Source organism: Pogoniulus pusillus, chromosome 33 (assembly GCF_015220805.1).
Source record: "Pogoniulus pusillus isolate bPogPus1 chromosome 33, bPogPus1.pri, whole genome shotgun sequence".
NCBI classification, from domain to species: Eukaryota; Metazoa; Chordata; class Aves; order Piciformes; family Lybiidae; genus Pogoniulus; species Pogoniulus pusillus.
Window position 1 is genome coordinate 15,045,579 of NC_087296.1, and position 139,849 is coordinate 15,185,427.

Here is a 139,849-nt window from a genome sequence, read left to right on the forward strand (position 1 = left end):
CTGGCTGCTGACTGAGGGTGCACTGGAAGGAATGTGGAGGAGTCTCTCCTGCCCTGCAGCCGTAAGGGCAATGGGGTGATGCCAGGCTCAGTCCTGTGCTCACAGCATTGTCACTCCCAGCTCCCCCAGCTCTGGCACAGAGCTGGGCAAGGCTTTGTCCTTTGATTCTCCCATGGTTGCCCAAATGCAGCTGAGTGCTGCATGCCAGCAGACACAGTGCCGCATCCAATTCCGTGTGGGCCTTACCTGCACACGGGATGTTCACTCGCGGTATGAACGCCCAGCAACCACCCCCGTCCTGAGGCGGTGCCACCCGGTCCCGCGGCACCGGATGAGGACAGGCTTTTCGATACGAAGAGCGCCCGCAGGATGATCAGCCCTCTTTTGTCAGCCCTCCAGCCCCCTGATCGCGGCCCTGCCCGCTGCGGCCTGCCCCGCTCTGAGCCGAACGCCGATGCACCGTTCCGGCGCAGTGGTCAGTGGAGCGCTATGGGTAAATGACTCTTGGCTCACCAATGTGGTTAGATGGTCATACTCCACTTTATTTCTGTGATGCAGTGACCTATCTGCATTCCAGCAAGAGGCTGCTCCACCAAGATTGGTTACAGTCAGAAGGTGCAGGGTTACTCGTAAGGCATCAATAGGTCAGCATACCACAGCATGCTAAGGGTCAGCCCCTTGGCTATCTAACTCTGCCCACTGCAGCTGTGTGTGGGGGGCTCACTTGGTTACAGTTTGATTTCCTGGGCTAGCAGCGTCCCAAGGCCATTTCTCAGCACAGTTGCTCATGTTTATCATTTCTGTGTCCTCTGCTAACAAGAATTCTCCAACACAGGAGAGATGCCTCCTGCCTGCTCCGCGGGCTGCCCTGAGAGGCCGATGCTCCGGGCGGCACCGGACAGTGCCTGCCAGGAGGTCCTGCAGCCCTGTGTGCTCCCCAGTGCCAGGCGCTGGCCGTGGCCTGCCGCCGGCCCCAGAGGCACAGCTGCAGCCTGCAGTGCCGAGCTGCTGGGGAGCCTCGGGAGCGGCCCCAGCGGGGGCCGAGAGCTGGGAGCAGCAGCAGAGCTCCGGCAGGGCTATCGTCCACAGCTGCTCTGCGCCCTGCGAGGCTGAGCCTCTGACGGAGCAGCAGAAGGATGCTTCAGCTTCCCGGCAATGGCAGAGTGGGCCCTGGAGGGGGGCAGAGTGCAAGGTCTGACTTCTGCAGAGCTGGAGAGAGGAGGAGGATTGCAGGAGGCACCACCTCTAGCCCCTCCTGTCCCTGCCCTCCCAGGGCTGTGTGTGGGCAGCAGAGCTCCGAGAGACCTTCCAGAGAGCCCTGGAGGGATGCTGCAGCAGCTGGGGCTGGTGGCCAGGGAGCTGCAGAGCTGCTGTCCCACTGCCTGGGCAGCTGGGGGAGGCCAGCTCTGTGATGCCAGGCCTCCACCCCTGCCCTCATCATGCATGCTGTGGTGAGCTGAGAACCAGCCTCAGTGGCCCCTGGCAGCCAAGCTGGCAGGCTCTGCGTGTCTCTGCGGGCAGGGCATGGTGCTGAGCTGCACAGGAGGCGTGGAGCAGAGCAGCTGTGCTGCAGGCAGGGGGGCAGGAAGCAGCCACCCCAGGCAGGGCTGGCACAGGCAGCAGCAGAGTCCCAGTGCCCTGTGGCAGGAACAGAAACTAAAAGCCCAACAGACCCAACTGCCCCAACTCCCCCAGCCTGTCCCCACAGCAGAGCAGCTCCAGCCCTCTGGTCACCCTCGTGGGTGACACCATCCAGCACCTCCAGACCTTTCCTGTCCCAGGGGCTCCAGAACTGGCCCACAGTGCTCCAGCTGGGGTCTCAGCAGAGAGTGCAGAGGGGCAGAATCCCCTGCCTTGCCCTGCTGCCCACTCTGCTCTTAGAATCATAGAATCATAGAATCAACCAGGTTGGAAGAGACCTCCAAGCTCATCCAGTCCAACCTAGCACCCAGCCCTAACCAATCAACCAGACCATGGCACTAAGTGCCTCATCCAGGCTTTTCTTGAAGACCCCCAGGGACGGTGCCTCCACCACCTCCCTGGGCAGCCCATTCCAATGCCAATCACTCTCTCTGTGAAGAACTTCTTCCTAACATCCAGCCTAGACCTACCCTGGCGCAACTTGAGTCTGTGTCCCCTTGTTCTATTGCTGGTTGCCTGGCAGAAGAGGCCACCCCCCACCTGGCTACAATGCCCCTTCAGGTAGTTGTAGACAGTAATAAGATCACCTCTGAGCCTCCCCTTCTCCAGGCTAAACAGGCCCAGCTCCCTCAGCCTCTCCTCATAGGATTTGTGTTCCAGGCCCCTCACCAGCTTTGTTGCCCTTCTCTGGACATGTTCCAGCACCTCAACATCTTTCTTGAATTGAGGGGCCCAGAACTGGACACAGCACTCAAGGTGTGGCCTGACCAGTGCTGAGTACAGGGGCAGAATAACTTCCCTTGTCCTGCTGCCCACACTGTTCCTGCTGCAGGCCAGGATGCCATTGGCTCTCTTGGCCACCTGGGCACACTGCTGGCTCATCTTCAGCTACTATCTATCAGTACCCCCAGGTCCCTTTCCTCCTGACTGCTCTCAGCCACTCTGTCCCCAGCCTATAGTGCTGCTTGGGGTTGTTGTGGCCAAAGTGCAGAACCCTGCACTTGGCCTTGTTAAATGTCATCCCCTTGGCCTCTGCCCACCCATCCAGCCTGGCCAGGTCCCTCTGCAGGGCTCTCCTACCTTCCAACAGATCAACACCTGCTCCTAGCTTGGTGTCATCTGCAAACTTACTGATGCTGGACTCAATCCCCTCATCCAGATCATCAATAAAGATATTGAACAGGACTGGGCCCAGCACTGATCCTTGGGGAACACCACCAGTGACAGCTGCCAACTGGATGTGGCACCATTCACCACCACACTCTGGGCTCTGCCATCCAGCCAGTTCTTGATCCATCACAGAGTGAATCTGTCCAAACCATGAGCTGCCAGCTTGGCCAGGAGCTTCTCATGGCAGACAGTGTCAAAGGCTTTGCTGCAGTCCAAGTAGACTACATCCACAGCCTTCCCCACATTCACCAGGCAGGAACCTGATCATAAAAGGAGATCAGGTTGGTGAGACAGGACCTGCCCCTCCTAAACCCATGCTGGCTGGGCCTGATCCCTTGGCCATCCTGTAGGTGCTGTGTGATGGCACCCAAGATGACCTGTTCCATGCCCTTGCCTGGCACTGAGGTCAGGCTCACAGCTCTGTAGTTTTCTGGCTCCTCCTTACGACCCTTCTTGTGAATGGGTATCCCATTGGCAGCTTCCAGTCTTCAGGGACCTCTGCAGTGAGCCAGGACTGCTGATAAATGATGGAGAGTGGCTTGGCCAGCTCAGCTGCCAGCTCTCCCAGCACCCTAGGGTGGATCCCATCCAGTCCCATGGACTTGTGAGGATCCAAATGACGCAGCAGGTCCCTTACTGCTTCCTCATGGATTAGGGGTACTGGTCCCTGACTCCATCCACCACTTCAGGAGTCCAGCTGTGCTGGAGACAACCTGTCCCACTAGTGAAGATTGAGGCAAAGAAGGTGTTAAGCACCTCTTGCTGCAGCCCAGGCTCTGGTTGCTCTCTGGGCTGCCAGAGCACACTGCTGGCTCATGCTGACCTTCTCACCCACCAGAACCCCCAAGGCCTTTTGTTCAGGGCTGCTCTCAGGCCTGTGTCAGTGGCTTGGGTTGCCCCAACCCAGCTGCAGGACCTTGTACTTGGTCTTGTTGAACCTCATGTGTTTGGCGTGGGCCCAGCTCTGCAGCCTGTGCAGGTCCCTCTGGAAGGATCCTTGCCTCAGCTGTCAGCCTCACCACACAGCTTGGTGCTGAGGCTGCCTCTAAGCCACTGCCCGTGTCCCCGACAGAGGCACTGAACAACACAGTCCCTGTACTGATCCCTGAGGGACTTCACTTGTCTCTGGGCTCCATGTGGGCTCCAGTCTTGAAATATCACTCTGGATACTTTGCTCCCCAGGAGCCAGCAGTGCCCTCATGCACCCCAGCAGGCAGCTGTGTGCTGGGTTGCAGCCAGAGCAGTGTGGGCAGGAAAGGGGATTGTGCCCCTTGGCTCTGCTCAGACCTCACCTCCAACCCTGCCTCCAGTGCTGCTGTCCCCAGCACAAGAAGGACACAGAGCTGTGGAGTGAGGCCAGAGGAGGCCACAAAGATGAGCCCAGGGCTGGAGCAGCTCTGCTGTGAGCTCAGGCTGAGGGAGCTGGGGGGGTGCAGCCTGCAGAGGAGAAGGCTCCAGGGGGACCTCAGAGCTGCTGCCAGTGCCTGAAGGGATCCTGCAGGAAGGCTGCAGAGGGACTTGTGCTGAGGGGGTCTGAGACAGGCCAAGGGGGAATGGTTTGGAGCTGAGGCAGAGCAGGGTTAGAGTGGAGCTGAAGAAAAGGTTCTCCAGTAGGAGGGTGCTTAAACTCTGGCACAGGTTGCCCAGGGAGGCCAGGCTGGATGAGACCTTGGGCAGCTGAATCTAGTGGAGAGGCATCCCTGGGCATGGCAAGGGGTTGGAGTAGTTGGAGTAGATGAACTCTGAGGTCCCTTCCCACCTGAATCATTCTGTGAGTCTGTGAGGAAGAAGGCAGTGAATGCAGTGCAGCTGCAGGCATGCAGCATCTGGCTGACCATGCTCCTGCACAGGGCACTGGGCTGTCTCTGAGCACACAGTCCTACATAGTTTTCACAATGAGAAGAAATCCTAACCTTTATAGAAGTGTTTCTGCAGCCTGCAAGACAAAGAGACATGGGAATGGAAAGGTCAGAACATAGTTTTGCAATGCTTGTCTTGAAACTGTGCCTTGCCCTTGTGTCTTGGATCTTTGGATCAGCAATGTAGCATCCCTGGATGGCTTTAGAGACATAAATCAGGAAAGCAGAGTTCAGTCCACTTGGCTTGATGTGCCCATAAATGCGATGGGACTTCAGCCTTCATCTTAGGCCTCCCTGCCACATACAATGAAGCAGTTTCAGATACACTGCCAGTTGCATTTGCCTCTTTCATCGAGGATTTCTTCTTTCTTTTCTTTAAATTTTAGACATACTTTAAGTGCTAACTCCCCATAAAGAGATCTCAGAAGCTAAGACAACTGCTAATTTGTCATTGAAATTTGAAAGAGTTTAAAATGCAGCTCTCATGCAACAGTTCTCACAGCAGGGACTCAGAAAGAGACCTTCCTTAGCTTCCAGGAAGGTGGAGTATGCAGTGAGCAGAAATGTTCCTCAGCAAGCAGCTTCAGGCTTTTAATCTGGAGCTCCTGGCTTGTTTTATGGCTGCAGAGATGTGGATGAGGACTACAGACCATGCAACAGGAAAGAGTTGCTACAAGGAGCAACCATTGGGAGATCTATGCTGCAAATTGAGGCTCAAGAATCAGCCAGCTTGGAGCTGACTGTCAGAGGCAACCTTGCAGGATAGCACTGGTGTTTGAAAAGTGAGCATATGTGGCAGTTTGGACATGGTCTGCTTGTCAGGGAGGTGCTGGGAAGAAGGGTGATGATCTTAGAGGTCTTTTGCAGCGTTAGTGATTCTGCGTTTCTATGACTCTGCCTGCAGTTCAGTTTGTGCCCTTGCTGCAGGAGCAGGAAGGGTCTCCACACTCTGGCTGCAGTGAGCAGAGACTCCACTCATACACCAGGTGCATTTTACACCTTGTGTTGCTAGTTCCTCTTTGTGCCATGGCCACCTCACAGTCCAGGGTCAGATGAGGTTATCCAAGTAGCTGCTGTTTCCTCCTGCTCTTGCTTGGAAACAGACATCTGGTGGAGATTTTACCAAGGCAAGGAAAAAAGAAGTGTTGCAAGCTCCCTGTTTGCCTCTCTCTCCTGTGACATTCCTTCTGTTTGTTTTCTCTGCAGCTGCTGCCGTGACAATGACAAGCTAAGCCAAAGGACACGTTAAAATGGCTCATCTCTGATGAGTCCCTTTACAGACAAGGCCTGCAGACACGAAGCTGGTGTTGCCTCTTGCTCTCCCTTGCTCTTTGGTGAGGCAGTTTGATCCAGTCTGGGCTGCAGCTGGCAGCTGTGCTGGCAGTAGCCCTCCCTGTCTTCTTCAAAAGCTCCCTCTCCCTCTGTTGAGACGGCCACAGGCAGTCCTTTGGAATTCATTGCACAGGGCTGTCCCCTGTCACCCGTTAGTTACCATGGCACTGAGTGCTGCTGAGCCATCCCCTCCGGACAGACCAAGCGGCAGGCTTCCCAAGGTTTAACCCTGCAGATGCTCTGACACTTAGAACCAGAGAATGGCTTGGGTTGGAAGGCACCTCCAAAGCTCATCCAGTCCGACCCCACTGCAGTCAGCAAGGGCGTCCGCCACTAGATCAGGTAGCTCAGAGCCTTGTCAAGCCTGACCTTCAGTACCTCCAGGGATGGGCCTCAGCCACAGAATCACAGAATTTCTTAAATTGGAAAAGCCCTTCAAGCTCCTCGAGTCCAATCATCAGTTTCACACTGACAGGTCCCTGACCAACCCAAAGCCCTCAGCACAACATCTCAGCGCTATCAATCCCTATGGTTGCAAAGGACCACCAGGAGCATCCAGTCCTACCTTCATCCCAGCAGCCTTCATCACCAGACCACAGCCTCAAGCACCACAGCCACTCTCCTTCTGAACACCTCCAGGGACGGGGACTCCACCACCTCCCTGGGCAGCCTGTGCCAGTGCCTGACCACCTGCTCAGGAAAGAGCTTCCTCCCAACAGCCAACCCAGACCTCCCCTGACACAACTTGAGGCCATTTCCTCCTGTGCTATCATCAGTAACTGGGGAGCAGAGACCAGCTCCAGCCTCACTGCAGCCTCCTGTTAGGTAGCTGCAGAGGGCAATAAGGTCCCCTCTCAGCCTCCTCTTCCCCAGGCTAAACACCCCCAGCTCCCTCAGCAGCTCCTCACAGGCCATGTTTGCCAGAGCTCTCCCCAGCCTCATTGCCCTTCTCTGCCCTGCTCCAGCACCTCAGTGTCCCTCCTGTGCTGTGGTGACCCAAACTGGGCACAGCACTCGAGGTGTGGGCTCAGGAGTGATGAGTACAGGGGCATGAGCACCTTCCCTGCTCCTGCTGCTCACACCACTGCTGATACACACCAGTTCTGATACCACCTCCCAGGGCAACCTGTAGCAGTGTTCCACCTGCCTTCTCGTGCAGAACTTGTTCCTCACATCCAATCTCAGGCTGCTCTGCTCTCATTTCAAACCACTGCCCTCCTCCTGTCCCTGCAGGCAGTCCCTCTGCAGCCTGCCTGTAGCCCCTTCAGGTACTGGCAGGCTGCTACTAGGTCTGCCTGGAGCCTTCTCCTCTCCAGGCTGAACACCCTCAGCTCCCTCAGCCTGTCCTCATAGCATAGGTGCTCCCAGCCCTCTAATCATCTTTGTGGCCTCCTCTGGACCCTCTCCATCAGTTCCATGTCATTCCTATGTTGAGAGCCCCAGAGCTGCACACAGTACTCCAGATGAGGGTCACAATCTGCTCTTCCATCTGCTGGGCATACTCACCCCCTGGTATTCACCAGAAGAGACTTTTCACCTGATTCCCTCAGGGTCCAAACCCAATCCTTTCTGTTTTTCTTACTCCTCACGTCTGCAGTACCTTGACACCTGTCTGTTGGCCAATTTGAGTGCACTCCTCACTGGCAGGTTAATTATTTTCCATGATGGTTAATTATTTTCCACACTTAAGCTGCAGCAACTTAACTATTGGTATTGACACAGAAGGCAATGACAAAACTAGGGGTGTTTCATGACCATCTGTGCATAGGAAAGTAAGTGTTCACGGGTGGTTAGTGGGTGAACAACTCAGAGGTTAGCTCAGGCTGCAGAATATTCTTTCTTTAGTTAAAAAAAAGCAGCTATATTTGTGTCTGTGATGTAGTTATCCATAATTTCCCTTGAATCATCAGCAGAGAGCCTGTTCAGAGTGGCTCACAGGGCAGAAAAAGGAGACTTCTAGTAGAGTTACTCCTAAAATTAAGCAGAAAATTTCTTTCTACTCATAAAAACACGAAGGCAAAAATCAAAGGGTTTATTATTATTAGTTAAAAAAAAACAAAACCAAAGCAACCAAACAAATTCAAAGCTTTTACTTTTCTATGACTTCTATGAGTTTTTTCTGAAGGGAGAAGACATTTGCTTTCTGGCCAGCATGACTGGAAATAAAGCAAAAGAGTTTGCTTTCAACCCTGTGATTAGCAGCATCTGTTAGTTAAAAAATAAATTATCACCATGGAATGGTTTAGACTGGAAGGGACCTCAGAGATCATCTACTCCAACCTCCTCACCATGGGCAGGGACACCTCCTACTAGCCCAGGTTGCCCGAGGCCTCATCCAGCCTGGCCTTGAACACCTCCAGGGAGGAGGCAGCCACAGCCTCCCTGGACAGCCTGTGCCAGAGTTTAAGCACCCTCCTACTGGAAAACCTTTTCCTCAGCTCCACTCTAACCCTGCTCTGCCTCAGCTCCAAACCATTCCCCCTTGGCCCGTCTCAGACCCCCTCAGCACAAGTCCCTCTGCAGCCTTCCTGCAGGATTCCTTCAGGCACTGGCAGCAGCTCTAAGGTCCCCCTGGAGCCTTCTCCTCTGCAGGCTGCACCCCCCAGCTCCCTCAGCCTGAGGTCACAGCAGAGCTGCTCCAGCCCTGGGCTCATCCTTGTGGTCTCCTCTGGCCTCTCTCCAGCAGCTCTGTGTCCTTCTTGTGCTGGTGATGCCAGAGCTGGAGGCAGGATGATAGCAAATGAATAAGCATAATAAATAAATCTAAATGAATTTGTCATAAACAGAGATAAGGTTGTGATAAATAGAAATGAATGAGGTTATTACTTCCACATTCAATTAAAGAACCCCAACAATTTGGCCATGTCACTTCCCATGAGTGGTTTGAAATCATCAATTTTTTTATCTGCACCGTGCAGTCAGTCAGCTGCTCAGCTGGGCAGGGGCTGGAAATGCTGTGCAGTGGAAGGAAGGAGGCTCTGGAGCTTGGCTCTCACAGCTTCTGTTGCCTTTTCCTTTGTGATCAAGTGGAGCAGTGTGGAAGTTCTGCAGACTGCACCGCCCGACAACAGGCAGGTGCAGGCAGCTCTGCAGTAGGCTTCCACCTGCTGTGAGCAGCCAGAGCAGCAGTTATGCACAGGCCATACTTCCACAAGCACAGCTGGAGTGGCAGCCTGACTCTGCAAGCCAGCTGAGAGGAAACAAAACACTTTGACAGAGACCAAAACCACTTCCAAGGGAAGCGTTCCTGTCACTTTTCAGCAAACATGGATTCTGCCAGCAGCTATCCAAGTGCTACTGGGTACATGGACAGTTAGAACAAATTCATCTCCAGAAGCTCTAGGACATCAAACCCATCATCACATCAGAACTGAAAGGCTCAGCCTGTCAGTGCGCGTAGCTACGCACATCTAGCGAGCGAAGGAATGACGAAGGATATACTTTAAGCAACTTTAAGCTTAAGCACACTTAGAGAGTCTTGATGCTACTGAACACTGAAGGGTCTGGGCAGAAGGGCTGGGGAGCCCAGCTGAGGGCCCTGGGGTTGTTCAGCTGAGAGCAGAGCTCATTGCTCTCTGTAGCACCCTGAGAGGAAGCTGCAGTGAGGTGGGGGTTGGGCTCTGCTCCCTAGTTTCAGGTGACAGAAGGAGAGGAAATGTCCTGGAATTGTGCCAGGGGAGGGTTAGATTGGAGATGAGGAAGAATTTGTTTGCTGCAAGCGTGGTCAGGGATTGGCACAGGCTGCCCAGGGAGGTGGTGGAGTCCCCATCCCCCACAGGTGTCCAAGAAACCTGTGGCCATGGTGCTTAGGAATATGGTTCAGTGTCAAGGCTCCAGTGCTGGGTCAAGGGTTGGACTGTGTTATCTTGGAGGCTTCTTCCAACCAGATGTATTCTGTGATTCTGTGGCTCCCACATCATCCACAGACACTGTGTCTGCCCACACAGAAGGAGACTCAGGAGTGTATCCAAACACGAATCACACACTAAAGCACCTTCTGGCGTGGTGGTCACCCCAGATGACATAGGCCCAAAGGAAATGACCTCAAGCTGTGCTGGGGCAGGTTTACACTGGGTATCAGGAAAAAAAACTTCATTGAAAAGGTTGTCAGGCATTGGAACAGGCTGCCCAAGGCAGTCATGGAGCCCCCATAGAGGTGTTTCAAAGCCGTGTAAATGAGGTGCTGAGGAATATGGTTTAGTGGTGACCTGGCAGTGCTGGGTAACTGCTGGATCTGAAATGTCTGTTGCAACCAACACCTTTCTATAAATGGCCTTGGGAAGGGTCCTGAAGCCGCCTGCCGAGCTCCCGCTCCGATGTGCGGGCACCCCGCTGGCGTCGCTGCCTCGGGCGGCAGTTTCGCGGGGACTCGGGGGATGGGAGGGGAAACCCAGCCCTGGAAGGGGCAAAGGCTGCAGGCTAGAAGAGCAGCACCTTCAGGCTGCGGAGGCAGAAGCCCTGACAAGCAGGGCTCGGGGTGCGAACGCCGCAGAGGCCGCCTGCCTCCAGCCGTCGGGCCCGGGTCAGCCTCGGGGCCGGCCGCGCCGCCGCTCCCGCCCAGCTTCCCGCGGGGCTTTGGCAGTGGAAACTTTGTCCGCGCTCCCTCGTAAACACGGCGCCGGCCGCCAGCGCCGCTTCGGAGGTGCCTGCTGTCGGAGCGGGCTGCCCGCCGCCGCCCTGCCCGCAGCGACACCCACCTGCAGGGGACGGCGGGCGGCCGAGCGGGACGCGGGCGGGCGCGGCCCGTCTGCTCCCTTGCCCGAGCGGCGGCCGCGGGGGTGCCGGAGGGGCAAGCGGAGCGCCGGCTGCCGGGCGGGGCGGGGCCGGGCCGCCGCGTTATTAATAGCCGTGTCCGCGGCGGGTGGAGGGCAGAGCTGCGGGGACCATGCAGGGCAACGGGCAGCAAGCGGCGGCAAAGGGCTGCGAGGATCACCGTGGCGGCATTGAGGCGGCTGACGGCGGGCTGCAGGCTGCGGCCGTGCCCATGCTCCCGGCCATGGAGGTGGCCGAGGAGCAGGAGAAAGCTCCAGGCGGAAAGAGCAAGGATCCCAACACCTACAAAGTGCTCTCCCTGGTAAGGGCCGGGGCTCCGCGGGCGTGCGGCCGCCCCCGGGGCTGCCCTAGCCGGCGGCTGCGTGAGGAGGCGGCGCGGCTGAGGGCAGGTGGTTCTCCAGCGGGGCTGCGGCGGTACGAGCCTCTCCCCAGCCCCCCGGGGACCGCAGCGCAGCCCGTGGCAGTGTCTTCGGAACCAACCCCCGAGCATCTCCCGCCGGTCTGGAGCGGCTTCGGGAGTCCCGCAGCTCGCCGGGCCGCTGCCGCCTCTCGCCTTCCCGCGTCGGGAACGGCGCTGGGCAGCGCGGAGCGCCTGCGCCGCTGCTGTGGCTCGGAGCAGCCTCTGGGGCGGAGGGCTGGGGGCCTCCTCCCGCTGTTTGTGCGCTCTGCTGCCGGCGCGGGGTGCAGTCCGCCGGGCGCCGTCTCCCTGCCAGCGGTGCGAGCCGTTTGGGTGGGGGCACCCCGGGGAAACCGGACAGGTGAGAAGAGGGAAGTAAGGCTCGGAAAAATAGAGAGTTAAAGGGCCTAAAGGATGAAGGAAACGCCAGAACTTGGCTCTCGCTGAGTTTGAAGCACTGTAGAGGGAAGGTTTGTTGCCAGGTGCTGCTGGCGCCGCTCTCCGCCGCGGCGCGCAGCTGGGCTGGGGTTAGCAGGTAAGTCACTCTCCACTTGTAACCAGGCTGCTCTATGGTAATTATCCTGCTGCAGAGATGGGAAAATGAACACCTTCCAGACTGCCTGGGGTGATCATTATGAGGCTAAAACCGTTATCAAGCTGCAATAACTGTGTCATTCTTGTGAGGAAACTCAGTGGAACTGCAGCAGGCTTCACTGTGTGGGTCTAGAAGCTGCCCTCTTCAGTGGGGCAAACCCCGGGGGTGGAGACGCTTCCCCAGACTCACCTGCAGCCTTGCCGTCAGGTCACTGCCTCAAGTGAAGTGTCCCAATGGCTCCGTGTGGGTCCTGCTTTCCGACTGAATGGCTGCTAGGCTGCACTGGAGACACTGAGGGCCTGGAAAGTGTCCAGAGAAGAGCAACCTGGGGAAGGGTCTATAGAACAGGGCTGGGGAGGAGCAGCTGAGGGAGCTGGGGGTGTGCAGTGTGGAGAAGAGGAGGCTGAGGGCAGAGCTCATTGCTCTCTATGGTACCCTGAGAGGAGGCTGCAGTGAGGTAGGGGTTAGGCTCTGCTCCCTAAGATCAGGTGATAGAAGAATCATAGAATCAACCATGCTGAAAGACCTCCAAGCTCATCCAGCCCAACCTAGCACCCAGCCCTGGCCAGTCAACCAGACCATGGCACTAAGTGCCCCAGCCAGGCTTTTCTTGAACACCTCCAGCCACGGCCACTCCACCACCTCCCTGGGCAGCCCATTCCAATGCCAATCACTCTCTCTGACAACAACTTCCTCCTAACATCCAGCCTAAACCTGCCCTGGCACAGCTTGAGGCTGTGTCCCCTTGTTCTGTTGCTGCTTGCCTGGCAGCAGAGCCCAACCCCACCTGGCTACAGCCTCCCTGCAGGCAGCAATGAGCTCTGCCCTGAGCCTCCTCTGCTGCAGGCTGCACCCCCCCAGCTCCCTCAGCCTCTCCTCACAGGGCTGCGCTCCAGGCCCCTCCCCAGCCTTGCTGCCCTTCTCTGGGCACCTTCCAGCACCTCAACATCTCTCTTGAGCTGAGGAGCCCAGAACTGGACACAGCACTCCAGGTGTGGCCTGAGCAATGTTGAGTACAGGGGCAGAAGAACCTCCCTTGTCCCAATGGCCTCACTGTCCTCATCCAGGCCAGGATGCCATTGGCTCTCTTGGCCACCTGGGCACACTGCTGGCTCATGTTCAAGCTACTCTCTACCAGCACCTCCAGGTGCTTTCCAGCCACTCTGTCCCCAGCCTGTAGTGCTGCTTGGAGTTGTTGTGGTCGAAGTGTAGAACCCTGCACTTGGCCTTGCTCAGTCTCTTCCCATTGGCCTCTGCCCACCCATCCAGCCTGGTCAGGTCCCTCTGCAGGGCTCTCCTACCTTCCAACAGATCAACACCTGCTCCTAGCTTGGTGTCCTCTGGAGAAGGAGAGGAAATGTCCTGAAATTGTGCCAGGGGAGGGTTACGTTGGAGGTGAGGAAAAATAGCTCTGCTGCCAGGATGGTCAGGGATTGGCACAGGCTGCCCAGGGAGGTGGTGGGGTCCCCATCCTGTTCAGGAAAGATGTGGCCATGGCACCCAAACTATTCTGTGATTTTAAGGAAACCATGAAAGGGTCCATGATGGTTGCCATAAAGAAGTTGTTTTGGAAGCTCTTGTGATACGAAGTCACCTTAAAGGTACTGCTTTGTGGCTTGCTTCATTATTTTGTTGTCTTCTGGGGAGGTTGAGTTCTGCCATAAAAGCCTTTTGCAGTTGGATAGTGAAAACAGCTCCGCTTCTTTCAGGCTTAGAAACAAGTACTAACAGTGGGAAATAACATTGCAAACCAAAAGTTTTTGCTCTGAGCTCTTCCGTCTCTACAATGAGATGGAAAACAATGAGAAATGCATAGCCACTTAAAGACTGGAGTTCAGAGAGTCACAGATGTGTTTTGGTTGGAAAAGGCCTCAAAGCTCATCCAGTCCAACCAGCAGCCCAGCACCACCATGGCCACTAAACCATGTCCCCAGGTGCCGTGGCCTCAGGTTTCTTGAACACCTCCAGGGATGGGGACTCCATCACCTCCCTGGGCAGCCTGTGCCAATCCCTGACCACTCTTGCAGCAAAGACATTTTTCCTCTTCTCCAACCTAAACCTGCCCATGTGTATGTTATAGCGTTTGCAGGTAATCCTTCTCGTGAATGAAGTCCTTATTTTCCTAACCCTCTTCCCTCAGAATTGACAGAAGGTTCATCCTGTGCTCCCTGAAGTGTCAGGAGTGAAATAGATGTCATCTGGACAGGCATAACTGAAGCCTTCTGAATAGGAAGGACCAGGCAATATTGTCCTGCTGTTGCAGGCACTCAGATAATGTAGGCTGCTCTGAGGGGCATTTGATAGTGATTTGAAAACAAATTTGTATTTAACCTAAGAAACTTGTTTGGTGTGAGGGTGCTGGAGGCCTGGAGCAGGCTGCCCAGAGAGGGTGTGGAGTGCTTCTCCGGAGGCTTTCAAGCCCCACCTGGATGTGTTGCTGGGTGTTCCTGCTGTGGCAGGGGGGCTGGACCACCCCCACTGTTCTGTGATTGTCCCTCAGAGCAGCTCTCCTCCTCTGGAGGTCCCTTCCAGCGCCTAACCTTCTGTGCTTTGTAACCCGTGGCTGATGCCATCTGGCCATTGTAAGCCGTGGCTGCAGACAGGAGCGAGCAGCCCTGCGTGGTTGGTACTTTGGGCTGGTGAGGCTGAGCTGCGAGTGTGAGCAGAACGCAGCGGCTGCCTGCGCTGTGTGCAGCCCTGCTTCCCTCGGCAGAGTCGATGGCAGTGCCTGCCTCCAGGGAGGTATTTCATAGAAGCTGCAGAGTGCCTTTCTGGTGATTACTGAATCTTGCCTTCCTTTTTTGGGCTGGGCTGGGGAGCACAGCCTTGCTTGCATTCCCCTCTGCCTGCCCGTGTGCCTGCCACCCACAGGTGTCTGGAGAATTTCTGAAGGCCAGCTCAGTCTTCTCAGCTTCTTTCCATGAGCCAACCTTACCTACACAGCATTCAGACTCCCCCCATGGTTTTGTTGGTTGCCTCAGAAGCCTCTGTGTCACAGGTGGTACTTGGTTAACTGCCTCTGTGGTGGCTGAGGGAGGATGTAGGTAGGCAAGGAAGTGGTAGAGTCACCTCCCCTTCTAGTGGTGCCTGTTGTGGCGGGCTTAGTTTTAAGTTCAGCAGGAGGTTTTCATTCCGTGCAGGCCACTTTTCTGTTGCTGCTGTCCAGGGAGGGGTCCACAGATGGTGGAACAGGCCCACAGGGATTTACAAACACACAAAACATCCATTTGGCAGAGCCCTGCAAGCTCATGCAGTCCAACCCTCACCCAGCACTGCAGGGTCAACACCAAACCATGTCCCTGAGCACCAGCTCCACGCTGCTGGAACACCCCCAGGGATGGGCACTGCAGCACTGCCCTGGGCAGCCTGTGCCAAGGTTTGAGAACCCTTCCAGTGCGGAAATACTTCCTGAGCCTCCCCTGGGGCAGCTTGGAACCATTGCCTCTGCTTCTGTCTCTTGCCACCAAGCAGCAGAGGCTGCTCCCTCCTTGCTGCAGCCTGCCTGCAGGGAGCTGCAGAGAGCAATGAGCTCTGCCCTCAGCCTCCTCTTCTGCACCTGCACACCCCCAGCCCCCTGAGCCCCTCCTCACCCCCAGCTGCTCCAGGCCCTTCTCCAGCCTCACTGCCCTTCTCTGGACAGGCTGCAGCCCCTCAGTGTCCTTCCTGCAGTGAGGGGCCCAGAGCTGAGCACAGCACTTGAGGGGTGGCCTCGCAGTCCTTGGGACCCATGGTGCTGCCCTAAGGCAATACCCAGCTTGGAGTGTGAGGGCTTGGTTAGCAGGGACCCTTTAGCCAGCTGTGTCACTTTGCAGGCTGTAAGTAATGCCCTGTCAGTGTGAGTGTGTGCCCTTGCCCACCGGCGTGTCCCGAGCTGTGCCAGCTCTGCAGGCTGCCCTGCTGGCCTCAGCCGATCGCTGAGCCTGCTGCTGCCCTGGCCAAGCTGAGCCCTGGCTCGGTGCGAGGTTGCCAGCTTGCCGGCGGATCCTGAGCACTGCCTTTGTACAGTTCATTCGTTCCTGTCAGGTAACATTTTCCATCTGTGCCTAACCCAGACATTGAAAGAAAAAGGAAGAAACCCAAGAGAGTTGTGTTAGTTGTGGTGGCAGTTTCAGGGTTCGTTGGCCAGAGCTGGCAAACTCCTTTGGACCCACACCTTAGTGAGGAATGTCTGAAGGAGCTTTTGCAAGTTCGGGATTCCTGCTTGGGGAAACAATGGCAGAGCTGCAGGTGAGGTGCAGGCTGAGCCCCTGCAGGTGTGTTAGCCTCCTCTGGAGAGAAGTGCATTGTGAAGTAAAGAAGAGCTGCGGGGGTGCACTTACACCTTGCTAACCTGGGGCTGCTCTGCCGCTGGGGTGGGCCCAGCCCTTTTTTGGGAGCAGTGTTTTCTGCACCTGCCAAGCACTGAACGCTGCTCTGAAGTGCTCTTTCCTCAGTTGCCTTCTGCGGTGCACTGAGGTCAGCCTGAGCTGCACAATGCTGTGAACTGAACTGCTTTATACTAAGTGTAATCCTTAAGTGCTCCCAGCAAGCTGCTGGGTGTGTTCCAGCTGGTTCCAGATGCAGTCAGACGCAGTCAGGGGTAAGTGGTTGCTCTCCTGGAGGTTTTAGTTACTTTCCCTTTTGGGCAGTTAGTGAACTGAGGGTGAGTGTGTGGGCAGGTGATGCCCTGTGAGCTGAAGGCAGTGAAGGATGCTGTGATAACAAAGATGGCATCCTTGGGAGCCTCTGCACAGGCCCTGGTTGTCCTTTCACCTAGCAGTGGCAGTCAGGTGTGCTGGCTTGGATCCAGGGACTGGGAAACCAAGAGAAGATTCTGTTTGATGTGGGATTTTTTTCCTATTCTCAGCACTTTTTGGATCCCAGCTGAAATGCTGTGTCCAGGCTGGAGCTCTTCACTACAAGAAAGATGGGTTCAGCTGGAGCAAGTTCAGCAGTGTGCCAAGATGGTTTGGGACTGGAGCTCTTGCCCTGTGAGGAGAGGCTGAGGCACCTGGGTTTTCCTGGCCTGGGGAAGAGATGGCTTGGGCAAGGAACAGCTGACAGCAGCCTTCCCTGTCTCTGATGTCAGCAGGAAGATGCCCCTTTGGCATATGTAGGCTTGTCCCTGCAGTAGTAGTGCTACTTCAGCGTCAGCAGGCAGTCTCCAAAGCCTCAACCACTTTCAGTTCTCAGGCAGCTGTGGCTTTCCCTGCACCTGCGCCTACCATTCTGCTCCCAGGCCTTCTAGTTCCTGCAGCAGGCTTTGCTTGAAAACATAAGACTTGTGGATTCTCTTGCAGAGAAATTTGAGTCCCCATCCCTGGAGGTGTTTAAAAGGCAAAGATGTGGTGTTGAGGGACATGATTCAGCACCAGGCTTGATAGAGTTAGAGATGGTTAAACTCAACGGTCTTAAAGGGCTTTGGCAACCAGAGCAATTCTTGTTTGCTGGGTTGGTTGTTGGGGTTTTCCTGCTGTTTTGGTTTCTCCTTCCTCTATAGAGATGAAGGTGTGGGAAGAATCCTTGCTTCTGCAGGTGCCTGCCAGAGTGCAGCTCTGTCTGGTTATGGTGTGGTTGCTGATGGGTCCCTCATAAGTGTGTTTGAATGTGCCCAAACCTTTCTACTGGTTAGGAATTTTTGTTAAATAATGCCTTTCTGTTATTCCTCCTGCAGAAAAGATGCAAAATAGCAACTTAATGCTTTTCTTTGGTATACTTGTCATCATAATCCTGCTTTCTCTTCCTCATCTGCTGTAGGAGAAGGTGGGAAGCAGTGAGAGAGCAAATGGGAAATGAGTTGGAGTTGTTGAGAAAGCAATGTGGAGGCCCAGAGCCCTCACCAGCCTGTTGTGCTCACAGCTTTGGGCTCCCAAGGGCTGTGATGAACTGCTATCGTGCTGCTGCAGTGTGACCTCAATGCCTGGGGAAGGACTGCATAGGAAGTGGGTTCCTAACTCATGGATTTTCCCTTTGTGCTCATCCTACAGGCTTGGGAAGTAACTCATGTGAGGAGGGGCAAGACTGTGTCAGGAAGGTGTTTGTGGCCAAACCTTGTGGTTTGGAATGTAGCTATTGAGTGCAGCTCACTGGAGTGGCTCTTTCTGTGGGTGTCAGTTCGGAAGCACTGGATTCAAGAGCTGTACCTGCAGCCTTGGCTTGGGACACCTGGGCACCACCTTTGGTCTTCTAATCTTTCTTTGTCTGCAGCAACTAATCTCCCTGCAGCCTGCTTCATGCTGTTCTGCTTTGTGCCTTGCCTTTTCTCCCTGGGTGAGGAGGGAATAGCAGTCCTTGCTGGAGTGATGTGCTCCTGTGAACGCTGGATTGAGCTCAGCTGGGACTTGTGTACCCCAAGGAACTCCACCTGGCTTAACAGCAAAACGAGTGACTGTCAGGTGATGTCATTTTTTAGCATCATTCCTTGGTGAAATAAGTAAAAACTGTCAGTGGAGAGATTATTACAGTTTAGGCTTTGAAGTGGTTTTGGTTCGGAAATGCTAAAGCAGCTCTTGGCCACTCTCCAATCCTTTAATGTTTTCTAGGAACCTCTTGCCATGTCAGGAAGCAAGGCTGCTTTACTGGAAGTGTCGTGCCTGGCTGCCTCCAGCTCCAGTCCTGGCTTCTCTGCAGCTGAAGCCACAATAAAAACTGGTGTTTGACAGAAGATCTTTCCTTTTTTTCATGCCAGTTGATCTCCTTAAAATGCATCTCAGGCAATTAGTAGTGCCTGAAAGAAATACAATAGAATTGTTTCAGTTGGAAAAGACCTGCTGAGAGGGTCCCGAGGAGGCCACAAAGGTGCTCAGAGGGCTGGAGAACCTCTTGTCTGTGGGGACAGGCTGGGAGAGTTGGGGCTGTTGAGGCTGGGGAAGAGAAGGCTCCAGGGAGACCTCACAGCAGCATTTCAATATCTGAGAGGAACCTGTTGAGGGACTGTCCAGAAGGGGCTGAGGGCAATGGTTTGGGACTGCAGCAGGGCAGACTTAGGTTGCGCACCAGGAGGAAGTTGTGCACCATGAGAATGTGAAATACTGGCACAGGTTGCCCAGGGCTGTGGTTGAGGCCCCGTCCCTGGAGACATTGAAGGTCAAAGTTACTGTGTCCCTGTGCAGCCTGCTCTGGTTGGAGATGTCCCTGCTGAGTGCAGGGGGGTTGGACAAGAGGGTCCCTTCCAGCCCTGTGCCTGTTGATTGCAGAGGATGAGACTGCTCAGCTACTGAAGTGATGTTTTGCCTCAGGCTCTTTTCCTTCTTCCTGTTTTTGATGAAGGCTGCCCAGAAGGGAAGGCAGGGAGCAGTGTACTTAGGTTTGCATCCCCTGTGTCTGGCGTGGGACAGCCCTTCTGGCAGTAGTGCTCCCATCACGGGGAGGTTCTGCACAGTGAGAGTGGTAAAAGACTCAAACAGGTTGTTCAGAGATGCGGTGAAGGCCCCATCCCTGGAGACATTGAAGCTCCAACTTGATGTGCCCTTGGGAAGCCTGATGCAGTTGGAGGTGTCCCTGCTGACTCCAAGGTGGGTGGTGGGTGGACAAGATGATCTTTGAGGGTCCCTTCCAACCTGATGTGTTCTGTGATTCTGCTTTCAGCATAGACACAGCAGTGTGGAGTTCAGGACAAGACATTCCTCTGTGGCTGAGCTGGAGCATTTCAGCCATCTGGGAGGCTTTGGTCATCAGTCAGAGTCCAGTGTGTGAGGGCTTCTGGGACTCCAGCATGAATGCAGAGCTTGGACCAGGCTGAACTATACCCAGGTGTATCAGTTGTGTGCTTCTGGCAATACTGCTGCCTTCTTGGCTGCCTGGAAGCAGCTAGGTTGTGCCTAGGAGCTGGAGTGGATTCCTGTGCAGGTGGATTAGGATGTGGTGGGCCAGGACCAGCAGTTTGGTCTGTTCAAGCCAAAGCAGTGAGTGATGTGGGGCATGATTAGTGTTATGTCTGCTCAGACTGCCTGCAGGGCAGCTTTGACTTGGTCCATACCTCAGGGGTTTCCTTACCTTGGGTTTTTCAGTTAGAGTCTGACAGCAGGTGAGGGCAATAGGAATGGTGGTGCTGAAAGAGAAGAGAAAACTATCCAGGCATGACCACAGGGCAGCCAGAGGCAGTGGGCTCAGTGAAAAGGGGTGGTAGCCTCAGCATACCAGAGCAGGGTAAGCACAGCAGGTTTGGGGGTGCTAAGCAGCTTCAGCCACAGTTGAGGCTGCTAGATGAAGAGATGGCCAATGAAGGAGGGAAGAGAAGAGTGCTTGACCAGAAGGAACATCAGTGCATTGTGGCTGTAACAGCTCAGGCAGGGGACAGAGGCAAGAGCTGGGTGAAATAGTGAGGAGTGACTCTGCTGAGTCTGGCTGAGGGTTTCCCAAACAGTGCTATCATCAACTGAGTGTGGTTTGGGCTGGACACCACCTCCCTGTGGTTCTGCAAGGCTCTAGGTGCTAAACCAAGGGACACTGAATCGTTCCAGTGGATAGAGTTTCTGTAGGGATAGTTACCAGCTTCAGTTCAGCACACCTTAGCCACTGTGCTCAGACTGCTAGATCTGAGGCAAGGCCAAAGACACACAAATTATGCAGTGCTTCCTTCCAGCTCCTGCTTGTCGTATTTTCCCTTGGCATTCTTGCAGCAGTATCAGTAGAGCTTCACAAGGAGTGAATTGTTCTTCTTGACTTACTATGGAAGACACATTTCTGCTGCTTTCAACTGGGAGGAGTGGTGGAACGAATCAGAGGCTTTGAAAACATGAAAGGGTTGCAAAGTTTCACACTAGGCCACTGATACTAGACATGAATTCCTTGGCAAACATAGAGTCATGGCATCACAGCAGGGTTTGGCTTGGAAGAAACCTTAAAATCACTCAGTTCCAGTCCCCCTGCCATGGGCAGGGACACCTCACCAGACCAGGTTGCTCAAGGCCTCATGCAGCCTGTTCTGGAATACCTCCAGGGAAGGGACATCATCTCTTGTGAGGCCAGGCTGAGGAGCTGGGGCTGGGAGCTGGCAGCAGAGCAGCCTGAGGGCTGCCCTCAGTGCTGTGCTACAGATGTGCAGAGCAGTGTCGGGAGGATGCAGCCAGGCTCTGCCCAGGGGTGGCCAAGGGCAGCACAAGGGGCACTGGGTGCCAGCTGGAGCAGAGGAGGTGCCACAGGAACAGGAAGGGAGCCTTTGTCAGTGTGAGGGTGCTGGAGGCCTGGAGCAGGCTGCCCAGAGAGGCTGTGGAGTCTCCTGCCCTGGAGAGAAGCAGTACCTGTCTGGGTGTGCTGCTGGGTGCCCTGCCCTGGGTGCCCCTGCTCTGGCAGGGGGTTGGGCTGGAAGATCCCTGGAGGTCCCTTCCAGCCCCTAACATTCTGTGATTCTGCAGTCCACAGCCTGCCTGGGCAGCCTGTCCACTGTCTTCCCACCAACACCCTCAAGAATGTTTTCCTCATCTCCAGTTTCAATCTCCCCTCTCCCAGCTGGAAGCTGTCCTGCCTCTCGTCCTGGCACTACAAGCCCTTGTCAGAACTCAGCCCTGTGGCTGCACCCTGGGCACTGCATGAACACCAGGTTTAGAGGAGGTTCTGACAGAGTTACTTGCCCACAGTGTCCCACTGGGATGAGGCAGCAGTGTCGTTAGGAGTTTTAGAGCCATCCATATTGGAGTGTTTTGAATACAGGCCAGGAAATCCCTCTGCACACACTGAAAGTCAGCAAACCAAACCACTGTTCTGCATGGGTACTGCACAGGACACCTGTGTAAAATGTTGCCTTGCAGGGTGCTTGCCAGATAGGGAGTTTCACTGCCAGTGGGATGTGGCAGAGGGCAAAGGGAAGCAGAGCAAGTGACTTTTGGCAAGTGGCTGCTGTGGCACCGTTGCCTGTGCAGTAAGCTGGCTGAGGAGAAAAGGGAAGTAATGAAGCCATGAAAAGAGTGTGGCCAGCAGGTCTTGGGAGGGTCTCCTGCCCTAGTGAGGCCACAGCAGGAGTACTGCATCCATTTCTGGGCTCCTCCGTTCAAGAGGGACAGGGATAGGCTAGAGAGTGTCCAGGGGAGGCTATTAGGATGCTGAAGGGCCTGGCTGGTGAGGAGGAGAGGCTGAGCTGAGGATGCTGAAGGGCTGCAGCTGTGTGATGAGGAGAAGCTGAGAGCCCTGGGGCTGAGTAGCCTGGAGAGGAGACTGCTAAGAGGGGATCTGAGCAATGGTTACAAGTAGCTGAAAGGCAGGGGTCAAGAGGATGGGGCCAGGCTCTGTGCAGTGGTGGTCAGTGACAGGACAAGGGACAGTGGGCCCAGACTGGAACACAGGAGGCTCCACCTAAACATGAGGAGGAACTTCCTGGCTGAGAATTATGAAGCAGCTCTGGAGCAGGCTGCCCAGAGAGGTTGTGGAGTCCCCTCTGGAGTTATGCCAAACCCACCTGCACACATTCCATACAGCCTGATCTCGGTGAACCTATTTTAGCAGAGGGTTGACCTTGATCTCCAGAGGTCCCTTCCATCCCCTGCCATTCTGTGATGATGAAAGATGCACTCTCTGCAGCTCTGAAGGAGGCAGGGCCTGAGCTTTGGCTGGGTTCTGCCCTGCAGTGACAGACTCGCCGCCCACAGAAAGGCCTTCTGACACGTGGCACCCTTTGGATCCCAGTTGCTGCTCCCAGCTGAGTTTTTTGTTGTCCATGGAATAACAAAAGATGAAGTTTTAATAGCTGCTGGTGTGGAAGTCACTAACTGAACCCAGCCACTGTCTTCTGCTGTGCTGTCTCCTGTCACGATCAAGTGCGGCACTTCTTGAGTCCCCTCCTGGCTGAATTCAGTTTCCATGCTATAAGGCATCAGCACCAACACTTGATAGTCTGCCTCTTGTTTTCTGAGGGTGCATGTTCAGAGAGTGCAGAGGTCTCTGCCAGCCCTGGCCTTTGTTTTGGGAAAATGGCCAAGGGATTTAGAACTAAAGCTGTGCCTGTGGTTGGGATCTGTGTGCTTAGTCAAGACCTGTACTGAACAGCTTTGGAACCTGATTTGTCTGAGCATCTTCCCATACCACTTCGTGGTTCTGTGACTTTTGGCCCTCCTTGCATTCTCACCATGCTTTACAGTGTGTCATAGACCCGTTGGTGTTGGGAGAGACCTCTGAGCCCATCCAGTGCAGCCACTCCCCCAGACTCACAACCCCACCACTGCTGCTAACCACTGCCACCAAACCACCTCCCTCAGCATCACATCCATGCAGCTCTGAAACCCCTCTGGGGTGGGGACTCAGACACCTCCCTGGCAGTCTATGCCAGTGCCTGAGAACCCTTGCTGGGGAGAAATTGTTCCTAATCTCCTACCTGAGCCTCCCCTGGCACAGCTTGAGGCTGCTTGCTCCTGTGCTGTCAGTTGCTGCATGTGAGAAGAGACCAACCCTCACTTGACTTCAACCTCCCCTCAGCCTCCTGCTCTCCAGACAAAACGCCCCCAGCTCCCTCAGCTGCTGCTCCCTCAGCTGCTGCTCCCCAGCCCTATGTTCCAGACTCTTCCCCATCTTCGATGCTCTTCTTTGGATGCACTTCAGCCTCTCAATGTCCCTCTTGGGGTGAGGAGCCCAAATGTGAAGCCAGTACTCAGCTGTGGCTTCAGCAGTGCTGAGCAGAGGGGCACAATCCCATCCTGAGCCCTGCTGGCCAGGCTGTTGCTGATCCATGCCAGGATGCCATTGGCCTTGGCCACTTGGGTACATTGCTGGCTCATATTCACCTCAGTTTGCTGTGTCTTCCGGCTCAGCCAAATGATGCTGCCATGGTGGCAGCAGCAGCATCATCTGCCGTGGCAAACTGGAGGTGAATAGAGGTTTGCTCAGTGTGCCTGGGGGCGTTAGCAGTGCCCTCTCTTTGCACTGCTGTTGTTGCAGCTGCCCTGACAACACTGCACGTGGGAACTGCTTTAGTTTCATTCTTGGAAAGAGATTTTTGTGTGGGGAGGCTGTGAAGATGGGTAGGGAGAGGCAATGGCTTGAACCTGGAGCAGGGCAGAGTTAGGTTGGACATCAGGAGAGTCACAGTGAGAGTGGTGAAATACTGGAACAGGTTGCTCAGAGATGTGGGTGAGGTCCCATCTCTGGAGGCATTGATGATCAGACTTGATGTGTCCCTGGGCAGCCTGCTCTAGCTGGAGATGCCCCTGCTGAGTGCAGGGGGTTGGACAAGATGAGCTTTGAGGGTACCTTCTAGTCTGATGCAGCTTGTAAATCTGTAAGTTGCATGAAGGCTTTTGGTAGTGTCTTACTCTTGAGCTGGAGCTGTCTTTCAAACATTCCTGCCCTCCAGGTGCCCCTGGGTTGCAGCAGTGTGTGCTAACAGTCTGCAGAACATCCAAAGAACCTGCAGGAGTAGCTCACCTACCTGCTGCTTTCAGAAGCAGTCCAGTACTGTCTGGGTCAGCTCTGCAGGGCTTTGGCTCTCAGCTCCAGCTTTCCATCCACCACCTTCAGAGTAACTCAGTCATTGCAGTGCTTCAGGGCAACTGGGACCTGAGAGTCTCAGTGGCTCCTCTCCTCCTCCAGAGCTCTAGGTGTGGAATGTGGATCAAGAGAAGCAGATTTCTGAAGAGCACAGAAGTATTTGTGGATGTGGAAGGCAGAGATGAGTGGTGCAGGGAGGAGCTGGTGTGCTTGTGTCAGTGCTAGTCACTCACAAGTCATCGAGCGGGGTGTGAGCGAGCAGCCACCTCCTCTTGGTTTAGTGAACTTCGTTGAACATCCTCTGCTTCTGAACAAAACTTGGCTGTTGAGGGGTATCTCTCGGTAAAAATAACTCCAGACATTCTTCCTTCATGGGGAGCATGACAGGACTGTGAGAGCTGGAAGGGAAAACCACTGCTCTGCAGTGCTGCTCTGTTAATTATGGAGTGGTTGGTGGATGTGGCTAAGTTCTGTTGGGAACAGCAGGGATGAGGAAAGGAAGAAGAAAATCAGATTGATATAATGGTTTGAGTTGGAAGGGACCTCAAAGCTCATCCACTTCCAACCCCTGCCATGGGCAGGGACACCTCCCACCAGCACAGCTTGCTCAAGGCTTCATCCAGCCTGGCCCTGAACACCCCCAGGCAGGGGCATCCACAGCCTCCCTGGGCAGTCTGTGCCAGTGTCTCACCACCCTCACTCTCAGGAATTTCTTCCTCATCTCCTCTCTCCCAGCTCAAAGCCATTGTCCCTCATCCTGTCACTCCCAGGCCTTGTCAAAAGTCCCTTCCCAGCTCTCTTGCAGCCACTTCAGGTACTGGAAGGCTGTTCTGAGGTCTGCCTGGAGCCTTCTCTTCTCCAGGCTGAACAAGCCCAACTCTCTCAGCCTGTCCCCGTAGGGAGGTTCTCCAGCCTCTGTTCCTCTTGGCAACCTCCTCTGGACCCTCTCCAGCCATTTGATGTCCCTCTTGTGCTGTGTTCCCAGAGCTGGAGGCAGTGCTGCAGGTGAGTGCTGAGCAGAGCAGAGGGGCAGAATCCCCTCCCTGTGCTGCTGCTCTCCCTGCTCTGGCTGCAGCCAGCACACAGCTGGCTCTGGGCTGCCAGCGACCAGTGCTGGCTGCTGGGCACTTTGGCACCTGCTGGCACCCCCAAGGCCTAATTCTTGAGAGTGCAGCTGAGCACACGGTAGGCAAAGAGTGAGGAAGATCAAGAGAGAATGGAAGTTGGCTGGAAATGGCTATTCCTTGGGAGAAACAGCAACACACTGTTCGCCAGAGTGGAAGTGGGAAAGATGGACAGAGTGAGGGAAGAGCAGAGAGGAAGGGCAGTGGTGTAAGGGAAGTCCGTCTAAAGGAAGAGTTAAATAGTGACAGGTGGGTGACAGTGGCTGAGGCTGCTGAGAGGTTTCTGTGTCACTAAGATCTCTCCAGTAGATGTCTTCAGGGTGCAGCGTCTGCAGCCTGTGTGCTCCTCAGCCAGCAGCTCCCCAGAATCACTGCTGGGGACTTCTGCTCAGCTGCAGCTGTGGAGCTGAGGGCAGCGGTTCTGTTCTCTGGCCATGTTATGTTGCTGCCATCTACTCAGCTCAAAATAAAAGGCTTTGGAAACGTTTTTTTGGAGTGCAGTTTTCCAGACACTCAACCACCTCTTCCCAACCACTGGAGTGTTTGCAAAGCTAAGCTTTAATTGCCTCCTCCCACGCAAAGGAAGCAGTGATGGGACCCAGCTCCATCCCTAGATGACAGGGGTTCTGCATTCCAGAAGAAACCTTCCAAAAAAGAGGTTTGAAACAAAAAAAGGACACTTCCTTCTCTGCACTTGTTGCTGTGCTGATCTGCAGCCTGCCCTGAGACCCTGGGTTAACCCCAGGGGGACAGTCTGGCCTAGCAACAGCTTCATTTGCTGCTTCTCTGTGGACATGCCCAGATGCTCTTCCTCCTGACTGCTGGAGTCACAAACTCTTTCTGCAGAGCTACTTTTCCTTGATTCATAGAATCACAGAGTGGCTCAGATTGGAAGGGACCTCACAGGTCATCTACTCCAACTTCCTAGCTAGGCTGCATCATCCAGTCTGGCCTTGAACACCCCCAGAGAGGAGGCAGCCACAGCCTCCCTGGGCAGCCTGTGCCAGAGTCTCACCACTTCATACTCCTTCCTCAGCTCCAGTCTAACCCTGCTCTGCCTCAGCTCCAAACCATTCCCCCTTGGCCTGGCTCTAGACCCCCTCAGCACAAATCCCTCTGCAGCCTTCCTGCAGGATCCCTTCAGGCACTGGCAGCAGCTCAGAGGTGCCCCTGGAGCCTTCTCATCTGCAGGCTGCACCCCCCCAGCTCCCTCAGCCTGAGCTCACAGCAGAGCTGCTCCAGCCCTGGGCTCATCTTTGTGGCCTTCTCTGGCCTCACTCCACAGCTCTGTGTCCTTCTTGTGCTGGGGACAGCAGCACTGGAGGCAGGGTTGGAGGTGAGGTCTGAGCAGAGCCAAGGGGCACAATCCCCTTTTTTGCTCTGCTGCTTACACTGCTCTGGCTGCAGCCAGCACACAGCTGCCTGCTGGGCTGCAGGAGGGCACTGCTGGCTCCTGGGGAGCTGCTCAGCGCCCCCAAGGCTCTTTCTTCAAGGCTGCTCTCAGCCCACTCTGCACCTAGCCTGGATTTTTGCCTGGGGTTGTTCCAACCCAGGTGCAGGGCTTTGCACTTGTTGAACCCCATGTAGTTAGCACTGGCTCACTTCTAAAGCCTGTGGAGCTCCCTCTGGATGCCACCCCTGCCCTCAGGTGAATCCAGCTCACCACACAGCTTGATGTCAGTAGCAGACCTGCTGAGGATGCACTCAATGCCACTGTCCTTATTGCTGACAATTCTGGCTTTTTGTTTTGAGGGGAGGAATCTGGGAGAGAGAGGAGGGCCAGGCTGTGCCCCTGTTGTTTGAAAGGACAGGCTGGACAGGCAGGCATTGGGTTAGCAGTGTGGTTGTAGGTAGAGATTTGAGTCTGCTGCTTGCAGCTGGGTGCTGCAGGGCTCTGCTGAGGTTCTGGATGGTGACCCTCACACTGCAGGTGCAGCTGTTGGTGTTTGGAGGTTGATCCATGGATACACTTTAGACAGCAGCCCTCAGCATCCCAGGCCTGAGCTGCTTGTCTATGAAATAAATATCTGGGACCTACCTGCTGCAGCAGGGTGCCATAGAGCAGGAGACAAAGTGGATTAGTCCACAGCTGGGCTGTAGCAGGGAGATGACTTTGTTGTACCTGGGCAGCCTTTACAGCTGCCTTGAGCGTTCCTTGTCCTCTGCAGAGCCGAGCTTGCAGAGCCCTTGCACTGACTGGTAGTGTGCCAGCTCTTGCTGTGCCTAGGCAGCAGCTCTGCTGCTGGCCAGCAGTAGCTGTTCCACGTTGTGCCAGCTGAACACTCGTGTGGCTGATGCCGACATGTCTGAAGTCGTTCAGGCTCCAGATGAAGCTTTACTTGCAAGCTTGCAATACAGCACTGCAGGGGCATGGTGCAGTGCACTGGAGTAGTGTTGGCTGGCAAATGCCTTGCCTCTGAGCGTGACTTGTTGTGAGGCTTCCTTATGGAACAGGAAAGAGAGGAGGGAAGGAAGGAAAAGGAGGAGAGGGAAGGGAAGAGGGAAAGGAGGAAGGAAAGAAAAGGAGGGAAAAGGGAGGAAAGAAAAGAGGGAAAGAAGAAGAAGAGGAAGGAAGGAGGGAAAGAAGGCTGGAGGCAGGGGATGGGGGAAGCTTTAGTATTTTGCAGTAAAATATTTTCAGGGCTCCCCTTTAAGCTGCTGGGGCCAAAGTTAAGACAAGAAGGGCCTGACTGAAATCTTCTCGCTGTGCAGGGGGCTGCAGCGTGCCGTAAGGGCCTGGCCTCTGTTGTCCCTCGGTGTGCATGGCAGCCTTGCAGAGCAGACTGGTCTGCAGTGGAGGGGCAGGGAGCACTGGCACTCAGGCTCCCCAGGGGCTGGCTCTGGTGCAGCAAGCAGCGTTTACCACTTTGTGGTGTTGCCTACCCAGAAGAACGTTGCTGTGCCTCAGGGAACATAATCCTCTCCTGCCTGGGCTTCTTCCAATGAACCATGCTCCCAGATGGACGAGACAGACACCCTGCAGCAGAAAACAGAACTCTGATTTCGTAACATTGCTGCCCAAATCTCAGGAAGTCTTTCTGAGAGCCTGAGTGCAGCTCTGCCAGTCTCAGCTGGGAAGTGCTGCCACACTGCCACTCTGGAGGGGCTTTATTTGGGTTTGGCTCTTATACCCATTTGGTGGCACAATGAACCCCTGGGTTGCAGACATGTCTGACCTACACTGAAGCTCCAGGAGGGACTACTGAGGCTCCACCTGGTGCCACTGCAGTGTGGTGGCACCGCAAGGTTGCCTTAGGTGGTGTAGGTCCCAGAGGTTAGGTAGCTGTTGGAAGATGTGGGAATAAAGCTGTTCCAGCCAGAGCAGCTGTAGTTGGGTTTGTGTCACAGCCTGACTGTGGTTACGTGTCAGGAACTGACCAGGTCACACCCCTCTGGGGTTGGTACTGGGACCAGTGCTGTGTAACATCCGTGTGGGTGGCAGGGCCAGCGGCGCTGGGGCACTCTCAGCACGTTTGCCAATGACACCACACTGTGGTGTGGCTGACATGCTGGAGAGAGGGAATCCACCCAGAGGGACCTGGACAGGTTGACCCAAGCCAAGCTCATGAAGTTCAGCAAGCCCAAGTTGGAAGGTCCTGCACCTGGGTCAGGGCAATCCCAAGCATAAACCAGGCTGGGCAGCCTTGGAGGTGTCAGTTGGCGACAGACTCCCCAGGAGCCAGCAACGATCACTGGCAGCCCAGAGCCAATTGTGTGCTGGCTGCATCCAGAGCGGGGAGAGCAGCAGCACAGGGAGGGGATCTCAGGCTTACAGATGTCAGGGGTTGGAAAGCACCCAAAGAGATCACCAAACCCAACCCCCCTGCCAGAGCAGGACCATCCAATATAGCTCAGGGCACATAGGAACACATCCAGACAGGCCTGGAAAGGCTCCAGAGAAGTAGACTCCACAGCCTCTCTGGGCAGCCTGTGCCAGGGCTCTGGGACCCTTACAGGAAAGCAGTTAACCTTGTGTTGAGCTGGAACCTCCTGTGCTGCAGCTTCCATCCATTGCTGCTTGTCCTATCCCAGGGAGCAGTGAGCAGAGTCTGTCCCCCCCCCCAACCCCCAGCCGTCAGATAGTTATAGACATTGATTCAATCCCTTCTCAGTCTTCTCTTCCCCAGACTAAGCAGCCCCAGGCTGCTCAAGGCCTCATCCAGTCTGGCATTGAACACCTCCAGGCAGGAGGCATCCTCAGCCTCCCTGGGCAGCCTGTGCCAGTGTCTCACCACCCTCCCTCTCAAGAATTTCTTCCTCATCTCCACTCTCACTCTCCCCTCTCCCAGCTCAAAGTTGTTGTCCCTTGTCCTGTCACTCCCAGCCCTTGTCAAATGTCTCTCCCCAGATCTCCTGGAGCCTCTTCAGGTACTGGAAGGCTGTTCTAAGGCCTCTCCAGAGCCTTCTCTAGGTGGAACAGCCCCAACTCTCTCAGCCTGTCCCCACAGGGGAGGTCTCCAGCCCTCTGAGCATCTTCATGGTGTCATCTGGATCTACTCCATCAGCTCCATGTCCTTCTTGTGTTGGCACCCCAGAGCTGGCCCCAGCCCTGCAGGACAGGTTTCCCCAGAGCAGAGGGGCAGGATGCCCTCTCCCCAGCTCTGCCCACACTGCTTTGGATGCAGCCCAGGCTGCCCTTGTCCTTCTGTGCTGCCAGTGCCCACTGCTGGCTCCTGCCCAGCTTCTCATCTGTTGCTTAAAGCAATTTTTCCTGAGAAAGCAGTGGGTGGAAAGGTGACAGCTGTGAGCTCTCCATACCTCCCCAGGTGCTGCTGAGCCAGAAGCTCTGTGTTCTGACAGTGCCCCTTTCCGGACTTGGGCAGGGCTCCAGGACTTGTCACCCACTGCCATTGTGCACTGCCAGCTCTCCTGGCCTCTAGTCACTGTACAGACATGGGTGATGTGTACTGGCCCTCGAGCAGATGTGTGGAGCATCTCACACACTTGATGAGGTTGAAAGGAGTCTTCCTCTGTATGTGCTGGAGCAGCCAGCATGGTGCTTGTTTGATAACTTCAGTGCATTCAGCAGCCAAACTAAACCTGGCTCAGTGTAAGACACTGTGGCCTGTCTGAGCTCTCAAGTCGCCTCCCAAGCTATGGACCAGCATCTCCTGTGAACTGGATACTAGGAAGTGGCAAAATGTTTCCCTGACTAAGAAAATTACAGGCATCACCTGAGAGCCATGGCTTCTGTTGGTGGCCAACAGGCAACCTTCACCTTCCTGTAGCAACTAGGGGCAGGGAAGGAGTGGAGCAGAGAGGTTTCTGTAGTCAATCTATGTGACCATAAACGTCTTCACATTGGTGTTCCTGTTTAAACTGTGTCCAGTTAACTCTGGGCCTCTCAGTTCAAGAGAGATGTTGAGGTGCTGGAAGGTGTTGAGAGAAGGGCAGCAAGGCTGGGGAGGGGCCTGGAGCACAGCCCTGTGAGGAGAGGCTGAGGGAGCTGGGGGTGTGCAGCCTGCAGCAGAGGAGGCTCAGGGCAGAGCTCATTGCTGCCTGCAGCTGCCTGCAGGGAGGCTGTAGCCAGGTGGGGTTGGGCTCTGCTGTCCAAGGGGACACAGCATGAAGCTGTGCCAGGGGAGGTCTAGGCTGGATGTTAGGAGGAAGTTGTTGGCAGAGAGAGTGATTGGCATTGGAATGGGCTGCCCAGGGAGGTGGTGGAGTGGCCGTGGCTGGAGGTGTTGCAGCCAAGCCTGGCTGGGGCACTGAGTGCCATGGTCTGGTTGACTGGCCAGGGCTGGGTGCTAGGTTGGGCTGGCTGAGCTTGGAGCTCTCTGCCAACCTGCCTGATTCTATGATTCTGTGAAAGCTTCCTGGACACCACAAGCCCAACAGAACAAAATATAGGAGGCCTCCCCTCTCCCCCTGTGAAAGAAAAGTAGGTGGAAGAATCCAAGGGGTAGAAGACCCAGAGAAAGAGCCTTAAACTGCTTTGGGAGTTAAAAAGAAAACATTAACAATAAATCAAAGGTATTTAAGGTAAAGGAGGGCTAGAGTGGTGTCAGGGAAGGGAGCAGGCACAAATACATGTGTGAAAGCAGGCTGGATGGCAGTGGAGTCTCTGGACTGAGGTGGTTTGTCCTTAGGGTGCAGGAGGCAGCTGGGCTGGCCACCTGCTTGGCAGTGGCAGCTGCAGGAGGAGATGCTGCAGAGGTGAAGGCAGGAAGCAGAGAGCAGGAAGCTCATCTGCCTCTTAAAGAGGGTCCTGGGAGGAAGTGGGGATGGGATCAACTTTGACCTGGGAGGTCCTGTCCCCAGGTGGTGCCAGGGACACCTGGGGTCAGGTTTCCAGAGCACTCCCCCAGCCCAGCTGGGCTTAACCTGGGACACTTTGTGAGAAGAATACCTTCTCGTGGCTGGACTCAGTAGCTTGATGCTGTTGGCTGAGGCCTGGAGCAGCCTGGGCTGGTGGGAGGTGTCCCTGCCCATGGCAAGGGATTGGCACTGGATCAGCTTGAAGGTCCCTTCCTATCCAACCTGTTCTGAGAGTGGGCCAGCTGGGAAAATGGTTGTGGCCATGCAGCAGTAATCAGTTATGAACAGCACAGCTACTCCTGAGTGAAAACTGCTTGTGAAGGCCTCCTCCCTTACAGCTTCAGCAGCCTGGTGCCGTTCTGTAGCAGGAGAGAAAAGCTACCCAAAGAGAGGCTTTCCAAAGTGCTCAGTGCTCACTTAGGATTAACTGCCCTTCTTTCCTGTCCCACAGGTGCTGTGTGTCTGCATGCTCACCACCATCCTGGGCTGTATCTTTGGCCTGAAGCCCAGCTGCTCCAAGGATGGTAACCAGCACCCCTGCTTCTGCCAGCTCCCAGCACCCCTGCTTGGCCTCTCGGCTGGCGTGGCCTTGTGTGCCTGTGACGCTGCTCTTGGTGCTCCTTACCTTGGGCTTTGCAGTTCCCTGGGCTTGGGTTTGGCCTCTTTTGGCCATGCTGGCTCTGGCCCCTTTTGGCCATTCTGGCCTTTGTGCCTGTTCTGGGTTTAGTCCCTTTGTTTTTCAGCCATTCTGGGCTTTGTCCCTTTGCGCCCATCCTGGGCTTTGTGCCCATTTTGGGCTTTGGCTTTTTTTGGCCTCTCTTGGCTTCCCTGTGTTTTGGCTGCTTTTGGCCTTTTTGGCTTGTTGCTTTTTAGGTTTTTTTTTTTCACTAATTTGGGTTTTGGCCTTCTTTGTTGGCTTTTTGGGTTGGGTTTTGTTGTCTCTTTTTTTTTTTTTTTTACCAGTTTGGGGTTTGGCCTTTTTTGGGGTCTGAGCCTTTTTGGTTTCTTTTTTTGGTCTGATGGTTTGGATGTTTTTTTGGGTGTGTTTTTTTCCTTTTGGCCTTTTTGGTTAGTGTTTCCTGTTTTTCTAAACCAGCTTTGCTCCTGCCAGCCTTTCACACTGCAGGAAGAGGACTGGCAGTGGCTGCTCGGAGCAGCTAGAGGCTGCTGGGAGCTGAAGCCGAGGAGTGCTCAGCACCTGTGCCACAGTGCCACTGTGGTGAGGTCCCACAGCTGTGTTTTCTCAGCTCACTGCACGCACACACTCCCAGCACCCTCCCCCCCAGCACCAACGTTTTGTTATTTCTTCTTGTCCTCAGACTTGTTTGGCTTTGGGTTTTGTTTGTTTGGTTTTTTTTTAATAATTTTTCCCCCAACTTTTCCACTCAATTATGGGGTGGGGGAAAAAAAGAAGTTGTGTTTTTATGGTTAGAATTGTAGTCTGAAAATGTTCCTTGTGGAACTCCTCTGGCTGGTTTCTGTCCTGAAAACTGTGGTTTTTCTCACTGGTGGAGTTTGTTCAGGTAGCAGGCTGCAGAAGGTATTCCCAGAAATGCAGTTTTGCTGTGGGAGCAGCTGTCTGGAGTGATTGGGAAGGTGAAGCTGTTTAACCAGCAGCCCTACCATCACTTTAAAATGCACTCCAGATTATTGATTCCCCACCAGAATCTTTTTAGGGTTTTTCCTCACTTTGTTAGAGCTTTGGCTCATTATTATCCCATCTTCCTAGTGCCACACACCAAGGTGCTTGAGGAGAGGGGCCAGATGATGAAGTTTTTACCTTACTCCCTTCTGTTGAGACCTCACTCGGGGTGCTGCATCCAGTTCTGAGGCCCTCAACACAATAGGAACAGAGACCTGTGGGAGTAGGTCAAGAGGAGGCTACAAAGATGCTCAGAGGGCTGGAGAACCTCTTGTCTGTGGGGACAGGCTGGGAGAGTTGGGGCTGTTCAGGCTGGGGAGGGGAAGGCTCCAGGGAGACCTTAGAGCAGCGTTTCAATATCTGAGAGGGACCTGGGGAGGGACTGTTCAGAAGGGGCTGTGGTGATAGGCTGAGGGCAATCACAGAATGAACCAGGTTGGAAAAGACCTTTGAGATCATTGAGTTCAACCTATCCCCTAACACCTCTGAATTAACTAACCCCTGGTGCTGAGTGCCTCATCCAGGCTCCAGTGGTTTGGAACTGCAGCAGGGCAGACTTAGGTTGGGCACCAGGAGGAAGTTGTGCACCATGAGAATGTGAAATACTGGCACAGGTTGCCCAGGGCTGTGGTTGAGGCCCCGTCCCTGGAGACATTGAAGGTCAAAGTTACTGTGTCCCTGTGCAGCCTGCTCTGGTTGGAGATGTCCCTGCTGAGTGCAGGGGGGTTGGACAAGAGGGTCCCTTCCAGCCCTGTGCCTGTTGATTGCAGAGGATGAGACTGCTCAGCTACTGAAGTGATGTGAATGCTTCATGCCACCAGCTGTGTTTTTTACCTCAGGCAGCCTCAGGCTCTTCTTTCTGCTTTTGATGAAGGCTGCCCAGAAGGGAAGGCAGGGAGCAGTGTACTTAGGTTTGCATCCCCTGTGTCTGGGGTGGGACAGCCCTTCTGGCAGTAGTGCCTCAGCAATGGCCCAGTGGGATGTGGAACTGGGGCTTCTCCACTCCCAATGGTTCGTGTGGAGACAGTGCCAAGAGGGCATGAGCATGGGCAGCTGCAAGCCCAGCCTCGGCAGTCTGGGTTCTAATTAATGTTTAATTACAGTAAGGGGAACACTGTCAGGCACGCAGTGATCTGCACTCTGCCAAAGCAGTTCACTCTGTAGGGCATCCCTGCTGAAAACCTGGCTCCAGATCTCCTCTGGCAGAGTCCTGTGTTCTGAATGACTGCCCCCACCCCTGTCTTCTGCTGAGGCAGAAGGGCAAGAGCAGAGCTGGAGCCTTCTGTTTGCACTTGTTTGTGCCAGTGGGGAAACAGCACACTCCTGCTCAGCCAGAGAGGAGCTCTTTGTTCCCTGCGATCAGAAAATGGTTTTGTTCAAAAGGAGAGACTAAAGAGCTGGGTCAGGACTTGCCTTTCCCTTTGGCAGTCCTACTTTTGCAGCCGTGCTGGAACTGTGTGCTGCCAGCTCTGCTCCTGCCACGCTCACCTTGCTGATCGCTTTTCCACGCTGGGGGCTCTGGGCTCTGGCACTGACATCTATCTGACACTGTCACTTACAGTGAAAACCTGCAAGGGACGTTGCTTTGAAAGGACCTTTGGAAGCTGCCGTTGCGATAGAGACTGTGGCAAGATTGGGAACTGCTGCTTGGATTACCAGGAGATGTGCATCCAGCCGGGTGAGGATGGGGGCAGCACGGGGAGGCCGTGGCAGTCCTGCGGCACGCTGGGGGCTCTCAGCCCTGGCTGCTCGCAGAAGGGCTGCAAGGGCAAAGGCAGCTGCTGGTGGCTCTGATGCCAGTGCTCTCCACCTCCTTGAGCTCCTCCGTGGCAGCCCCTGGTGCTGGTGGCACTGGGAACTCCCGTGGTTGTGCAGCTGCTGCAGACAAACAGGGCTTGTGTTGCAGGCAGCTGGCCCCGGGCATCTGCCATGGCAGCAGGCTGCTGGCACATAGCCGCTGTGGGCAGGGAGGCTGCCTCTGCCCTCTGCTGCTGCCCTCTCCCTGGAAGGAGAGGAACAACTGGAGGTGCCAGCCGGCCTGTCCTTCTGCCGGGGGGTGAGAGAACAGCGCCCTGCATTGTGCCTGGCCCCCAGGGCAGCTCCTGGGCTCTCAGGCCAGCCAGGAACAGAAGTGCCTTCTGTGTTGTTGTGTCATCAGCCTGTGCAAAAAGGGCAGGACAGAAGCTCTGAAGCAACCCGAGTCTCCTTACCCAGCTGCTCAGACCCTCTGCTTTGCACCTCCCTAGCCTGAGTGTGCAGCAAGGGTCAGGTACTGGCACCCGGGACAGGGCAGGGTGACAAACCAGACTGCACTGGTGGAGGGACCTGCAAAGTGAGAAGCAGTTCTCATGATTTAGCAGAAAGCAGAGGTCTGAAAGGTGCTGTGGAGGGAAGTTGCAGGAGGTAACAGGAAGGCCAGCACCTGGCTGCTTTCTCTACTTCAGTTTTGCCCTAACACTTCATGTGCAGCATTCTTTGCAGTTGACTCTTTTTATTTTCATTATTCTTTATGTGCATTCCTAAAATTTATCAACATAGTGAAACATTCCAGTGCTGACTCAAAACTAACCAAGGAAGCTGAGCTTCAGCTGGCTGCTGCCAGGGCTTCGCTACACTGCACCAAGCTTTGTGCTTAAGGGAGAGCTGCATGGGATTTATTCTCCACTTTGCTGCACTGCACCACTCTGTTTAAGAATTTTTTAAAGCCAAACTGGTGTCTGTCTTAGCACCAAGAGTTAGAGTTCATTCCTTGGTGGTGTTTCTTCAGACTGATGAACCTTAACAGCAGTGGAGGACTGAAATCTGATTTCCAAGTAGCATCCTGCGAGTGGAACTGTAAGAGGTGCATCTGCCTCTCACAGTAGAGATCTCCTGAGGTTGTGGGAGTTACTAAACCTAAGTATTCATGGAAGTGAGGTTCACCTCCTGAGAATCCAGGCTAGAAACTTAGTGGGTTGAGACTAGCTCTGAAGGAAGAGACTTGTGGGTGTTGTTGCTGAGCAGCTGCCAGCTGCCAGGAGCCAGCAGTGCCCTCATGCAGCCCAGCAGGCAGCTCTGTGCTGGCTGCAGCCAAGAGCAGTGTGGGCAGCAGGGCAGGAGAGGAGATTCTGCCCCTTGGCTCTGCTCTGCTCAGACCTCACCTCCAATCCTGCCTCCAGCTCTGCTGGCCCCAGCAGAGGAAGGACACAGAGCTGTGGAGTGAGGCCAGAGGAGGCCACAAAGATGAGCCCAGGGCTGGAGCAGCTCTGCTGTGAGCTCAGGCTGAGGGAGCTGGGAGGGTGCAGCCTGCAGAGGAGAAGGCTCCAGGGGGACCTCAGAGCTGCTGCCAGTGCCTGAAGGGATCCTGCAAGAAGGCTGCAGAGGGATTTGTGCTGAGGGGGTCTGAGATAGGCCAAGGGGGAATGGTTTGGAGCTGAGGAAGAAGTTCTGAGGGTGGTGAGACTCTGGCACAGGTTGCCCAGGGAGGCTGTAGCTGCCTTCTCTCTGGGGGTGTTCAAGGACAGGTTGGATGAGGCCTCGGGCAACCTGGGCTCGTGGGAGGTGTCCCTGTCCATAGCAGGGAAGTTGGAACAGATGCTCCCTTCCAGCCCAACCCTTTCCTGATGCTAATTGCTGATGCTATATGAAGCTCACCAATTATCCTCTATTCCAAACCTGAGATGTGGCTTCAGTATGTGTAGTGAGACTTCCCTGAAGTATTCACTCAGGTGGTAAATCTGTTTCTGTTCATCCCCACTGACACTGAAGGCTCGACTTGTGTTAAAAAACGATCAGCCTGGAATGCTGTCATGTGCTGGAATGTTTCATTCAGAGAAATCAGTATCACTCAGGAAAAAAGCATCTCTGCTCAAAGCACCAAGGAGGCTGAAGTCAGCAGAATCAGCTTCTGCTTCTCCACGAGTGGCAGGGTGATGTCTGAGACAAGAGGTGCTTAGAGGGGCCTGGTGGTGATGGGTAAAATGCAGCAGGACCTCAGTGCCAGTCAGAAGAAGGCAGTGCTGCTCAGTGGGTTTTAGGCAGTCCAAATTCAGACTCCACTTTGAGTATAGTTGATTATTTTGTCCTTTCTGGGAGCTGCTTTGTGGTCTGCATTAACCACCCCATAGAAATGAGCACATTTCAGGAGGGCTGTGAATGCTTCTTTCTGCTCTGTCACCTTTCTCACTCTGTGCCGCACATTCCTGCTTAGGTGGCTGTGCCCTTGGCCTGCTTAGCCATGGAGGCTGCTGTTGTGCCCAGTGCCAAAGCTTGCAGTGTGGTGCATGCAGGAGAGAGCTCAGGGCTGCTCCTCAGCGAGGATGCACATTTGACACAGTTTTGCTCTGGGTGTGCCAGCTCTGCCCTCAGCACTGGTATTAAGCACTGTGCTCTCCTCCTCTCTGCTCTGTGTCCTAGCCCACATATGGAGCTGCAATAAGTTCAGGTGTGGAGAGAAGAGGCGACCTGAGTACCGCTGCTCCTGTGCAGATGACTGCCTGCAGCACCAGGACTGCTGTGTCAATTACCAGAGCATCTGCAAAGGTGAGCATCCTCAGCAGGTGTCTGCAGTCCCTCCTGTACCCATGTTTGTGTGAAAGCAGCAAGGAGATGACAGAACTTTAAAAGCATGCAGTAAAATGCCCCTCCCCTGCAGCTGTCAGTCAGAGTGTGCTGTGCTGAGGCAGTAACTGTGCTCATTTGTTTTAAGGAGAGGCAAGCTGGGTTGAAGAGGAGTGTGAGGACATGACCGAACCCCAGTGTCCCAAAGGGTGAGGATCCTGCATCTTTGCATAGCTCTGCTCTTTGCTCATGTGCCATTTCTGCCCTTCTCTGCCTCCCTGGGCCTGCCTGCCTGCCTTCCCCACAGCTGGAGCAGCTGGCAGCCAGGGCACACCTGCTCAGCTCCCTTGGGAGATACTCATGAACAGCTCAGGTTACTCTGGCCCAGTAGCACCCTTGTGTCCCAGTGCTTGCCTGAACCCTGCTGTGTCCCAGCTGTGTGTGCCCTGGGCAGGTCTGCCCTCACTGTTCCCAGTGTGCTCCAGTACCCACTGCCCCTCAGATTTTGGGACCCATCCAGGAACTTCAGGCTCCTAAGGCTGCCACCCTCCCCTGTCACTTTTAAAGACCCTTCCACTTCCTTGCCCGTTTCAGCCCGACAGCTGCAGAATGTGCCAGTGGGCATCATTAGAACCAGAGGTTGTTTTGATTGGAACATCAACCCACTCTCACCACTAAGCCACGACCCTCAGCACCACATCTGCACATCTTTTAAATACCTCCAGGGATATCAATGATACTGAAATGTGCTGCACCTGGCTTGGGCAGTCCTTGGCTGGGGATGGTGAGACCGGGAGCAGCCCTGCAGACTTAGGGGTGCAGGTGGGTGAGAAGCTGGGCAGGAGCCAGCAGTGGGCACTGGCAGCACAGAAGGCCAAGGGCAGCCTGGGCTGCATCCAAAGCAGCATGGGCAGAGATGGATCCTGCCCCTCTGCTCTGCTCTGGGGAGACCTCACCTGCAGGGCTGGGGCCGAATATGGGGCACCCAACACAAGAAACACATGGACCTGGTGGAGCAGGTCCAGAGGAGAGCACAAAGATTATCAGAGGGACAGGCTGAGAGATTCGGGGCTGCTCAGCCTGGAGAAGAGAAGGCTCTGGGGAGACTGAAGGAGGCTCCAGGAGAGCTGGGGAGAGACTTTTTGACAAGGGCTTGGAGTGCCGGGATAAGGGACAATGGCTTTGAGCTGGGAGAGTGGAGACTGAGAGTGGAGATGAGGAAGAAATTGTTGAGAGTGAGGGTGGTGAGACACTGGCACAGGCTGCCCGGGGAGGCTGTGGATGCCCCTGCCTGGAGTTGTTCAAGGCCAGGCTGGACGAGGCCTTGAGCAAGCTGTGCTGGTGAGAGCTGTCCTTGCCCATGGCAGGGGTTGGAGCTCAATGAGCTTTAAGATCACTTCCAACCCAAACCATTCTCTGAATCAGCACTCAGGCTGAAATGGTACAGCAGAGCTCCCAGCCAGGGAAAAAATCCACCCTGCTTGTACTGGTTTTGCTTGGGATCTTCACAAGAAGGTGGCAGCTGCCTGCAGCCTGGATGTATGTGTGAGTTACTGATGGAAGCAGCTTAAAGCAGTTCTGACCAACAGGTTTCCCACTGGGTAATAGCTTGTAGGTGTGTTGTGGGGATGGATTCACTTCAGTTGTGTTCTTGCCTGAAAAGTATCAAAAAAGTCTCACCAGAAGTGTTTTCCTTTTGCCCTTGGCGTGGTGGTGTGCTGGGGGTGTTTCTGGTAAAGGAAAACTGGAATGTGGTTCTCTCTCAGGGCTTTTCTGACCTCAGCTGTTTAAGTTGTGCTGCATTTAGTCATTGCAGTTATAAGACTGTAGGAAAAAGAAACTGCAGCCAACTTTTCTGTTTGGAATGTGTTTATTCCAAGTAAGTACTTTTCAATCTGATTCATAGCAAATAACAAACACTGAGACTTGGGGACCTTCATCAGGACAGAAATAGGAGCTTTTGTCCAACTTGGAGCCCAGGTCCATGCAGGAGGATGCTGGAAGCTTTTGCCCTTAGCTCCTGTTCTGAGGTCAGAGCTGTTCAGGACTGTGCTGGGAACTGACTCCAAGATCATAGAATCACAGAACATTCAGGCTGGAAAAGACCCCTGGGATCACCAAGTCCAACCACTGACCCTGCTCTGCAAGGTTCACCTCTAAACCACATCCTCAAGCACCACATCCAAAACACTCTTCAACCCCTCCAGGGTTGGTGACTCCACCACCTCCCTGAGCAGCCTCTGCCAGTGCCTGACCACTCTTGCTGTGAAAAATGTTTCCTAGTGTCCAATTTAAACCTCCCTTGGTGCAGCTTGAGGCCATTCCCTCTTGCTCCATTGCTAATTGCCTGTGAGAGGAGACCAGCACCAACCTCTCCACACCCTCCTTTCAAGGAGCTGAGTCCCTCAGTGTAGCATTTGGAGCTGTTCCCCCAAGGGCTGGATAGAAAAGCAAAAGCCTTGTGCAGATCCACAGTCCAAGCTGGTGGTGTTGAAGGGGCAGGGCAGCTCCTGTTGTTATTCAGAGCCTGCTTCAAGGGCACACAGAGTAACTCTCCTGGAATTGTTTGAATCCTGGCAAACCCAGAAGTGTTGCAACGAGACTCAAGCCAGGAAAGGCTGATGTGTGGTCAAAGTTGAATCAAGCAGTGTTGACTGAGGGCTCAACTCAGACTGCTAGCACACAGGGCTCTCCCATGCTGCCAGCCCTGTAAACAGCCTCCTGATTCCTGTGGTGGGGCCAGCAGCAGCACAGGTAACTGCAGCTCAGTGCCATTCCTGAGCCCGCAGGCTGCCAGCTTCTGCTTTGTGCCACAGGCTGCTGTCTGGAGGCAGGCTGCTGGGTTCCTGGGCTTTGGCCTTGGCTAGGCTTTGGCTTTAGCTGACTTTGCTCTGCTGCAGAATGAGCACAGGCTGAGAGAGTTGGGGCACTGCAGCCTGGAGATGAGAAGGCTTCAAGGAGACCTTGGAGTGGCCTTGTAGGATCTGAGGTGGGCTACAGGAGGGCTGGGGAGGGACTATTGACAAGGTCTTGTAATGACAGAATGAGGAGGAGGAATGGGTTTGAAGTGGCAGAGGGGAGATTTGAACTGGATGTTTGGAAGAAGTTGTTTGCAGTGTGGGTGGTGAGACACTGGCACAGGTTGCCCAGGGAGGTTGTGGATCACAGAAGCATAGAATGTGATCAAAGCTCTGGCAGTTTGGGAGAGCCCTGTGTGCTCCATGACCTCTCTGGAGGTGTTCAGGATCAGGTTGGATGAGACCTTGAGCAGCCTGTTCTAGTTGGAGGGTTGGAACTGGCTGAGCTTTGAGGTCCATTTCAACCTAAACCATTCTATGATTGTATGGACAAAAGGCAGTGCAGTGTTCACTGTGAGATCCTCCTGCTTGCAGTGAGCCTGAGCTTAACATGGGGCAGACACCTAAGGCCCTCCAGGACCAGGTTCTGTCAATAGGATTTACTCTTACCAAGCTGCAGGATTTCAGGGAAGGACTCTTCCCAGTGCCCTAGGCATGAATTCAGCCCTGCCTAAGCACTGTGTCCCAGGGCTCAGCTGGGTGCTTTTCCTGGAGTCTCAGGACCTTTTGCTGTACTTCAAGTGTGCTGCTGTTTATTCTGTCCTCACTGAGCTGATTCCTTCCTCTTGTGTTTGAGGATTGCTGCTGTGCTTCCAGTCGAGGCTTTACTCTGCTCTTGTGAGACCTCACCTCCAACCCTGCCTCCAGCTCTGCTGGCCCCAGCAGAAGAAGGACACAGACCTGTGGAGTGAGGCCAGAAGAGGCCACAAAGATGAGCCTAGGGCTGAAGCAGCTCTGCTGTGAGCACAGGCTGAGGGAGCTGGGGGGGTGCATCCTGCAGAGGAGAAGGCTCCAGGGGGACCTCAGAGCTGCTGCCAGTGCTTGAAGGGATCCTGCAGGAAGGCTGCAGAGGAACTTGTGCTGGGGGGCTCTGAGACAGGCCAAGGGGGAATGGTTTGGAGCTGAGGCAGAGCAGGGTTAGAGTGGAGCTGAGGAAGAAGTTCTCCAGTATGAAGGTGGTGAAACACTGGAATAAGCTGCCCAGGAAGGCTGTGACTGCCTCCTGCCTGGGGATATTCAAGGCCAGGCTGGATGAGGAGCCTTGAGCAGCCAAGTCTGGTTGAGATGTGCCCCTGCCCATGGTGGGAGGTTGGAGCAGATGATCTCTGGGGTCCCTTCTAAACTCAGCCGTTGTGTGGGTGCTGCAGAGCTGTGTGTGACTGCTGCACAGTGCAGAGAAGCTCTGCTGTGCTTCCTGGGCTGTGTGCAGGCAGCAGTGTGTCCGTGGGAGACAGGCAGCTTGCTCTACAGTATATTTAGCCCTCCAAGAGGATTTGCTTTTCCTTCTTTCCTTTTCATTTCTCCTGTGTTTTAACTGTGGTCTCCCTTGCCTGCTGTGAGGCAGGTCAGGTTGGCAGCCTGGGCTGCAGCTCTGGGCTCTTGCCCATGCATACCGGTGAAGCACAGCCAGCCTGCCACAGAAGCCAGTTCAGAGGAGGGGATAATTACCAGAGCAGTTCCTTCAGCAGCAGGCAGGATGTGCCTGTGGTGTGTGCATTTATCCAGGAGCTGTGGAACAGCCTTGTCATGCTGTTTGGATACAGCCAGCCTGAATCATTGGCAGACCCAAGCCCTGAGCCTCCCAGGCTTGCCTGCTCACAGTGTCATTTTGTTGGAGTAGCAGAGGGGACCTTGGCTACCAACAGGAGACAGTCAGGGAGGCTGCTGCAGCTCAGAGCTGGGCTCAGGTCACTTTTCCTGGGGATTTCACTCCAGAGATGGTGCAGTTTGCTGTGAGCTGTCATAGAATCATAGAATCCCAGAATGGGTTAGGTTGAATGGGACCTCAAGTCCCAACCTGCCACCACAGGCAGGGACACCTCCCACTAGAACAGGTCACTCAAGGCCTCATCCAGCCTGGTCCTGAACACCCTCAGGGAGGTTGTGGAGCACATTCTGTGCTTCTGTGCTCCTCAACCTCCCTGGGCAACCTGTGCCAGTGTCTCACCACCCTCGCTGTAAAGAACTTCTTCCTAACATCCACTTTCAATCTCCCCTCTGCCACTTCAAACCCATTCCTCCTCCTCCTGGCATTCCCAGACCTTGTCAATAGTCCCTCCCCAGCCCTCCTGCAGCCCCCTGCAGGTCCTGCAAGGCCACTCCAAGGGCTCCTCCAAGCCTTCTCTTCTCCAGGCTGCACAGCCCCAACTCTCTCAGCCTGTGCTCAGAGCAGAGCTGCTGCAGCCCTCTCGGCATCTTGGTGGCCTCCTCTGGACTGGCTCCAACACTTCCATGTCCTGCTTGTGCTGGGGGCTCCAGAACTGCTCACAGGACTGCAGGTGGGGTCTGGCAAGAGCTCAGCCTCTGTGAGCAGAGCAGGGCACTAAGCAGGAGCTGCAGCTGCGTGGTCAGCAGTGAGCTGGCCTCTGCCCCTGGCTGTGGCAATGCTGTGTTTTGGCAGGCTTAGTCTGACATGTGCCAGAGGGTCAGAGCTGGGTTTGCAGACAACCAAAACATGTACTTAGCAGTTGGCTGCCTGGTAAATGCCAAACCAGGAATGGTTGTGTCAAGTCCCATTCCAAGGAGTTGGGTTAAATTTGGGCTGGGGTTTTTGTTTGGGCTTTTTGGTGCTTGTTAGCTGCAGACTTGTCAGTAAGTAGTAGTGACCAGGCTGTGCCTCAGCTGAGCAGTCTCTGCCTCACAGTTCATGTTTTTCTTGCAGGAAATTTTGCAGTGAAGATGTTCAGACCTCTGCATTGGGAAGAATGAATTTGGGAGGGGAGGTGGAGAAGGCATTGCAAGAGTTGCAGAGATCAGAACCTGTGGTGTGAAAAATCCTCATCACAGGTGCAGAAGTGGTGCAGGGAGCTTCCCTGCTCTGTTCTGCCAAACAGCTGGAATCCTGCTCTGAAGGTCATGGAGTTCTTGTTCCCAGCTGAGCACCCCACCAGGGATGAGCAGGCTTCATGCTTCTCCAATCCTGGGGGCACTTCTGGGCCCCTCCAAGAAGGACATTGAGGGGCTGGAGCAGGTCCAGAGAAAGGCAACCAGTCCGGGGAAGGGTCTGGAGAACAGGACTGAAGAGGACCAGCTGAGGGAGCTGGGGGTGTTTAGTCTCCCCTCCTGGCTGAGGGCAGAGCTCATTGCTCTCAACAGCTCCCTGAGAGGAGGCTGCAGTGAGGTGGGGGTTGGGCTCTGCTCCCTAGGTGATAGAAGGAGAGGAAATGGCCTGGAACTGTGCCAGGGGAGGGGTAGGTTGGAGATGAGGAACAGTTTCTTTGCTGCAAGAGTGGTCAGGGACTGGCACAGGCTGCCCAGGGAGGTGATGAAGTCCCCATGCCTGGAGGTGTTCAAGAGATGTGTGACCCTGGCACTTGGGGCCATGGTTTGATGACCGTGGTGGGGTTGGGTTGCTGGTTGGACTGGGTCACCTTTAAGGCCTTTTCCAGCTGAAACAAGTCTATGACTCTGTAATCTTGCAGGTCATGCTTCTCAGGTCCAGCTCATCCATCCTAGGAGCGCCCCAGTCACCATGTTGTGGTTGCTCAGGTGATCAGGTGAATGCAGCCAGCTGCTGGCTGGAGGTGTGTGAGTGTTTCATTGGCAGGGACTGTTTGGCTGGTTTTGAGGGGCACCTCGCTAAGGAGGCTCACCATTTATGAGCAGCATTTCTCTCCAGTCCTCTCTAGTTTATTTTGGGAAACTGGAGTGAAGCAAAGCTTTTAAAAAGGAACTTTTGCACTTTACACTTCCTAAATATGGGAAGGGGAAAGGAGCTTGCAGTGGACACGTGGAACCAATTCAGTCCCTTTTGTGAGCCTGCTTTCAGAGGCTGCTGCTGCGCTGCGGGGCTGTCACTGATTCCAGCCTCCTGTGTCCTCATATTTATAGGTCAAGCACAGGGTAGCTTTCTCTTCAGGGAGGATGTTACTGATGTCTGTTGCTGTCTTGGAGTCAGAAAGAAATTGTTCAGTGGGGCTGAAGACAGGAGCAGCTGGTCAGAGATGGAGAGAGGGGATCCTGCCCCTCTGCTGTGCTCTGGGGAGACCTTACCTGCAGGACTGTGTCCAGCTCTGGAGCACCCAACACAGGGAGGACATGACCAGAGGGTGACAAAAATGCTCAGAGGGCTGGAGAAACTCTGCTATGGGGACAGGCTGGAGGACTTGGGGCTGTGTAGCCTGGAGAAAAGAAGGCCCCAGGCAGACCTTTGAGCTGCGTTTCAGACTGTTCAGAAGGGCCTGTGGGGGTGGGCTGGGAGGCAGTGGTTTGGAACTGGAGCAGGAGATTGAGGTTCTTTACAATGAGAAGGGTGAAATGTTGAAGAGGTTGCCCAGGGATGTGGTGGGTGCCCTGGGCCTGGAGGTATTCAAGGTCAGACTTGATGTGTCCTTAAGCAAGCAGCTCTGATTGGAGATGCCCCTGCTGCCTGCAGGGGGTTGGGCAAGGTGCCCTTGGAGGGTCCCTTCCAGCCCAGTGCAGGCTGAAGCTGTGCATTTATTTTTGCTAGTTGCAGCGAATGAGGTTTTGAATTCATCTGCCAAGCTCTAGGCAGAAGCTGTGGCAGTGCTGCAGTCACAGGGGCATGGTTTGCAGCTTGCAGATTGCTTTTGCTTGCTTAAGCCTTTGTGAGCTGGAAGAAAGATGGGTGCTGGATTGGTTGAACAGCCTCTGTCCATTGGGCTTCTGCAGGTTTGTGCAGTGCCTCTGTGAGCAGCTGCAGTCCCTTTGCTCTGCAGGTTGTTCAGGGGTGACCCAGCAAAGCCAGGCCTGCATGTGGCCTGTGCTTTCGAGGAGCTGGGAGGGGCTTGGAGGGGCTGAGCCTTGCTCCAGTGAGCCTGCTTCAGAACAAGTTATACCAAACCCACTCATGGGTTGCAGGAGCCTCTGGGTTTGTTTATTTTACAGGTATTTGTGCCTCTGTCACAGCTTCCCTGAGCCTGCCCTCCTGCAGCCCTCAGCCTCTCTGGGCAGGGCTGCCATGCCAGCCTGCCAGCACTGCTCACCTCTGTGCCAGCCTGGGCACCTTCTTGCTTGGGAAGATTTGCTTCCTGGGCCTGCTCTCTTGTTCCCTAATGAACATCCCTGTGACTTGTAAGAAGTGATAGGGAATTATTTCTGAGAGTCTACCTTCTAATGCTTCAATTTCTGTTTGTTCAGCTTTACCAAGTCTCCAGTGTTGCTGTTTTCATTGGATGGCTTCAGAGCAGAATATTTGCAGACTTGGGGTGGACTTCTCCCTGTTATTAGCAAGTTACGTGAGTAGTTTCCTTGTCTGAGCAACATCCCCCCTGGCAGATCCACTGACACAGCCATGCTTGCCCTTCCCAAGCCTCACTCTCCTGTGGAAATGGAAGTTGATGCCCTAAACAACAAGGGTGCAGAGAGAACTCGAGGTGTGGGAGGGTGGGAGAGCAGAGGGAGAGTGGGTGTGAGGAAAAGGCCCTTTGTGTTTGCAGTGACTCCATTCATTGCTGAGCAGCCTTTGCTGTGCTTAGGAGGAGGCTGCCTCTTGCTCTGAGCTTACTTTAGCACTTCAGAACAGAGCCACTTGTTGCTCTCTCTGGCTTCTTGTTTTGTCTTTAGGTGAAGTGGCTTTGAAAATGGAAAGCAAGGTAGAAAGCAGTGGATTGTATTTGCAGAAGAAGCTGGAGAAGGAACTCCTGTGCTAAGGACAGAAGACCTAGAAAGACTGCTTAAAATGTGCTGAATCTGGAAACAACCTCACTGCAATAGAAATTAGAGCCTGGTTTTTCCCAGTCTTCTCTAGTGTCTTAGCTTTATAGACTTCTTCCTCAGCTCCAGTCTAACTCTGCTCTGCCTCAGCTTCAAACCGTTCCCCCTTGGCCTGGCTCTAGACTCCCTCAGCACAAGTTTCTCTGCAGCCTTCCTGCAGGATCCCTTCAGGCACTGGCAGCAGCTCTGAGGTCCCCCTGGAGCCCTCTCTGCAGTCTGTACCCCCCGCAGCTCCCTCAGCCTGAGCTCACAGCAGAGCTGCTCCAGCCCTGGCAGCATCTTTGTGGACTCCTCTGGCCTCACTCCACAGCTCTGTGCCCTTCCTGTGCTGGGGACAGCAGAAACTGGAGGTGAGGTCTGAGCAGAGCAGAGCCAAGGGGCACAATGCTCTCTCCTGCCCACACTGCTCTGGCTGCAGCCAGCACACAGCTGCCTGCAACCAGCACCCCCAGAGCTCTTTCTTCAGGGCTGCTCTATACCCACACTGCACCCAGCCTGGATTTGTGCCTGGGCTTGGCCCAATCCACATGCAGGACCTTGCACTTCAGATAGTTTTCCTGCCTACCTTTTGGCTGTGGTCTGTAAGGAGCTGATGGAATTTCTTGCTGCAAAAACATGTCCATCTTCTTGTCAGTCAGAAATTACTACCTGGGGTGGCTGTAGCTAAAAATACCTCAGTAAAAATAGTTGCTTGTTGTCGAGTGGTTGTTACCACTCAGCTGATCCAGAGGGTAACAACTGGCAGATGGAGCTGAGGTTTTAGCTTTCCTTGGGGTTTCTGTGCTAGGATCAAACGAGGCATTTGAAATGGTTTCATTAAATATAGGGAGAAAAGGTCCAGCTGGAGGAGAGCTGTTGGGCCTCAGGAGAGCCTGGCTGCTACAGATGGGTGCAGCTCTGCCTCAGGCACTACAGTTCTGTAGGACTTCAAGGCTGCCACATCCCCAGGGAGGTTGCGGATGTCCCCAGCCTGGAGGTGTTCCAGGCCGGTTTGGATGAGGCCTTGGGCAAGCTGTGCTGGTGGGAGATGTCCCTGCCCATAGCAGGGGGTTGGGACTGGCTGATCTTGAAGGTCCCTCCCAGCCCAACTCATTCCATGAGTGACTGAATGGGAAGTTTCTCCATCCTTTGGTCAGGTCAGGCTGCAGTGCAGGCCCCTCACTGGCTCTGTGATGAACTTGGGTTTCTTTCTCCTGAGCCCAGGCTGAATTCTGACCACTTACAAATAGCAGCATCTTACTGTTGGCACCAAGCACCAAGTCACCTCCCTGCTCCAGGGCCTTGGAGCTTCTCTTGGCGAAATCTTAAAACTGCAAAGGATTCTCAGCCCAGAATGTCTGAGAGGACCTGGGTTAGGTACACCAAAACCAGGAGCACTCTGGGGAACACTGATTTCTGCAGGGCTGTGGAGCACTCTTTGGGGATCTGATAAAGACTTTTATGAGACTGTGGTGGTAGGTTGAGGGAGAGCTCAGAGCAGCCTTCCAGTACCTGAAGGGGCTCCAGGAGAGCTGGGGAGGGACCTCTGACAAGGGCTGGGAGTGACAGGATGAGAGACAGTGGCTGTGGTCTGGGAGAGGGGAGAGTGAGAGTGGAGATGAGGAAGAAATTCTTGAGAGTGAGGGTGGTGAGACACTGGCACAGGCTGCCCAGGGAGGCTGTGGATGCCCCTGCCTGGAGGTGTTCAAGGCCAGGCTGGATGAGGCCTTGAGCAAGCTGTGCTGGTGGGAGCTGTCCCTGCTCATGGCTGGGGGTTGGAAGTGGATGAGCTTTGAGGTCCCCTCCAGCCCAACCCATTCTGTGATTCTATGGTACTGTGTCCTACAGCTTCTTCATCTTTCTCTTGTGGCAAACCCTTGCTTTCTAGGCTGGTTTGAGGTGTTTTTTCTCACAGTGAAATGGTAGGGGAAAAGCTCAGATCAGGCAAATTTTCTTCAGTAAGAGAAAAACAGACCTGTGAGTGAAAAGTGCTGGCACTGAGATGTGTGTCATAGATTCCTACGGTGTTCTGTGTTGAGGAGACCTTGAAGCTCATCCAGTTCCAACCCCCTGCCATGGGCAGGGACACCTCCCACCAGCACAGCTTGCTCAAGGCCTCATCCAACCTGACCTTGGACACCTCCAGGGAGGTGACAGTGTTCTCTTAGATGAGAAGTGTCCTTCTCTAGCCCTGTGAATTCAGCCATGCCCACAGTTGGCAGAGAGCTCCAAGCTCATCCAGTCCAACCTAACACCCAGCCCTGTCCAATCAACCAGACCATGGCACTAAGTGCCCCAGCCAGGCTTGGCTTCAACACCTCCAGGGACGGTGCCTCCACTACCTCCCTGGGCAGCCCATTCCAATGCCAATCACTCTCTCTCTGCATAGCTTCCTCCTGACGTCCAGCCTGAACCTGCCCTGGCACAGCTTGAGGCTGTGTCCTCTTCTTCTGTTGCTGGTTGCCTGGCAGCAGAGCCCAACCCCACCTGGCTACAGCCTCCCTGCAGGCAGCTGCAGGCAGCAATGAGCTCTGCCCTGAGCCTCCTCTGCTGCAGGCTGCACACCCCCAGCTCCCTCAGCCTCTCCTCACAGGGCTGTGCTCCAGGCCCCTCCCCAGCCTTGCTGCCCTTCTCTCAACACCTTCCAGCACCTCAACATCTCTCTGCAATGGAGGAGCCCAGAACTGGACACAGCACTCCAGGTGTGGCCTGAGCATTGCAGAGTACAGAGAAGAATAACCTCCCTTGTCCTGCTGGAGCAGATACCTGTGAGACACAATCAGCTCAGTCCTAGTAGTTGGTCCTGTGCACTCCCTCTGCTACCTGCTGGAGGGTGATAGGCACAGGGTGTCCCTGCTCCCTGCAGGGGCGTTGGATTAAATGAGCTCTGGAGGTCCCCTCCAAGCCACTCCAGGGTTCTATGACTATAGTTTTGTGTGCATGGGGGTCAGAGAAGGCAGTTTCACACCCTTCTGTGCTGCAGTAGTTTGACCTTGTAAAGAAGTCCTCCTTTGGTCTTCAGTTGCCTTTAGCTAAGGAAAGAGAAGGCAAGAAGAGGAATGCTAACCCTTATGGACAGCAAAACCCTCTAGGACAAATAAATGTTGTGTTTTTAGTGTCTTTTTCTCTTACTTTAAAAACAAAAGGAATAAAGCTTCCTGGGGTCATCAGGTGCCAATGAAGTCTTTTTCCCCCTGCTCTTCTGTCTGAAACTCAGGGCCCGTGGATATACCTGGGGAAATTTAGGGATGTGGTTTAAATAAGATCTGCTTAAGTGCTTTGGCCCAGGCTAGAGACCTTGTTCTAGGAAGTACCAAGAGAATGTTCTCTGTTCTCTCTGGTGTACCTTGTAGGAGTCAATAGGAGGAGAACCTCAGCCCACAGGCGATTATTTTTGTTAATAAAACCCAGACACCAAATAAACAGAACCCCCCCAGAGCAACACAGCAGCCCAGACAAGGCAACCAAACCAAAGCAGTGAACTAACCACAGACAAACAGGATGCTGAAAAGAAACTGCGTCAAGTCACTTGGGCACAGGGAGAGAGCTGGGGCACCCCTGTGCCAGTGGCTCCCTTGTCCCTGAGGGCACCAGAGTGAAGCAGCACTTGGGCTCAGGCTGTGGCTTCCCTCGGCATGAAGCAGGGCAGCTTTGGAGGGGGGGATTCTGCTGGGCCTGTGTGACCACTGAGCTCAGTCATGAGGAGCCATGAGGGCACCCTCAGCAGGTCTGCTACTGACACCAAGCTGTGTGGTGAGCTGGACACACCTGAGGGCAGGGATGGTATCCAGAAGGAGCTCCACAGGCTTAAGAACTGAACCAGTGCCAGCTGCATGGGGTTCAGCAAATCAAAGTGCAGGGTCCTGCATGTGGATTGGGCCAAGCCCGGGCATGAATCGAGGCTGGGTGCAGAGTGGGTTGAGAGCAGTCCTGGAGAAAGAGCCTTGGGGGTGCTGAGCAGCTCCCCAGGAGCCAGCAGTGCCTTCATGCAGCCCAGCAGGCAGCTGTGTGCTGGGCTGCAGCCAGAGCAGTGTGGGCAGCAGGGCAAGAGAGGGGACTGTGCCCCTTGGCTCTGCTCAGACCTCACCTCCAACCCTGCCTCCAGCTCTGCTGTCGCCAGCACAGAAAGGGCACAGAGCTGTGGAGTGAGGCCAGAGGAGGCCACAAAGATGCTGCCAGGGCTGGAGCAGCTCTGCTGTGAGCTCAGGCTGAGGGAGCTGGGGGGGTGCATCCTGCAGAGGAGAAGGCTCCAGGGGGACCTCAGAGCTGCTGCCAGTGCCTGAAGGGATCCCTAGGCAGGAGCTTGAAGCAGATGATCTCTGAGGTCCCTTCCAACCTGAGCCATTCTGTGGGTCTATGAATAGATCCATTCAGCTTCTAACTGCACTTGGGAAAGAACATGAAAGCTAACTCCAGAATGCTGAGGAATGGAAACTTTCTGGAAGGAGTTTGGGGCTGGTTTTGGTTTGTGTGGGTTTGTTCTGCAGTTGTTTGGGGTTTTCCCATCAGGGATATGTCTCCATAAGGGATACTTGCAGGGGCTTTGATTGCTGTCATTTTGCTGATTTTTCTTCCTTCCTCCCTCTAGAGAAATGTGGGACACACACCTCCAGCATGAGACCAGTGTACCCTTCAAAGACCTTCCCCAATCATTACTCCATTGTCACAGTAAGGATCCTTGTCTCTTGTGTTTCCACTGCTGAGGAGCCTGTGCCTTGTCAGGGTGTCTCCAAGGGAACGTTTCTTTGATGGATTATTGCAACCCCAGGCTTTGCCTGCAGAATATGAAAGTGCAGATCGCACTTTTCACCTGATGCAGCTGAGCAGTTACTGTGTCTCACAACGGCCAGGTGGGCAGAGCTCATCTGGATGGGATCTGAGCTCATCCAGTCCTTCCAGGGGGAGCATCAGTGCCCTCAGAGGTGGAAGGTCATGCTGCTTTCCAGCTCCTCCTGTGTAAAGGGGTTGCTCTGGGAGCTGAGGGCAGCCAGACTGCTCTCAGCTGCTACCCTTGGTTCTCCTTCTCTAAGACATGTCCAAGAGTACTGAAGGAAGGACTTGAACCTAATACAGATGTTGACCCTGTGCTGGACTGTAGCCAAACCCGAGCAGGAGCGTCACAGAACTCAGCTGGTAAATGTACCACCTCCTGAGTGGAGGAGGAAAAAGAAAAGCAGTGTTTCAGCACCACATGCAGGGGCAGAACCTAGCAGATCCTTCTTCCTTTCATTGTGTCAGAACTAGAACTCAATCAGATGCTTGAGGACCTGTAGCTGTTTCTTTTCCTAGATTGCCAGGCCTGTGTCCTGGTCTGTGAGGAGCTGTGTTTCATGGAGTCATCCTCTCAGCCAGGCTGGACTAAGTGCACTCATCATGCCCTTCAGCCACAGGAGAGTGTCCTTAAACACAGCAGAGGGCTGTGCCTCAGTTCCCCACTCAGGAAGAGCAGCAGGCCCTGCTGTTTATCAGGGTGCTGCTGCTGTTGTCTCCTTTGAGGTATAAAGGAACTCATCTGCAGCTGGTGCCTCTGACCACTGCCGTCACTGTTTGGGTCATGGTTATCCCTAACCTGAGCTTTCTGCTCCTCCTCTTGGAAATCCCCAGGTGCAGTGGAGGTCCAGCATAGGTCCATGGTCTCTGGCACATGAACTGAAAGGGTGCTTCTCGGTGGCATCCCAGGGCAGGTTGCTTGCCTGTGTGCTTTAACTGCTGCTCACTGAAAAGCAATTATGAACTGGAAGGTAGAGCTTGGTAGCAGTGACAGGCTGGGAGAGTTGGGGCTGTTCAACCTGGAGAAGAGAAGGCTCCAGGGAGACCTTAGAGCTGCATAGCTGCATTTCAATATCTGAAGGGGACCTACAGATGAGCTGGGGATTGAGAAGGGGCTGTGGGGATAGGACAAGGGCAATGGTTTGGAACTGGAGCAGGGCAGAGTTAGGTTGAACACCTGTAGGAGGAAATTCTGCTCAGTGACAGCAGTGAGACACTGGCACAGGCTGCCCAGGGAGGTGGTGGAGGCTGCATCCCTGGCAACACTGAGGATCAGACTTGGTGTGTCTCTGTGCAGTCTGCTCTAGTTGGAGATGTCCCTGCTGACTGCAGGGGGATTGGACAAGATGCCCTTTGAGGGTCCCCTTCAACTCAGTGCAATCTGTGAATCTGTGATGCTGTTAGATTTGGATCTGCAGCTGCTGTTGGGGTAGACATCACCTAGAGATGGCTGGGTGCACGTTTGCCTGGTGGCCTTCTCCTCCTGCAGCCAGAGGGCTCTTTCTCTTTGTGACATTGCTGCAGTGTGCACTCTCCGTTGCAGGGGCTGTATCCTGAGTCTCATGGGGTCATTGACAACAAGATGTATGACCCCAGAAGAAATGCATTTTTCACCCTCAAAAACGAAGAGAAGTTCAACCCACAGTGGTACCAGGGACAGCCTGTAAGTATGGGTGCAGTGCTGAGAGTCTGCAGCAGCCTGCTCTTGCCTCATAGCACTTGCATGTGTAGGGATGTTGAAAGAGTACAGAGGGTACCTCTGAGCCAGCCAAGAAGCATTACTCAGCCTGAGGAGGAATTCCCACAGGAGAGCTGCAAACGAACAAACCAAGTGCAGCTTTCTTGCACTTAACGGCATATTCCCTAAGGAGGAAACTAGCTGAAAACAAGGAACAGAGATACCAGCGGCTGTTCCCCTGCCGAGGTGAGCTGGGATTGCACTTCTCTCCTCTGAGGAGGCTGCCAGGCCCCGCGGCTTTGGTAACGAGCAGCAGCAGAGGTTTTCAGCCTGCCCTTGGTGCTGCTAGGGCTGAAGATGCAGTTTCTAGAAGACAGTGTCTTGGCCCCAGCATTCAGCAGACAGGAGACTGGCATCAGAACAGAGAGGCAGGAGAGTGTCTCAGCAGCTCTCTGTGACAAGTGACATTCTTCTGGGACCAGTGCAGGTTAGCATCTCTGGGGCTGGCATGGGCAGTGGGACTGAGGCACTCCCAGCAGGTTTGCAGGCGACACCAAGCTCTGTGGCCTGCTTGACAAGTGGGAGAGAAAGGATCCATGCACAGGGACTCAGGCTGGAGGGGTGGGTGCAAGCCAACCTCGGGAAGTTCAACAAGGCCAAGTGCAAGGTCCCACAGCTGGTCTGGGGCAATCCCAAGCACAAATCCAGGCTGGCTGAGGAGTGGATTTGGAGCAACACTGCAGAGAAGATCTTGGGGATGCTGCTTGATGAGTGCTTGACGTGAGCCAGCACTGGTTGCTGGCAGCCCAGAGCCAGCTGTGTGCTGGCTGCAGGCAGAGCAGAGAGAGCAGCAGCACAGGGAGGGGATTCTGCCTCTCTGCTCAGACCTCACCTGCAGCACTGCCTCCAGCTCTGGGGAACCCAGCAAAAAAAGGACCTGGAACTGTAGGAGAGGATCCACAGGAGACCACAAAGATGATCAGAGAGATGGAGAACCTTTCCTGTGAAGACAAGCTGAGAGAGTTGGGGTTGTTCAACCTGGAGAAGAGAAAGCTTCAGGGAGACCTCAGAGCAGCCTTCCAGTACCTGACAGGGCTCCAGGATTGCTGGGGACAGATTTTAGACAAGGGCTGGGAAGGACAGTGGCTTTGAGCTGGGAGAGGGGAGAGTGAGACTGGAGATGAGGAAGAAAGTCTTCAGAGAGTGTGGTGAGACACTGGCACAGGTTGCCCACAGAGGCTGTGGATACCTCATCCCTGGAGGTGTTCAAGGCCAGGCTGGGTGAGGCCTTGAACAAGCTGTGCTGGTGAGAGGTGTCCCTGCCCATGGCAGGGGCTTGGAGCTGGATGAGCTTTGAGGTCCCTTCCAGCCCAACCCATTCTTTGTTCCTGTCGGTCTCTAAAGTGCAGCAGTTGACACTTGCAGTGTTTGGTCATGCAGGAGGGTGTGGGTGGAGGTAGCTCTGGCAGCTGCTCAGCTGATCCAGTGAGCTGCAGTACTGAGGGTGCTGATTCTCCCCTGCAGATCTGGCTCACTGCTATGTACCAGGGGCTGAAGGCTGCCACCTTCTTCTGGCCGGGCTCAGATGTCGCCGTCAACGGCAGCTTCCCCAGCCTGTATGAGATCTACAATGGGTAAGTCGGTGCCTGTGGCCTGGGCATCTTCCACTGCTGCAGGGGACACATGCCAAAGAAGGGTGGTGCTTAGGGACATAGTTTAGTGCTGACCTTGCAGTGCTGGGTCGAAGGTTGGGCTGAGATGATCTTACAGCTCTGTTCCCACCCAAGGTACTCTGTGGTTCTCTGGATGCAGAATTGTTTTCCCTCCTGCTGTCCTAACAGTCAGACACAGCATGAGGCAGGGAGAGGATCCAGTTAACTGTTTCAGTAGAATGCAGACTGTATCCAGTCCTTTTGCCATTCCTCAGCAAAGGTTTCACAGGAAGGATGTGGCAGGATCAGTTCTAGGAGCAGATGGCTTTGAAGCTCCAGTGCTTGTCTGGGTTTGTTGGCAAAGTCCTCTGCAGGTGTGTTTGGGCTCACCTGACCCACACCTCTCATACAGTGACTGGCTCAGGCCTTGGCATGAAAACTCCATGGCCCATGGAAACTCCACTTCTCCTGGTGACTGTGGCAAATGCTTCCAATGGAAACTGATTTCAGTGGCAAGTTTCGAAGCCAGTTAAGGCTCTGTGTTCAGCCAGGGCTTGCTCCTCCCTGTGTCGTGAAGGCTCTGCACAGCTCTGTTTGCCCTCACCTCTGGCTTTTCCTTTCTGGCTTCCTAGAGTCGTTTCATCTCCCCACAGCCTTCACACAGCATGGCAAATCTCCTGCCTGACTTACTGCCTATGTTAGTTTTGCTTTAGGAATTTCTACCTTGGCACCTGACCCTGTGTTCATCAGCAGAGTTGGTGGCTCCGTGGGTGCCTCACGTCGGTAGATCAAGGCGCTGGTTGTTGGTCTGCCTCACTAACTCCTACCGAGCCTCTGCTTGGTGACATTTTACTGTGAACACAGCAGAATTTAGTCTAAACTGGGGTTTGAGTTATTTTAAATTTTTAAACAAAATCCAGACAAAACCAACCACACCAACAAAACCCCAAATGGGCAAAAGCCCCGGGGGGCTGGGGGAAGAAACAGCCACCAACTAAACCCCCAAACCACAAACAAGCCCTGTCCCCCAAAACAACAAGCACAACAAAACCAAACCAATGAGAACAACAACAAAAAAGCCCCCAAAGCCCAAGCAAACCTCCAAGCAAAATGAAAAAAGCCCAAACTACTGTCAACAAACAAGCAAAAAAGCAAACAATCCCCAAACAAAAAACCCAGGAGAAAACAACAAACCCCCAGCCTCTGACCCCCAAACAACAACAAAGCCAAATGAAGAAGAGCAAAACCCCAAACAAGTCCCCCAGACAAACCTAAACAGCCAAACCAGAGCAAGCTGACAGCAAATTAACCAACCACGCCAACGGCAAACCAACCCAACCCCAACCTGACTCCAACTCAGCTCCAAGCCAACCCCAAACCACTCCAACTCCAAACCAACCACACTGAACCAACCCAACCAACCCAACACCAAATCAGCCAACCAACCCAAACCAATCAAACAAACCATACCAACCCACCATCAAATCAGGATAACCAACCAACCAAACCCAACTGCAAACCATCTGAGCACCCACAGAAAAAGCAGTGGGAGGACCCCAGACACCCCTGAAGCCAGCCCTGTTCAAAAGAGGAGTGAGGAATGCAAACCTGCCTGTGAGTTTGTCCCCTCACAGCTGTGTGCAGGGAACAGCAGCACCCCTGAGCTCTGCTTTGATGCCATTGCCAGCAGTGTGGACAGCATTCAGTGGAGCTTTAGGCCAGGCCATGAGCTTGTGTAGGGCCAGAAGCAGTTGGCACAGCTGAACTTGCATCCTGTTGAGGGCATCCAGCTGAGTTCCATGTTCTGTGCTGAAGCACACTGATTTTGCAAGGTGGGACTAGTGGAGAGGGGTCCCTGCCCATAGCAGGGAGGTTGGAGTAGATGATCTCTGTGGTCCTTTCCAGCCTGAGCCATTCTGATTGTTCAGCTGTTGGGAAGACATTGTTTTCATAGATTCATGGAATACCATCTCAGAAGGGACTTCAAGGATCATCTACCCAAACTTCCAGGGAAAGAATACAGCTGAAATGAGCTGGCTCATTTGTGCTGGTCTTGTCTTGTTCTGCTGCAGCTCAGTCCCCTTTGAAGAAAGAGTAGTGACAGTCCTGCACTGGCTGCAGCTGCCTGAAGATGAGAGGTAGGTGCACAACTGCAGGTGTAAGCTGCTCTTGGGGTGGTGCTGCCACCATGTCCTTTGTACCTATGAGAAAGAAGGGGTCTGGTGAGGAGCAGCTGAGGGCACTGGGGTGGTTTAGTCTGGAGAAGAGGAGGCTGAGGAGAGACCTCATTGCTCTCTACAGCTCTCTGAAAGGAGGCTGGAGAGAGGCAGGTGTTGGTCTCTTCTCCCAAAGAAAAAGTGACAGGCTGATAGGAAACAGCCTCCAGTTGCATTAGAAGAAACTTCCCTGGAAGGGTTGTCAAAGGCTGGCACAGGCTGCCCAGGTTGCATCCCCATTCCTGGAGGTGTTTCAGAGAGGCAGAGATGTGGTGCTGAGGGCCATGGGTTGACCGCAGCCGTGGCAGAGTTAGAGACTGGTTGGACCTGAAGGGTCTCTTCCCACCAAAATGATTCTGTGAGTTCTGTTTTGAGTAACATCTTAGCCCTTTCTGCAACAAGGGTGAAATATTATTGACTGCCAGCCTAGTTCTGTGCCTTAAGTCATTGTTGTGGGTTCTGCTTGTGTTGTTCTTTAACCTGTCCTTCCTCCAATATTTGATAGCCACTGCTGAAATGTGATCTCTTCAAACTCTCTCTCCCTGTATGTGAAATATGACATTTTTGGTGCTGTTTGATACAGACCACACTTTTACACTCTGTATTTAGAAGAACCAGATTCCTCAGGCCATCAGTTCGGGCCAGTAAGCAGCGGAGTAAGTACCTCTGGTTGGTCATGTTTAAGTTGTAGTTTCTTAATTTTTAATGTGAAGCTTTGCTCTGACCCCAAACTTCCCTGATTCCTGCTAAGTTAACCAAGCCCATCCTCACTGTGCTTACTAAGAGGGAAATGTGTGAACAAGCAGCCCACCCCCAGCTGACGTGGCCACAAAGCTTGGTTAGCAAGTCTTAGGTTGTATTTTCTTTGTTTCAGTAACTTTTGCCTGGGTGTGAAGGCTGCTTGGGTATGGTTTCTGTGTTGTTTTTATCTAATCTCACTAACTCTTTGTGTTGGTTTTGGTGGGGGAGGGCAGCAAACCCCCAAAGCCAGGAGCAGGGACCAGAAGGTTTTCTGTTCAGCAAGAGCAGAGGTCCTGACAGCAGTGACCAAGGATTGATGTTGTGATGGTTCTTCATTTGCCTTCAGTCTCTGTGCACAGCTCAGGTTCCTAGCAAGCCTGTGGCTAACTTTTATGCCTCCCTGGAAGGAGGCTGGTGAAGGGCATGTTCACCCTGTCTGTACAAACAAGCCCTTGGGACTCCTGCTCTTCTCAAAAGCACCAAATAGCTTTGCCAAAACAGACCAAAGCGAAAAATGCAAATTGAAAAGCTCTTGGGAGTGCAGGAACTTTGTGCAATTCACTCACCTGGAGTGGCCAGAAACCTCGGGCATCTGAGCTGAGTGTCTTGCCTTGGTGACAGTACAGAGCTCCTGCTGCTTTCTCATGCTCCATGAGCAGTTTCTGCTGCTGTCAGGAGCTGCAAGGTGAATGTGCAGCAGGCTGCCAGCTGGACCTGCAGTGCAGGTAACCTGCTGAAGCTGGGGAATGCCCTATGGGGAATGAGTGGGCAGAGGTTCTGTGTGTCAGGGATGCACTGCAGAGAAAGGCCCTGGAGTTCTGGAGTCTCCCCAGAGGCAGCTCATGTTTGTTCACACGAAGCCAGGCACCTTGTATGAGTAGCTGGATGAGGTAAGAACCCCATGGACCAGGGGAGGCTCCGGGCTGAGCTGTTGGAGAGCAGCTGTGGGGCAAAGGACCTGAGAGTCCTGGTGGCCAGGATGCCCATGAGCCGGCAGTGTGCCCTGGTGGCCAAGAAGGCCAAGAGCATCCTGGTGTGCATTAGAAGGGCTATGGTGAGTAGGTCAAAGAGGTTCTCTTGCCCCTCTGCTCTGTCCTGGTTAGGCCACATCTGGAATATTGTGTCCACTTCTAGGCCACTTAGTTCCAGAAGGACCTCGGGGAACTGCTTGAGAGAGCCCAGCCCAGTGCCCCCAAGCTGCTGCAGGCAGGGGAAGCTCTCCTGTGAGGCCAGGCTGAGGGAGCTGGGGCTGGGAGCTGGCAGCAGAGCAGCCTGAGGGCTGCCCTCAGTGCTGTGATAAGGATGTGCAGGGCAGTGTTGGGAGGACACAGCCAGGCCCTGCCCAGGGTTGACCAAGGGCAGCACAAAGGGCACTGGGGGCAAGCTGGAGCAGAGGAGGTGCCAGGGGAACAGGAGGGGAAACTTTGTCAGTGTGAGGGTGCTGGAGCCTGGAGCAGGCTGCCCAGAGGGGTTGTGGAGTCTCCTGCCCTGGAGAGATTCAGAACCCACCTGGATGTGTTGCTGTGTGCCCTGCCCTGGGTGCCCTGCTCTGGCTGAGTCTTCAGAGGCCCCTTCCTACCCCTAACATTCTGTGGTTCTCTGATGACTTGATTTAGAAGTCCTTTCTCTGATTTCTTTGCTTGGAAAACAAAGAAGCAGCTGCAGTGGCTGTGCCTGCGCAGAGAGCTGAGCTGCAGAGCCCTGGGCACAAGCACTGCTAGACTTCTCCTTGGGCTATTTAGTCCTCTGCTCTGAGACTAATCTGGACACAATGCCAAGGACACTTTGCTCCAAGGTCTCTCCCAACAGGCATTTGGAGGAAGAGAGCTTCAGACTTGGCTCCCTCTGTTCTCTGCAGTGCTCTGCTATTGCCCCCTCAGCATCATTTCCTCCTGCCCTGCTTGTGCAAAAAACATACTTCATTTCATGTTTTAAACTCAGCCTCATCTGGGTCACAGAAGCACAGAATGACAGGGATTGGAGGGGGCATCTGTAGATCACTGAGTCCAACTGCCCTGCCAGAGCATCATCACCCAGAGCAGATCACACAGGAACATGCCCAGGAGGGACTCCACAGCCTCTCCGGGCAGCCTGCTCTGGTTCTCTGCTGCCCTCACAGTAAAGAAGTTCCTTCTCGTGTTCAGATGCAGCTTTCCACACTCAGGCTTATGCCCATCTCCTCTTGTCACTGGGCACCACTGAGAAGAGCCTGGCCCTGTCTCCCTGACAGCTACCCCTTAGATAAGTGAGTGTTGAGATCTGCCCTCAGCCTCCTCTTCTCCAGACTAGCCAGTCCCAGCCTCAGCTTTGTCAGCCTCTCACCATCTGAGAGGTGTCCCAGGCCTCTCAGCAGCTCAGTGGCCCTGTGCCAGACTCTCTCCAGTGTCCTTGAACTGTCCTTGTCCTTGAACTGGAAAGCCCAGAGCTGGACACAATACTGCAGGTGAGCCCTCTTCTGAGAGGCAGAGTGGAAAGTGCCTCCCTTGACCTGCTGGCCACACTCCTCCCGATGCACCCCAGGGCACCCTTGGCCTCCTTGGCCACCAGGGCACGTTGCTGGCTCCTGCCCATCCTGCTGCCCACCAGCACTGCCAGGTCCTTTTCCCCAGGGCTGCTCTCCAGCAGCTCAGTCCCCAGCCTGTACTGGTCCATGAGGTTGTTCTGCCCCAGCTCCAGGACTCGGCACTTGTCCTGGTTGGATTCCATTGGATTTCTCCAGCCTGGCCAGGTCACACTGGGTGGCAGCACAGCCTGAGGGGTGTCAGCCTCTGCTCCCAGTTTGGTGCCATCAGCAAACCGGTTGAGGGTCCACTCTCTCCCTTTGTCCAATCACTGGGGGGTGTTTTGTTGGGGGTGGGCTATGGTTTTGTTTCTCGTTGTTGTTTGGGTATTTGGGGGAGGGGAGGGGCTGGGGGCTTGGGGGGGAATGTGCTTTGTGGGTGGCTTTGGTTTGTGGTTTCTTTTGTGGTGGTGGTTTGGTTGGGTTTTGTGCTATGGATTGTCTTGGTTTGTGCTTTTGATTTGGGTCTTTTGTTTGGCTTCTTTTGTGGAGGGTTTTTTTTTTCCTTGGGATGATTTCGTTTGGGTTTTCCTTGGCTTGGTTTTTTGGTTGGCCAGTTTGGGGGTTTTGCTCTTTTTTTTGATTGTGTTCCCCACGTCTTCAGCTCCAATAGTGCACAGCAATGCACAGCTGTGTGGGGGCCAGGAAAGGCTGGAGCCAAGAGCTGTGCAGGGCATGTGCAGGCTGTAAAAGGAGAGAGCCCTGAGCAGGGCAGGTGCTGGGCAGGCTGCAGGCTCCAGTTTTGGTGAGCAGTACAGTTGGCTGCTGAGGCCAGCCTCTGTGGCTGTGAGGACTGTGCAGGTACAGGGTGGACAGCTGAGAGCAGCAGGGAGAGGCAAGGAGCAGGCTTCACAGGATGCTGGGAATGCTGTGAGTCTGTTGTTCCCCCAGTCCCTCCTGTTAGTGTGCTCTGGATGTGGTCCTTGGCATGAGTGTGGGGCTTGCTGCACAGTGCTAGGTGCCTTCTGTCCTGTGAGCTGCACCCAATCTTGCATGGTCTGGAAAGCAGCTCCTCAGGCTTCCTTGGCACACACTGCTGCTGTTTAAATTTAGTCACTGTCCCTAGAAATGAATTCTGGGTTTTAATTGCATTGATTAACACTTTGCTCTGCAGGTCATTATGGCACTACAGAGAGTAGACAGCATTGTGGGGATGCTGATGGATGGCCTCAAGCAATTGAACCTGCACAAATGCCTAAACATCCTTTTTATATCAGACCATGGTAAGTGGGGGGCTGGAAACCAGCAGAACCTTGAAGAGCTGCTTTTATAAAGTGACATTCTGAGCTGGTACTCAATGTCTCTGGCAAGGTAAATGGAGCAGTGACACCTAGAAGCTGCATTTTATCTTGTCAAGATAGTGTAAGGGAGAGTCAGTGTAGGTGAGAGTCAGACTGCTCCCACTGCACCCAGAGGACAAAGAAATGGGCATCATAGAGACACAGAATGATAGGGGATGGAAGGGACCTCTGGAGATCCAGCCCAGCCCCCTGCCAGAGCAGGGGCACCCAGGGCAGGGCACACAGCAACACATCCAGGTGGGGCTTGAAAGACTCCAGAGGAGGAGACTCCACAGCCTCTCTGGGCAGCCTGCTCCAGGCTCCAGCACCCTCACACCAAACAAGTTTCTCCTCATCTTGAGGTGCAACTTCCTGGGTCCCAGTTTGTGTCCACTGCTCCTTGTCCTACCCCAGGACAGCACTGCACAGAGCCTGTCCCCTGCTTCTTGCCCCCCAGCCCTCAGCTATTTGTAACCACTGCTCAGATCCCCTCTCAGCCTTCTCCTCTCCAGGCTGCCCAGCCCCAGGGCTCTCAGCCTCTCCTCATCTCATAGCTGTGCCAGGCCCTTCAGCAGCCTCCACTTCCACAGTTTTCCCTAGCCCCTCTTGTGATCCTTAGCAGCTGATAAACAGAATAAAAAGGGTGGACTGTAACAATGAGATTGACTTTTATTCCTGTACCTCCACCACCCAGCAATTGTTTGCAGCTAGCTGAAGCAGTGCAGGCAGAAGCTGTGGCCTCTCTTCACTTAGCAGCTGTGAAGAGCAAACTTTGCTCCCTCTGCAGAGCCCTGCTGCCCTCTGACTGATCCACACTTGCTCCAGCTTGGTGTCCTCTGCAAACTCACTGCTGCTGGACTCAATCCCCTTGTCCAGATCATCAGTGAAGATGTTAAGCAGGACTGTGCCCAGCACTGATCCCTGGGGCACACCGCTGGTGCCAACTGCCAGCTGGATGTGGCTCCATTCACCTGGGGATGTGATTTAATGGCTATAGTGGTGTTGGGTTATGGTTGACTCAATGATCTTTTAAAGGTCTTTTCGAACCTTACTGATTCTGTGGCTGCATCAGCACACTGGCATGCAGCACACAACTGCCCTGCAGAACTTTTTCCCTAGGAAAGCTCCAAGCCAAGCAGCTTGACAGGTTTAAACAGGTTTAAACAGGATTTACACAGTTCATGGACCCTAAACCTGTCAGGAATTACCAAAAGTAGGAGTTCAAATGCAGTAAGCAGCTGAGAGCCTTTTGACTTCTGGCAGCTGCTAAGGAGGCAGCACTGGCAGGAAGGTCAGTCCCTACTACTGTGTTGGTTGAGTACTTCTGTCCACATGTGGCTGAACACTGCTAGGTGGGACAGGCACAGACTGCACTTAGCTGGAAGGGAACCCCAAAGGTCATCTTGTCCAGCCCCTGCAGTTGGTGTGGAGCATTTAGGGAGATGAAGCAGAACAGATCAGTGTGGCAGCTGCAGGACAGCTCAGAGGATCGAGAGCAGTCTGGTCTAGGACTTACTTTGCACATAAGCTGCTTGATAGTAAATGTTCTGCTGAAGTCCTCCTCAGCTGTAGAAGACCTGAATCTTCCAACGTGCCTAGAAGGGCGCCCCCACCCTGCCTCCCAGCAGCAAAGCAGTGTTACAGCTTCACAAGTTGCACTGGGCTGGGAGGGACTACCAAAGGTCATCTTGTCCAACTCCACTGCAGGCAGCAGGGACACCTCCAACTGGAGCAGGCTGCCCAGGGACACATCAAGTCTGATCTTGATTGTCTGCAGGGATGGGGCCTCAAGCACCTCCATGGGCAGCCTGTTCCAGTGTCTCCCCACCCTCACTGTGCAGAACTTCATCCTGATGTCCAACCTAACCCTGCTCCAGTTCCAAATCATTGCCTTTTGTCCAGACTCTTCTATCAGTCCCTCCCCATCCTGCCTGTAGGTCTCCTTCAGATACTGGAAGCCTGTTCTAAGGTCTCTCTGGAGCCTTCTCTTCTCCAGGCTTAACAGCCCCAACTGTCTCAGCCTGTTCCCACAGGGGAGGTTTTCCAGCCCTCTGATCATCTTTGTGTCCTCCTTGGGACCTGCCCCAGCTGGTCCAAATCCTCCTTGTGTTGGGCCCCTACCATCACTACTGTTAGCCTCATAAGATTTCCTTCCCTTCAGAGAGGAGAACAGATCTATTTACTCATCAGGAGAGTCTCTCCCAGCTGAGGAAAAGGCTGTCCTGTGGGTCTGGGTAACGTTTTGGTTTCTTCCATATGTGACAGTTGTGGACTCCTTGGAGTACACATCTTGAGGCTGCTGACAAAAGCACCTGAGAAACAGCATTCCTGAGCCCTGCACCTTGAGGTTCCTGTCTCCTCCTCAAGGCTGCTCTCCACTGCCCTTCCCGTTTGTAAATGCAATCTGTGTCCTTTGCAGGGATGGAGGCAGGGAGCTGCAGCAGAACAGTGTATCTGGAGAGCTACCTGCCTGATGTTCAAGAGTTCACAGTGGTGCCTGGGCCTGCAGCTCGCCTGAGACCTAATAATGTTCCAGATGAGTATTTCTCTTGTATGTAATTGCTAAACTAATTTTTGCTACTCAGTTCTGTGCCTTTGTACTTCCTGAATGCAAACTTAAGAGCCACATGATCCACTGGTAAACCTGGGGGAAGGCTGATGAGGGACAGCCTGCATGCTGCAGAGGGACTGTGTCCAGAGCTGTTTCCAGAGGCCTGCGGGGACAGGATGAGGGCAATGGTTTGAAATGAGAGCAGAGCAGATTGAGATTGGGTGTGAGGAACAAGTTCTGCACCAGGAGGCTGCAGGAACACTGCGACAGGTTGCCCTGGGAGGTGGTTGAGGCCCATCTCTGGACATGCTCAAGGTGAGGCTGGACAGGGCCACCTGATGTAGTGGAGGATGTCCGTGCTGACTGCAGGGGGTTGGACTGAATGAGCTTTGGAGGTCCCTTCCAACCCAAGCCATTCCGTGGTGGTGCTGAAGAGGAAATACTGCCTAGGGCAGCCTTGCTGTTAAAGGCCTTGACAGCTCTGGTAGCATCTCAGTGCCACAGTTTGCTTCGCAGGCTGCCTCAGAGTGCCCAGCTGCCAGTGCTGCTGCCTTGCCAGTGCTCAGGACACACCAAAGAGTTCCCCTTCTCACGCCCCCCTCGTTGCTTGGTTGACCAGTTCAAAATGTAGCCTGATAGTCTCTGGAAGGCCTGGAGCCATCCTCTGGCCGCTGTTGAGTGAGCGCTGCCAGACGTCCCCTGGTGATCACAGAGCCACCTGCCAGCAGCTGCCCAGGAAAGCACAGAAGCTAGCAAACCCGAGGAGAAATTGCTCCTGACAAATGTCAGCCTTTGGTTATGCAGACTCACTGCAGGTGAATATTTAGGGCCTGCAGATCTGACTCCTTAGGGATGTTGAATGTAGAAATTTCCTTCTCCTTTCACAGAGTTGGTTTTTGTCTGTACTGTTACGTTCTCTGCCCTTTCAGTCTTACAAGCCTCATCCCCAATGGCTTTTAAGTCCTGTTCACCTCATTGCTTGATGCTACTCTGAGCTGGTTTAGACAGTTCCTTGGGGAATGTGGGAGACAAAATCCAGCTCCAGATTCTCCCTGAAGAGCAAAAAGCTGAGGAGGAGGAGGAGGAGAAGCAGAGTATCTCCTCCTTTTGACATTGCACTGTCACAGCTGCCTGTGCACACTGCCTGTATCCATGTAGGAACTCTGTCTGCTTCCAGTGCAGCCCTTTATGCACTTGGATCTCAGGTTCAGGACACTGACTGTACAGAGCAGTCAGCCTGGCTGCTATGCAGTGTCAGAGCAGTGAGGCAATGATTCCTTTGGGTTCACTCTCAGCAGATGAATCTTAGCCAGCTTGCACTTGGCTCTCTTTCTGAGGAGCCTTACCAGGCAGAGCTGCTCTCCTGATACTTGCCTTTGTTGCTTCTTCCTTAGAAGTTCATTAGCAAGCAGGAGGAAACCAGCATCTAGTGGCCTCTTCTGTGAACTTAACTCACTGGGTTATTTCTGGAGCTGCAGCTAAACTCCAAAGCTGTAAATAAGTAAGCAAGGGGAGGAGAGGCTGTGAGCTACAACTTAGTAACAGCACAGTTGAATTGTTTTGCTGCTTGCGGCTTTAATGGTGTAAAAAGAACTTCTTAGGTCTGGAATGTTTGTGGGGCTGAGCTGGTTACACGGTGAGAGGGGAGGACTTGCCTTTGACCTTGTTGCTTTTTAACTTAGGTGACTAATTCTTACATATGACTCTTCCAGTTGATTATGAAGGCATTGTCAGAAACCTCACAGTAAGTGTCGTCTTACCTGCTCCTCTGGCTTCATTCCCACTGCATGTACAGGTGGTTTGTAGTGTCAGCTCTCCCCTGGGCTGGTGACAGAGCATCTGGGCTTTGAATTGGTGAGCTGCCTTCTCCTGTGCAGTCAACAGCCACAGGAGTAGCTGCAGACAGGAGGAGGGAAGCTCAGAGCTGAGGAAGGTGTAACCTGTCTGGCTGTGGCTGTGCATCAGCTAGGGCCTTGTGCTCATTCCTCTTCACTCACCTGTCGTAGCTATTAATAGTTTATATGAGGCAGCAGTTATGAGAATAGAATTATTTATTGGCCTGAAATAGATACAACATCTCAGGGCTTAGGTGCAGGTTCTGGGTGTTTGGTTGGGAGGTGTTGTTCACAGGAAAGGAGTATTAATGCTAACAAACAACTTGGAAAAGTTCAGAAATTGGGAAGAGGAAAAGCCACAAGCAGATCTTTACCCCCCTCTGAAGGACAAGCAGGATCCCAGAAAGCTCTAAGGAAGCAAAGCTGAAAGAGCCAAATTTACTCTGCAGATAGGTGCTGGGAGGGTGGAGAATTTCTTGTGGTTTCATAGTGAGAAACGGCCTCCAAAAGTGCAGGTTACAATCCAGTGTGCCAGCAAAGCCACGCTGGAGCTGGCAGCTTCCCAGCCTGGCACAGCAGACAGCAGCTTAATGGCAGGAGCGACGCAGCAGTGTCTGGCACGGAGGAGACAGGGTCCATGGAGCAGGGCTCCAGGAGAGGGCTGAGGAAGCCTCTTGTGCTTCTGGATCTCTCCATTCAATAACTGCCCAGACAAACGTGTCCAGTGGCCCAAGAGCTGAGCAGGAAAGCTCAGCCTGTGGCAGCCCAGCACAGGATTTCCAGGTGGCATGGGGCAGTGCACAGGTGCAGCCCCAGCCCGCAGTCGGAGGAAGAGCGAGTACCCCTTCGGCTCCTTTCCTGCCCTTCTGCTTGCCCCATTCAAACCTGCAAGGGGAGGGGAAAAGCAAAAGGGGGTTTTGGGGCATGGTCCCCACATGACTCTATCACCTTGCTCTTCAAGCTGCCAAACTTGTGGATCTGCATCACATTGGCTGGAGGCAAAGGCAGCGGAAAGCTCAGCTCTGTTTCCTGGACTAGCATAAGGCCTTGCTCATGCCTTTTTGAAGTGCTTTGAGAGAGGGCATTGGGGTATTCGTCTGCTTCATTCCTGGTCTCTGCTCTCATCCTGGCACCACAGCCTGCAGACAGTGCTGTCAGTGGGAGCTGTGCACAGATGCCATCACTGCTCAGGCACACCAGTGGCAGAGGAGTGTTTTCTTTGGCTGATTTTTTTTAATCATTAGTGGATATTAATTGCTGGGAAAATGCATTTGCCTCTGAGTGAGCCATCTCAAAACCTCTTGAATGGCTCTTACTGGTGGTAGGACAGAGATGTAGAGTACTTCACTGGACAGTTTGCTACCACCTGTGAAAGCTCCTGGGCAGCCTGAGCTAGGTGGAAGTGTCCCTGCTGTCTGCAGGGGAATTGGAGATGACCTTTGAGGGTCCCTTGCAGCACAGTGAACTCTATGGATCTCTGAATCTGTGTAACTCTGCACTAACTGTAGGCAGTACTCTTTGCTTCTCTATGTTTGCAAGAAGGTCAGTTGTGTCATAATCAAATGTAAATGTTCTTCTAATACCTATGGAGTGCAAACTCAGGCAGCATTTGGTGTTTAAATAGTCAGTAACATTTGTGTCCCAGCCCAGCGACTCCAAACCGGGCAGAGTCCCTTTGGTCTTAGTGGAAGTGCCTGCAGACCCTTTGCACTTGCATTGCTTGATCAGAAAGGTGCATGAGACCAGCAGCAGTTCGAGATGTGCCTTTCCTCTTCCCTCTTGCAGTGCATAGAGCCAAATCAGCCTTTCAAAGCCTACATGAAGCAGCTGCTGCCCAAGCGCTTCCACTACTCTTACAATGACAGGATCGAACCCCTGCACTTCTATCTGGAGTCCCAGTGGCAGCTGGCTAGGTAAGTCCAGCTGTTAGTGCTGAGTAAATCCAGAGGTCAGTGCTAGGTGAGTCCAGGGGTCAGTGATGGGTAAATCCAGATGTTAGTGCTGGACAAATCCAGAGGTCAGTGCTAGGTGAGTCCAGGGGTCAGTGATGGGTAAATCCAGATGTTAGTGCTCGACAAATCCAGAGGTCAGTGCTAGGTGAGTCCAGGGGTCAGTGATGGGTAAATCCAGATGTTAGTGCTGGACAAATCCAGAGGTCAGTGCTAGGTGAGTCCAGGGGCCAGTGATGGGTAAATCCAGATGTTAGTGTTCGACAAATCCAGAGGTCAGTGCTAGGTAAGTCTAGGGCTTAGTGCTGGGTAAGTCGCAGCTTTCCTCTTCCAGACAGCTATTGCCACATGCTGTTACTGATTGGCATAGCAAAGGGCTGTTGCCAGGGCACAGTGCCTGCTTTTCTCTAGTTGGCACTGGCCTGAGGATGCTCAGTTCTAAACTGGTAGCTGTGGACACTCTCCATGATGAGTGTGCAGGCAGTGGCAGGTTTGGGACACAAGTGTTAGAAACTAAGTTTTAAGGACATCCTCTCCCAGAGCTTAAAGTCTTCTATTCCCTATGGAGAGGCCTCTAAGAACATGTAGCTATTTAAACAGAGAATGTGTCCCTGAATGGCTTTGGTCTGAGATGGTTTGTGATGTGTGAGGTGTGAAATCTGTGCCCTTGTAACAGGAAACCAGGCGAGATTAAGAGGTGCACAGGTGGATTCCATGGCTCAGACAATCGCCTCCCCAGTATGCAGGTGAGATGCAGACTTCTGCAGCTCTGGCTTCGAGCTCCTTCTCTTTCTAAACGTGCTTGCTCAGTGCTGGGATGGTGTTTTGTGTGGAGAATGTATCTGTGTCACAATTCCACCTACAATTAAAGAAATCAAGCATTGGCAGGACTGCTGCTCCCAGCACAGGCTGGGATTCAGTTGTTGCAAGAGCTGGGCAGAACCCCAGCAAGCCTTACCCCGGGGGTTCCGCTCTGCTGGTAAGGGGATCAAGTTGTGCCAAGTTCTTTTGTTGAGCCATTAAAAGCAGGAAAAGGGAGCTAACCAAATCCTCAAATACTGTAATTGGAGAGCTCCTGGGAATTCAGACTGGAAGGTCATCTCCAGCTGAAAGCTGAGTCAGCTGCAGTATCAGATCATGTTACTGTATGCCTTATGTGGTTGGAAATGCTTTTGTCTTTCTACCCCACTGATGCTGCTGTAGGCAGGGGGGCTGCCCTCAGGCAAGCCTGAAGCAGTCTGTGTCTTCTGAGACACCAGAGGAAAGCATGACAGTTGAGTAATCTGCAGATCCCTAAGTCCATGGATCCCAATGGCATCACCCAGAGGTGCTGAGGGAGCTGGCACAGGGCATTGCCAGAGCACTCTCTACCATCTTCAGTAAGTCATGGCAGGCAGGAGAGCTGCCTGGAGGCTGAAGGAGGGCAAACATTACTGCAGTCTGCAAAAAGGGTAAGAAGGAGGACTCAGGTAACCACAAACCTGTCAGCAGCAGCTCCATCCCTGGAAAGGTGTTGGAGAAATTTGTCCTCGATGCTGTCCTTAGGCATATCAAGGACAGGGAGGTGATGAGGAGCAGCCAGCAGGGTTCTACCCAGGGGCAGTTATGTTTGATCAAGCTGAGAGCCTTTGATGAGGCCAGTGCCAGGTGGACAGATGATGGCAGAGCAGAGGGTGTGGTTTATCTTGATTTCAGCAAGACTTTTGGCACTGTCTGCCACAGCAGCCCCACAGCTACCCTGAGGCAGAGTGGTCTGGGTGAGCAGGGCGTGAGGTGGCTGGGAGCTGGTTGAGGGAAGGAAGCCAGGGAGTCGTGGTCCATGGGATGGAGTCCAGTTGGAGTCCCACAGGGGTCAGTACTGGGACCAGTTCTGTTCAATGCATTCATCACTGCCCTGGCTGAGGGCACCGAGGCACTGTCAGCAAGTTTGCTGCTGGCACAGAGCTGGGTGGAGAGGCTGAGAGCCCTCAGGCTGTGCTGGCATTCAGCCAGGCTTAGCCAGGCTGGAAGGGTGGGCAGGGAGAGATGGAATGGAATGCAACAAGGGCAAGGGCAGAGTCTGGCAGCTGGGAAAGAACAACCCCAGGGGGCAGGATGGGTTGGGGCCTGAGCTGCTGGAAGGCAGCAAAGGGGAAAAGGACCTGGGGGTGCTGGTGGATGGGAGGGTGAGCATGAGCCAGCAATGTGCTCTGGTGGCCAGGAGGGACAATGCCATCCTGGGGTGGGTTAGAAGGGCTGTGGGTAGTATGTCAGAGAGGTTCTCTTGCCCTCTGCTCTGCCCTGATGAGGCTTCATCTGGAGTACTGTGTCCAGTTCTGAGCCCCACAGTTCAAAAGGGACATAGAACTGCTTGAGAGAGCCCAGCACAGAGCCACAAAGGCGATGAAGGGAATGGAACAGCTCTGTTAGGAGGAGAGCCTGAGGGAGCTGGGGCTGTGCTGCTGTGAGAGAATACTGAGAGGTGACCTCATCATTTACTTTTTTCCCTTTTGCTTCAGACTATGTTGGTAAAATGAAGTTCTTGGAAGAAAATGCCCTGTGTGTGTGTGTGATGATGTTTTCCCTTTCATTTGTCAAAGCCAGAGTTCCCCTGAGCTTGTCTCTCTCAACCCTAGGCTATCTTCATTGGCTTTGGGCCAGCATTCAAGTCTCATACTCAAGTGGATCCTTTTGAAAACATTGAAGTGTACAATCTAATGTGTGGTGAGTATGGAAGCATCCTTTGGGCACTCACATAAAGGCTTTGGCCTTTGGTTGGCTTCTAATAAGAGATATTTGAGTGCCCTTAGAAATTTATCCTTAGGACTTGCTGTTGATTTGGACACATTAAAAGCCATTTGGTTCTGAGCTCCAGCTGCTGTTGAGGGTCTGACACTGGAGCTGTCCAGAGAAGAGCAAGGAAGCTGGGGAAGGGTCTGGAGACCAGGGCTGGTGAGCAGCTGAGGGAGCCGAGGGTGTTTAGTCTGGAGAAGAGGAGGCTGAGGGGGACCTCACTGTTCTCTACAGCTTCCTAAGAGGAGGCTGGAGCAAGGAGGGGGCAGTCTCTGCTCCTTGACAGAGGCAAGAGACAGGAGCAGAGGCAATGGTTCCAAGCTGCCCCAGGGGAGGCTCAGGCTGGAGCTTAGGAAGTATTTGTGCACTGGAAGGGTTCTCAAACCTTGGCACAGGCTGCCCAGGGCAGAGCTGCAGTGCCTATCCCTGGGGGTGTTCAGTCAGCATGGACCTGGTGCTTAGGGACATGGTTTGGTGTTGACCCTGCAGTGCTGGGTGAGGGTTGGACTGGAAGAGCTTGCAGGGCTCTGCCAACTGGATGGATTCTGGGATCCTGTTAATGTCACCTGAATTCTTTCACAGATCTGCTTGATTTGAAACCAGCCCCAAACAATGGAACTCATGGACTCCTAAACCATCTGTTGAGGAATCCTGTGTACATGCCCCAGCACCCCAAGGAGAGAAGCCATCCCTCTGACTGCCCTGTGCTGAGAGCCTTCTCAGTCAGCCCTGGCTGCTCCTGCCAGGCACGGGTGAGTGCTGCAGGGGCTGAGGCAGTGGAAGCAGGCAGCTGTGGTGGATTCAGAGGGGAGATCTGTGTTCTCCAGTGCTCACCTTTACCTTGCAGTCCCCTACTGTTGGTTGCGGAATCAAGTCCTGCCTTGAGCCCAGTGGGTCCCAGCCTGTGTTTGTGTATTCATTTTGCAGCTTGCTTATGCAAAGTCACACTCAGCTCTGAGGAGCCACCACAGAAGTAAGCTGTGATGCAGCAAGCAGTCAGATCTTGCTTGCTTCACTTGGTTCTGTGGAAATTCCCCTCCTGTGAACATGAGTTTGGGTTGTGGCCTTCCAGGCTGTGGATTTGCTTATGGCAGAACCATTTTGTCTCTGCAGGTTCTCCATAACCCAGGAGATGGCAGTGAGGTCTGTGGGGGGGTATCTTGTGGGGCAGATGTTAGTGCTTTAAGGTGTAGTAGTGGCTCACAGTGTTCTTTGTGGAGCACTTACCAGGATCTCAGTGCCTGTTCTGTGTGGTTGCAGGGTTTGCCAGTACTGGATTTTGCTCAGCGTTTGGATTTCACCCAAGCAGAAGGTAAGAGCTGTGGGCTGTCAGCTACAGCTGTAACCAGTGTAAGAGTTGTTCAACATGCAGAGTGTTTGCTGTCCCAGCTGCTGAGCAGCTCCCAGGTGCACGAGGTGAAAATGCTTTGAAATGCTTGCTGGGTCTCTGGTTCTCAAGTTCTGAAGCAGAGTCCTGCTGAACCATTTGCTCTCAGGTGGACATGTGTCCATCTGGGGGGGCATCACCAGGAGTGTGGCCAGCAGGTCAAGAGAGGTTCTCCTCCCTCCTGATCTGCCCTGGTGAGACCACATCTGGAATACTGTGTCCAGTTCTGGCCTGCCCAGTTCAAGAGGGAGAGGGAGTCTATGAGGATGCTGCAGGGCCTGGCACATCTGTGTGATGAGGAGAGGTTGAGAGCCCTGGGGCTGGGTAGCCTGGAGAGTAGAAGGCTGAGAGGGGATCTGAGCAATGGTTAGAACTATATGAGGGGTATGGGGCAGGAAGCAGGGGCCAGGCTCTGTGCAGTGCTGTCCTGGGGCAGGACAAGGAGCAGTGGACACAGACTGGAAGATGAGGAGAAACTTGTTTGGTGTGAGGGTGCTGGAGGCCTGGAGCAAGCTGCCCAGAGAGGTTATGTAGTCTCCTTCTCTGGAGACTTTCAAGCCCCACCTGGACACAGGTTCCTGTTTGCCCTGGCTGATGGTGCTTTGGCAGGAGAGGTTGGACTTGATGATCTCTGGAGGTCTTTTCCAACCCCTACCCCTCTATGATTCTGTGGCTTTCTGGCACATGCACCATGTGATGTTTCAGAATTTTCTAGCACAGCAGTAAGGAGCATTCCAGAGTGGGAGGCAAAATCAGTGTGTGGGGAGGAATTGCTGCAACACTGCTGGCACAATGGCAGCACCCCCAGGGAGGCACAGGGATCTCTGCCATGGTCTGGAGCTGATGCTTACTTTCCTTTTGCTTGGTTTCCATTCTCTGATTACATGCACACCAAGTTTGAGCTGCAGGTTGTGAGACTGTAAAGCTGCTGGTGACTCAGAAACCAAAATAAAGGATTTGGGGCATGAAGCAGGCAGACAGTAAGCAAAAGAAGAAAACCCTGAGTCAGGATCGGATGTAGCCCTTGATGTAGTACCTTAAAAGCTGAAGTCAGGGTGACTGGGCTGTCAGAGAATGAGGCTGGGGTACAGAGTACAGCTTGCTTCTCTTATAGCAAAAGTGGCTTGGCTGAGCACCACTGCTGGCTAAAGCACTGCTGGATGGACAGGCCCAAAGGGTGGTGCTCAGCGGAGCAGCTGGCAGCTGGTCACAAGTGGTGCTCCTCAGGGCTCTGTGCAGGGACCACTTCTGTTTAACATCCTGACTGATGCTGTGGAGGTTTGGGTATTACCCACCCCCCCCACTTTGGAAATCACCCAGACTAGGCTCAGCAGCTCTGGAAATTGAATGAAGCTTTATACTGACAGCTTAGCACAGGTACACACAGGTGTTTACAACAGATACAGCTCTAGACAGAAATATACAAGGTAAAAGGTAACACAAAAACACAGCAGCCCTCCCAGAAACCTGAGCCCCCAGGAGGGGCTCTCAACTGCCCTTCCACCTTCTCCCACCCCTCTATACCTTACCCCAGATGTTGCCTTTTGCCCAAGGAAGAATGGAGAGGTCAGCCAGGGAGGTTAGGAAGCAGGTGGATTAGTCAGAGAGAGACAGAGAGTGAGATTAGAGAGAAAAATGCAGCCCAGAGCCTGGACAGAGATTGACTCTCTTATCTATGCTTAGATTCTTGCTTTTATACCTCTCAGCAAGCCTATGAGTGAAGTAGACATCACCACTGTTTCACAGCCTGTAATCTAGTTCTTCTCACCAGAATATTCTATCTAGCTTCAAACTAGCACAATCCACCCCTGTCTACTTCACTCAGAGTATTGCTAAGAACTATCTGATCTAATCTAAACCAATATTTACACTAATGAATATCACAAGTTCAGTTCACACTTCATTCTGGCTATCTCAGATGTAGGTGATTCAAAAGCTCAGAACAGTTTGTCTCCTCACAGATGAGATGAGAGCAGGCACTCCCAGGTGACGTTGGGTTCATGCTCATGCACTGTAGATTCTCTCGTAGATTCTTTCAGCGTTGGACGCCAATGGTACCCAGAACAGAAAACTCCTAACAGCTTGTATTATACACTCTGAACTTAAAGTCTCTCAGCTAAGGTTAGATTTCTCTGTGGCACACACTGGATTTCACCATTCTCCTGCATTACCCAGTGAGTGTGACCAGGACCTTCAGCAGATACCACCCCTCGACAGGTTTCCCTTTGCCCGAAGGAGAAAATACCCAAACAGTTTTCCCTAACAGATTCTTTTCACCTACAACAGGAACTTTATCACCGTCTACTGTTTGGACCAAATCTGATTGTGCAGGTCCTGCTCTGTTTACTGAACCTCTGCTATTTACCAACCAGGTAGCTTGTGCTAAATGTTTGTCCCAGTTTTTCAGAGTTCCACCCCCCATGGCTTTTAGGGTGGTTTTCAGCAAACCATTGTAGCGCTCAATCTTCCCTGAAGCTGGTGCACAGTAGGGTATGTGATAAATCCATTCAATACCATGCTCTTTGGCCCAGTTTTTCACAAGATTGTTCTTGACATGAGTGCCATTGTCTGACTCGATTCTCTGTGGAGTTCCATGTCTCCACTTGATCTGTCTCTCCAAGCCAAGAATGGTGTTAGGTGCAGTAGCATGTGGAACTGGATAGGTTTCCAACCATCCAGTGCTGGCTTCTACCATTGTTAGCACATACTGCTTGCCAGAATGAGATGGAGGTAAAGTGATGTAGTCAATCTGCCAGGCTTCACCATACTTGTACTTTGACCATCTCTCACCACACCCTAAGGGCTTGATTCGCTTAGCCTGCTTAATAGCAGCACAAATGTCACAGTCATGGATGACTTGGGTGATAGCGTCCATGGACAAGTCAATTGACCTATCGCGAGCCCATCGGTATGTTCCATCTCTGCCTTGATGTCCAGATGAGTCATGGGCCCACCGAGCTAAGAACAGCTCACCTTGGTGTTTCCAATCAAGGTCAAGATCAAAGTTTGCATCAACTTGAGCAATCTTAGCAGCTTGATCTGCCTTCTGGTTGTGTTGGTGCTCCCCAGTAGCTCTGCTCTTAGGCATGTGTGCATCTACGTGCCGCACCTTCACTGGAGTTCTCTCCAGCCGTGCATCAATGTCCTGCCATAGATCAGCACACCAAATAGGCTTTCCTTTCCTCTGCCAACCATTCTTCTTCCAGCCCTTTAGCCAACCCCATAGAGCATTGGCTACCATCCATGAGTCAGTGTAGAGGTAAAGGATAGGCCAATTCTCACATTCAGCCACATCAAGAGCAAGTTGAACAGCTTTTACCTCAGCGAACTGACTGGATTCTCCTTCGCCATCTTTCGTTTCGGTAACTCTCCTGGTAGGACTTCAGACTGCTGACTTCCATATTCGCTTGTTCCCAACAAGACGACAGAAACCATCTGTGAACAAAGCATAGTTCTTTTCCTGATCAGAGAGATCACCATAGGGAGGAGCTTCCTCAGCACGAGTTATTTTCTCCTCTGGAGGTTTGGAACAGTCTGTGCCTTCCAGCCAGTTGGTGATCACCTCCACCAGACCAGGTCGGTCAAGATTACCCATTCGTGCTCATTGGGTTATCAAAGCCATCCATTTAGACCAGGTGTGATGGTTTGGGGGTTACCCCGCCCCCCCACACTTTTGAATTTGCCCCAGCTAACTCAGACGGACCCTGGGAATATAGATGAAGCAATTTATTTACAGCTAGCAGAATTTACAAGCAGCTATTTACAATATATACAGTTATATACACTTATATACAGAAATATACAAAGGATAAACAATACAAAAGCACAACTCCCCTCCCAGAAACCTGAGTCCCCAGGAGGGGCTCTCAAACCACCCAACACCTCCCCCCGGCCCTCTCAACCTTACCCCAGTTCTCAGGAAGAAAAGAGGTGCAGCCAAGAGGTTAGGGAGCAAGGTTAGTAGGAGCAGGGTTAATGAGATGTGACCAGGTCTAAGGCAAAAGCAAGAGTGAGAGACAAAATGGAGAATAAGTCTTTCTTCTTCCCAGAGCTCTCAGCGAGACTATGAGAGAAGTTGACATCAATTGTTTTTCATTTCACTGCCCTTATCTAGTTCTTTTACCAAAACATCCCAGCTTGCTCCAAACTAGCACAATCCACCCCTGTCTACTTCGCTCAGAGTATCGCTGAGAATTATCCAATCTAATCTAAACCAATATTTACACTAAAACAATATATACAAGTTCAGTTCACACTTCAATCAGATGTAGGTGATTCAAAAGCTCAGAACAGGGACTCCCAGGTGATGTTGGGTTCATGCTCACGTACTGTAGATTCTATCGTAGATTCTCTCAGTGTTGGGCGCCGATGTTACCTAGAACAGAAAACTCCTAACAACTTATATTAGACACTCTGAATTTAAACTCTCTCAGCTAAGGTTAAATTTCTCTGTGGAATACACTGGATTTCACCATTCTCCTGCATTACCCAGTATGTATGACCAGGACCTTCAGCAGAAACCACCCCTCGGACAGGTTTCCCTTCGCCCGAAGGAGAAAATACCCAAACAGTTCTCCCTAACAGATTCTTCTCACGTACAACAGGAACTTTATCACCGTCTACTGTTTGGACCAAATCTGATTGTGCAGGTCCTGCTCTGTTTACTGAACCTCTACTATTTACCAACCAGGTAGCTTCTGCTAAATGTTTGTCCCAGTTTTTCAGAGTTCCACCCCCCATGGCTTTTAGGGTGGTTTTCAGCAAACCATTGTAGCGTTCAATCTTCCCTGAAGCTGGTGCATAGTAGGGTATGTGATAGATCCATTCAATACCATGCTCTTTGGCCCAGTTTTTCACAAGATTGTTCTTGAAATGGGTACCATTGTCTGACTCAATTCTCTCTGGAGTTCCATGTCTCCACAAGATTTGTCTCTCCAAGCCAACAATGGTGTTACGTGCAGTAGCATGTGGAACTGGATAGGTTTCCAACCATCCAGTGCTGGCTTCTACCATCGTCAGCACATACTGCTTGCCAGAACGTGATCGAGGTAAACTGATGTAGTCAATCTGCCAGGCTTCACCATACTTGTACTTTGACCATCTTTCACCATACCATAAGGGCTTGATTCGCTTAGCCTGCTTAATAGCAGCACAAATGTCACAGTCATAGATGACTTGGGTGATAGCGTCCATGGACAAGTCAATCGACCTATCACGAGCCCATCGGTATGTTCCATCTCTGCCTTGATGTCCAGATGAGTCATGGGCCCACCGAGCTAAGAACAGCTCACCTCGGTGTTTCCAATCAAGGTCAATGTCAAGTTCAGAGTTGGTATCAACTTGAGCAATCTTAGCAGCTTGGTCTGCCTTCTGGTTGTGGTGATGTTCCTCAGTTGCTCTGCTCTTAGGCATGTGTGCGTCTACGTGCCGCACCTTCACTGGAATTTTCTCCAGCCGTGCATCAATGTCCTGCCATAGATCAGCACACCAAATAGGCTTTCCTTTCCTCTGCCAACCATTCTTCTTCCAGTCCTTCAGCCAACCCCATAGAGCATTGGCTACCATCCACGAGTCGGTGTAGAGGTAAAGGATAGGCCAATTCTCACGTTCAGCCACATCAAGAGCAAGTTGAACAGCTTTTACCTCAGCGAACTGACTGGATTCTCCTTCTCCATCTTTCGTTTCGGTAACTCTCCTGGTTGGACTCCAAACTGCTGACTTCCATATTCGCTTGTTCCCAACAAGACGACAGGAATCATCTGAGAACAAAGCATAGTTCTTTTCCTGATCAGAGAGATCACCATAGGGAGGAGCTTCCTCAGCACGAGTTATTTTCTCCTCTGGAGGTTTGGAATAGTCTGTGCCTTCCGGCCAGTTGGTGATCACCTCCACCAGACCAGGTCGGTCGAGATTACCCATTCGTGCTCGTTGGGTTATCAAAGCCATCCATTTAGACCAGGTTGCATCTGTGGCATGATGTGGTGATGAACCTTTGCCCTTGAACATCCAGTTAAGAACTGGCAGTCTAGGAGCTAAAAGCAATTGTGACTCAGTTCCAATCACTTCAGAAGCTGCTTTCACTCCCTCATAGGCTGCTAGAATCTCTTTCTCAGTTGCAGTGTAATTTGTCTCTGAACCTCTGTAACAACGTCCCCAGAAACCAAGTGGACGACCACGTGTCTCATTTGGAGCTCTCTGCCAAAGACTCCAAGTTGGACCATTGTCACTGGCAGCCGTGTACAGAATGTTCTTGATGTCTGGACCAGATCTCACAGGTCCCAAGCCCACTGCATGGACTACTTCTCGTTTGATTTGACCAAAGGCTGCTTGTTGTTCAGGTCCCCACTCGAAATTATTTCTCTTACGAGTCACATCATGCAGAGGTTTGACAATCTGACTGAAACCAGGAATGTGTAGTCTCCAAAATCCCACCACACCAAGGAAAGAAAGTGTGTCCTTCTTACTGGTGGGAACCGCCATGGTAGAGACTTTGTTGATCACATCCTGAGGAATGTGACGGCGACCATCCTGCCACCGCACTCCCAGAAACTGAATTTCTTTGGCAGGTCCTTTGACCTTGTCTCTCTTAATGGCAAAACCTGCTTGCAGCAGAATGTCAATGATTTTGTTACCTTTCTCGAAGACTTCCTCAGCAGTTTGGCCCCACACAATGATGTCGTCGATGTACTGGATGTGCTCTGGAGCTTTACCTTTCTCCAGTGCATTGTGGATGACTGAGTGACAGATGGTTGAGCTGTGTTTCCACCCCTGAGGCAAACGATTGAACTGGTACTGGATTCCTCTCCAGGTGAATGCAAACTGAGGCCTGCACTCCTTTGCTATAGGAATAGAGAAGAAAGCGTTAGCAATGTCTATGGTTGCATACCATTTAGCCTCCTTCGATTCCAGCTCGTACTGGAGTTCCAGCATGTCCGGCACAGCTGCACTCATGGGTGGTGTCACCTCGTTGAGGGCACGAAAGTCAACTGTCAGTCTCCAGTCGCCCGTAGGTTTACGCACAGGCCAGATGGGACTGTTGAAAGGTGAATGAGCTTTCTCGATGACAGCCTGACTCTCCAATTGACGAATCAGCTGATGAATGGGCAACAAAGAGTCACGGTTAGTTCTGTACTGCCTATGATGAACAGTTTGAGTTGCAATTGGCACTTCCAGGTCCTCTATGTCATGATGTCCCACAACTGCAGATTCATCAGAAAGTTCAGGTCTAACAGACAATTTCAATTTATCATCCTCAATCTCTACAGATGCTATTCCAAAAGCCCATTTGTGACCCTTAGGATCTTTGAAACAACTTTGTCTCAAAAAGTCAATTCCCAAAATGCAAGGCGCATCAGGACCAGTTACAATAGTATGTGTCTTCCACTCTTTACCAGTTAAACTGATCTCAGCCTGTATCTTAGTTAACTCTTGAGATCCACCAGTGATTCCAAAGATAGAAATGGACTCTGTCCCTTTGCAATTAGATGGCAATAAAGTACACTGAGCACCTGTGTCAACTAAAGCCCTGTATTTCCGAACTCTTGAACTGCCAGGCCACCTAATGAATACATTCCAATAGATTCGGTTCTCTCCACTATCCCTTTCCTCCTCCTGGCTGGAGGCAGGGCACCCCTAATGCTGAACATGGCATGTAGGGTGTACACAGTGATTGGTGTTGTTGTAAGAGGAACTGCAACTGTTGGAACAATTGCAGTTGCTCTCAGGAGCTGAAGAAGTGACAGCTACTTTTCGGGCATTGCTGCCTCTGTTTCTGCCACTCTGCAGTTCCCTGACTCTCTTTGAAAGAGCTGAAGTAGGTTTACCATCCCATTTGTTCATGTTCTCCCCGTATGTGTCACGCAGAAGTATCCACAGTGACGCACGTGATTGCTGCTGTCTGGGTGGAATTTGTCTCCTCCTGGGCTGGAATTGCCTTGCAGGAGGTGGGCGTCTGTTCCTGACTGCAGAAACATGCACCCATTCAGATGATGCAGGAATGGTATCCTTTACCAGATTGTCACAATATTGACCAGAGCTCCTGTAATGTCCTTGGTAATATTCTCAGAGATATTAAAACCAGCATAACCAAGAATAAAATCACCCCAGCTCCAGAACATATCTGAAACCTTAGCTTTAGCCTTATTATAAGCCAGATCAATGAAATAAGCAACAATTTGAGCTTTTATCCAATTAAATGCCAAGTAAACAAAACCAGACCAGAGCAATGCACCAACCAAATACAATAGCTGCTTGATTAGCTTCATCTTAATTCCCAGAGCTAATTTCCAGTCACTGAAAAATCTCTAGCCCCACGTTGGGCAAAGCCAATTAAAAAAATGTGATGGTTTGGGGGTTACCCCGCCCCCCCACACTTTTGAATTTGCCCCAGCTAACTCAGACGGACCCTGGGAATATAGATGAAGCAATTTATTTACAGCTAGCAGAATTTACAAGCAGCTATTTACAATATATACAGTTATATACACTTATATACAGAAATATACAAAGGATAAACAATACAAAAGCACAACTCCCCTCCCAGAAACCTGAGTCCCCAGGAGGGGCTCTCAAACCACCCCAACACCTCCCCCCGGCCCTCTCAACCTTACCCCAGTTCTCAGGAAGAAAAGAGGTGCAGCCAAGAGGTTAGGGAGCAAGGTTAGTAGGAGCAGGGTTAATGAGATGTGACCAGGTCTAAGGCAAAAGCAAGAGTGAGAGACAAAATGGAGAATAAGTCTTTCTTCTTCCCAGAGCTCTCAGCGAGACTATGAGAGAAGTTGACATCAATTGTTTTTCATTTCACTGCCCTTATCTAGTTCTTTTACCAAAACATCCCAGCTTGCTCCAAACTAGCACACCAGGTTGCATCTGTGGCATGATGCGGTGATGAACCTTTGCCCTTGAACATCCAGTTAAGAACTGGCAGTCTAGGAGCTAAAAGCAATTGTGACTCAGTTGCAATCACTTCAGAAGCTGCTTTCACTCCTTCATAGGCTGCTAGTATCTCTTTCTCTGTTGGGGTGTAATTTGCCTCTGAACCTCTGTAGCTACAACCCCAGAAACCAAGAGGACGACCACGTGTCTCATTTGGAGCTCTCTGCCAAAGACTCCAAGTTGGACATTGTCACTGGCAGCCGTGTACAGAATGTTCTTAATGTCTGGACCAGATCTCACAGGTCCCAAGCCCACTGCATGGACTACTTCTCGCTTGATCTGATCAAAGGCTGCTTGGTGTTCAGGTCCCCACTCGAAATTGTTTCTCTTACGAGTCACATCATGCAGAGGTTTGACAATCTGACTGAAACCAGGAATGTGTGGTCCCCAAAATCCCACTGCACCTAAGAAAGAGAGAGTGTTCTTCTTATTGGTGGGAACTGCCATGGTAGAGACTTTGTTGATCACATCCTGTGGACTGTGACAGCGACCATCCTGCCACTGCACTCGCAGAAACTGAATTTCTCTGGCAGGTCCTTTGACCTTGTTTCGCTTAATGACCAAACCTGCTTGCAACAGAATGTCAATGATTTTGTTACCTTTCTCAAAGACTTCCTCAGCAGTTTGGCCCCACACAATGATGTCGTCGATGTACTGGATGTGCTCTGGAGCTTTACCTTTCTCCAGTGCATTGTGGATGACTGAGTGACAGATGGTTGAGCTGTGTTTCCACCCCTGAGGCAAACGGTTGAACTGGTACTGGATTCCTCTCCAGGTGAATGCAAACTGAGGCCTGCACTCCTTTGCTATAGGAATAGAGAAGAAAGCATTAGCAATGTCTATGGTTGCATACCATTTAGCCTCCTTCGATTCCAGCTCGTACTGGAGTTCCAGCATGTCCGGCACAGCTGCGCTCATGGGTGGCGTCACCTCGTTGAGGGCACGAAAGTCAACTATCAGTCTCCAGTCGCCGTTAGCTTTGTGCACAGGCCAGATGGGACTGTTGAAAGGTGAATGAGCTTTCTCGATGACAGCCTGACTCTCCAGTTGACGAATCAGCTGATGAATGGGCAACAAAGAGTCACGGTTAGTTCTGTACTGCCTGTGATGAACAGTTTGAGTAGCAGTTGGCACTTCCAGGTCCTCTATGTCATGATGTCCCACAACTGCAGATTCATCAGAAAGTTCAGGTCTAACAGACAATTTCAATTTATCATCCTCAATCTCTACAGATGCTATTCCAAAAGCCCATTTGTGACCCTTAGGATCTTGAAACAACCTTGTCTCAAAAAGTCAATTCTCAGAATGCAAAGCACATCAGGACCAGTTACAGTAGTATGTTTCTTCCACTCTTTACCAGTTAAACTTATCTCAGCCTGCAACTTAGTTAACTCCTGAGTTCCACCAGTGATTCCAAAAATAGATATGGACTCTGTCCCCTTGCAACTGGATGGCAATGAAGTACACTGAGCACCTGTGTCAACTAAAGCCCTGTATTGCCCAACTTCTGAACTGCCAGGCCACCTAATGAATACATTCCAATAGATTTGGTTCTCTCCACTATCCCTTTCCTCCTCCTGGCTGGAGGCAGGGCACCCCTAATGCTGAACATGGCATGGGGGTGTACACAGTGATTGGTGTTGTTGTGAAACTGCAGTTGTTGGAATAATTGCAGTTGCTCTGGGGAGCTGAAGAAGTGACAGCTACTTTCCTGGCATTGCTGCCTCTGTTTCTGCCACTCTGCAGTTCCTGACTCTCTTTGAAAGAGCTGAAGTAGGTTTACCATCCCACTTGTTCATGTTCTCACCATATTGGTCACGCAGAGTTACCCACAGTGACACACGTGATTGCTGATGTCTGGGTGGAATTTGTCTCCTTCTGGGCTGTAATTGCCTTGCAGGAGGTGGGCGTCTGTTCCTGATGGCAGAAACATGCACCCATTCAGATGATGCAGGGATGGTTTCCTTTAATAGATTGGAAATGGTCTTAAGTACCTCTTTCATTTCTCTCATACTGTCTTTAATGCCATCCTTAATGCTATCTTTAATCTCTTTGGTCATACTTTTTACAGCAGAGACTAGGGCAGAATGTGCCAAGCTGTCCTCTATCTGCCTGAGCTGGTCAGTGAATTCACCAACAGTGAAAGCCCTTCCATTGTCACTCCTTGATAGAAACCTGCTGGCCAAGATGTTAGCATAGGATGAAGGAGCAAGCTTAGTAAGCTTCTTCATGAGACCTGTTCCCAAAGGAATATCATCAGGCTCATGAGTACCATGATCTCCATAAAGCACTTCCTTCACAGCAAACTCCTTCAGAAGCTTAATTCCCTGCTCAATGCTGTTCCACTTCTTGGCTGTCCATGGCAGATCATCCCGGGAAGGATATCTCATAGCCACAGCCAACAAAAGGCGTGTCCACAAGCTAACCCTACCAAGAGGACTTGCTAGGTGTTTGTCCACTCCACTCTCCTTGGTGAGTGGTCCCAGCTGCTTGGCAGACTTGTCTCCTACCTGCAGAGCATTAGCACCAATGCCACGGCATCTCACTAGGCAGCTTAGGATTGGCTCACCTGATTCCCTTGAGTATTCCTTCCTAACTTCCCTGACCTCTCTGAGGGGATCGTTGGAATCCTGGATGTCATCCTTCTCCTCTTCCTCTTGCTGTCCTGGTTGTCCCTGGCCTAGAAGCAGAACTTTCCTAACAGCACTCTTAAACTCCTTGGAGCCATCCTCTTTCTTGGCAGCCAACCTCACAGCACTCCTCTCATCAGAGTACTGGGATCTAATTATGTCTCCTCTTCCTCCTCTTGTGCACCAGAGGTCCCCTCTCCTGTGTCCTCTTTTGAATCAGTCTTTGCCATCGATTTGTCTGGTCTTTGGCAGGTGCCAAGATGATTTGAGCTGAGACAGATTTTGATGACTCCAGTAGTGGTTTTGAATTACTGGGGGTCTGGCCTGAAGCCTGTGAGTTCGAGTCTGGTGTAGGGCTAGGGGTATTTGCTGCCTGAGGAGTTGAATTGGGTGAATTAGTTGAATTGGCTGAAGAAACATCTTGGGCCTGAGCCGTTATCTGTTTCTGGGCTTTTGCCATGTTATTGTTGTTGGCTGGGACATTGGCAGCATCCCCAGAATCTAGGGGAGGAGGTGCAGTGGTGGCCCCCCCTGGCTCTCCCTCCGAGCTAACATTGTTTATATTCAGACTGCTGCTTATCTCACTCTGTTTATCATTTGTCTTGGACACTCTCTGTTTCTTTTGGCTTCTTAAAGGCATCACACCTGAATTTCTCTTACATAAAGGCAAAATTAATATAAAATCCAAAATTATGAGACCTAAGATCACACACAACAGACATACCACAGTGAATAAAATTCAGAGCAAGTGTTAGGTACCTGGGTCTTAGGCAAGATCACCCTCGTTAAAGCTGTGGATAAAGCAGAAGAAGAAACATTTCTTGGTAAAAGACTCAGTAACATTAAACCCAATATAGCCAAGGGTGTAATCCCCACAGCTCCAAAATAGACAAAGTAAAAGGTAATACAGAGACACAGCAGCCCTCCCAGGGACCTGAGTCCCCAGAGGGGCTCCCAACCACCCTTCCACCTTCTCTCACGCCTCAGCCTTACCCCAGATGTTGCCTTGTGCCCCAAGGAAGAATGGAGGGTTGGCCAGGGGGGTTAGGAAGCAGGTGGATTAGTCAGAGAGACGAACGGTGAGGTTGGAGAGAAAAATGCAGCCCGGAGCCTGGACAGAGAGTGACTCCCTTATCTATGTTTAGATTCTTGCTCTGATACCTCTCAGCAAGCCTATGAGTGCAGTAGACATCACCACTGTTTCCCTTTCACAGCCTGTAATCTAGTTCTTCTCACCAAAACATTCTAGCTAGCTTCAAACTAGCACGGATGCCCTTGATAAGGACACAGAGCAGCTCAGCAGGGAGTTCACAGAGCACACCAAGTTAGGTGGAGAGTTGATCTGCATCAGAGCAGGGAGGCTCTGCAGAGAGACCATGGCCATCGTTAACATCATGAGCTTCAGTAGGGCCAAGTGCCAGGCCTTGCACTTGGGCCACAACAACTCCAAGCAGCACTACAGACCTGGGGCAGAGTGGCTGGAATCTGCCTGCAGAAAGGGACCTGAGGGCAGTAATGGACAAGTGGCTCAACTTGAGCCAGAAGTGCTCAGGTGGCCAAGAAAGCCAAAGGCATCCTGGCTAGGATCAGAAATGCTGTGGCCAGCAGGAGCAGGGAGGGGATTGTGCCCTGTGCTGGGCACTGGTGAGGCCACAGCTTGAGTGTTGTGTCCAGTTTTGGGCAGATGAGCACAAGACACCTGTGGAGGTGCTGGGATGAGAGCAGAGGAGGGCAGGGAAGCTGAGGAAGGGCTGAAGAATAGCGACTGAGCGACTGAAGGAGCTGGGGATGGTTAGCCTGGAGAAGAGGAGGCTGAGGGCAGACCTCATTGCTGTCTACAGCTGCCTGAGAGGAGTTGTGGAGAGATTGGTGCTGGTCTCACAGGCCATTGTCAACAGGACAAGAGGCAATGGCCTCAAACTGCAGCAGGGCAGGGTCAGGGTGGACATTAGGAAACATTTTTTGCGGTGAGAGTGGTCAGGCACTGACCCCAGGCAGGTGGTGGAGTCACCGATTCTGGAGGGGTTTAAAGGTGGTTTGGATGTGGTGCTGGGGGATGTGGTTTGTGGTGAACTTTGTAGAGCAGGGTCAGTGGTTGGATTTGGTGATCCTGAGTGTCCTTTCCAATCTGAATGGTTCTGTGGAGCCCTGTTTCTTCTGCAGCTATGCTCCACTTAGTGCCACCTCACTGCAGCTCAGTGTCCAGAGCTGCACCTACATGGCAGTGACAAGCAGACCCCAGGGCTTGCTGCTTTCCCAGGGCTAACCAGAAGTTTCTCTTGGTTTGTGTAGCTTGTCCAGGGGCAAAGAGCCAGCACAGCAGATAGTCAGGGTGCACCCAAAGAGTGGCTTAAGCTTTCCTGGATCTTCTCCACTAAGAATAGGGCACCTTTGGAAACGTGTCCCTGTCAAAGGGACTCTTACAGGACTGTGACTCTCATGACAACAGCTGAATTAGCTGGGGCAATTAATGAGGCAGGAATTAAAAATGTGTGGCTATTTTTATTTCCCAAAAGTTCCACCCTCACACTCCATACACAGCAGTTGCATTTGGGCCCTAAGCCGCTTGGGAAGATCTTCACAAGGATGTTTGTAGGCAGTGTAGTAATTCAGGAGAATCAGGAAACTGGAAAAGGTTTAGCCACAAAAGGGCTCTGCCCCACTTAGAAGTGGCTGCCTGGAGCCTCAGGGAAAGTCTTGGCAGCGGAGCAGAATCAAGAGCTAGTCCCTGGCTCCTCTGTGGCAGTGCCGGAGCTGCTCGGCGTGTTCCCTGCCGGCAGGGAGCTGGGGTGCAGCGGTGCCAGAGCAGGGACTGCGCGCTTCCTCCTCACCCTGCCCCCGGTGCTCCTCAGGGCCACCTTGGCAGTGTCCCTTCTGGGAAACTTGAGGCACTTAAGTTTCCAGGTAGTTCAAGCCCAAAACATCAGGGCTGAGCTGGCCTGAAACACTAGGCAGAGCAGAGCAAGTTGTCCAAGCCGAGAGTCAGAGCAGGCTGAGCAGAGCAGCACACACTGAGGGAGAGCACTGAGGCAGGGCAGAGCAGTGAGGCAGAGGCAGCAGCACAACTGCTTGCAGCTCAGCTCCATTTCTATCACTTGCCTGAATGCAAAGGCTCCTTTGGCCACAGAGATTCATCAATCAGATGGCATTTGCCAAACTGACCATGTTAGGTGACCCCAGAGCTTGCTCACCCTTACTCAGGCAAGACACTCACAAGTGCATAAACACCTATGGGGAGCTGTTTAGCACTTTGGGAGGGGAAATAATGGCCCAAGCGTTGGTTTTCCTCCCACCCTTGCTTCCCCCATCAGCAGAAGGGTGGGGCAAGCCAGGACATGTTTTAGGCCTTCCAAGACAGCAGCAAAGTGAAATCAGGTTAATTAGGAGATACTGTGGCCTAAGCACCTGGGTGGCCTCACTGAGACATGCTCTGCTGAGGTGCAGCTGGATGCTGAGCTCAGCTTTGAAGAAGTAGGACAAGGCCAGCAGCAGAACCCATTTTGATTCCATGTTGTAGAAACAGGAACCTAAAGGTTCTTAACCTACACTCTGAAACAGCAGGATTTGGGCTTGGGTTATCAGTAAGACCTGGCTGAACACTGCTCTTAATAGTAGTGACTTCACAGAACCATAGCAGGGTTGGAAGGGACCTCCAAAGGTCATCCAGTCCCACCCCTTGCAGTGAGCAGAGGCAACCTTCTCGAAAGCAGGGTGTTCAGAGCCCTGTCCAGCCTCACCTTGAGTGGTTTGGGTTAAATCCCATTTGTCCACTGTATCTTGAAATGATTGCTTCAGCCTGGCTTGGTGGTTTGGTTTAGTGCCTCCCCTTGGTAAAGAGTGACTGCTTGGGGCTCTATGGCTGGGCCTGCTCTGCCTGCATGGCACTGGGGACCTGTATAGCAGTGGAAGGTGCTCTCCACGCAGCACTGCCCAGCACCCTTTCTCCTGCAGCTGAGAAGATAGAGCAGCTGGCAGTGCCCTATGGCCGGCCCAGACTCCTGCAGCAGAGACACAGCTACTGCCTGCTGCACCACCCCCGCTACCTGAGTGCCTACAGCCAGCACTACAGCATGGCCCTCTGGAGTGCATACACCATCCACAAGCAGGTAAGGACAGGAGGGCACCTTAGAAGCCACCATGAAAGGTAAAAAGCTTGAATGTCAGCTACTCCTGAATGCTTCCTAAACCTGCTTCTGATCTTATCCTGGGCTGCAGCCAGAGCAGGGAGAGCAGCAGCACAGGGAGGGGATGCTGCCCCTCTGCTCTGCTTAGACCTCCCACCTGCAGCACTGCCTCCAGAGTGGGGCCACCAGAAGAGAGACATGGAGGTGCTGGAGAGTGTCCAGGGGAGGACATGAAGATGATCAGAGGCTGGAGAACCTCTGCTATGGGGACAGGCTGAGAGAGTTGTTGCTGTTCAGCCTGGAGAAGAGAAGGCTCCAGGGAGACTTCTGAGCAGCCTTCCAGTACCTGAAGGGGCTGCAGGAGAGCTGGGGAGGGACTTTGGACAAGGACTGGGAGTGCCAAGATGAGTGACAGTGGCTTTGAGCTGGGAGAGGGGAGAGTGAGAGTGGAGATGAGGAAGAAATTCTTGAGAGTGAGGGTGGTGAGACCCTGGCACAGGCTGCCCAGGGAGGCTGTGGATGCCCCTGCCTGGAGGTGTTCAAGGCCAGGCTGGATGAGGCCTTGTGCAAGCTGTGCTGGTGAGAGCTGTCCCTGCCCATGGCAGGGGCTTTGAACTGGATGAACTTTGTGGTCTCTTCCAACCCAACCCATTCTGTGATTATTTCCCAGGGAGCTAGGAAGGACCAGATGAGATAAAGAGAGAAATTCTGTTTGAGCTTCTCTTCACTTTGACATGTTAGCAAGGATTGGCTTTGACTCTTTGCTCTTTCTGGGAGCTGTGGTTTTGCCTTCAGAGCAGCAGATCCACCAGGAAGTGAGGACTCCTTTGGCACTGGGCTCAAAGCCCTGTGAATCTGCATGGCAGTGTAGGTCTGCTGCTGCAGGCTGCCCTTCAAGTCTGGTCTCCACGTGAGCTTCCAGGCCTTAAAGCAGGGTTTAGAATGTAGCAGGAGCATTTTGAAGAACAGGATAATTTCTGGTGCTTGCCCACAGGGGATCATCCTCACAGTGGGAGGCAAGGAGGCAGATGGTTTGGTGGAGATCGTTCTGCTGTTCCAGACCCTGTGCTGAGATGCATAGGGTGATGCAGAGCACTGATGAAAGTGAAGTTCTCTTCAGGATGGACTGTCCCATTCAGAGGGAAGTTAGAAGCCACAGTAGGGCAGGAGAGGCTGCTTGTGGTGTGTTTACCGGGCAGTGGCAGGTTTTAGGTACTGAGAAGATGAACTGAACTCTGACAAGGTTTTTTTGATCATGAATATGTTGTGTATGGTGTGGCAAGGCCACACTTACTGTGACAGGTGTGGGCAGTGGGAACAGACTGTGGCTAACAGCACATCTGGGTGCCACTGATTACTGACCTGAATGAACAGCATCCCCGTGGATGCTGCAGCTTTGGGGAAGAGTGGCTGAAGTTGCTCAGCAGAAAAGCCCTGATGGGCTGGATGACAGCAGCTGAAGATGACCCAGCAGTGCCCAGGTGCCCACCAGCATCCTAGCATGGATCAGCAATGGTGTGGTCACCAGGAACAGGAAAGTGACAGTGGCCCTGCACTGGGCACTGGAGGGGCCACACTTTGAGCACTGGGTTCAGTTTTGGTCCTCACTCCAAGGACATTGAAGGGCTGGAGCAGATCCAGAGAAGGGCAACCAAACTGGGGAAGGGTCTGGAGAACAGGGGTGGGGAGGAGTGACTGAGGGAGCTGGGAGTGTGCAGTGCGGACAAGAGAAGGCTGAGGGAGACCTCATTGCTCTCTGCAACTCCCTGAGAGGAGGCTGCAGTGAGATGGGGGTTGGGCTCTGCTGCCCAGGATCAGTGATGGAAGGAGAGGAAGTGGCCTGAAACTGTGCCAGGGGTGGTTTAGGCTGGAGATAAGGAACAATTTCTCTGCTGCAAGAGTGGTCAGGGACTGGCACAGGCTGCCCAGGGAGGTGGTGGAGTCCCTGTTCCTGGAGGTGTTCATGAAAAGTGTGGCCATGGCAGCTGGGGCCATGCTTTGATGGCCACGGTGGGGTTGGGTTGCTGGCTGGGCTGGATGATGTTAAGAGAGCTGCAGCTGGAGGAACAATTCTCTGGTTCCAGGAGCAAGTACCTCTGCAGCAGATCAGTTGTCTCTAGTGGGCAGCTCTAGGTTTCCTCTCTGATCACACTGTTCTGAGCTCTCCCTTGCAAGAGAGGAACAATTCTTGCATCTTCCTTTAGTCCCTTCACCACGTTCAAGGCAGCTGCAGTTAAGGAGTGCGAGGGAGGGCAGCGCTGTAGGGCAGCTGTGCCTGCAGCAGTGACACTCTCTCCTTGTTCACCAGGACCAGTGGGTTTCTGCTGCAGAAGATGCCTCCAGCTGTTTGCACAAGGATGGTCGTGTGCCTCTGAACCACAGCCACACCTGTTTGTTTTACAGCAACCGACCTGGCCTGAGTTATGGATTCCTTGCTCCTCCGAGTAAGTGCTGTGCCTTCATCTGCCAGCAGAGGTGATTGCAGTGAGTTGTGCTCTAGCAGTTGTGGTCGTCTATAGATGTCCTGATAACTGCCCAGAGGATGAAGCCTGCATTAGAAATGCTGTGGTCAGCAGGGAGGGGATTGTGCCCTGTGCTGGGCACTGGTGAGGCCACAGCTCGAGTGTTGTGTCCAGTTTTGGGCAGCTGAACACAAGAGAGCTGTGGAGGTGCTGAGGTGAGAGCAGAGTAGGGCAGGGAAGCTGAGGAAGGGCTGGAGAATAGATCTGATGAGCAACTGAAGGAGCTGGGGATGGTTAGCCTGGAGAAGAGGAGGCTGAGGGCAGACCTCATTGCTGTCTACAGCTGCCTGAGAGGAGTTGTGGAGAGGTTGGTGCTGGTCTCACAGGCCATTGTCAACAGGACAAGAGGCAATGGCCTCAAACTGCAGCAGGGCAGGGTCAGGGTGGACATTAGGATGTTTTCTCAGCAAGAGTGGTCAGGCACTGACCCCAGAAAGGCTACCCATGGAGGTGGTGAAGTCATCCTCTCAGGAGGGCTTTAAAGGTCCTTTGGATGTGGTGCCTGGGGATGTGGTTTAGAGATGAAGTCTGTAGAGCAGGGTCAGTGGTTGGACCTGGTGATCCCAAGGGTCCTTTCCAACCTGAATGGTTCTGTGAAGCAATAGCTGTGAATTGTTGCAGTCCATTTCAGCCTGTGAGAAAGGAAAACATTTGGGGCACTTCAGCAGCTGGAGGTTGTCTGATCTCGCAAAACTTTACACCCTGTAAGTAGAATCACAGAATGCATTGGGTTGGAAGGGACCCTTAAATGTCCAACAGCCCAGCAGAGAGCAGGGACACCTCCTACTAGATCAGGTAGCAAAGGGAAGCAACAAGTTTGGCCTTGAATGTTTCCACGGATGGGGGAAGCCTCCCTGGGCAGCCTGTGTCAGTGTCTCCCCACCCAAGTGCAGAACTTCCTCCTGATGTCCAACCTAACTCTGCCCTGCTCCAGTTTCAAACCATTGACCTCATCCTGTCCCCACAGGCCCTTCTGAACAATCCCTCCCCACCTCTCCTGCACCCCCTTCAGGTACTGGAAGGCTGCTCAGAGGTCTCCCTGGAGCCTTCTCTTCTCCAGGCTGAATAGTCCCAATTCCCCCAGCCTGTCCCCACACGGGAGGTTCTCCAACCCTCTGATGATCTTCATGGCCTCCTCTGGACCCTTTCCATCAGGTCTATGTCTCTCTTGTATTGAGGTCCCCAGAGCTGGATGCAGTGCTGCAGGTGGGCGTCTAAGCAGAGCAGAGGGGCAGAATCCCCTCCCTGTGCTGCTGCTCTCCCTGTTTGGATGCAGCACAGATCCCAGACAAGTGCTGCTGCTGCTGCTTTAAGGTCACTTGTTTTGGGTGTGCCGAAGCTGGCGCTTAGCCACACATCAGTTTGGAGAGGAAGGTGGAGCTGAGGTCATTTCAGTGGCAGTGCAGCCATCTCAAGAGCATGCAGATGCAGGTTTGCAGAGACAGGTAAGTCATTAATTGTTTTTTTTGTTCTAGCCTTCATGGCAGGAGAGAGGCCTCACTACGATGCCCTGCTCGCCAGCAACACCGTGCCCATGTACCCTGCATTTAAAGGTACTGTGATTGTGCACAGCTGAGGGCAGCAAAGGCTGCTGGGGCTCTGCTTGCTTCCCACTCGTGCAGACCAGCCCTGCTGAGCTGCTTCCCCAGCTGTGGGCTGCTGACCTCAGGGAGAAGTTCCCTGTAGTGGGATTATGAGAGAGCCAGGTTGTGAGGTTACCACTAAGCAGCTGCTCTGCACATGGCAGCAGTGTCGGGGTCTGCGGTCGCTGCTGTTTGCATTTCCCTACCCACCCGGGCAGGGCTCTACAGAATGTGTTCTGGGGAACCCAGACACCAGAGAGAACTTTGTCAGTTACATTAAGGTCCACTTTAGGAATGTCTTCTGAAGTCCAGTGGGTTTCCAGGCAGAAATCTAATGTCTCAGGCACTAAGGAAAGAGGAAAATGATTGTCCCTAATACAGAAGATGAAGACCTGCACTGTCTAGGTGGGATGGAATATGAGATGAGAGAAGAGCAACTAAGGTACTTCTCTGGACAAAAGATGTCTTGGTTTTGTATTAGTGGAGTAGTGATCACCTCTTAGCTGTAATTAAAAATAGCAGAGGGTCTTGGAATGGTTTGGGTTGGAAGAGACCTTAAAGATCATCTAATTCCAACCCCCTACCATGGGCAGGGACATTTGCCCAAGGCCTCATCTAGTCTGACTTCAATCGGAGGGCAAACTTCAATTTGCTTGGGAAACTTATTTCCGAAGTCCCCTGGGCAGCAGTCCTCGAGAACAAAGGGGTCCAGGATAGTTGGACCTTTCCAGGGGAACACACTGCTCCCTGACCCCATCCCCCAGTTCAAGAGGCCACTTGCCCTGAACTCCTCCCTCCTTACTGTTGAAAACTGAGGCGAAGAAGGCATTCAGGACCTCTGCCTTTTCTACATCATCAGTTATAGTATTCCCCTTCTGGTGCAGTAAGCAGTGGAGGCTCTTCTTGCCCTTCTTTTTAGCATTGATACATTTATAAAAGTGTTTTTTGTTAACTTTCACGGAAGTGGCAGCCTAAGTTCTAGCTGAGCCTTAGCCTCTCTAATTTTTCTCCTGCATAATCTGGCTACCTCCTTAAACACGTCAGGAGAAGCCTTCCCCTCCTTCCAGAGGTGATACACCCTCTTTTTTTCCCCCAATTCCTTCAGGAGCTGTTTGCTCATCCAGGCTGGTCGCCTTCCCCACCGGGGAGGTGGTGGAGTCGCCGTCCCTGGGGCACTTTAAGGCAAGGTTGGACGTGGCACTTGGTTCCATGGTCTAGCCTTGAGCTGTGTGGTAAAGGGTTGGACTCGATGATCTGTGAGGTCTCTTCCAACCCTGATGATACTGTGATACTATGATACTATGATACCTTGAACACCTCCATGGGGGGTCATCCAAAACCTCCCTGGGCAACCTGTGCCAGTGTCTCACCACCCTCACTGGATCTCACCAGTGAGACACTTCCCAGCCAGCAGGTGTGGAGGTACAGGTCAGCCAGGCCAGCTCGATAGCAGCACGGGACAGAGGCACACTTGGTGTTGTCTCACCTCCCTCTGGTCTCTGCCTGATTTGCTTTCTAAGGACACAAGCTGAAGGCCACAGGGCAGCAGCATCTCCATGCCTTGGCTTTGTGTTTGGGGTGGCTGTGAAACCCCAGTGCCAGGAGGTGCTGCAGTGCACACTGCTCCTGGGGGAGCTGCAGTGCTGTGTGTGGCTGAGGGTTTCCCTAGCTGATCCTGCCTGTGCTCCACTGAGAACTCTGCAGAGCTGCACTGACAACTTTTGCCTTGGGCATTGTCCCACTTCCATTTCTGTGTTTCAGTCCTCTGGAACTACTTCCACCAGCAGCTGCTGCCAAGGTATGCTGCAGCCAGGAGCGGCGTCAATGTGGTCAGTGGGCCTGTGTTTGATTACGATGCTGATGGGCTCTGTGATAGCCCAGAAAAGGTGAAAAGGTGAGGACCTCTCACATGCCAGTCCTCTGTTACTGTCCTCCAGTAGAGGTCAAAAAGCAGTTCTGATCCTTGCTCCAAAGCAAAACATCTTGTAAAGATGTGCCTGGGCAGGCTGTGTCAGTTCAGCTGGCACTGAGCAGGTGCAGGAGGGCGAAGGTGAGGAGCAGCAATGAGCACCAATTGAAAATGCACCCTCAAAAATGTCATCCTAAAACCTGAAGGTGGACTGTAGGAGAAGCTCTTGCATGTGGAAGAACATTCTCTAGACTGAGATCTTAGAACCACAGAACTGTTGAGGTTGAAAGAGAGCCTTGAGATCAAATCCAAGCACCCTCCCAGAGCTCACAGCCCCACCACTGCTGCTCACCACTGCCACCAAACCACCTCCCTCAGCACCACATCCAGGCAGCTTTGAAACCCCGCCAGGGATGGGGACTCTTGCACCTCCCTGGGCAGCCTGTGCCAGTGTCTAAGAGGTGAGGCAAGGGCTTCCCCGGGCTGCCCTGGTTGGTTCTTTGGAGCTGGCAGTGTCCCAGCAGAAAGCCGTGGGTGCAGGCCAGCCCACAGGTGGTGTTCTGCACTCTTCATCTGCTTGGGACTTTTAGATATTTTCAGTTTGTTGCTGTGCATCATCAGCCTTTGTTACTTAGATCAGACCATAAGCCACACCTGATCTGCAAAGCAGGAATCTGGGATTGTGCTTCCAGACCAAAGCCTTCTTTGGGCGGAGGAGGTGCATGGCTGCAGTGCAGCTGCCACACACAGCTGCCTCCTGTCCTTTATCCTTTGTGATGTGGTTTTACTGAAAGACCTTTTGTGTTTCAGGCACCCCAGTAATTCAGAAGTTCCAGTTCCAACTCACTTCTTCATTGTACTGACCAGTTGTAAAAACACCTCTGAAACTCCTCTGGCATGTGAGGGGTCTCTGGATGCTTTGTCCTTTGTCGTGCCTCACAGAGAAGACAACAGTGAGAGCTGTGCAGTGAGTATGAGCAGTGCCTGGAGCACCTCAGTGTCCAGCTTGGTCTGCTTGGCTGTCACAGAGTCACAGTGTGGGGGGGTTGGAAAGGACCTCCTGAGATCATTGAGACCGACCTCTCCTGCCAGGGCAGGGTCACCTAGGGCAGGGCACACAGGAAGACATCCAGGTGGGGCTTGAAAAGTCTCCACAGAAGGAGACTCCACAGCCTCTCTGGGCAGCCTGCTCCAGGCCTCCAGCACCCTCACACCAAACAAGTTTCTCCTCATCTTGAGGTGCAACTCCCTGGGTTCCAGTTTGTGTCCACTGCTCCTTGCCCTACCCCAGGACAGCACTGCACAGAGCCTGGCCCCTGCTCTTGCCCCCCAGCCCTCAGCTATTTGTAACCATTGCTCAGATCCCCTCTCAGTCTCCTCCTCACACAGATGTTCAGTCCCTTCAGCATCCTCATAGCCTCCATTGGACTCTCTCCAGTCTATCTCTGTCACTCTTGAACTGGGGATTCCAGAGCTGGACACAATACTCTGGGTGTGGTCTCACCAGCACAGAGTAGAGGGGCAGGAGAACCTCCCTGGCTTGCTGGCCTGTACCCCAGGAGACCATTGGCCCTCTTGGCCACCAGGGCACATTGCTGACCCCGCAGAACTTGCTGTGGCCCAGGACTCCAAAGACCCTGTCCCTGGGGCTGCTCTCCAGCAGCATGCCCCTAGGCTGTGCTGGCACCTGCTGTTACTCCTCCCCAGGTGCAGGACTCTGCACTTGCCTGCCCGCAGCTGCTGCTTTCTTGTCTCCATTACACACCAGATGTCCTCTGCTGCTTCACCAACTGCAGGTCAGAAATGCCAACGTTTTACAGTGCCCTTTTCTCCCGCTCTGTCCCAGCAGGATGGCAAGGCTGAGTCCACCTGGGTTGAAGAGAGAATGAAGTTCCACACAGCTCGGATCAGAGATGTGGAGCTGCTCACTGGACTCAGTTTCTATCAGGACAGGAACCAGCCAGTGTCTGAGATTTTGCAGTTAAAAACATATTTGCCCACTGCTGAAGTGAACTGAGTTCATCCTATGGAATGTTGCTGCCATCTCTCACAGCTGGCTTGTAAATAGACTTTCTAATGGAGGAAGACTTTTTTTAGGTTCTTTTTTAATAAGCTGGAACATTTATTGAGAACTCTGGACCAAAATGCCAGTAGGGAGGAGAGTGGGTGCCATATTTATATCTCAGGGACTCCTGATATGTGCAACACAGGCTGGCAGCTCCTGTCGTTCCCACTTGGATGTGATGGAGTCAGGGCCGTTCTTCAGTGCTGGCAGCATTTGATCATCACAGCCTGAGACATCAACAAGGATGTTACCTTTTTAACTGAAGGGAGAGAAGTTGCTGCAGGACGGGTTTAGATCAATGCTCTGCTTTAAAACTAAAGATAATTAGCACAGTGCTGCTTCCTGGGGACCTCTGCCACCAGACAGCACCACCCCTCCCTGCAGTCCTCCCTGCAGCATTCTGAACTTTGGCTCTCGTAGAATGAGGCAGCCTCGTGCCGCAAGAAGCCCTGCTGAGGTTGTCAAGGCTGGGAACTGGAGCTTCCCCAGCAGGGAGGAGATTGCCTGGCCAGAGGGGTGCTGTTAGGTGGGAGCTTTGGTCTGCTGCTGCTGCTGCCTGTGGGGTCTCCAGCACTGAAGGAGGATTTGTTGCACAGCTTGCATGTTGTAAATGCATCTTCAGAATGAGCAGGTGCAGGCTGCATCCAGTCACCTGCAAATCAGGAGACATGAGTTGAGGAATGTGTCTGAGCTCCAGCAAAGCTCTTGCTGCAAAGTAAGCTTCCAATTGACTGAAGGACTCTGCTTTCTTGAGGCAAAGCTGTTTTCCTCCAGTTGCTGCGTGGGTTTGCCAGCTGCGTCTTTAAAATCCCATGGTCAGGAGAAAGCAATTTTGCCCTAGGCTGGTCAGCTCATCTCCAGCGGCACACTGCAGCGGCATGCTGTGCCCACGGGGCGCTCAGTTGTCCACTGGCAGCAAATACCCCCATCCTGGCTGTGTTTGTAGCTGTTCTTAGAGCTACATCTCCCAAAGTGCAGCTCACCCAACTGGTCCCTCTGGAAGGCAGACGCTGCCAGCTGCGGGTTCTGCAGAAGCGTGCAGTGAGCTCCGATAGGAGCTGGCAGGCTGCCTGCTGGCTGCTGCAGGCACTCAGGAGTGCAGGAGCTCCTCCTCGGCCAGTCCCTCTGCTGCTGCTGCCGCCGCTCCCATTCCCCACTCTCGCTGAGGCTGGTGGCCACAGCTGGCTCTGTCCTCCGTGGAGCTGGCACAGAGCCACACCTCTGCTCTTCTCACGGACAAAGGAGAGAATGCACCACGCACAAGAGTGCCAGAAGGAGGAGCCTGTGCCTGAGCTGTCCCACCTCACAGCCTGGACGTGCCTGGTGGAGGCTGGAAAGCAGTGGAGGCTTTTCCAGTAGCTTCAGCCTGGAGGGGACATTTTCTCTTTTAACCAAACGTCTTTTCTTGCTCTTCTATTCCAAGCATGATTTATTTTTTCCCCTGAAGTAGTTTTCACTGTGTGGAATTCAGATCCGTTGTAGCAGCCCCCGGTTGTGATACAACTGTGACAGCCTGATCAGTGTAACTGCTCTGTACCTGCTTGTGACTGATAAAAACATCCCTCAGAGCCCACTTCTCCTGACCCTTGCTGTACCAGAGGCTCCTGGCCAGTCCAACGTCATGATTAGTTCATGTTATTTTTAGGGGGTGAGAAGGAATTTGCTTCAGTTCCTGCTCTTTGAGTTGAAGATAACTTCTGAAGCTGGAGTGTTGAATTGTTCACTAACGGAAGGGGCAGGTAGAAAGACAGTCAAGAGAGCAAGGTCCTGCACCTAGCTCAGGGCAGCCCTGCAGAGGACTTAGGGGTGCTGGTGTGGGAGAAGCTGCACAGGAGCCATCAATGGGCACTGGCAGCACAGAAGGGCAAGGGCAGCCTGGGCTACATCCAAAGCAGCATGGGCAGAGATGGAGAGAGGGGATCCTGCCCCTCTGCTCTGCTCTGGGGAGACCTCACTTGCAGGGCTGGGGCCAGCTGTGGGGCATTCATCAGAGGAAAGATGTGAACCTGGTGAAGGGGGCTGGAGAACCTCTGCTATGGGGACAGGCTGAGGGAGCTGGGAGTGTTCAGCCTGGAGAAGGCTCCAGGGAGACCTAAAAGCAGCCTGCCAGTACCTGAAGGGAGCAAAGAAGGCTGCAGAGGGATTGTTTCCAGAGGCACACAGGGACAGGATGAGTGCAGTGGTTTGAAATGAGAGCAGAGCAGATTGAGATTGGATGTGAGAAACAAGTTCTGCAGCAGGAGCCTGCTGGAACACTGCAACAGGCTGCCCAGGGAGGTGGTTGAGGCCCATCCCTGGAGATACTCAAGGTGAGGCTGGACAGGGCTCTGGGCAACCTGATCTAACTGAGGATGTCCCTGCTGACTGCAAGGGGGTTGGACTGGATGAGCTTTGGAGGTCCCTTCTAGCCCAGCCCATCCCAGCCCATTGTGTGATTTTCACCAGGTGAAACTGGGCAGCGCCACAGAAGTCTGTGGGGCCCTGACCCTCAGCAGTCAGTGCAGTCATTGCCTAACACCAGCTGCTCTCCAGTCTGGCCTTGCAGGTGAAGGCAGTGGAGGGGCAGGCCAAAGTTCCTCAGTCTAGCTGTGCCTAGCAGTGTTGTGTGTCCCCAGGCATTCTCAGGGAGGGCACCAGGAGATGCTGAGGGCTGCAGTAGGTGCCCACAGATACATGGAAGGTGCTAACCAGTCACTATCTGCTTATCAGTGACATTTGTTTGGGTTAGCAAAAGGACAGCTGAGGAGGGGGTGGTAGGAACCTTCATGGGTGTTAAAGGTTGTCCCAGGGTGGAGAGAGCTTAGCTAATTCTTGTGACTGTTAGGAAGAAGCTGAAAGGACCTGAAGCTGCAGCAGGGACCATCAGGTGTAGGCAAGGGCTGCCTGGGTGCAATTAAGCAGTGAGGTCTGCTGGCTACTCAAGAAATTAAATGAGCGAGGAATGGTTTGGGGCAGGCAGCCTCAACACACCTGAGACACCAATGGCTGTGGGATGGTGAAGTAGGAATGAGCAGTGGGGCAGAGGACATCTCAGGGTGCTTCTGCTGCTGACAAACAATGCATCTGGAGTTGTGCCTGCAAAAGTACCCAGGTGGTGATCAGGTGGCTCTCACCTGTAAGTGTGAGGTCATTTGCTTGAGTTACAGGTTTCTTGCTCTTACCTTGAAGATGATGCCAAGCTGGATGGCAGTGCTGATTTGCTGGAGGGATCTGGGCAGCCTGGATTGATGAGCTCGAGAAAGCAGTATGAGGTTCAACAGAGCCAAGTGCTGGGTCCTGCACTTGGGTCACAGCAACCCCATGAACGCTCCAGGCTGGGGGCAGAAAAGGAGCTGGGGTTGCTCATTGGCTGGAGATGAGCCAGGGGTGCCAGGTGGACAAGAAGGGCACCAGCATCCTGGCATGGATCAGGAATAGTGTGGCCAACAGGAGCAGGGAAGGGTACTGGACACTGGTGAAGCCACACCTTGAGTCCTCTATTCAGCTCTGAGCCCCTCACTCCAAGAAGGACATTGAGGATCTGGAGCTGGACCAGAGAAGAGCAACAAAACTGGGAAGGGTCTGGAGAACAGGCTGGGGAGGGGCAGCTGAGGGAGTTGGGGGTGTTTAGTCTGGAGAAGAGGAGGCTGAGGGGAGACCAGAGGGGAGATTGCTCTCTGCAGCTCCCTGAGAGGAGGCTGAGGTGAGGTGGGGGTTGGGCTCTGCTCCCCGGTAATGAGAGACAGGACAAGAGGAAATGGCCTCAAGTCGCACCAGGGGAGATTCAGGTTGGGTATTAGGAGCAATCTCTTCCCAGCAAGGGTTCTCAGGCACTGGCACAGGCTGCCCAGGCAGGTGCTGGAGTCCCCATCCCTGGAGGGACTTCAGAGCTGCATGGATGTGGTGCTGAGGGAGGTGGTTGAGTGGCAGTGCTCGGCAGCAGTGGTGAGGCTGTGAGCTCTGGGGGAGTGGCTGCACTGGATCTGAAAGGTCTCTGCCAACCTCAGCCGGTCTATGGTTGTATGACCTAGCTCAGGTTCCAGTTCTCTTGCAGATAATGATGTCCTATTCTGGGCACAGTCCCACAGAAGTTGTTTATCAGAAGGCTCAAGGACAAATTTCTTTGAGCTTCTTCACATAGACTGCTGCGGCCTACTGCGTTTCAGTACACTCAGACCTCACATCAAAGGCTTGACTGTACAAGCTTCTAGGGACTTGTGTCCCTCCTCCTTCAGCCAATTCCCAACAGTCTCCTTCTTATTGGTGGGAACTGCTGTGGTGGAGACTTTGTTGATCAGTTGATCACTTCCTGTGGACTGTGACAGCGACCATCCTGCCACTGCACTCCCAGAAACTGAATTTCTCTGGCAGGTCCTTTGACCTTGTCTCTCTTAATGGCCAAACCTGCTTGCAGCAGAATGTCAATGATTTTGTTACCTTTCTCGAAGACTTCCTCAGCAGTTTGGCCCCACACAATGATGTCGTCGATGTACTGGATGTGCTCTGGAGCTTTACCTTTCTCCAGTGCATTGTGGATGACTGAGTGACAGATGGTTTAGCTGTGTTTCCACCCCTGAGGCAAACGGTTGAACTGGTACTGGATTCCTCTCCAGGTGAATGCAAACTGAGGCCTGCACTCCTTTGCTATGGGAATAGAGAAGAAAGCATTAGCAATGTCTATGGTTGCATACCATTTAGCCTCCTTCGATTCCAGCTCGTACTGGAGTTCCAGCATGTCCGGCACAGCTGCACTCATGGGTGGCGTCACCTCGTTGAGGGCACAAAAGTCAACTGTCAGTCTCCAGTCGCCGTTAGCTTTGTGCACAGGCCAGATGGGACTGTTGAAAGGTGAATGAGCTTTCTCGATGACAGCCTGACTCTCCAATTGACGAATCAGCTGATGAATGGGCAACAAAGAGTCACGGTTAGTTCTGTACTGCCTGTGATGAACAGTTTGAGTAGCAGTTGGCACTTCCAGGTCCTCTATGTCATGATGTCCCACAACTGCAGATTCATCAGAAAGTTCAGGTCTAACAGACAATTTCAATTTATCATCCTCAATCTCTACAGATGCTATTCCAAAAGCCCATTTGTGACCCTTAGGATCTTGAAACAACCTTGTCTCAAAAAGTCAATTCTCAGAATGCAAAGCACATCAGGACCAGTTACAGTAGTATGTTTCTTCCACTCTTTACCAGTTAAACTTATCTCAGCCTGCAACTTAGTTAACTCCTGAGTTCCACCAGTGATTCCAAAAATAGATATGGACTCTGTCCCCTTGCAACTGGATGGCAATGAAGTACACTGAGCACCTGTGTCAACTAAAGCCCTGTATTGCCCAACTTCTGAACTGCCAGGCCACCTAATGAATACATTCCAATAGATTTGGTTCTCTCCACTATCCCTTTCCTCCTCCTGGCTGGAGGCAGGGCACCCCTAATGCTGAACATGGCATGGGGGTGTACACAGTGATTGGTGTTGTTGTGAAACTGCAGTTGTTGGAATAATTGCAGTTGCTCTGGGGAGCTGAAGAAGTGACAGCTACTTTCCTGGCATTGCTGCCTCTGTTTCTGCCACTCTGCAGTTCCTGACTCTCTTTGAAAGAGCTGAAGTAGGTTTACCATCCCACTTGTTCATGTTCTCACCATATTGGTTACGCAGAGTTACCCACACTGACACACGTGATTGCTGATGTCTGGGTGGAATTTGTCTCCTTCTGGGCTGTAATTGCCTTGCAGGAGGTGGGCATCTGTTCCTGATGGCAGAAACATGCACCCATTCAGATGATGCAGGGATGGTTTCCTTTAATAGATTGGAAATGGTCTTAAGTACCTCTTTCATTTCTCTCATACTGTCTTTAATGCCATCCTTAATGCTATCTTTAATCTCTTTGGTCATACTTTTTACAGCAGAGACTAGGGCAGAATGTGCCAAGCTGTCCTCTATCTGCCTGAGCTGGTCAGTGAATTCACCAACAGTGAAAGCCCTTCCATTGTCACTCCTTGATAGAAACCTGCTGGCCAAGATGTTAGCATAGGATGAAGGAGCAAGCTTAGTAAGCTTCTTCATGAGACCTGTTCACAGAGGAATGTCATCAGGCTCATGTGTGCCATGATCTCCATAAAGCACTTCCTTCACAGCAAACTCCTTCAGAAGCTTAATTCCCTGCTCAATGGTGTTCCACTTCTTGGCTGCCCATGGCAGATCATCTCGGGAAGGATATCTCCTAGCCGCAGCCAACAGGAGGTGTGTCCACAAGCTAACCCTCCCATGAGGACTTGCCAGGTATTTGTGCACTCCACTCTCCTTGGTGAGTGGCCCTAACTGCTTGGCAGACTTGTGTCCTACCTGCAGGGCATTTGCACCAGTAGTACGGCATCTCCCCAGCCCTTGAGTGTTCCTTTCTAACTTCCCTGACTTCTCTGAGGGGATCGTTGGAATCCTGGATGTCATCCTTCTCTTCCTCTTGTTGTTCTGGTTGTCCCTGGCCTAGAAACACAACTTTCCTAAGAGCATTCTTAAACTCCTTGGAATCATCCTCTTTCTTGGCCGCCAACCTGTAATGCCATTGTTTTGCTCTCTTTATCCTACTATTAATTCCATATATCAGGTCTGCTAACGTTTGTTTCTCTAGATTCCCAGGGCCATTGTTCTCCCATATTAGTCCCCCCACAGGCAAAGCAATTAGTTATATTCAAAGCTTTATCTGTGTTTTCTGTTAGGTAAGTAAACAAATTCTTGGCTTCTGTAGGTATCTCAAATATAAACCATGTTTTTATTTCCTGGTTAAAGGAATTGAAGAGTGTATGATGTTATTTTGTCTCCTGGACTTCCTCCCAGATTTGGACGTGCACCACCGTTACTAGATCTTGTCCCTTCCCTTCAATTGCTAATCCAAATCTCCAGATAAGCCAATTAAGATTCTCAAGTTTCTGTTTGTGTTCATCATTCCATTTGTCTGGTTCCAGGATAGTCAGGTTCACTGGATTGCCTTGAGTCCTCGTACAGTTAGGAGGAGCAACTTCACAACTGTGAGAATCTAGATCAGGGGTCCTCAAACTTTTTAAACAGGGGGCCAGTTCACTGTCCCTCAGACACTGTCGGGGGCTGGGCTATAGTTTGTTGGGGGCTGGACTATGGTTTGGTTCCAGCCGGGTCCTGGCAAGTGCTTGGGGGCTGCGGAGGCTGGCGAGCAGATTAAGTAGCAGGAAGTGGCTGCTTGGTTTCCTCCCCAACCCCTGGTTGGGGGGAGTGGTGGAGGTTCTGTAAATACCAGCGGGCTGGATTGAGGACCCTGAGGGGCTGTGTCTGGCCCACAGGCTGTAGTTTGAGGACCACTGGTCTATATCATCTCTCTCTTCTTCATCAAGAAAGATAAAAATTACCAACCTCTCCTGAATCAACAAAGATATAGTCTCTCCCTTGTAAATCAACAAAGATAAATATTGCCTTTGTTAACCTCCTGGGCTCAGATGAGGTGCTTGGCTGAAAGCTTAGGGATGCAAATCAACAGACAGTGCCTTTGTGGAAATGCCCAGGCTGTGCGCATCTTATGTCAGCTACCTGGGAGAAGCTTATGTGTATTCAGGGTATGGACAGGTAAGCAGTGCTGGGAGGGGGCAGAGGCCCTCCCCAGTGCTGCCGCTGGACCCCTGCGAATTCAGGAATACACAGGAAGATTCCCTGGAGAGCTGCACCAGGACACTGATCTAAAAAACTGTATAAAAAGACATGAGCAATGCCTGGCACAGTGTGCACCTCCAGGTTTGCACCTCCACCAGAGCAACCCCACAGCTGCACCTCCACCAGAACTCTTGACAAACCCCACAGAAGAACATCTCTGGGCCATGCACCCACCTCTCTCTTCCCCCTCCATCTGCGGCTGATGGTAATATAATCTCTGCTCTTCTTCCCTGCTTCTTCTCTTTTTCTCCGTTATTCTCTCTCTCCCCTTCTCTCTCTCCCTCTGTTTTGCTCAAATTTATCCTTTAATAAATAGTTTTGTGGTGCTCTCTGGTCTCGCACCTTATTTCACAACATGGAAATCTGTAAGAACAGTCTTACTCCTCTGGACAGAGATATTGTTTATCTCTGTTCTCTGGACCTTGACAATGACACAGAATAGCCAACCAGTTGGGGTTTCCATGTTCCCTGTTTCACACTACCCCATCCCTGTGTACTTCCCCTGCATATCCCCATGTGGTGGCACAGGACACCACCCAGTAGCCTGAGGGCACAAGTATTTGTGTTCAGTGTAGTAATATCTCACCCAATCCATAAGTCCACATCCGTCATGCAGATGTATCACTCAACAAGCATCAAAGCTCACACTAGCAGGCCTATCCAGGGCAGTAAGTTCCTTTTAGGTGATGAGTTCCCCATCTTGGTCCGAGAATCGAACTTCTAAAAATCCTCTCCTTGCTTTACCTCTTGGGTTGCACCAAGTCACTTTGTCCCCTTCCCAACACACCCCATAAATTGTAGAGTTCTCACAAATTACTTGGGTTTGATTAGTGTGTTGGTAATGTTTGGATGCATTTCTTGCTGACTGTGGTGGTTTGGCTTCTATCCCACCCCCCCACACTTTTTAGAAACACCCAGCTAACTCAGACGGGCTCTGGGAATATAAGTGAAGCTATTTGTTTACAGCTAGCACAATATACAAGCAGCTATTTACAATATATACAGTTATATACAGAAATATACAAAGTAAAAATAATACAGAAGCACAACTCCCCTCCTAGAAACCTGAGTCCCCAGGAGGGGCTCTTAACCACCCCTGCACCTCCCCCTACCCCTCTCAACCTTACCCCAGTTCTCAGAAAGAAAAGAGGTGCAGCCAAGAGTTTAAGGAGCAAGGTTAATGGCAGTGAGGTTAAGGAGCTGTGGCTCAGTCTGAAGCCAAAAGCAGAGTGAGAAAATGGCAAAAGTTATCTAATGTTTACCCTTCTTGTTCCCATAGCTCTCAGCGAGACTGTGAGGGAAGGAGACACAACCATTGTTTTCATTTCATAGCCTATCATCTAGTTTTTTTCTCACCAAAACATTCTAGCCTGCTTCAAACTAGCACACTGACAGAGGACATGATTTGATAAACATGAGCAACCCATGCTGTGAGGAGCGTCCTTGAGCTCATCTCAGAGGCAGGAACTAAGCCGACAAAACAATGCCCACATCCAGCTGCAAGGGGGCAGGATCTGCTGGCCTCAGGAGGCTGACTCTACAGCTGTTTTCTTTAAGCCTTAACCTATCTGTGTGTTACGCACCTGTCTGTGCCTTCCACATGTACCAATCTTAAAGTAAGTTAGCTGTGCAAGCTTCTTCCAAGTTAGCATATACAACGCTGTATCGCCGCAATAGAATGGAGACCGATCTAACCGTATTGGTATCCGTTGTTACTCTGGCTGCCTTTCCACTGACAAATGGCGCCCGAACAGGCTGGACCAGGACAGTAATCAAGGGAATCCCAAAACTTTGCAAGACATGGAGCCAGGGATGGTGGACACAGGAACAGAAGGGGGCATTATGAGGCAATTGGCATGCAAGAGCTGGAAACTTGGGATCTGGATCCAGACCTTCTGCAAAGGTAGGAACTAGAAGTGGTGGTTCTACTGCTAGCAAGTATATTCTCAAAGAGAAGTGTCCCTACTAGCCAGAAAAAAAGCCATGAGCTGATAAAATGGGCTAAAAGTAAAGGGTATATGAAGGAAATTCTCCTACTTAGCAAGAATGGGGAGAAGTTGGTAGCGCCCCATGGGATGCCACCATTAATGGAGATAAAGAGAGTAAAGTGACTAAAGACCTCAGTCTGACTTGGAGAGATGTAATTAGCACATTAAAAGCAATGAAAGCCGAGCAACAGGTGCCTATGGCTGCTGCACAGGCAGTAGTTGTCACCCCTGCTTTGCCGGTTGAAACGACCAATGAAGACTCAGCTGGCAAGTGCGGCAGAGAGCCATTTCAGCTTGAAAGGGCTTTCGGAACTACTGTGTTATCGCCTGTAAAAGGCCTAATGGTTACAACTGTGTGCAGTGCAACCAAGTTGCAAAGTGCTATCAACGACCCATCATTAGCTGATAACAGCAAAGATCCAGCTAAAGCAGCTTCTGCACATGATCAAACAACTTCTACAGATGATCATGAAAATCCAATTTGCCATCTGAAAATACAACCCCCCATGCTCCCACCAGCATTCTGTTCCTATCAGTCAACTTGCGCTAGTGGTCACAATTCACCAAAACTACTGAACAACGAACTGATGGAGAACCCAGTAAAGCAGACTTACTGATGGAAGAAGTTTTGCAGTGATTGCAATGCTAGGATATGACAGGAATTGAGACTTTCTGTGAAGCTGTGCTTATGGCCCCCCCCCACGCCTGCCACTCCCGCCACCCCTGCCAGCCTGCGACTCCCACCGCACCTGTGGCTTCCAGCTCTGCCACTGTATCCATGGCTTCGGAGACTATGGGGAGACCATCACCAGTGCGGACATGGAACTTTCAACCATCTTGATTGTTTTCAACTGCCAAGGAAGTAGCCAGGGAAGTACAATTGGAGTATTCTTCTACGAATCCATTTTGACCACTGACTGCACCAACTGCTCCGACTGCACCAACCGTTCTGCCCCGCCCCCCTCCATTGAGGTACTGGTAAATCACCCATCTACTGAGGTTCCAGTAAGACGATGGTCTGGGGTTATTCATGATGTGATTTTGGAGGGTGAGTGGCAAGCCGTTTCTCTCGCCTGCCCTGTTACAATTAATCACCAACAGGGTAGCAACGTGGGAAGGTCATGGTTGGAAAATCTTACAACAAGCAAAAAAGACTGTAGCAGACTTTGATTTAACATTAGAAGTGACACAACACATTAGTGGATGGATATTTCAGGAAGACCTTATGTGTCCTATTGACTGTGAAAATATTGCCAGATTGTTTCTAACTCCTTCCCAGTTTCTCCTGTGGAAAGAGAGTGGGCATGGGGAGCACAGAATGAAGCTCAGTGTCCCAGAGACCTAAATGACCTGCTGTATGGTATTGTTAACAGGAAAGGGTCCCTCTGCTCAAATCGATCAGCAACTGCAGTATCCCGTCCATATTCATCACCTCTCAGCCAGACTAGCTGAAGAGTACTTTCTTTTATGAGTGTTTGACAGGGACAAAATGAAGACTACAGGCATTTTCTTGATCATCTTTTGGAAACACTTAAATTTCACCCCAATCTCACTAATGAATCCTGTTTAAACTGCTTGCTTATGAAAACACAAATGCAAAGAACCGTAGTATTTTAGTCTGCTGCAAGACTCTTCAGTGGAAGATGTGCTCACCAGAGTTGAGAGAGCAGACCAAAAAAATCACACTGCCTGTATCACTGAGGCGGTCAAAGGAGCTATAGATCCACAGACTCAAATGGTAGTGGCTGCATTGCATAAGTTCAGCCAGCAGGCTGCCAGGAATGCTCAGCAAACAAATGCAAGACTCCCACTACGGGGAGACAGAGCTGAACAACAGCTCATGCTAAATGAAGACCAGCTACAAGCACTTCAAAATATCACTCAAAAAAAATTTGTAGTGCAGCATCTTATCGAGGACTTGCTGAAGTTCCCGTGTCACTTATGATGTGTAGTCATCCTTTGCATCCTTTCGCTACTATTTGTCAGTGGTAAAAAGAAAAAGGGGGAGATAGGACCACCACGCAGACCATGCAACCTGCCACTGCCAGTGCCAAATCTGATAAACCAAGAAAACAATTTAGAGGAACAGATGTACTGCTTCTAGAATGGGTGCAACAAAAAACTAGCATGCAATGAAGAATGGAAGCAATAACAGAATTAATCAGAAAAGGACACCAGAGAATTGTAGACATTGCCAGAGAAGAACCCGCTGACATCTGCATGCCTATAGCAAATGAACATTTAGAATGGTGCCTACGGCATTCTCTACCACTTCAGGAAGTACTGCTGACATACATGGGTTTTGTACATACACGACCCCCTAAAGGCCCTTTGAATCATAGAATCATAGAATCAATCAGGTTGGAAGAGACCTCCAAGATCATCCAGTCCAACCTATCATCCAGCCCTGTCCAATTGACTAGGCCATGGCACCAAGTGCCTCATCCAGGCTTTTCTTGAACACTTCCAGGGACAGTGACTCTACCACCTCCCTGGGTTCTTTCTGAACAGAACTATAAACCATATCACAAAAACTGTTTCAAAATAGTTTCCATTGAATAGAACGGAAAGTTTATCCAGCAAACATAACGTTCTAATTTTTGAGCCTATCATACAGGACAAGAAAATGCCACTTTGTGGCAAGTGATAACTGACTTTCAATGGATTGAGAAGCCAAAAGCATCTGTGACACCATTGAAGGATAGACGGTGTATTCCGATGCTGGTAAAGCAAAGAGGCTTGCTGTTTGTGTCTGGAAAATAGACCACCATTGGAATCATTACTGGGACAAGGGAGGACACCCTTCAGACATTGGAACTGGTGGCTGTCTGTTGGACCTTCCAGAATTGGGTTCACGAGTCGTGGAACGCAGTTTCACGAGAAATTGATGGGGGAAACGCGCGAGGCTGGCTTGCAGAGACCAGGTGATTTATTGCTAAATGTGAAGATCCCCTTCCCGAGAACCGAGTTACCCACGTGAATTATTTTTGATTAGGCTAGAGTAACATTTCAGAAAATGGTAAATAAAGAGAGTCTATGGTTCTTTAAAGAGTTCTTTGAGTCTTTGAAGTTGCTCAGTTTCGATTTAAGAGTTCATCAGTCTACTCACAGTCAGCAGCTTAGCAGGGTTTCGGTGCACCACTAGGGCGTTGTCCATTTTCCCCCGGCCAGGATAGGGTCCATGCAGCCCTCGGTCTCTGGGAGTCGGGCGTCAGCAGTCTTACGCCGGGCTGAGACTGAAGCAGGCAGGCAGACCGAAGCAGGCAAGCACGCTGGAGCAGGCTGATAAGGTGGAACGGGCTGCAGGCAGGTTGGTAGCAGCCGAACCGAACCAGACGATCCGAACAATCTGAGCGATCTGAACGATCCCGAACAGTCCGAGTGATCCGAACATCGATCCAGGCAGACACACCATTTATAATGTTCAAAAGAGCTGTGTTCACCAGTTCTGACAGTTTCTATGATATTATTACAGATTGGTACAAAGTTATAATTAACCTGTATAATTGGACAGTTCTTACCAAGACAACCTGTAGGACCACCCAAAGCTCAGCCCATCAGCAGGTGGTCAGTGTGCATGAGAACCAAGGCCGAAAGTTGGAAAACAAGGCTGATGTTTACCTTTTATCTCCTCTAGGGAGGAAACTTCTCATGGGACTAGAAGATGGTTTTGGTTTTACAATGCTTCTGGCTTAAAATGTGAGACACTGTAACCTTCATGACATGGGGACCTTTCAGGGGCTTTGCCACCTTCCATAACATCACGTTCCTGTCAGTATTGTTACAGACTCACTATATGTCGTAGGAGTGGTGAATCGAAGATGCCTTGTTTCAAAGAACTAAAAAGCAATGACTCCAGTCATTGTTTTTACAAATACAAGATGCAGTTAAAGCCAGACAACATCCCTACTGCATAATTTATATAAGGAGCCATCAGTTAAATACGTGACTAGGAGAGGGAAACATGCTGGCAGATAAGTAGTTGGTCAGCCCCGCACATATTGGTCCCCCAGAAAACACCTTTGAACGAGATAGAAGCTCTCACAAAACGTTCCACCAGAATGCTTGAGCCTTGAGATGACAGTTTCGGTTAACTCACTCAGAGGCATCCAGAATAGTCAGGGCCTGTCCCCAGTGCAGTCATCATGGGCTGGGCCTAGGACTTGGAGTTAACCCAAGAGGCCTTAAAGCATTGGAAATATGGCAGATGGATGTTACGCACGTCCCTCAGTTTGGGAGACAGAAATATGTCCACGTCTCTATAGATAGGTTTTCAAAAGTGATATGGGCAACAGCACAGACAGGAGAGACAGGAAAGCATGTCTGCAAACATTTAACAGCGTGTTTTGCGTTAATGGGAGTACCACAACAGATTAAGACAGACAATGGGCCTGATTATACTGGAGAGAGTTAGGTGTTTCACGAAAACATGGGGAATCAAGCATGTTACAGGGATACCCCATTCCCCTATGGGACAGGCTATTACACAGCGAGCACACCAATCGCTCCCGTCTCAGATTCGTAAGCTTAATGATGTTATTGATATAATGGAAAGGCTTAATAAGGCTTTATTTGTCTTGAACTATCTGAGTCTTCTTGGAGATCAAGAGGAACTGCCTTTCTAACCTGATCTCCTTCTATGATCAGGTGACCCGCTTGGTGGATGTGGGGAGGCCTGTGGATGTGGTCTATCTGGACTTCAGCAAGGCCTTTGACACTGTCCCCCACAGCAAACTGCTGGCTAAGCTGTCAGCCCGCAGCTTGGATGGTAACACTCTGTGCTGGGTTAGGAACTGGCTGGAGGGCCGGACCCAGAGAGTGGTGGTGAATGGTGCCACATCCAGCTGGCAGCTGTCACTAGTGGTGTCCCTCAGGGATCTGTGCTGGGCCCCATCCTCTTTAACATCTTCATAGATGATCTGGATGAGGGCATGGAGTCAGTCATTCAGCAAGTTTGCAGATGACACAAAGCTGGGGGCAGATGTGACTGAGTTGGAGGGCAGAAGGGCTCTGCAGTGGGACCTTGACCGCCTGGACAGATGGGCAGAGTCCAATGGGATGGGGTTCAATAGCTCGAAGTGCAGGGTGCTGCACTTTGGCCACAACAACCCCATGCAGAGATACAGGCTGGGGTCGGAGTGGCTGGAGAGCAGCCAGACAGAGAGGGATCTGGGGGTACTGATTGATACCCGCCTGAACATGAGCCAGCAGTGTGCCCAGGTGGCCAAGAGAGCCAGTGGCATCCTGGCCTGCATCAGGAATGGTGTGGTCAGCAGGAGCAGGGAGGTCATTCTGCCCCTGTGCTCTGCACTGCTCAGACCACACCTCGAGTACTGCGTTCAGTTCTGGGCCCCCCAGTTTAGGAAGGACACTGAGATGCTTGAGCGTGTCCAGAGAAGGGCGACGAGGCTGGTGAGAGGCCTCGAGCACAAGCCCTACGAGGAGAGGCTGAGGGAGCTGGGATTGTTTAGCCTGGAGAAGAGGAGGCTCAGGGGTGACCTTATTGCTGTCTACAACTACCTGAAGGGTGGTTGTGGCCAGGGGGAGGTTGCTCTTTTCTCTCAGGTGGCCAGCACCAGAACGAGAGGACACAGCCTCAGGCTGCGCCAGGGGAAATTTCGGCTCGAGGTGAGGAGAAAGTTCTTCACTGAGAGAGTCATTGGGCACTGGAATGGGCTGCCTGGGGAGGTGGTGGAGTCGTCGTCCCTGGGGCAGTTCAAGGCAAGGTTGGATGTGGCACTTGGTGCCATGGTCTAGCCTTGGGCACTGTGGTAAAGGGTTGGACTTGATGATCTGTGAGGTCTCTTCCAACCTTGATGATACTGTGATACTGTGATACTGTGATCATTCTGCCATGACGAACTCCCATTAGCAGTTGTATCCCAGGTCTTGAGGTTCACTATAGGAACCTCAGGAATGGCCTCTGGGAGGTTCCCAACAATCTTACCTGACCCACCCTGAACAGGAAGCAGAATGATGCCGAGAAGAGTACTGGTGATATGCATGCTCCTGTTGCTGGCACTTTCTCTGGCCAAGCAGCTGGCAACGAAAATTGACTCTAGGATAAACTTGTGGGTAACATTGGCAAATCAAACAGGGACCCAAGAATTTTATCTAGCAATGGCATCAGCTACGGATCCCTTTAAGACTTGTTTATTTGGAATACCTGGTTTTGATGAGAATCAATTTTCTGATCAATTCAATCAATCACATTTTGATTTTTCCATTTTTCAGTAGAGGTAACTGTAGCAAAGCAAACAGCACGGCACGCTGTGCTAGAGAATCGATCAATAACCTAAATGTTTCACTTCCTTGGGATCCTCAGGAGTTAGAGCTGTTAGGGTCTCAAGGTATAGGCAATAATACTAAGATTGGACTCAAACCTCTTTTTTTTTTGAAGCCTGAAACAAAGAGCCAATCCATATCAAGCCTAGGATTGATCGACATGGACCAACATAACTGCAGGACCACAATGTGATTATATGCATGCAGGCAGTTATTGTGGGACCAATGTCTCACAAGTAGCAGTTGGTAGAAAAGGTTATAAAGGTGAGAACGGTTTGGGGGCTCTCGGTGCTGAGGGCACAGGTGGATATACCATATGGGTAAATGATACCGCAAGAGCACTTCCCCTGGGAATATTTTTGATATGTGGCAAGGAATACCAAAGAATGTTATTGGGGGACCATGTTATTTGGCAAAATTAATTATGTTTTCAATCAATCCTAGGCAGCTGCTGAACATTACCAACAGGAAGCAAAGTAAGCAGTCCCTTGGCTTTTCCCTCGGCTATAAGGACAGTGTTAATCTGCTAAGTGTAGCTGCACGCACTGCTTTACCCATCTTTGTTCCAGGCACTGCTGCCACAGATGCTTGGCATAATCTTGCTAAGCTTGCATGCTGGTCTGAAAAACAGTCTAATGCAACTACTGATATTCTAGAGAAAATGCTGGGAGATCAAAATAGCCTGAGGCACACACTGCTACAAAATTGTGCAGCAGTCGATTCTCTGCTTTTAGCACAAGATCACGGGTGTGAAGATTTCAAAGGTATGTGTTGCATGAATCTCTCAGGCCATGCTGAGTCCATACACAAAAGCATACAATGATTAAAGGAGCATGCTAATAAAATCCAGCGATAAGCTAGTCCCTCAGATGATTGGCTTAGAAATGTGTTTGGAGACATTTCATCATGGCTTCGCGAGTGTATTAAGGGAGGCCTGAAAATTGTCTTTTCGATTTTAGTACTATTGATTTGTAATTGTATTATTTACTCTTGTGTTAAACAGGGCCTGCGTAAAATTTGCAGATCAAGCCTGGGTTACTCAAAAAGAAAAAGGGGGAATTGTGGCTGCATTTCTTGCTGACAGAGGACATGATTTGATAAACACGAGCAACCCATGCTGCAAGGAGCATCCTTGAGCTCATCTCAGAGGCAGGAACTAAGCTGATGAAACAACCCCCACGTCCAGCGGCAAGGGGGCAGGATCTGCCGGCGCAGGAGGCTGACCCTACAGTTGTTTTCTTTAAGCCTTAACCTATCTGTGCATTATGCGTAGCCTTAAAGCTATCTGTGCCTTCCACATGTACCAATCTTACAGTAAGTTAGCTGTGCACGCTTCTTCCAAGTTTGCGTATAAGACACTGTATCGCCACAATAAAATGGAGACCGATCTAACTGTATTGGTATCCGTTGTTACTCTGGCTGCCTTTCCACTGACAGTAATGTGTATGGTAGATAAGAGTCTGAGTCTCCAAATGATCCATCCAGGTGCTTTCTGTGCATTCATTACACTTGTTTTGCTGTTTCACCATTCAAAAGGGGATTAGTAAGATCCCAAGGAATAGGAGTTCGGTTTGACATGTACCTCCACTCACACGGCCTATGAGGTTGCAACTCACAGACATGGCTGTTAATCTTCTTCATGGCAGCTACAGAGGTCTACCCGGCCTTGCCTCGGGTTCCTTAACACTCAGGCCTCTCTTACAGCCTTAGGATACACCGCCACCTTCAGGTCTATGCTGAAACCTGCCTCAAGGTCAGTTTTAATCCTTCGTTGTGGGGTGTGGCAGTCCGCTCTGCTGGAGGGGTCCACCGGTCCCTTGATCCTAGTAGCGTGCATCCATCCTTGTTCAGCTGTCCAGACTGCAGCCTCTGAGTTGAGGAGAACTTGAAAGGGACCTTCCCATTGAGAAGTGAGTGTTCTTTCCATGCCTTTATCATCATCCAATCCCCTGGTGTAAAGGGTTAACCATCCTGTGGGAGTGGTCTTGGCTCTGACCCCAGATGGTCATGACCCCTCCCCAGGGGTGGGTCCAAACATTACCAGGTGTGGTGGCTATCCCACTCCCACTTCCTGTCTAGCCCCCCCATATAAAAACAGAGGAAACATCCTGTTTCTCTCTCTCTTGCCCTGCCTCCTTGTTTGTTGGCATCACCATCCTGTTTCCTGGTACTCTTTGTCTTACCATGCGGCCATAACCCACGAGGTGGACAAACCATTGCCATCAAATCTGGTTGTATTTATACATTTTGTCTCTTGTTTTCCCTTCCCTATACCTTTTGCAACTTCCCTACCTCAATTACCATTTATTTATTGTTAAACTTTTCTTCTTTTAACTTCCAAATCAAAGTGAGTTTACTTATTTGGGTCTGCTTTACCTTCTCTCTTTCCACATCTAATTCCTTTTCTTTGAGAAGGAAGGAGGAAGAGGGAAAGGCATCCTAGAAATTATTTGTTCTATTAACTATAGTTGAGTCTCTGGGAAATTTAAACTAGAACCAAGATAATCAATTTGACATCTCAGTGTGGGGCTAGGTGCAAAATAATTATTTTAGACAAGATTTCAAAGTTAAAAATTGATGTTCTGAGAGTTTTAATAATTCAAGCTTTTGGGTGGTTGTTTTGGAGTTGGATCTATAAGTTCTTAACATATGTTGTCTGGGTAATGATTGATATGGTATGGGAATATTTTAAGGGCTTACCTGTGTGGGTATATGGATATTTACTGGATTCTGTTAGAAACTTAACCAGTTTTGGGAATGCCTCTGATACATGGAACCACTCTGAGAATGTGTGCTGGGACATACAGGGTCCAGATATTTTGGGGGATAAATGATACTTCCTAGCAGTATTTGCATTGTGTTTAAGTGTGATTCAAGGAGGTACCATTGCTGTCCTAGCCTGGACCATGTGGCAGCCACATGTAGCTGCCATGATTAGGGCATTCAGGAAAGAGATAAGCAGGGGAAGGGGTGGCCTGCCCAGTACCTGCCACCGCTGTGTCAGTGTAGCACCTCTCAGACCGATGCTCACAGCACAGCGGCAGCCCTGCATGACTCACCCATCATGAGCGGTGGCACAGTGGGCATGAATGGCCCAGCAGGCAGTGATGGGGTGGCTCCTGTCTCTAATGCCGCTCCACCACAGGCTCCACCCCCACAGATAACCACCTCTATGCACTCAGTCTCTCTGGCTCCCATTACCACTTGCACAGAAAGAAGCTTCAGAAGACAGACAGACCTCTCCCAGACATGGATCCAATGGGAGGCAGCTCTGCTGGAACTAGCACCCCCCAGCAAGATGCACCAGGTGGAAATGAATCCAATACTGAAGTAGTCACAATCACATCCATGCCTTGAAAGGAGATCAGGCAAACCTGGCAGGATTATGTGAAAACTAATGGGCAGTCTCTATTAGCCTGGCTCTTGAGCTGCTGGGATGGAGAAGCAGAAACCGTGGAATTGGATCAGAGGGAAGCTAAGGAGTTGGGGTCCTTGTCGAGGGATGTGGGTGTGGATAAAGAGCTGGGGAGGCTGGATGGCACAGGCACACTTTGGGCCAGACTCCTCACAGATGTGAGACACAGATACCCCTCCAAGGATGACAGGATCTTCCACCCTCTTAAGTGGGCTAATATGGAACAGAGGATCATGTACCTGAGGCAAATGGCTGTACAAGAGATAATCTATAGAGATGGCCAACTGCCTCTGGACCCTGACGATGGTCACATGAAGCCAGCCCTCTTAAAGAAACTCACCCAAGGTGCCCCTTCCACATACGTACACACACTGGGAGGGCTGCTTTTGGGCAGAGACCTGAACAATCTTCTAACTGTTTGGGAATTTGTTAATGACCTGAGGCAGTTTGAAGACAGAGTCTCCAGAAAGGCTCTGATGTCAGCTGTGGAAACCCTTACCTGAGAGATGAATGAGCTTAAGGCCTCTGTCTCTGAACTGCAGAAGGCAGAAGATGATTACTCTTCACCTTCTGAATGGGTACAGGTCTCAGCTGTCAGAAACATACACCACTGTGCTCCTCCTCATAGGATACCAGCCCAAGCCAGACAAGAGTAGACGGCCAGGGCTCACTGTGGAGAACACTATGTGACCACAGAGAGAATATGGGCAGATGGCCTGGCCAGCCCACCTCAGCTCTGTGGGCCAGAGTAAGGGAGTTGCAGGGTGCAAACCCAGGGAATAACTCCTCCAGAAGAGGGGTTGCTCCAGTGTCTCGCAGGTAGCCCTCTCGCCCGAGGGGTGGTCCTGCCACCAGCTCAGGTCCATGTGCTTGATGTGGTGACCAGATTCAGCATTAGAGGTGCCCTGTCTCCAGCCAGGCAGAGAACAAGTGTTGGGGTACGGAGGCTGGCGAGAGGCGAGATCAGGGTACTGACGACTCGAGACAGCAGCTTCTATGCATCTGTGCATCAGTACATCAGTACAACTTTATTAGGGTAGTGCAATGGCTTATATAGTGCTCCAGAGGAGGTGTTTCCAGCCAGCCTGGGGCTGGCAGAAGTGGACAGTACAGATTGGCCCCAAGTTATGTGTAAGGCAGAGATAGGTTACCTGTGGTAAACAACCTGTGAGTACCACCCAGAGAGGCTGGCCAGGGTCAGCCCCCCTTGGGGCTGCGTCCGCCCCGGGGGCCGGCAGATTCCACTCCCTGACAGCTGTGCGTGGGTTGCTCATGGTTGCCAGCTTAGGCCCCTGGGAATCAGTAAGACCCAAGGACACTTCCCATCACAGGGCCTGATGTTTACATTTCATGCTCCGCTGCAGGAGAAAGCTTCCCACAAACAAGGACAACAGAGTATACTGGGATGTGTCTGTGAAATGGCCTGGCACTTCTGAAGCAGAGAAATACCGAGCTTTGGTAGATACTGGTGTCCCCTCCAGCCATAGGGGTACAGAAACCATTACCATCTCAGGAGTCATGGGGGGGTCACAAGAGTTGACTGTGCTGCAGGCTGAGATAAGCCTTACTGGGAATGTGTGGGAGAAGCACACCATAGTGCTTGGCCCTGATCGACTTTCTGTGGGAAGGGTATTTAAAGACCCAAAAGGGAACAAGTGGGCATTTGGCATAGCAGCTGTAGAGACTGCAGAGAAAGAGCAGCTGTCTATCATGCCTGGCCTGTGTGACCGTTTGGGTGTATCCTCCCCCCCCCCCCCCCCCCGCTTTAGAAATTACCCAGACTAGACTCAGCCAGCTCTGGAAAAATGAATGAAGCTATTTATTTACAGCTAGCACAATATACAAGCAGATATTTACAGTATATACAGTTATAGGCAGAAATATACAAGGTAAAAGGCAATACAGAAACACAACTCCCAGAAACATGAGTCCCCAGGAGGGGCTCTCAACCACCCCTCACCTTCCCCCTACCCCTCTCAACCTTACCCCAGTCCTAAGGAAGAATAGAGGTTCAGCCAAGAGGTTAAGAAGCAAAGATGGGTTAGGCCAAATGGAAGGTGGTTAGGGAGTAAGATGTTGCTCACCCAGCAGCCCAAGCAAGAATGAGAGAAAAATGGTGAGAGTGTTATCTAATGTTTTCATTTCTTGTTCAGCAAGACTCTGAGGGAAGCAGACATCACCATTGTTTTCCTTTCACAGCCTATGATCTAGTTCTTCTCACCAAAACATTCTACCCTGCTTCAAACTAGCACAATCCACCCCTGTCTACTTCACTCAGTATTGCTGAGATCTCATCTAATCTAAACCAATATTTACACTAATGAATATCACAAGTTCAGTTCACACTTCATTCTGGCTCTCTCAGATGTAGGTGATTCAAAAGCTCAGAACAGTTTGTCTCCTCACAGATGAGATGAGAGCAGGCACTCCCAGGTGACATTGGGTTCATGCTCATGCACTGTAGATTCTTTCAGCGTTGGACGCTGATGGTACCTAGAACAGAAAACTCCTAACAGCTTGTATTATACACTCTGAACTTAAAGTCTCTCAGCTAAGGTTAGATTTCTCTGTGGCACACACTGGATTTCACCATTCTCCTGCATTAACCCAGTAGGTGTGACCAGGACCTTCAGCAGATACCACCCCTCGGACAGGTTTCCCTTCGCCCGAAGGAGAAAATACCCAAACAGTTTTCCCTAACAGATTCTTTTCACCTACAACAGGAACTTTATCACCGTCTACTGTTTGGACCAAGTCTGACTGTGCAGGTCCTGCTCTGTTTACTGAACCTCTGCTATTTACCAATCAGGTAGCTTGTGCTAAATGTTTGTCCCAGTTTTTCAGAGTTCCACCCCCCATGGCTTTTAGGTTGGTTTTCAGCAAACCATTGTAGTGCTCAATCTTCCCTGCAGCTGGTGCACAGTAGGGTATGTGATAGATCCACTCAATGCTGTGCTCTTTGGCCCAGTTTGTCACAAGATTGTTCTTGAAATGAGTGCCATTGTCTGACTCGATTCTCTCTGGAGTTCCATGTCTCCACTTGATCTGTCTCTCCAAGCCAAGAATGGTGTTAGGTGCAGTAGCATGTGGAACTGGATAGGTTTCCAACCATCCGGTGCTGGCCTCTACCATCGTTAGCACATACTGCTTGCCAGAACGAGATCGAGGTAAAGTGATGTAGTCAATCTGCCAGGCTTCACCATACTTGTACTTTGACCATCTCTCACCATACCCTAAGGGCTTGATTCGCTTAGCCTGCTTAATAGCAGCACAAATGTCACAGTCATAGATGACTTGGGTGATAGCATCCATGGACAAGTCAATTGACCTATCGTGAGCCCATCAGTATGTTGCATCTCTGCCTTGATGTCCAGATGAGTCATGGGCCCACTGAGCTAAGAACAGTTCACCTTGGTGTTTCCAATCAAGGTCAAGATCAAAGTTTGCATCAACTTGAGAAATCTTAGCAGCTTGGTCTGCCTTCTGGTTGTGTTGGTGCTCCCCAGTAGCTCTGCTCTTAGCCATGTGTGCGTCTACATGCCGCACCTTCACTGGAGTTCTCTCCAGCCTTGCATCAATGTCCTGCCATAGATCAGCACACCAAATAGGCTTTCCTTTCCTCTGCCAACCATGCTTCTTCCAGTCCTTCAGCCAACCCCATAGAGCATTGGCTACCATCCATGAGTCAGTGTAGAGGTAAAGGATAGGCCAATTCTCTTGTTCAGCCACATCAAGAGCAAGTTGAACAGCTTTTACCTCAGCGAACTGACTGGATTCTCCTTCAGTAACTCTCCTGTCCTAAGGAAGAATAGAGGTTCAGCCAAGAGGTTAAGAAGCAAAGATGGGTTAGGCCAAATGGAAGGTGGTTAGGGAGTAAGATGTTGCTCACCCAGCAGCCCAAGCAAGAATGAGAGAAAAATGGTGAGAGTGTTATCTAATGTTTTCATTTCTTGTTCAGCAAGACTCTGAGGGAAGCAGACATCACCATTGTTTTCCTTTCACAGCCTATGATCTAGTTCTTCTCACCAAAACATTCTACCCTGCTTCAAACTAGCACAGCCTATCAGATAATCCTTCCATGATTGGCACCCACAAGGTGGAGGATGTTAAGTTACCCATTGCTTCTCGTGTAGTTCATCATAGGCAATACTGCACCAACAGAGACTCCCTGCGGCCCATCCAGCAGCTGATTCACCGCCTGGAGCAGCAGCTTGTCATCAGCAAGAGCCACTCACCCTTCAACAGCCCCATATGGCCAGTGTGGAAGGAGACATATGGCCAGTGTGGAAGGAGAATGGGGAATGGAGACTGAGTGTGGACTTCAGAGGCCTGAACGAAGTGACTCCTCCAATCAGCGCAGCCGTGCCTGATATGTTGGAGCTCCAGTATGAGCTAGAAATGAAGGAGGCCAAATGGTATGCCACAATTGGCATTGCTAATGCTTTCTTCTCCATCCCCACTGCAGAGGAATGTAGGCCTCAGTTTGCTTTCACCTCAAGAGGAATCCAGTAGCACTGGAACAGACTGCCTCAAGGGTGGAAGCACAGCCCTACAGTCTGCCACAACATGATACAGACCGCACTGGAGAAGGCTGGAGCTCCGGAACACCTGCAGTTCATCGATGACATCACTGTATGGGGTGAGACAGCAGAGAAGGTCTTCGAGAAGGGCGAGAAGATCATTAATATCCTGTTGGATGCTGGTTTTGCCATTAAGAGGAGCAAAATGAAAGGGCCTGCCAGAGAAATCCAGTTCCTGGGAATGTGATGGCAGGATGGCTGCCGCCATATCCCTATGGATGTAGTGAATAAGGTAGTCACTATGGTGGAACCACTGACCAGAAGGAGACACAATCCTTCCTGGGGTTTGTGGGCTTTTGGAATATGCACATTCCTGGGTACAGTCAAACTGTGGGAGTTAGAGCTGCTTCTGAGGTGATTGGGATGGAGTCACCACTCCTTTTAGCTCCAAGGCTTCCAGTCCTGACTTAGATGTTTAAAGGGAAAGGTTCAACTCCGCACCATGCCACAGATGCCACTTGGAGTAAGTGGATGGCTCTGATAACTCAGAGAGCTCGGATGGGGACCCTCGAGCCCCCAGGCATTGTGGAAGCCATCACCAACTGGCCAGAGGGCACTGACTTTGGAAAGCCAGCAGAAGAGAAGGCAGTGACCTGTGCCAAGGAAGCCCCCCTATACAGTGACCTTCCTGAGGAGGAAAAGGCATCTGCTCTGTTCACAGATGGATCCTGCCCTCTTGTAGGCAGCAAGCAGAGACAGAAGGCTGCCATGTGGAACCCTACACGCAGGGTTGCAGAGGCAAAAGACAGAGAAGGTGAATCCAGCCAGTATGCTGAGGTGAAAGCCATCCAGTTGACCTTGGACATTGCAGAGCGAGAGCAGTGGCCAATGCTATACATCTACACCGACTCATGGATGGTAGCAAATGCCTTATGGGGGTGGCTGAAGGAGTGGAAGAGAAATGATTGTCAGAGAAAGGGGAAGCCTATTTGGGCTGCTGACCTCTGGCAAGACATTTCTGCATGCCTGGACAAACTACCAGTTAAAATCAGACACATCAGTGCTCACATCCCCAAGAGCAGAGCCACTGAGGAGCAGCAACATAACCACCAAGCTGACTTGGCTGCCCACATCTCCCACACAGACCTGGGCTGGAAACACAAAGGTGAACTGTTCTTGGCTCGGTGGGCACATGACTCTTCTGGCCACCAAGGAAGAGATGACACATACCAATGGGCCTGAGACAGATCTGTGGACATACCCATGGATGTCATAGCTCAGGTTATCCATGATTGTGACATCTGTGCTGCCATAAAGCAAGCTAAGGGCATGAAGCCTTTGTGGTACAGTGGTCAGAGTACAAGTATGGGGAGGCCTGGCAGATGGATTACATCACTCTGCCTTGGTCTCGCAGTGGCAAGCAGTATGTGTTAACCATGGTGGAGGGGAGCATTGGGTGGCTGGAAACCTACCCAGTACCTCATGCCACTGCCTGCAACACCATTCTGGGCCTGCAGAGCCACATCCTGTGCAGAACTGGCACCCCAGAGAGAACAGAGTCAGACAATGGGACCCATTTCAAGAACAACCTTGTAAGCAGCTGGGCAAAAGAGCATGGGATAGAATGGGTCTACCACATCCCATACTACCCACAAGCTGCAAGAAAGATTGAGCGACACAATGGCCTGCTGAAAACCACCCTGAAAGCCATGGGTGGTGGAACTCTCAAACACTGGGAGAGACACCTTGCAGAAGCCACTTGGCTGGTGAACAGCAGGGGATCAGTCAGCAAAGCTGGTCCTGCTCAGTCTGCCCTATTGCCTGTAGTTGAGGGAGATGGAGTTCCTGTAGTCTGTGAAAGGAATCTACTGGGCAAACCGCTGTGGGTTGCTCTTGCTTCTGGTGGGGAGAAACCTATCAAAGGGGTGGTATTTGCAGGAGGTCCTGGTCACGCATACTGGGTAATGCTGGAAACTGGTCCCCAAAGAGACCTCACTCTGGCTGAAAAAGTCTAATCTAAGGTGCATGCAAGCACCTTGTTCACCAGTTTATCCCCTTTTATAGAACAGTGGCCAAGGCTAATGGTCTCTTTGGCCACAATATCACCCAACTGCCTTCTGGCAATTGCCCAAATATACCCAAAAAAGGATGAACCCACAAGCTGTTCTCCTCCAAAATGGGGGCACATGCACCTTGCACATGATAGGGGTATGGGTCTTATGAAACCCCTCTTAGGCAACCAGACTAAACCAGACTAGGTTGTTTTGGGTTTCTTTTGTCCTATTTTCCCACTTCTGGCTGCAATGCAGACAGCCAGGTAAACATGTCTGGACGAGACAGAACATGCTCAAACCCATTTTGTAACCTTTGGGACTCTCCACCACATACACTTTCCATTTCTTGGTGTGGCTGGCTGTAGGAGTGTCAGCATGTTGCTTCCCGCCTGGAAGCCAAAACCAATCAATTGTCCATAGCTTGGTAAGTTCCTGCCCAGTTATTTCCAGGTCATGACATGTTCACAGGAGTCACACGAGCTCTGATTTCACTTGATCACCTGTTGAATCTCCATCATCAGGGAAAGCATGTGTTCCTTGAAGGCTACTGGGAAGCACTGAATGAGGGGTTTCGGCCTCTTTAGCTTAGTTGGGGCATCCATAGGACAATCATAAAGTCCTTTGTCATGCATGGCTTGAACACAAGCCAGCTGTCTGACTGCTGTGGAGAGTTCATCAGTCTTTCACCCAGACTATGGTGGGTTTCCTTCTTTCAGCTGTTTCTTTCTGTCCAGCCCAGTAAGCTACCCTTGCAGTTAGGGAGTAGTTCCCATGAGGCCCAGAATCTAAGAACACATCGGACCTCCAGTATGCATTGGCTTCCTCAACACTGGGGAAGACACCATCACCCCCAGAGGTTGACACTCTGAATATGAAGTCCATGGGTGTTCACCCAGTTTGTGGGGAAAATTTTCCTGGAACCCTCTCAACTGCTCCCCTGTGTATGGGCAAATCTTTTTCACTCTAGTCCTTTGGCCACTACTACTGGCAGTGGTCTCCTGTTATACCACAGGACCAAGGGTACTCTGTGGGAGGAAGTCTTCATCACCACTGCTGCCCATATCACTGAAGACAGGAAGAGGCTTTGCTGACCTCGGGCTGGCAGTTTGCCCATGGTGGAGCTGTCTGGTCCGGCTGGCAGTTTGTGGTGCCATATTTGGATCAGCTGGGGCGTGCACAGTCTGTGTGGCTGAGTTTGAATATGCATCTGGTGGCAAACCGCACGTGGCTGCACTCAGCGGCGAGACTAAGTCCTGCTGCTCATAGAGACATTGTGGAAAACAGGCTCTGGGTAGGGCCAGTGGAACAGCCTGTGCTTGCAGCATTACTGGTGGCTGTGTGAGCAGCATAGGACCGGCAGTGGCTGTAGCTGGTGCAAAAGCCAAATGCATCATGACTGGTCCTGAGAGGACAAAACCTGAAATGGGGATTGGTGCTGGAAACACAGTCAGTGGTGCCGCAGGGGCTGTGGCCAGGGGCTAGCTGGCTGGCTGGCAGGCAGCATGACCCAGAAAAGCAGCATGCAAGTGGCTCCATGGCAGCGTGTAGGCTAAAAACGCAACAAAAGCCAAATTCACTGCAGGGTGTGGCCATGGCCAGGAGCTGGGCTGTGTGACAATGGACAAACCTGGCTCACCCTCTGTTCCTAATGGCTCTAAATCTGTAGCCTATGGTAAAAGCTCAGAATTTTTCTTTATCCCCATAAAATGCCTTTTGCGGGACTGCGGCTCTGGGAGCTCAGTAAAAGAAGGTGTAGGGGACTGAGCACCGGGCAGCATGTGCCTGTCTCCGTGAACGGGAGGTCTGCAGGATCAGGTGCTTTGAGCTGAGCTAGCTCTAACATTTACACTGGATTCCCTGATCTGCAATGCAAATAAATGAGTTAACCTCTTACAGTTCACCTCCAACCTTTCTAGCTTCTGTTCCAAACAAATAATCCTCTTCTTATGATGCTGAATTTGTTCCTTGAACTTATTAAGTTTGACTAGTGCCTGAGTAATGTATGCTGCCAGCACTGCAGCTTGGGCGCGGGAAGCCTCAAGCAATTTCTCAGCAATCTTTGATGGGTTCCTCCCGTTTTGTTCAGCCCAGGCCAAGTCTGACACTGTTAACCTTGTCCTTATTCCACATTTCTGGATAATATTCCCAGTACAGGGAACTGTCTGGGTGAATGTCTGTGGGTACCTTCTGTTGTGGAATGCAGTTTAGGGGAATTTATGGGGAAGAACATGCGAGGCTGATTTGTAGAGATGAAATGATTTATTGCTAAAATATGAAAAATTCCCTTCCCCAAACTTATCTGAAACTATCCCACGTAAGTTCTTTGATCCGCGGTCGCAGGTAAAATGCAGAAAATGGCAAAATAAGGAGAGTCTATGATTTTAGGAGAGTTCTTTGAGTCTCGATAAGTTGCTCAGTCTTTAAAAGTTCGTTGGCTACTCACTGTTCAAAGCAGTGCAGCAGAGTTTCGAAGTGTTTATGAAGTTCAGGGCATTGTCCAAACCTTTCGCAGGATTGGGCCTAGGTAGGTCCTGGCTTCCAAGGATCGGACGTCTGCTGGACTCGTGCCAATCAGGCCGAGCAGGCAGTGTGTCCTTCAGCAGAGTTGAGAGGGTGCAGAGGCAGAGAGAGGCGAGCGAGCCAGAGCTAGAGCTAGAGCTAGAGTGCCCGACTAAGGCAAAATGCCCCATTTTCTATTCTTTGAAAGGGATGTGCTTGGCCAGTTCAGGCAACTTTACGTTATTTTTACCAATTGGCACAAAATTGTAATCAATCTGTACAATTGGACAATTCTTACCATAAACAAGCTGTAAGACCACCCAGAGATCAGCCCCCCGGCAGGTGTTGAGCGTACATGGGAACCAAGGTCCCCCAAAACCAAAACAAAGCCAATGTTTACCTTTTACCCTTCCTAGGGAGGAATCTTCTCATGGGTACTGTAGCTCACGCAGGCAGATAGGAATATTGTTTTGGTTTGCGATGTTCTGGCTTTCAATGTGAGACACTGTAGCATGCACAACAGGGGCCTGCTAAAGGGCCTTGCTACCTTCCATGACACCCTCTTGCTCCCTTTCTTCCCGGGGCTGGTCTCTTTACCTGAGCCCTGCCCCATTTCCTGAGGTCCACTCATCCATCACCAACCACTTCATCCCTTCACCTGCCAATTCCCTCTCAGGCAGATGGAAACGCAGTTGGAAGGACTCTGCACTTGCCTCGCAAATCTGGACTGTGCAGTTCACATCTCAGTCACACACACTCACTGACCTCAAAACCTGCCCAACCAGATCATACTCACAGTCCTTTTCTTATCTGGGTCTTCGGCTCCCTTGTTATTTTACTGATTAAGTCCTATGAATACTTTATTGTGCAAAAGCCAAATCTCCATGTATCACACTCCTGAGCAGTCTACCTGCCATGGCTCAGGAGCCTCTGTGTTTCAGGAAAGCAGTGTGGGTTTGGCATGCTGTGACTCAGACAGGACCAGGGGGAGGCCCTCACTGAGCTGCCTGAGTCACCAGGCCAGCCTGGGGGCTCAGGAAAGTCAGCTATGGAGACCAGGGACACACTTCAACAATTTCAGAAGCTTGGCAGCAGACTGCAGAGGATGCAAATTGTCCTCAGTCACAACACATGCTGGGGCTGTGCTATCCTCTGGTGCTGCTCCGGTGCTGTCTGGGCTTTGTTTCTTTGCTGAAATAGACAGGTGGGAAGGAAACAGGTTGAGCTGCCCCAAAGCTCCTGACGCACTGTCAGAAGACAGTGCTGTAAGACACCTGTGCATGGCATGTGCATAGCTGAGAGTCAGTCTAACTGGCAGGAGACTGCACTGCTGCATGCTGCCAAACCTGCCTGGCAGCTCTGGCCTCTCTATGTTGCTGGAGAGGGATCATGGCTGGCACAGAATCATCACCTGGGTGGAAAGGACCTTGAGATCACTGAGTCCAACTATGACCTAGCATCTCACTGAACACAACCCTTAGACCATGTCCCTGAGCTCCTCATCTAAACATGTTTTAAACCCCTCCAGGGATGGGGACCCCACCACCTCCCTCGGCAGCCTGTGACAGTGCCTGAGAACCCTTGCTGGGAAGAAACTGTCCCTGATATCCAACCTGAACTTTCTCTGCCACAACTTGAGGCTGTTTCCTCTTATCCTGCCACTTGTTGCATGTGACACTGATCTTACTTTACTGCAGCCTCCTCTCAGGGAGCTGCAGAGAACAATGAGCTCTGTCCTCAGCCTCCTCTTCTCCACACTGCACACCTTCAACTCCCTCAGCTGCCCCTCCCCAGCCCTGTTCTCCAGACCCTTCTCCAGCTTTGTTGCCCTTCTTTGGACCTACTCCAGCCCTTCAGTGTCCTTCTTGGAGTGAGTGCCCCAAAACCAAACCCAGTGCCCAGCACAGAGGCACCTTCCCTGTTCCTGCTGGCCATGACCTTTCTGTGCCCGACTTGACCTTTACATTCCTGTGCCTGCAGTAGTGCTCAGACCATCTGGGTGGCACAAACTGTGCTGCCCAAGGATGGTGAGTTCAGGGTTAAAGCTTGCACCTGCTGGCTGCACAAGGTGGCACAACCACACTCTGGTAATGCTGTCACTTTAGAGCTGAGCCTGCAGACAGCAGTGGGATGAGCTTGCTTCTACTGGGCCAAATGTAGGGATCGACAAGGGGGGGTTAGAAGCAGAATGATTAGGTGGATTACACAGATCCAAGCAGAATGGCAGCAGCCCAGGGAGAAAAAAAAAACACAGACACCAACAGCCAGACCCTGGCTGTCTTATCTGTGTCTGTGTTCTTGCTTTTACATGTCTCAGCAAGCCTATGAGTGAAGCAGACATCACCACTGTTTTCTTTTCACAGCCTAGCATCTAATTTTTCTTATTAAATTGTTCCAGTTAGCCTCAAACCAGCACAGAGAGGGACCCACGAGGTTCTCAGGTCAGCCTGTCCAAGTCCTTCTGGTTAGTTAAGAAGTCAGTGACAAAGACCTCTTGTTTAAAGTCTTTCACCTGGGAAAGGTGGTGTGTGGAAAGAGAGCTCTGAAAAGCCTCTTTGCTCGTGCAGAAGGTGACATTCACACTGCTTCTGAGGAGCAGTGAAAGTAGAGCTCAGGTGAGTGTCTCGCTCTGAGTGACCAGGGGTAGCCAGTCCATCACTGATCTGCTGGATATTCCAACAAGGTGGTGTAGCAGAAATTAATAATCGGCTATGAATTATGACTATGAATTTCTGCATGAATATTAATTTTATTATTAGGTTTAAAAACTTGGGAAAATTCTCTGAGGCTCTTTAGATTTTCAAGGGACAGGAAGCAATTGCACAGAATCAAACAGTTTGAACAATCAGAGCTTGGAAAACAACAACGTGAGAACAGGAACCATTCTAATGCCTGCGGAGCCTGGTGGCCACTCCAGACTATACTCACGGCTCTTTGGTCCCTCAGTAAGTCTCCTGTATGAAAGAGGCTTTCAAACTCGCCATGATCCCAGGGTAAAGCACAAATATTTCCAGCAGAGGGAAGAAATGCTGCTAAGCCTCTGGTGTGAGCTGCATGCATGGGGCTGCCTGGTAACAAGCTGCAGACGAAGAGATGTAGGATGGCTCCATGTTGAAAGGCTCGTGTAGAAAAGGCAGAAAGGCTAAAGTAGAAAGGCAGGTGAAGGAAGGTGGTTTCTACAGCATCCCCCTATATACACTCGATTTCGCAGTCCAACTGGCCAATAGGCACTGGCACCACTGTTCTGGACAGTGAGTTCAAAGCTTGGTGCCTCCTTTGACTACGCAGGCACGTTGAGGGCAGCACAAGACACCTGACACGAGGTGCTAAGCCCCCTAGCCCTCAAGGCTTTGCTGGAGTGAAACCCTTATTGTTTGCTCATCTACTTGTTCCTGGACCCCTGCACGACAGGATGAGGAGAGCCAGTGTTAAACCTGCCTGGCAGGATTTATGCCCTACCAGGATAGGTGGTGTAAAAATCTTCCTAAGGCTTTGCTTAGGGATGTGCCTAATCAAGTCCAGGCCTTCTTACCACTCTCCCCATTCTAAGCCATATAGGTGTCTATGCCCAGGGGACCAACTGCAGCAGAGAGAATCCATTGCTCATCTGTTATGTTCAAATCCATTCCACATGACGAGGACTGAAGTAAGGAGAGATCAAAGGCTTGTTACAGTAGGTTTGAGGTAGACCCAAAGCAGTAGACCCAAAGTCCTGTTCATCCTACCAAACCTACCCAAAATGGACCTGACTCCTTGTTTGTGCCTGTTGAAGAAGTCCGGAGGGAAATGAGGTTCCCTTTCAACATTTTAACTCCAAGGAGTAGTGCAGCACAGTTCCTCAGCTGGAAAAAGAGGTGTAATTATGTTAAATAATGCCATGGGTGTCTGACAGATCCCAGTGCCCACCTAAAGGGCAGAAGCAAGCCTTCCTCACCCTACAGGTCAAGCCTCAGAGGGCTGCCTCACTTTTAAGAGGTGTGCAAGGCAAAAAGCAAGACATTGAAAATGCTCTCTTTTGTATTATTGCCTTTCAGAAATAAACCTCCCTTCTCATTCACAGAATCACAGAATGTTAGGGGTTGCAAGGCACCTCCAGACGTCCTGCAGCCCAGCCCCCCTGCCAGAGCAGGAGCAGCCAGGGCAGGGCACACAGGAACACACCCAGGTGGGATTGGAAAGTCTCCAAAGAAAGGAGACTCCACAACCTCTCTGGGAAGCCTGCTCCAATGTGTTTGCTGGGTACCTGCTGGTGACATTCACTGTGATGAATTGTGACTGACTGTGGTGATGCTTCCTCCAGGGTGAGTGCTGAGGGGAAGTCAGAGGATGCCCAGGGGAAGCCTTCAAGGGGCTGCTGTTCTGCTGCCTGCTCAAAGCACAGCAGCAGTCTAAAGAATGAGAGAAGGGGGATCAGAGAGGAAGCAGCCTGTGAGGACACAGATAGCACCTGCTGCACCCCTACCCTGTCACTGCAGCCTTCTCTTCAGCTTCTTACCAGTACCTGCAGTTGTTTGGATCTTGTCCTGCTCACTCTGCTGGGATCTTTCCTGTGTCCTGCTGTGGCTGTCCAGAGCCAGCACTGTGCTTGAGTGTCCAAGGCCAATGGCATCCTGGCCTGGATCAGTAACAGTGTGGCCAGCAGGTCCAGGGATGGGATTATCCCTCTGTAGTTGGCAATGGTAAAGCCACACCTTGACTCCCGTATTCCAGCTTTGGTCCCCTCTGCTGTAGCAGTCACATGGAGTGTGTCTAAGCGTGAGCTTAAGCGATGCCTGCTGCTCACACAGCCCTCTGTGGTTACTGCTTTAATATGTTAGGAGAAAATAGCAAATATTGTAGAATCTCAGTATGGTTTGAGTTGGAAGGGACCCCAAAGCTCACCCAGTTCCAATCCCTGCCATGGGCAAGGACACCTCCCACCAGCACAGGCTGCTCAAGGCCTCACCCAGCCTGGCCCTGAACACCTCCAGGCAGGGGCATCCACAGCCTCCCTGGGCAGCCTGTGCCAGTGTCTCACCACCCTCACTCTCATGAATTTCTTCCTCCTCTCCACTCTCACTCTCCCAGCTCACAGCCACTGTCCCTCATCCTGTCACTCCCAGCCCTTGTCAGAAGTCCCTCCCCAGCTCTCCTGGAGCCCCTTCAGGCACTGGCAGGCTGCTCAGAGGTCTCCTGGATCCTTGCCCTCTCCAGGCTGCACAAGCAGACCATCCTCTGTATTCCAAACAAGTCTCTGCTCAGCTGACGCCCTCCTGCCCAAGGGCCCAGCAGGAGCTGTCCCGGGCTGCTGCCTGGCGCCGGGAGGCGCTCGGAGCTCCTGCACCTTGGGCCCGAGCTGCCGAGCCCTGTGCCGCAGAGCCTGCAGCAGCCGCGCGGGGGCAGTGCTGCGCCGCGAAGCAGCCCGAGCCGAGCGCCGCTGAGCGCCGCCTGGGCTGGCATTGGCTGGCGCAGGGCGGGCAGAGCGGGCTGGGCTCGCAGAGACCTTAACCATCACCTAGCTCCAAGACCCCTGCCGCGGGCAGGGACACCTCCACTAGACCAGGTTGCTCAAGGCTCTCCAGTACAGCTCTCACGGAGCCTCTTCAGGTACTGGAAGGCTGCTCTGAGGCCCCCCTGAAGCCTTTTCTCCTCCAGGCCTGTCCCCACAGGGAGGTTCTCCAGCCCTCTGATCATCTTCGTGGCCTCCTCTGGACCCTCTCCAGCAGCTCCAAGTCCTTCTCTTGCTGGGTTCCCAGAGCTGGAGGCAGTGCTGCAGGTGAGGGCTGAGCAGAGCAGAGCAGAGAGGCAGAATCCCCTCCCTGTGCTGCTGCTCTCCCTGCTCTGGCTGCAGCCAGCACACAGCTGGCTCTGGGCTGCCAGGGACCAGTGCTGGCTCCTGGGCACTTTGGCACCAACTGACACCCCCAAGGCCTTCTCCTCCAGGCTGCTCTCAGCCATTCTCTGCCCATCCTGGGTTTGTGCTTGGGATTTCCCCAAATCAGGTGCAGGACCTTGCACTTGGCCTTGCTGAACTTCATGAGGTTGGCTTTGGCCCAGCTCTGCAGCCCATCCAAGTCCCTTTGGATGGATCCCTGCCCTCCAGTGCATCAATTGCACCGTGCAGCTTGGTGCCAGGCTGTGCACTAAGTGCCAGCTGTGTTAAATATTAGAATATGTTGCTGTACTTCTCCATGCTCCATTAACAGCATCATCAAACAGAAATTCTGTGCTCCAGAGAAGCCTCATTAAAACAGTGTTTTTTTAATCTAAGTGCACTTATGAAGTTGAATGAGAGGCAAACCATTTCCTCCTCCTTGCTTTGGAGAAGCAGTGCACAATCATTTTATGACTCAAGGTCAAGTTGCTTCTGTGCTACTCCCCCACAATGGGGCCCAAACACTGTTTTAGTGAAGTCTGATATGATCTTATGATGTCAATTGTTTGGAACAAGACCTTGCTGCCTATAACCATCAGCAGCTGCCACAGAGCATGAGAAAATTTTATCAGCCAGCACTGGGGTTGCTCTAAGGATTGGTGGCAGCGATGTCCAAGGGTTTTTCCCACCTAAATAACTCTTGGATTCTGTGGCCCTGTGCGTGTTTGTCTGATTTTTGCTGAGCAGGCCATACCTGTCTGTGGGTGCTTGCTGGAAAATACACTTACTGCATCTAAAGACAGCCTGTGGAGAGTGCCCTGTGGGAGCCACAGGACACCTCACGTTGATACTCTTTAATCTGCTCTGCAACTGGGTGAATCTAAAGCACTCAGAACAGCAGGTGAGTCTTGCTTGCTTTCTGCATGGAGAAAGGATGTTCACTGATTGTGCCCAGAGAGCCCTGGTGCCCCAAGGGCTGGCTGTGCTTCCAACCTTGTTATGCTCATGACAGGCTTCAAGAAGCCAGAAAAGCCAGAGCCAAAACTCCCAAAAGGGAATCCTAGAATCACCCAGGTTGGAAGAGACCTCTAAGCTTATGCAGTCCAACCTAGCACCCAGCTCTATCCAATCAACCAGACCATGGCACTAAGTGCCCCATCCAGGCTTTGCTCAAACACCTCCAGGGATGGCAACTCCACCACCTCCCTGGGCAGCCCATTCCAATGCCAATCACTCTCTCTGTGAGCAGACTCTCATCTGTCAAGTGTACAAGGGGATGCACCTGTGCTGGCACTGTCCCCGTGCTGGCACTGCCCCCTCCTGAGCACAGCACTGGGGTGAGGTGTGTGTGGCTAGTCCTTACAGGAGGTCCCAAGGCAGAGGCAGCCCATGGCAACTAGCTCTGGGATGGCATCCCCAGTTCCTCCCCACCAGCATTATGTCAGGTATCTAATGAATAGGTGAAAATCAAACAGCACTTCTTTGTTACAGCTGTGGAACACAAGGACACACCAGGTGAGCCAGTGTGTGGCCAGGTGGCCAAGAAGGCTGCCAGTAGCCTGGCATGGATCAGCAATGGTGTGACCAGCAGGAACAGGGACATGATCTTGCCCCTCTACTGGGCACTGTTGAGCCCACGTCTCCAATACTGTATTCACTTTGGGGCCTCTCACTCCAAGGACAACACTGAGGGGCTGGGGCAGGCCCAGAGAAGAGCAATGAAGCTGTGGAGGGTCTGGAGAACAGGGCTGGGAAGAAGCAGCTGAGGGAGCTGGGGGTGTGCAGTGTGGAGAAGAGGAGGCTGAGGGCAGAGCTCATTGCTCTCTGCAGCTCCCTGAGAGTAGGTTAGGGTGAGGGGTGGGTCAGTCTGTCCAACCAAGTAACAGTCAGAACAAGAGGAAACAAACTCAAGTTGCTCTGAGAGATGTTTAGGTTGGCCATGAAGAGCAATTTCTTCCCAGCAAGGGTTCTCAGGCACTGGCACAGGCTGCCCGCGGGGGTGCTGGAGTCCCCATTCCCGAAGAGACTGAAGTGTTGTGTAGATGCAGTGCTTAGGGATATGGTCTTGTCAAGGGCTTGCCAGTATTAAAGGCCCTTTCCAGTGTGAGCAGTTCTGTGACTCTGACAAGTAGTAGTGCTGAGCCTCTACCACAACATGCACAGCCGGCTGCTGCTTTCTCTTTTCATTCTGATCCTAGCTGGCTTCTTACAGGCATTAGCCATGCTGGGATCCATTTGGGATCACTGGCTGGGACATGCTCTCACCTCTGTAGTGCTTTCCAAAGCAGCTGAGCAGTCTGATCTAGTTGGAGATGTCCCTGTTGAGTGCAGGGGATTGGACAAGACCTCTGAGGGTCCCTCTCAGCCCGAGGCACTCTGTGACTCTGTGATGTCTAACACTGGAAGACCTGTTGTGAAGCTGTGTCCCTCCCAGCCACTCACCACTGCCCTGGCAGGTTGTACTTATAGCTGCTCGTAGGATACTTTCTGTGCAATTTGTGCTTCTACAAGTGCTGATTGCCAGGTAAATGCCACAGGAGCCAGGCTGTGCCCTTTTGGAAGCCCTCGCAGCCACACAGCCCTATGCAGTTCCCCTAACTCTGTGCAGCCTTAGCACTTGTGCCACATGAGGTCTAAAACCTCTGCAGGTATGCCACTTAGCTAGGCTGGCCTAAGTCCTGCAACCTGGCTGGAAGGCTACTCCTTAGCACTTAGCTCAGGAGCAGGAGAGCACATCTCCTAGCTGCTGAAAGCTGTTAAATACCTGCTTTTATTAGGGCTAATTTAAACCAACAAACACCGCTTTGGACTGTACATTTCTTTCAGAGACCAAATGAATGGGGCTGAGTAATGATTGGAAGCACCACTGGGCTGTGTTGACACTGTGCTCCCACATTAGCAACCTTTGCTTCTGCTTGTGAGGCTGTGGAGTGCTTTGTTCCTCAGACCACGAACACAGCTATGCTGCTGCTAGGGTTGGATAGTCTCACTATCAGCAAGCTGCCCTTGGCACAGCCCAGTGACAGCCAGGAGCTGAGCAACGCTGCCACCAGACACAGAGCTTTCTGGGGGCACTTTGCAGACTTGTCCCAGGTTGGCAGCTGCGGGGCTGAGGGCTTGGGCTGGCACAGAGCAGAGCTGAAGAGGCCAAGGCGAGCAGAGAGGGCAGTAAGCAGCGGCTGTGCAGTGCAGGAGCGAGGGCTGGAGCCGGCAGTGAGGCCGGCCCTTAGTCATGCTTTGGAACTGGTCAGATGCAAAATGTGTTGAAGCCTTTAGTGCACTTTGGGAACAGATTCCCTGAAGTAATTCATGGTATTTCCTGGTTGCAGCCAGGCTGAAAAACACTGTGAGAATGTGGTGGCTTTTGGTATGTCCATTTATGGGCATGAATCAAAGGAGGAAAAGAAGTGGAAAATGAGAGGAAAAATAAGTTAACTGAGCTGCTTCCTCTCTTGGATTCTTCTTGGGTTTGGGGCAAAGCTTTGCACTGGTATTTCAGCTCAGCTTCTCCTCTCTAACTGCTTCCATATGTAGGCAGAGTGTAACATCAGTGAAAGCCACAGTAAAGTACTGCTTGTAAAGAACCGAGGGGGCTGGTGGTGGGATGCAGAGGCAGGAGGGTTGAATTATTGCCTGTTTAAGAGCATTGCTGTGCTTGCTTCCATCCTGTGGCTTGCTCAATGTAGTGGGACAAGCACCTTCTTGAAGTGTGGTGTCTCAAAGAGCTGTGCTGGATGAGAAAGGTACAAATGGTCTAGTTCAGGGTTTGCTATTTCTAGTGGTGTCCGGCAGGCAGTTTCCTCAGCTGAGTCCCCGTCTTTGTGAGTCAAACAACTGGATACTGTTCAAAGCCTTATTTGTTCCTGTGTGGTTATGGGGCTTTAAAAGTAGCTCATTCTTGAAAAGTTTCTTAACTAGTGTCTTCTGGATATTTCTGAGCTCTGAGGAATCTGACAAATTTCAGTCTGGGGAGCAGAGCCTACCTCATACAAAAGGGCTCTAATCCCTGCCTGTTGTCCACATCTGCAGTGTGTTGGGCTACAATAAGCTGAACCGTGAGGGCTTAAAGTTAGTTCAACAATTACTCATACTCTGCTTTGCAGGCATCTTGAATTCCTGATTATCACTGATGACAGAATGACTTGGTGGACAGGAAGTTCTTCATAGGACAGCAATGTGCCCAAGTGGCCAAGAAGGCCAGTGGTCTCCAGGACTGCCTTCAGAAGAGTGTGCCCAGCAAATCAAGAGAGATTCTCTTCCCCCTCTGCTCTGCCCTGTTGAGACCTCATGTGGAGTACTGCATCCAGTTCTGGGCTGTCCAGTTCAAGAGGAACAGGGATATGCTGGACAGAGTCCAAAAGAGGCTACAAGGCTGCTGAAGGGCCTGGCACAGCTGTGAGATGAGGAGAGGCTGAGAGCCCTAGGGCTGGGTAGCCTGGAGAGGAGAAGGCTGAGAGGGGATCTGAGCAATGGTTACAAATAGCTGAGGGCTGGGGGGCAAGAAGCAGGGGCTAGGCTCTGTGCAGTGCTGTCCTGGGATAGGACAAGGAGCAATGGACACAAACTGGGACCCAGGAGGTTCCACCTCAAGATGAGGAGAAACTTGTTTGATGTGAGGGTGCTGGAGGCCTGGAGCAGGCTGCCCAGAGAGGCTGTGGAGTCTCCTTCTCTGGACACATTCCAAACCCACCTGGATGTATTCCTGTGTGCCCTGCCCTGGGTGACACTGCTCTGTCAGGGGGATTGGAATGGATGATCTCTGGAGGTCCCTTCCAGCCCCTACAGGTCTATGATTCTGGCTTCACAGTAGCTCTTTACCAAGTGTTGCTATTGCTGGAGAGCCTTTTCCAGGAGTTGGTCAGCTGAAGTAAGATCCTTTCATATATGACTAAAAGTAGAGTAGCAAGCCTGCACAGGAGGATTTTCTGAGGATGTAAACACAGAAAGCAAACTTCCAGAACAAAGGATTTTGGAAGGAATGTGAATGGATGTTCTCTCCTGTGTAAGTGACTTTGGACTTTTCAGTTAAAGTTTTCACTCTTGCATCTCTGCATTTTAGGCACAAAGAAGGAAGTAGAAGCCCCTGGATGCTTGAGAAGTCGCCAGTTTAACCATAATTTAAGGTGCCATAAATTCCCCCAAGGGCTTGTTTTCTTCAGGACACCTTTGAAGAAAGTCATGCACACAGCATGGTGCCAGCCAATGCCTTTGGGAGATCTGACACCAAATATGCTCATTGCTTTTTCTTGGGGGGTTGGACAAGATGACCTTCAGAGGTCACTTCCAACACAATGTCTTCTATGATCCTTGAGAGCTTTATCCCTGAGAGACAAAGCCTTCAGGGGTCTAACACCTGTGCCAAGGTGTAAAGTTGGAAGAAAACACAGGGAAAAAAATCATTTAATGCAGTGATAGCTAAGATCCTTGATCTGCTCAGGGGACAGCAAGATCTGCACATGCAGCACACATCCTTATTTTAATTCAGAGTGGCAACAGCAAACCACAATTAAAATATGCTGACAGGAGACCTCTTCCAGCCTGCTTCTCTGGCCTCTGAAGCAGTGTCAAAGTTTGGCAGGTGGCAGACAAAGCAGCTGCATCACTGCAGTACCAAGCAGAGGGCAGGTCATGGTCCCAAGCTGGTTTGGGGAGCCCCTTTGTGGGTGTCTGCAGGTGGTCCTTCCTAAACCAGAGCACTGTTGTGGCCCTGAAGCCAGGCACAGCGGGTGGACAGTGCCAGGGAGGCCACAGCACTGTGGAGCTTGAGTGTCCAAGAAAGACCCAGAGCCCAGGGCACTGGGAGCAGAACCTGAGGGAACCTCCTGAGCTGGCCATGAAGCTGAAGAGGTCAATATCATCAGTAATGGCCATTCAACAGTGTCTGCTGTCAGGTTGTAAAGGAAGGCAAGGCAGAGTTGGTGACGAACAGGCTTGAGCGGCACCATAAAGAGGGCACCTGGGGACAAGGTTTAGTGACATGGTAGTGTTGGGTTGCTGGTTGGACTGGATGACCTTAGAGGGCTTTTCTAACCCTAACAATTCTCTGATTCTATAAGCTCTCCATCTTTTAAAGGCACTAATCCCACATTGTCAAGTATATTGTGCTTCTTCCTGCTCTTTGGGTCCTGAGACCTTCCCTAGTGATAGTTATGAACCAAGTCCACACTCATCCTGCTCTTGCTGGAACTAACAATGAGCTTTCTTGTCATTGGGGTGGAGCCCCTGCAGCAGTTGGACAGCCAGTCCCTGTAGTTGTATGAGCTTCTGAAGTGTCTCCAGGGTGAGCTGAACGGTTGCATCCTATTCATAACCTGAAAATAATAATAATAATAATAATAATAATAATAATAATAATAATAATAATGTGGAGAGAGGAAAAATGCTGGAGTCTCAGGAAGTGTCAAAGCCAGAGGCTACCCAAAACTATTTCATATGGACACAGAAAGCCACTTCCTCATGCCAGGAGAATCCCTGATAGCATTTTTAGAGGAAGAGGAAATGCTTCTATGGGCTCTGCAAAGCCTGGTGAGGCCTCTGGCACAACTCGTGTTGACTTCCCATTAGTCTGGGGCTCTGTTGCCCACCATTAATCAAAGCTGGCATTGCCCTGCTTTGCCACTAATGCCGGCTGAAGGCGATGGGATTGGAGGTGCTCAGGCAGGATGGACTGCTCTGGGAGCTAACACTCTTTCACCACCAGGAAATTCCAGCTTGAACCTGTTTGCCTGAAAAGGATTCTTGTTGGAGAGTAGGTGTTTGTTCTGAAAACAAGAACTAATGCTTCTAGTGCAAAGGTTAATTTGAAATTCAAAGAAGCCCCTCAGCTACTAAAGGGACAAAACTCGTCTCTAATTAATGCACAGCCGAGCACAGGGCTGCAGCTTTTCCTTCAGCTCTGAGGGGACTCACAACTGTCCTTACACTCTTTTCTTACCTGAGAACAATGTTTGGACCATCACCAAAATGTGTGACTCTAACAGCACTTCCCATCTGCAGACCTGCAAGAGTCTGAGTCCACAGAGCACTCACAAGCAAAACTCTGCATGTAAGGTAGGAAGATAACCCAGACCTTTGCCAGCTGACTTCAGTGCTTTGTCCACCATTCCATGCTAAGAAGATGTTAATTCAGCCTCACTCTGCATCAAGGTGAAGCCAAAAGGTCTGAAGAGGCCCCTTCCTCTTGTCCTCTGTGACCAGTGAACAGTTTGTTAGCTTGTATCACCAAGTGCTGGGTTTCTGGAGGGGCTCCTCAGCACAGATACTTTAACATTTCCTTGCCTTGCTGGAGAATAAATCTTACCCAGTGGCACACCTGGGTGACATGGAGCACATTGTATGGTGCCTTCCAGCAGCAGCTGAAGGCTGTGGGGACCATCTGGCCTGTTCATGAAGCTGCCACATGTGATGCGTGAGGAACCTGCTGCACTTTCTAATGCAATACTCAGGCTTGGCAAAACAAGCCCAGCCCTGCCCTCCATTCTAAATTTAGCAGCATAACAAACTGCAGTTGGTTCACTCCCAGCAGAGCAAATCATGACCTTACTCCTAAGTGTGTGTGCTTCTGGACAAAGACCCCACCACACACTCCTTGATTTCCACCCAGTGCCCAACCAAGCCCCTTGAGCACCATCTGAGAGAGGACTAAAGGTAAATGAAATCCCAAGCCATTTATATAAAAAATATAAATACTTTATTTTTCAACTAAAAAGGTGCAAACATGTAACTTTTGGTCACACTTCTCAACAAATAAACTGTCCAAAGAGCCATAGTCAAAGAAGGAAACAAATACTCAAGTGGAAAGACTGCTAGGCTATGGCAGAGCCCTTCTCCTTAAAGCCACTTGTCCAACAAAGTGGAAGTCAACAACATTTTGCCAGACAGATGCTTTGCAAGGCTGCTCAACCCTGACAAGCTCCATCTTGATCCCAGCTCCCCATGTGGCCCTATCTGCACAATTTCCACTGGAATATCTATTTCATGCTTTGAATGCATTGTCAAAGAAAAGCTTGAACTCCTACCTATCTTGTTCCAGAGAAGGCTATCATTGACACTTTGAAGCATTTAACAAAGGCACAAAACTTTAAATTAATTTAGATAACTGTACAAATCTATGTACACTATTTACAAGAGTCAAAAAGGAGCTTGTGGCAGGACAGTTAACTGCCACCAGCTGTCCAGTCTAAGAGATTCTGATTCTTGCCAACTGAGCACACGAATCAGTGTCGGAGCTGAACCATGACTGTCCTGACTAACAGAACACCTTCTGCTTGGCAGGCTGCTGGTGAGGCCTTGGCTCCAGCACCAGCAAACGTGCCAATGGTCTCCTTCTCCATTGCACTACTAGATGAAGCAAGCTGTCCCACATGGAACGCTTGCTTGAATCTGGTTTCCAGCCTATTTCCCTCCCCCCTCTTCTTCATACCACCTCATGACCAGCGTGTTCCGAAGCTGCTGCGTCTCGCCGTGGTCCCGCCGTCTGTTTAACCTTCTTCAAACCACCACTTGGGGTCAGTAGAAAAATTGTCTTAGGTCACACGGAGCAGTTTTGTTGAAATCAAAAAAATAGTAATTGAAAAAAAAAGAAGCTGATTTAAATGCCTTGTGCTATTGAATTGAGTTTACAAAATGAGATGCACATCAGTTCAAGTTCAGAATCTTGTTAAGAGTCTCCTCCCGGCTTTATGCCATGTCCCCATACATCTTTCTGTAGTACAGAGACTCAAAGATGTCGTTGTCACCAGGGCAGTTGTAGTGGCAGGCACAGGTCTTGATGAACATCATTTTCCTCTTCATGATCTCGCCATCGGGGCACTTGAACTCCACGGGCAGGGTGGCTGTTCTGTGGGGCGTGCAGCAGCGCCCGTCGGTGCAGACCCCACAGAACTTAGCTCTGTAGGTCTTGACACTGGTGCAGCCAGACAGCTCAAATTTGATGGGTTTGGAGATTTTGGGGGTGCGAATGCACTTTTTGCCTTTCTGTTAGGAGAGAAATGAATACGAAACGTTTAGAAGGTTGGCTCTCAGACAGCACCTAGCTGGCCAGCCAAGGGCAAGCAGGCACATTCATCCTTACACTTGCATCAGAGGAGAGTGCCTTGCAGTGTCACAGTAAGGTGTTTAGTGAAAAATAAGGATGTTTCATTGTAAGCTGCCACTGGGACAGAACTCCAATTTCAAGGTAAACCACTTGAAATTGACTACATCACAACTCCACAGCTTCTAGGGAGGCAGTGGTTTTTACTAATGGATAGCAGCATCCTAGAAGATGACACATAAAGATGAGATTATTTACCTTGATGTTCTCCTCCAAGTCTGCTTCACAAGGTCTGACCATGCAGAGCCTACTCTGCTTCTCCAGTCTGCAGAAGGCATTATCATTGGTGACCCTGGTTGAGATGCCCATGCCACAAGTCTTGGAGCAAGCACTCCATTCTGTGGTCTGCACCAGGCAGTTGTCACGCATCATAGTCGGGTCTGGACCATAAGTATCCTCCAGTCTGTAAGCTGCAGGAGGTAGACAGCCAAGGGTGAGATCGCTGCCTCCCCTCATGTCCTGCTAAACGCTCTCTTGCCTTTCCTGAGAAATTCAGGCAGATTGGACAGGGCCGGGGGATGGGTTGGACTGGATGATCTTGGAGGTCTCTCAACCTGGTTGATTTTACGGTTCTATGACTCCACCTGCTGCAGCACTCCCACTGCCCAGGTGCCCTGTCTCAACCCATCCCACTACCTTCAGCCTCCATGCAGGTTTGCTCCTTCCCCCAAGGCTGCTGTCTGCGGCGTGCCCCCACTCACCAGCCAGAGCAGGTCCCACGGCAGTCTGCTCCTTGGCATCGTCGCAGACCCACTCCTCGCAGCATTTGCCAGGGAGCTTCACCCGACGCGGGTAGGGGCAGTCGGGGCTGGGCAGGCGCACGTCCATGCTGCAGAGGGGCACACAGCCCACCGCGCCGTCCAGG

General features: G+C 51.9%; 2 protein-coding genes across 5 annotated transcripts in view; one reads left to right on the forward strand and one right to left on the reverse strand.

The window, feature by feature from the left end:
* Positions 1 to 10,876: 10,876 nt before the first annotated feature.
* On the forward strand, positions 10,877 to 97,186 carry ENPP1 (ectonucleotide pyrophosphatase/phosphodiesterase 1). Of its 3 annotated transcripts, none has more exons than XM_064170037.1 (25): positions 10,877 to 11,076; positions 31,994 to 32,066; positions 34,746 to 34,862; positions 37,580 to 37,705; positions 37,872 to 37,932; positions 45,901 to 45,998; positions 51,044 to 51,123; positions 52,769 to 52,888; positions 54,428 to 54,537; positions 56,628 to 56,693; positions 57,355 to 57,427; positions 61,187 to 61,295; positions 63,772 to 63,903; positions 65,616 to 65,647; positions 67,524 to 67,651; positions 68,364 to 68,433; positions 70,303 to 70,390; positions 71,042 to 71,211; positions 71,720 to 71,771; positions 87,362 to 87,516; positions 89,843 to 89,978; positions 91,532 to 91,609; positions 93,401 to 93,533; positions 94,359 to 94,515; positions 95,395 to 97,186. In XM_064170037.1, exons 1-25 carry the CDS (start codon positions 10,888 to 10,890, stop codon positions 95,563 to 95,565), a joined length of 2,724 nt encoding a protein of 907 aa, XP_064026107.1. In that variant the 5' UTR covers positions 10,877 to 10,887; the 3' UTR covers positions 95,566 to 97,186. The 3 variants fall into 3 exon arrangements, with proteins under 3 accessions (XP_064026107.1, XP_064026108.1, XP_064026109.1); XM_064170038.1 differs by having other exon boundaries at positions 95,398 to 97,186; XM_064170039.1 differs by lacking the exons at positions 89,843 to 89,978; positions 95,395 to 97,186 and having other exon boundaries at positions 94,359 to 94,447.
* A 40,371-nt stretch (positions 97,187 to 137,557) lies between these two features.
* The window catches only part of CCN2 (cellular communication network factor 2), a 3,767-nt gene continuing 1,475 nt past the window's right edge, over positions 137,558 to 139,849 (reverse strand). For both annotated transcript variants that reach the window (XM_064170175.1, XM_064170174.1), the window contains 3 exons: positions 139,686 to 139,849; positions 139,183 to 139,394; positions 137,558 to 138,866 (listed from right to left, as the gene is read on the reverse strand). The exon at positions 139,686 to 139,849 is cut by the window's right edge and continues 88 nt beyond it. In XM_064170175.1, coding sequence (XP_064026245.1) covers positions 138,570 to 138,866; positions 139,183 to 139,394; positions 139,686 to 139,849 — 673 coding nt within the window. In that variant the 3' untranslated portion in view covers positions 137,558 to 138,569. The remainder of the gene's footprint in view (positions 138,867 to 139,182; positions 139,395 to 139,685) is intronic.

Excerpts from the sequence above, each read along its gene's own strand:
- ENPP1 (XM_064170037.1), top strand. The coding sequence starts at position 10,888 with ATGCAGGGCAACGGGCAGCAAGCGGCGGCAAAGGGCTGCGAGGATCAC. Across the intron at positions 65,648-67,523 it reads GCATTGTCAGAAACCTCACA|TGCATAGAGCCAAATCAGCC; the intron begins GTAAGTGTCGTC and ends TCCCTCTTGCAG. Across the intron at positions 89,979-91,531 it reads TGGATTCCTTGCTCCTCCGA|CCTTCATGGCAGGAGAGAGG; the intron begins GTAAGTGCTGTG and ends TTTTTGTTCTAG.